The sequence below is a fragment of the Pelmatolapia mariae genome, linkage group LG1 (assembly GCF_036321145.2).
Source record: "Pelmatolapia mariae isolate MD_Pm_ZW linkage group LG1, Pm_UMD_F_2, whole genome shotgun sequence".
NCBI lineage: Eukaryota > Metazoa > Chordata > Actinopteri > Cichliformes > Cichlidae > Pelmatolapia > Pelmatolapia mariae.
The window spans coordinates 5300631-5423335 of record NC_086227.1 but is presented as its reverse complement, the minus strand read 5'-3'; the positions used below and the strand labels follow the sequence as shown (position 1 = coordinate 5423335).

The window sequence follows — 122705 nt, the reverse complement described above, 5'->3', positions numbered from 1 at the left end:
TTCTGGCTGCCTCTGCCTCAATTTTATCTCACAACTTAGACATTCACATTACTCACACTCTCATAACACATACATATAGGATCTTGGGGGTGGGCTCACAACACGGACTCCAAATTACCATCAGGGTGTACACCTCACCCCTGGCGTCGTTGCCCACCTCTCAATTTTAAATACACGTAGACATTGAGGGCTATCAGGAGGGGCTATGCGCTTACCTGCTGCTCTCTGGCAGGTAGCTCCATGCCCTCCTGGGTTTTAATTGCACCTTAGAACACATATACATCAACACTACATATGAGCGGGTAGAGGGAGGTTTGGAGTCTTCTCACACCCCCGGTCTCTGCGGCCTGCTGGAGCGGGGGGGCTAGGAGGAGGAGTTGGCCATCCGACTGGGGTCTGGTGTGTGGGGCCTCCCTGCTGCGGCGGAGTCGGGGCAGTCTGCTTCTCCCCACTGCAGGGAAAAGGGTAACACCACCTGGGTCTGGGTGCAGTTTCCCCCTCCAGGGGCAAGGGTACCTAGACCCGGTTCTTAGAGTACGCTTGGGGAGTGTGATTGTGTGTACAGCGTCTCTTTATGTCTGTCTCCACGTTGGTTGAGTGTGGAGTAATTGCCTATGAGAGCATGAGGGTGGGAATGGATGTTTGTATTTGAGTGTGCCTGTATGTCTGTGTCTATATGTCAAGTTGGGTATCAGACGCCACCTCTCTGGGGACATCTCAGGCCCTCCAAGGTTTGGAGGCCTATCTCCCCCCACCACTTCCCCTGCTGGTGGCAGACGCCCTCAGACATCGATGCGTTGGTGGTTCTTTGTGTCCGGGGGTGGGCGTCCGGGTACACACCGGCTCACTCCTTGGTGGCTGCTTATCGGGGCCTGGAACCTGGGGCTCGCTCGGGCCACTTCGGGGGTGGGGTGCCCTCGGCCTCTCGGCCTGGGGCTCGGTCACTCAGGCACAGCTGGCTGCCGGCGGAGCTCACGGGCACGTCACTGCAACTCCCCCTGGCTTCTGCTCCGCGGCTGCTGAGTGATCCCTCATCTGGGACTCTCCTCAGCTCTTTCTGGGACAGTGGCGCGGCTGCCCCTCTGTTGGTCTTCCTTGGTCTCTTGTGTTCTGGGGGCCTCTGGATGTCTGGAGTTTTGATCTCCTCCATACCTGCTTCATGCCCTGGAGGATGGGACTGTGGCCCCCCACACCCTCTAGCAGATCATTACATTAAGGAACCTTTTAAATACAAGCGCGCTCATGCTCACAGGTGTACACACAGGTGATCACACACACAAACTACACCCTTTTTGGCTCCTACCTCAAAGCACACTGTGCGCTGTCGATCTTACGTGCTGCACAATAATGTTTAATATTAAGTATTTAGTGTTATATTCCCATATATCATTGTGATGTTGTTTATTCTATTACTCTCGTTTTCTTCTGCTTGTTTTCTTTTTTCTTTCTCAACAGGTGATCCAGGTGATCGATATATGTATTTTTTGTCTGCTTATTTTGTTGGTTTTTGTTTTTTGCCCTTTATCCCCGTCCCTCTTCTCCGCTGTTTTTTTTTTTTTGTTGTTTTGTTTTTTCCCCCCTCTTTCTTTCTCCCTTTTCTTTTCCCCTGTCCCGTATCTAGCAAGTAAAAAAAATAAAATAAAATAAAATAAAATAAACAATAAAAGGTAAATCAAATGGACCATTACGGCAAGGCTGGGATAGTCCATTTGGTAAAGTAAATCCATTGGGCATCTTTCTTCGCCTTTAGACAATAATTCTGATGGCAAAAGAACCAAACAGGACAGGTTTAAAAAAAACAAAAAACAAAAAAAAAAAACAGTAAGACTTGATGATTAGACAGAGGGGGTTACAGGTAGGGCCCCAACAGTCATAAAACAAGTCATAAAACAATAAAAGCGGCTTCCTTATCAAGAGCATCCCAGCACACACATCCCAACTGTAGTTGAATAGTTTCCACCTTTTTTCTTTACAAACTGCTCCTTTATCTGGCAATTACACCTCCTACTGACTAACCAAACCTCCATAGTTTTTCCACCTTTTCCTTCACAACCTGCTCTTTATATCTGCATCTCAGAGCCCAACTGAAACCAAATCCACCTATATAAAAAACACCCCATCAGACACACAGTATTTTCCTCAGCACTTTACAACTGCCGCAAGGTACATTGTTTTAACTTTTTATTTTTTCGGACCCCAGACACAGCGGTGTGAGGTAGTTGGCACACAGTTTGGACATGTAGAAAACATCGTTTGTTTGGAACACATCAGCAGAGAGATAGAATTCATCGCTGTTCTTAAGAGTTTCATTTAATCAAACCTCATTTTACTTCTCACTCTCCGTGTTATGTATATCTATTTATCATATATGTTGCTTTGCTCTGTGGACTGTAAAATGTTTCATTGTATTCATGAAATAAACCAGACTTTGACTGTCTGCATCTTTTAGTGTTTTTCTGCTTTTGTTCACTCCAAGTTAACAAAACCCACAGACATCCAGAGTTAACTCACTAACAATGTGGAGCAATCTCAGTGTATTTAGCTGCTTTTTCCCTAAACACAATCAGCTGACTGAGAGAAATGCCTGTAGTCATCCACTTGGGTCATTGTGAATGTTGAAGGAGATTTGTTCCATAGACACTGTATACTAGTGTTTCCTACACTTAATCCAACACTACTATGTTCTATTTAAACCCAGATTCCTTTTATAGATTGCAGTGAAATTTGTTAAACCATTGCTTAATGGGACAGAAGTACACGTCACTCTTTACTAACACATTGTAGATAACTCCAAAAGTTGATTCTGTTCATCTGGACGTAGCGTTTTGTGGGAGAAACATTTCGTCACTCATCCAAGTGACTTCTTCAGTCTCAGCTGACTGCAGGTTTCCCCAATCTTATAAACAGTACATTTGCATAATGACTGAAACTAGCCCACTGAAGGAACAATGGGCTGGGAGCTCAGTTCCTTAATCATAATTATGCAAATTCTCATGACCATTGATCAACAACCACTGACCAAAAAAAAACATCTGAATTTCATTTAGAACCGAGATTATAAGTTGTAATCAGAAATCTTATGCACAGACAGAAGCATGTTTTCCCCACTTTCACAATGCTAAGGTGTCAAATCCACAACCCCCAACAGTAGGGATGGGTATTGATAAGATTTTCACGATTCCGATTCCATTTTCGATTCTGTTTAACGATTCGATTCTTTAACGATTCGATTCTTTATCGATTCTCTTATCGATTCTTTTTAAAAAAAAGGAGAACACTAAGGTCGACTAGCTTAGAACTTTGTTTTATATCTTCTCTTTGAACAAGATAGAAATTTATGAGTAACATGGCCTTACAAACCCAACAGTGAGATCTTAAGAGATCCACAGCCTACGGCTCTTCCATGGGGTGTCACAGGGTCCCCGGGGAAAAAATTGTAAATGTAAAATAATAAAATAAATATTCTTCTGTAGCAATAACAAAGTATAACATAAATTATTCTGTAGCAATTACACAAGAATATCCAGTAATCTCCCTGCCTACAATTAAACACATTCACTTACCGAAAATCGGGGGCATCTGGTGTGGCAAATGCCTTTTACCACAAACTTAGTCACTGCTCGGTGACATTTTGGCCTGAAAGGAGACGCTACCGGTAGACTGCAGCGAAAACTGCCAGCATCTGAGCCAGCCAGACTCTGTCTGTCTCTCTCATCATGGTCACCTAAATGCACAGTAATGGCAGGTTTTGTAATAAGGCAGATCGCGCTAACATAATATGCACTGTTAGTTGATTATTTACCTGCCGCATTAACGGGAGAGGACGTGCAAACGTTACCGCTGCTGCTGGGTTGAGATTCACGAGTCCGGAGCGGAATTAAAAAGACGACATTCATTTAAGGTCATCGCGCGTTTTGTGAGCAAATGCTTTTGCATATTCGTAGTGTTTCCTCCCTTAAATGAAATATCTACTTTGCAAGTATTGCAAGTTGCCCTGTTGTCATCCGTTCTCGTAAAGTATGACCAAACTTTTTAGCGTTTGAGCCGCCATGTTTCCTGCCAGGTAAATGACGCTCCACAACGCGGTGACGTCATTTGGGGCGACTGGAATCGATAAGGGAATCGTTTGCAAAAATGCCAAACAATTCCAAGGAATTGAAACAGTGGGAACCGGTTCTCAACAAGAACCGGTTTTCGATACCCATCCCTACCCAACAGATTGTTTGTTACACGCGGGCGAGAAGAGCAAGCTTTACTTACACAGCCTCACAAACTATAGATTTTTAAAGTTTTTGGGTACAATGGTTTAGCCACAGATGTAACTTCTACTTTTGATAAAGACCACTCCACCTGCATATTTCTTAAGAAATTAAGCGGCTTTATTAAGCTCTTATTTATAAATGTCTACACAATAATAGACACCGTGTGCTCTGTGACATTATAGTCTTCTACTTCTGCTTCCATTGCTTTGCATTTTAAACTCCCAACCTTTCAGGTTGTTATGAACGGCTTATATTTCTAACATTTTGTGATGTAAAAAGTGAACCATGTGGCTTTTTTTATTTTCTGTGTGATGGAATGAGTTAAGACACGAGTTATTTAAACAATTATAAATGACAGGGTGATGGCCATAGTATTTAGTGCGGGTCAAATATGTTAAGGATAATGTTTATCAATGTAAAATTGCAAAGAACTTTTGGATAGGATACAACACCTTGTAAACAGTTACCTCAGAACCTGTACTGTCAGATCTATGTATGTAAGGTAAAACTTTCCACAGTACTTCCACTTAAGTAAGTAACTAAACACATAAAGTTACCTTTACCAATAATCGACTGCTCCTTGAAAAAAGTAGCACAAACAGACAACTGACTCAGCAATGATAAGTAGAGATACCCTAGGCCGATACTCAAGCAGAAGAAAATTAAAAGTTGTTGTTTTTGTGGCTCGAAAGAAAAATATGTTTAATAATTCAACAAGACCAACACCTTCAACAGATGTACATTCAAATTTTGGAACAGGCTCAACATTGCTGTTTGTTCAATAGTTTTTAGCTGCTCGAAAAAGTCATTTTATGGCTTTAATGTTTCCAACCGATAAGGAGAATGACTGCATTTCAAATGCGCGTCCAAAGACTTTAAACATACGATTTGTCTGTAACGATAGTATCAAACTACAGAGCATTGTTTTTACTAAAATTCAACATTTTCAGATGAAAATTTGGCTGCTTTTTGTTTTTTCACTGTAACACCCCCCTCAATGTCATTTTTAGGATATTCTTGGTGATCCCATTTTTTTTTTCATATTTATGCTTTTGGAGTAAGCGTATCTAATACGCACGTTGTCACTGTGTTTTGTACTACCAACTTTAAGGGCTCTGCTTTTACTTTGAGGGGGGTGTTTTTATTTTGTCTTGTGAGTGTGGATCTTTCAAAGGAGATCTTCATCAGTTTGATTTTGTTACCACAAACTTTGTGTGAAGTTCACAACAGAGGTAAAGAGATTTAAACACACTAGTTTAAGGAGGCAGGCAGGGGTTGGACCAGCTGCACAGGACAGGTGAAGCAGAGAGTGTCAGGGGAGATGTGCAACAGAAGCAGAGGGAACATTTTACAAGATGATAAATGGCAGATTTTGTTGACAAGATTAAAAGACACGTCCATCGGAGTTCAGCAACATTTCAGTTTGATTAAATTAAAGTTTCTAAACTACACAGGGTTTATTTTCTCCTCTGATATAGTTATCATATTGAACATGTCAGTGATGGAAGAAAGAAAGAGTATAAAGAAAAATAGTAAACGTGTGTCTAATTAAACGGTTCCTGTGAACCTTAAATCATCCTTTAATATGTTCAGGGTTACAAACTTGAAGAAGCAGAGAAAAGATTATCAGACATTAATCTAATCAGTTTTCAGCCTTCATTCATATTGAAAAGTTGAAATCTTTCCTGCTAAGTGCAGCATTTTTATTTAGCACGGTTATACCATTGTGAAATTAGCTATATAAATATGCTCAAGAGTCTATCATATGTTTGTCATGCAATTAAAAATTCAAAAATATATTTTTTAAATCAGTAACTTTGCAAATTTAGAGGAAATGTTTTGGACAACAAATGTGTCACATTTTAAACAGGGTTTGAATAATCAGCGCTGACATACAGACATTTATGCGCTGGGTATAACAGACATGCTTACCGTGTGAAAGGCCCGCGGATGTCTTGGAGCAGAGAAACACGCTGTATTGTTGCTTTTCTCTATTGTATAAGCAACGCCCGACTGTCAGAAACGCTCTGTGTGGGTAGCAAAGTCGGCTCCAACGCACATCCAGGCATCCGTGTGAAAGAAAGGTGTCGCTGCGGCTAGGCTCTCAGGATAGTCAGGCTTTTATTTATATTTGCATTCTGGTGCGTTAAAACTAGCAGCCTCTGTGTCCCGCTTGGATCATCATTCCAAAAATTCAGATATTTAAATAAAATGGTGAATTGGCTAGTGATGAGGAGCCACTTAGATCCGTAAAATGAGGTTTGATTAAATGAAACTCTTAAGAACAGCGATGAATTCTATCTCTCTGCTGATGTGTTCCAAACAAACGATGTTTTCTACATGTCCAAACTGTGTGCCAACTACCTCACACCGCTGTGTCTGGGGTCCGAAAAAATAAAAAGTTAAAACGATGTACCTTGCGGCAGTTGTGAAGTGCTGAGGAAAATACTGTGTGTCTGATGGGGTGTTTTTATATAGGTGGATTTGGTTTCAGTTGGGCTCTGAGATGCAGATATAAAGAGCAGGTTGTAAAGGAAAAGGTGGAAAAACTATGGAGGTTTGGTTAGTCAGTAGGAGGTGTAATTGCCAGATAAAGGAGCAGTTTGTAAAGAAAAAAGGTGGAAGAAAGTGCAGCTATATTACTACTTGCAGTATAGTGCAGCCAGATTAGATCTGAAAAGAGGTATCAGAGAGGCCAAGGCAGTGCACAAGAGGAATATTGAAGACCACTTAACAACAATTTGCGACAGGTATGGCAGGGAATTCAGCACCTAACAAACTACAAGCCTGGCAAAACCATGATGACTGAGACATGATGACACTGAAGGCTGTGAACGCCAGGATGGCCACCGGTCCAGATGGGGTGACCAGCAAGGTCCTAAAAGAATGTGCCGACCAGCTGGCTGGGGTTTTCACTAAGATCTTCAACGCTTCACTGTCCCAGTTCTGCATCCTGCCATGCCTAAAGTCGGCCACACTTATCCCACTATTTAAACAGACCAACATTAGCAGCCTCAATAACTACCGACCAGTTGCTCTAACACCTGTTATAATGAAGTGTTTTGAGAGACTGGTCCAACGCCACATCATGTCCTGCCTGTCACCAGACTCGACCCACTCCAGTTCACATACAGAACTGAAGCTCCCATTGTTACAATGCTCCAGACCACAATCTCCCACCTGGAACAATAGGGGTGTTAAGCCAGGTCGCTCTCTGCTGACTTTCGCTCTGCTTTTAATACGATACTTCCTGACACACTAATAGTAAAACTGCTGGATATCGGGCTTCCTTTTATCACCTGCTGCTGGATCAGAGACTTTCTCTCGGACCATGTACAGAGAGATAGAGAAGGCCTCATCTTTCCTCAGCCCTCACACTTAACACCGGCTCTCCACAAAGCTGTGTACTAAGTCCTCTACTGTACACACATGACTGTGTTAGTACCCACCCAGACAATGCAGTCATTACGTTTGCAGATGATACCACCATGGTGGGATAATCTCTGTGGCCAACGAGACAACATACAGAGATGAGGTTCAGAGGCTGTTCGATTGGTGTGCAGACAACAACTTGGACCTCAATACCACCAAGACAAAAGACCTGGTAGTTGACTTCCAGCTGTACTACAGCCCATCAGCATCAACAGGAAGTGTGTGGAAAGCGTTTGAAGTTCCTGGGTGTAAACATAGACACAGACCTCCACTGGAGCTCAAACTCCCCAGCGGTTGTAAAGAAGGCCCAAAAGCTTCTCCATTTTCTGGAATGTGCTGATATACACCATGGCACACAAAAAGGCACTTTAGAGGGTCATTAATATGGCCCAGAAAATCATTGGACATCCTCTTTCCTCCCTGAAGGACCTATACAGCACTCGCTGTCTCAAGCAGGCACGCAGCATCCTACAGGATTCCACCTGGGTGTTTAGGTTTATGCTGCTGTCTGGAATGAGATTCAGGCTACGTCCACAGTAATGCGTTTTCTTTTGAAAATGCATCATTTTCTCTCCGTTTTGGCCTCCTGTCCACACAGAGACGGCGTTTTCCCCGAAAACGGGGAAAATGCATACGTTTGAAAATCGTGCTTTCGCTTTGCAGTGTGGACAGCGGAGACTTTCTACAACGACAACACATGTTAGTCATATGATGCAGTCAGGTGACCAATTAAACTAATATAGCGGAGGGCATTATACAGCAGTTGTTTTGCTTGCTCTCAATTTTGACAGCGCTATTAAAGATTAATATCAGTCTGTACATGCTTTTCTTCAAATTCTTTAACTCTCACTCACTTGCAACTTTGTTCTTTTGTGTTACTCGCAGCACCAACTCCACCTAACAGCAACAACAACAACAACAATAATAATAATAATATCAAAGTCGGGCAGCGCGGCGGTACGGTAGTTAGCACTGTTGCCGCATAGCAAGAAGGTCCTGAGTTCCACCAGGAGTGGGGGCGGGGTGACGGGGTCTTTCTAGGTGGAGTTTGCATGTTCTCCCCGTGTTTGCGTGGGTTCTCCCCGAGTACTCCGGCTTTCTCCCCCCTCCGCGACCCTGACAAGCGGAAGCCAATGGATGGATAATATCAAAGTGCAATAAACATTCACTCTTTCTTTTATTTATTTATTAAGTCATTCCTTTACCTTTCTTTTTTGCTCATGCATTTCTTCCACTTAAAAAAAATCCCCTTTAAGTTGCTGTGTTGTGTTGTTAGTGTGTTGTGTTGTGTTTTGTGGCGTTTAGTTGTGCGTATTGCTGACGTGGGACAGTTTCCAATTTTATTGTACTATTGTACTGGGTATAACTGTGCAATGACAATAAAGAGTTATTTATTATCTTATCTTGAAGGGTAAAGTGTAGTCGTGGTCAGTAAGACTAGAACATTGCAGTATAATGCAGTCAGTAGCGGGTTTTGATAAGGGCGAAATGGGCGGTTACCCAGGGCGGCATCGTGGTGGGGGCGGCATCACGGGAATCGGCAAAAAACAAAAAGTTGCTCGTACTCATGCTGCCCCGACATCATGCCAGCGCATTTTGGGGATATCATAGGCACCGATTGGTTTTCTATCGCCCATTTGCTGGAAGTAAGGGCGCCCTCCGTTTGCGAGGTGCGCCTGCTGCTTGCGGCACAGGGAGGATAGGGGAGGGGCGGCGGGGGATTCTCTGGCTGGCTGGCTGGAGCAGCATCTAATAACCAACTCGCGAAATAAAACAAAATAAAAACAAACCAACAAACACGAAAACACCAGACATTATGATACAGACTTATAATTTTTGCACCGATGTTTTTTTCAAATTCTATACGCGAAAAGAGAGCACGAGAGCCCTGGGTGCGCCTGCTTGCTGCTGTGCTGAAATCAAAGTAAACTTTATTGTCATCTCTGCTATATACAGTACAGTATATAGAGAGACGAGTCGACGAGGCTCCAGTTACAACAGTGCAAGTAAACAAACAATAAATATAAGAATATTAAGAAAATATATATACACTTTAGGACCAGGGGTACCAATAACAATTTAAAATTTATAATTTACAGTTTGATGATTTAATATCTCACACACAACCTGTCGAAAGGGGAGGGGGGGGCGGCTGCTTCCAAATAGAGCACATTTCATTCATAATGCTGTAAATCCAAGCCCATTATGTATTCATGATTTGAATCCTGGGTTGTGCGAAATCTGACTGAAAAATCTTGAAGGTGGTTTGGCTAGAGTGGTTCTATTGCCCACTCCAAAGCAGTAGGTGGCGGTAAAGCACTGTAACACTGGTTGTCACATGACATAAATAAAAAAACAAGCAGGAAGAGGAGGTCTTTCGAAGGGTAAACATCCGTCATAGTGGACAGTATATGTGGTTTTGTTTTTCAACGCCCCAAGCTTGTGATTTAAGAAAATATAGAAAATCCCGATAAAGAGGAGACGACATGGCAACTACCGTCAGCACCCAGAGGGGACAGGTAGCGGCCTCGGTGTTTGTCTAGTTTGTTCGCACTGGCACGCACACAGCTAGGCGTAACTCTGGATTGTAGTTCTGGCAGCTCATTAAATGACCAAGAAAGAGTTGCACAGAGACCTACAGCACTGACACTAGCTTAGCATTCAATACCCGTCATTCAAAACGTCGACGGAAGTAATTAACGGAAAAGCGTTAGCTTATGTAGCTAATAGCAACTCAAGGATTAAGCTGCCAGGATAGCAACACTGACGTGTTCCGTGTTACACAACAAACGATAAAGAACAGTTTCACTCCAGTGCTTCAGATCTGGGAAGCTTAATTTCAGTTTCTATGTTGCTGCTTAGAGGACCCCGGATGTTTTGTTATTACAAAGAGTCAGAAAAAAATTAAGCCTTTGATTTGTGGTGAGCTGACATTTTCTAATGATTACTCATAAACCGACTAATTACAAGTTAATGAAGTTCTGAGACTTGACAAGCAAAACGGTGTTCACGTCCAATATTTTCCACGTGCTAGCATTACGTTAAAATGTTAGAAGAAAGGCTAGATAAACATATTAAAGGCTTGGGTTTACGTCTTTTAAACTCACAAAATCCTAAAAAGTAACAGAAAAAATTTTCTCGTGGCTTCTTTAGTTCAATATACCCTTGAACATAGACATGTGTGCGAGACATCCTGCTCTTAGCGACAATAAGTTGGCATCATTTTCTGTGTTTATTCGGGAAGATGAAGACAAACTGATTTACCCCACTATGTCTTGCAGTTTTTTAATGCTACATTCCTTGCTCCTTCTCTCTTGTACACTTTCACTTGTGGAAGACAGAAAGTGAGCGTTATAGTCGGCTATAATGACTGGGGGAAAGACTCATGCTTGAACACTGAAAAAAACTGCTAGCAGCATTTCCACCCACTGAGTGAATTCATTTGGATTGGTCAGAACAGTAAAAAGATTCGTCATTATATAGTTATAATTTGTTGGACAAAGTTTTCTCTCTGTAAACCACTACATTGGATTTTAAATCGGACAATATGTGATCAGAATGCATATCTTAAGTTTTAATTCTAGAGTTTTTACAAACATTTTTGGAATTAATTGTTTAGACAGGTTAAATGGGGCCTGTTGCATTGTTATTACATGACAAATAAAGCAGCCATAATATCTGAAGTTGATTCAGAGTGAAGAATGTTGTATTCTGCATCTTTTCACTGTAATTTTGAATATGAAACCCAAGAGATGTCAGTGTACGTAAGGAAGGGTGTTATGAGGCTATTATGCAGAAAAAACTAACTAAAGCATGTGGTGATGTTTGTGACATCACCACATGCTGCGGTGACAGTCATTGATTGTCATTCATTGATTGAAAGGATTTTCAACTATAGTGGTCTGCATAACTACAAAAACGGAGTCTCTCTACTAAGATGTGTTCCAAATGAGCCATACATACAGGTCATTCTCAAAAAATTAGCATATTGTGATAAAGTTCATTATTTCCTGTAATGTACTGATAAACATTAGACTTTCATATATTTTAGATTCATTACACACAACTGAAGTAGTTCAAGCCTTTCATTGTTTTAATATTGATGATTTTGGCATACATAACTCATGAAAACCCAAAATTCCTATCTCAAAAAATTAGCATATCATGAAAAGGTTCTCTAAACGAGCTATTAACCTAACCATCTGAATCAACGAATTAACTCTAAACACCTGCAAAAGATTCCTGAGGCTTTTAAAAACTCCCAGCCTGGTTCATTACTCAAAACCGCAATCATGGGTAAGACTGCCGACCTGACTGCTGTCCAGAAGGCCATCATTGACACCCTCAAGCAAGAGGGTAAGACACAGAAAGAAATTTCTGAACGAATAGGCTGTTCCCAGAGTGCTGTATCAAGGCACCTCAGTGGGAAGTCTGTGGGAAGGAAAAAGTGTGGCAGAAAACGCTGCACAATGAGAAGAGGTGACCGGACCCTGAGGAAGATTGTGGAGAAGAACCGATTCCAGACCTTGGGGGACCTGCGGAAGAAGTGGACTGAGTCTGGAGTAGAAACATTCAGAGCCACCGTGTACAGGCGTGTGCAGGAAATGGGCTACAGGTGCCGCATTCCCCAGGTCAAGCCACTTTTGAACCAGAAACAGCGGCAGAAGCGCCTGACCTGGGCTACAGAGAAGCAGCACTGGACTGTTGCTCAGTGGTCCAAAGTACTTTTTTCGGATGAAAGCAACTTTTGCATGTCATTCGGAAATCAAGGTGCCAGAGTCTGGAGGAAGACTGGGGAGAGGGAAATGCCAAAATGCCTGAAGTGCAGTGTCAAGTACCCACAGTCATTGATGGTCTGGGGTGCCATGTCAGCTGCCGGTGTTGGTCCACTGTGTTTTATCAAGGGCAGGGTCAATGCAGCTAGCTATCAGGAGATTTTGGAGCACTTCATGCTTCCATCTGCTAAAAAGCTTTATGGAGATGAAGATTTCATTTTTCAGCACGACCTGGCACCTGCTCACAGTGCCAAAACCACTGGTAAATGGTTTACTGACCATGGTATTACTGTGCTCAATTGGCCTGCCAACTCTCCTGACCTGAACCCCATAGAGAATCTGTGGGATATTGTGAAGAGAAAGTTGAGAGACGCAAGACCCAACACTCTGGATGAGCTTAAGGCAGCTATCGAAGCATCCTGGGCCTCCATAACACCTCAGCAGTGCCACAGGCTGATTGCCTCCATGCCACGCCGGATTGAAGCAGTCATTTCTGCAAAAGGATTCCCGACCAAGTATTGAGTGCATAACTGCACATAATTATTTGAAGGTTGACTTTTTTTGTATTAAAACACTTTTCTTTTATTGGTTGGATGAAATATGCTAATTTTTTGAGATAGGAATTTTGGGTTTTCATGAGTTATGTATGCCAAAATCATCAATATTAAAACAATGAAAGGCTTGAACTACTTCAGTTGTGTGTAATGAATCTAAAATATATGAAAGTCTAATGTTTATCAGTACATTACAGGAAATAATGAACTTTATCACAATATGCTAATTTTTTGAGAAGGACCTGTATAAATCAACACCTCTCAAACAATTTCAACAAAAGTTGTAAAAACCCCCCAAACCAAACCAAAAAAACTTTGAATTTTTTGCAGAACTGTCTCATCATGACTCACTTAATTGACTGTATGTTGTTACCTGCTGGTTAGAGTTCAAATTAGGATGCTGATATGTAAAACACGATTAAGTCCACCAACCGTCATTTGAATACGGGTGTCTAAGAATGTAACGTTAACCAAAGTCCTGCTTGTAGAAGAGACTCTTGCCACTCTTGCAGTAACCTTGAAATACCTCTGGGGACGTTTTCGGGTAGTAATTTTGAAGCATTATCTAAATTAACTTACATTTCTGTCGTCACTAGTACATCACCAGTCAAATAATATAAAAAGTGCTTCAAATATTTATTGACTTTGCCCCAAAATAAGGTTACAGTATATATTTTTTTTACATTCTAACCAATTTAAAATTCTTCTTCTGAAATACAAAGACCTGAATGGATTTGCACCATAAAGACCTCGTAATACTATATTTTCTCAATAGAGCACTTTCCTCTCAGAGTGTAGCCTTATTTGTGGTTCCTAGAGATTTCAAAAGTAGAACTGGGGCAGAGCTTCTAGCTTACTTGCCCCTCTCCTGTGGAACCAGCTCTGAGTTTGTATTCAGGGTTGGATCACCCTGCTAGAGGACTTCATTTGTTTTCCATTTGTTCTCCTCTTCGCCTTCATCTTAGTTTCAATAAGCACTTAATTTATCCCATATTTAAATTATATGGCAATACTACATACTGCATGTCAGTAACTTTTGGTTTCTCTCTTCCATAGATTGTATTTTGTTCTTTTCTCTCTCTCAAAAAATACATACAATGTTAAATAATTTGCATGAATAAGTATCTCTCTTAGTACAGCACCAAGCAATCCTTTCTTCCTCCAACCCCCTTTATGCTGGTGAAAAATAAGTGGCAGTTACCCTGGGTAAAACTTAAAACAGTTTTTGCTGTCAGGAGTTGACGTCCTGAAATTTAGCAATCATGATCATCAGTTGAAATTATTATCAGTTAACGTCTCGACGTAATCTCATGGAGTATATCATGTTTAACTGTCTCCCTTAGTGACTGCTCAGAGTCACTGTTAATCCCTGTGTCTGTATTCAGGTGTATATTGGGGAGCTTCCACAGGATTTTCTGCGAATCACTCCCACTCAGCAGCAGCAGCAGGTCCAGCTGGATGCCCAGGCAGCCAGGCAGCTGCAGTATGGAGGCTCCATAAGCACTGTAGGACGACTTAGCATTACAGTGGTCCAGGTGAACACAGCTTCACTATTAGAAGTACAACTGGATGTCATTACAGTGTTTGTACCATTGTGGATAAAATATACACACCAACAGCTTGTTCTTTTATGTTACACATAAAAGCTTGTTCCACTCGTTTAGTTTGTTATGTTCTAAACGGCCCATTTAGTACAAGTGTTAGAGAAATGAACACAAGACTGGTTTGGCCAACTGTAAAAGGCAGGATTAATTATTCCTTAGGTAATTTTATCCGAAAAGTCATTATAGCAAAAGTGCCACAAATTCTTTATAACAAACTGTTATTTTTTTTCCGATCTTCATCCATATTCTATGTGCTAGTTGACAGACAGGTGTATTTTGTTACCTCCTTGATGGACTGATCTAATGCAGAGGACCGTTCACTGTAGCCCAATGATGGCATGGAAATCTTTTTTGTCTTTCATGTAGTACATGTTTTATGTCTGAAAAACTTTTTTGTTAAAAAGTTCCTCAGACCCCAGGAACAGTAGCTACTGCTATTACAGGAGCTAATGGGGATATTGATAAACTAAACTAAGTTTTAGTTAGTGTTTATGTTTTTGTGTGTAACTTAGATTAAATGCAGGAGTACACGTGCTAGCTATACTGTAATACACGAATCTTAAATTAATCAGTTAATTGAAGCCACCTGTCTTGTTTTATTGTGTAGGCCAAACTGGCTAAAAACTATGGTATGACCCGAATGGATCCATACTGTAGGATCAGACTGGGCTATGCTGTCTATGAGACACCAACTGCTCATAATGGAGCCAAAAACCCACGCTGGAACAAGGTGATCCAGTGCACGGTGCCTCCTGGGGTTGACTCTTTCTACTTGGAGATCTTTGATGAGGTGAGGAGGTCACAGAGCTTCTGAATGGTTAAACATGGGCACAGCTTTTCAAAGATTAGCTCTATAGGGTCTTCTTATTTGTGTTTTCTTCTTTTTTTTTCATTTTATCTATTTGTCTGTTTCATTTTATCATTATCATATTGTGCAAGTTCTTATATAGCATTTTTCTACTCTACCTGAGTACTCAAAGCGGTTTAAAACATGTTTCTATTCATCCGTTCATAGAAGCTTTTTTTTATTCTTAAGTGCTTTGTAACAGTTTGTAACAGTCACACCCACCTCAGGGTGTGACTGTGTGACTGTTACATTGGAGGGCAACTTGCGGTTATTATCTTGCCCAAGGATATTTGCCATGCAGACTGGAGCAGCTAGGGATTAAACCACCAACCTTTCAGGTTAGTAGATGAGCCAAGATCAGACAAGCCAAGCATACATACCTGGTATGCTCAGGCTGTTAACCTGGTCTGACCCTGCTTAGCTTCCGAGATCAGATGAGATTGGGCATGCTCAAGGTAGTATGGCCAAAAGCTGTGAAATATGGCAATAACAGAGCTGACAGTCAGAGGAAAAAAACAAAAGGACAGAAAGAAAAAAGAAGCGGGGAGAAAACAGGAGGAATATAAGAAGAAGATGGAACACAATTAGAACAACATAATGGGTCGGGCATCGGTTTAGCTCACTGGAATGAGCAGGGGAGCATATGCAGCAAAGCTGAGAGCGGCCAGACCAGGTTCGAGTCCGACCTGCGACCCTTTGCTGCATGTCTTCCCCTCTCTCTTTCCCTCATTGTCCCTATCAAAAATAAAGCCATAATAAAGGCCTATATATATGTGTGTGTATATATATGTATATATATATATATTAGGGGTGCAGCGATACACAAAATTCACGGTTCGGTTCGATACTTTGGTGTCACGGTTCGATATTTTTTCGATACAAAAAAATGTTCATGCGTTTTTAATTTGTCATTTATTAAAATTATTAAAATTATTAAAATTATTTGTCATTTATTAAAATTATAAATATATACCCTACCCCCCCCCCCCCCACACACACACACACACACACACACACGACTACCTCTGCATTACAATTGCACACACCTGCTGCCTTATATTTTTTGTATTTTTAGTATTTTCTTTAGCACTATTTATATTATTTATATTACTATTACTGCTGCTACAGTCTTATGCTGCATTAAAACAAAAACACTTACCAACCACAACCTGGGACTACGTCAAGTGAACTAGTACACTACTTTCCAGGGCGCACTGTGGAACACTTTATTATATGTTATATGTTATGTGTAGGTCCTGTCTTGTTATATCCTGTATGTTACCTAAATGTTGTGCATCTGCACTTTATTGTTGTCTATGTCTACGCATGGGACAGTGTGAAACGTAATTTCAATTCCTTTGTATGGCAAGTACATCTGAAGAAATTGACAAATAAAACTGACTTTGACTTTGACATTTTAACTCAAAAGTACAGTTTTTAAATTTAATGTTGCTGAAACGACAAAGTAATAAAAAAAATATCTGATGGAAAAGTCCCTCATCTTTGGAAAAGGGAGTTTATTACAGAGAAATGGCTCTTTCCAAAATAAAAGCTATACTATACGCTTCTTCTGGGGTATATTCTCAGCAGCATATTAAACATATCAGGTCCCCATAAGGAGAATCATGTGCTAACGGCTGTCTAAATGACTCAGGTAAAGTTTGTAGCATGCGTGCTTGTTGTTTTTGTCTGCTTCCACTTGTCTTTGAACTAGGATGATGTCGGAGTAAATGTGCAGTCTTATTCATTGTGTTCCCACTAGTGCTGTCTACGTTTATCTGAAATGACGTTAACGCCACAACACGGCAAATCTCCGTTAACGAGCTACCGCGGATGGCCCCGTGCATGGGGCTGGACGGCGTCAACACGTTAACGAGCTAACTGCGCTAAGCACTAGTTCCCACCCATGTAATTGAGCATTGTGTGGCACATCCGACATACTGTTTTACTTTTGTCCATGACGGGCTTACCATCAGGGTCATACTTTACATGAAGACCAAAATAGTTCCAAAGGCCAGATCTGAGTGAGGGTGGGGGAGGTTCAATTTGCTTTGTTGCAACAAGTTTAGCTTCTGTCTTGCTAGCTTGTGCTGCACTCAGTGGATCTGCGCTCGCCAGTGCAGCCCAGGCGGAGTAGTCGAACGCAGATCCACTGAGCGCTCAACACAGACAGCATCGTCAGAAGAAAAGTTGATAAAATAGATTAAAAATTTTGTATTGTTCGATACACACGCGTACCGAACCGAAAGCACTGTATCGAACGGTTCAATATCGATACGAGTATCGTTGCACCTCTAATATATATATATATATATATATATATATATATATAAGAAAAACATAATAGGTCATCCACTGGTGCACCTGTACAGTATCATCCAAAAAAGAAACTGCATTTGTAAGAGAAAATCCAATGCAATGCGATTTAAAAACAGAATACAATCCAGCCTCAAAGGAGTTACTACCTAAAAGGGAGCTACTTCAACATCCTCCAGTAAAGCACAGTACTATACAAAATATGCAAGAAAACTCTTCCTTCTAAAGGTGAAAGGAATTGTTTGTCTTTTACCACTTGGAGGCAGAAAGACATTGTTGAGTACAAGCAGGCTACAAAGGTGGAGATTAGTAGCTGGTAATGTGCTACCCAAATAAACATAGCTCTGTGGAGGTTACAGGAATACTCCTCTAGCTCTACTTATGACAGGGGAATGAAATGGTGGATGGAAATTACTTTTGAATAACCCTAACCCTAATATTTTTTTCAGTTTTATTATGTGACAGTATTGTGAACGCTACTAAAAAGTTACAAGGTTATTTGTTAAGCAGTTATTTTTTTTACCTATGATTTCCAGGGCAAAACTATCTGGGCTGCTTTTATGCTTAAATTTTATTCGCATAGTATTCCTGGATATAATGCCATGTCAGTGCTATTGCATTACAATTCTCCTAGCACCTTGTTTCTGTAGTTTCACCCTTCAAATGAGGAAATGTGCTGTCAAGGATGGACAAAGTAAATGAAACTACAGTTGAAACTACTTTAAACATTGATTTTGAAAAACTGTGTCAAACAATTTCAGAAAGTGTTCCTGAGCCCATGCAATGAAATGAAATGTTGGGCTCTTGCTGCCACTGCAGGGACAAGGACCTCAGTGTTGATTTTCAGCCTTTTCCCTTATACACAGAGATTAATCTGGATTCCATTAATCTTTTGACGATACTGTGTATATTAGATGATGAGATGTTCAAAGAAAATGTTATGTTGAGGAACATTATTCTGGAATTGTTTCACAATTTGTAGACAGAGTTTTGCCAATTGATGAACCCCTGCCCATCTTTACTTTTGAGAAACTCTTCTAAGATGTTCTTCTTATAACCAATCAAACACTCACCTGTTGCCATTTAACCTTATCACTTCCAAAAAGTTCCTCCAGCTGTATTTTTTTAGTACAACTTACTTTTTCAGCCTTTTGTTGCCCTGACAATTTATTTAGATAACCTTTATTTATAATTCAAACATCTGATTGCACAAGTTATAAAACCAATGAAACATGAAAGTATGTTTTCTTACATTCTGTCTCTATCAACAGTGCATATTTATTGATGATATAGGGTGTAATCAAAAGGTTCAGGGAAAAGACCTATAAAAATCCATATTTAAACTTTAAATCCTAAAGATCATGTTCTAATGCGCCTCTGGACCATCTTCAGCATGACTCTTACTTTTTAGATCTCTCGGGGGAAGTCCTGTTGTGTCCCTTTGTACTTGTTCTTCTGAAATACGTGCTGGATGTTCTCCAAACTGCTTGGCACTAACAAGAGACCCCGCTCTCATTGCCAGTTATGATCCATTATCACAAAATGTAGTCAATTTGAAACAGAAGATGAAAGTTTATCTGCTTGAGGTTGAGGTCTATGGTGAAATTACATCAGCACATCAGTGACTGGCAGCTTTTCTTTTAATTAATTAATTTTTTAAAGATGGCTGCCCCTCACTGAGCCTAGTTCTGCTGGAGGTTTCTTTGTGTTAAAAGGGAGTTTTTCCTTCACCAAGAAAAAACCAGGTGCTCGCTCATAAGCGGTTGTCTAGTCGTTGGGTTTTCTTGTAGGGTCTTTACCTTACAATATAAGGTGCCTTAAACTGTTGTTGATATTTTGTGCCAAACAAGCTTGAAGGAGAGACAGCTACATTTAAATCAGGCAAGGTGTTTGTTATGGGCCTCTTCCCAGAACGTTTTGGTCACATCTTATATTCTGGGCTGAATTGAACTGTTGTGTGAATTGTTTTCATACTCGGGTAATTTCCTTGTCTTAAAGCTTTACAAATGAAGAAACCGTTGAATTTTAACTCTGATATGCTGTTAATGATCAAGCAGTATACATTTGCATTTATCCACTGACCTGATAATTGTTTCCATGCGTTTTTGCTGATGTACAGAGAGCATTTTCTATGGATGACAGGATAGCATGGACACATGTCACCATCCCTGAAGGCCTAAGGGAGGGCAGAGTGGTGGATGAGTGGTTCAGCCTGAGTGGACGGCAGGGTGACGACAAGGAGGGCATGATCAACCTGGTTATGTCTTTTACTGTGAGGACATTTACACGCACCCTTCATCAGATAAGATGGAAAGTGCATCAAACCTCTGTGTGTTAAATCACAGATTTAGTTTTGGTTATGCTGTTACTATGGATCCACAGTCAGTTTATTATTCCCGGAAGTAGCATAAGTATTTGGACAATGACACAGTTTCCATAAATTGTTTTGTATAGTGTAACAAAACTAATCTTGAAAGCTTGGAACATGATAGCCTCTAATATATATTATTAATTTTTATTTAGTTTCAAGGAAAAGGCTTTAAAAATGATCAAGTGTTGCTTCACTGTCAGGAAATATCTTGAAAACCATCTTTCATTTCTGTTTCATTTATTTCCATGAAGTGAAATTGTTAACCCTGTCTTTGTGCCAGTCTTTACCAGCAGGAATGATGACTCAGCCTGTTGTCTTTATGCCATCTGTATATCAACAAGGAGTAGGATACGTGCCCATCACAGGTCAGTCAGTTAATTACTTTTTTTTCCTCCAAAACCTTGTATCTAATAAGTTAAAAGCTGGTTCTTGTATAAGCAGTGTCATCTGTGTTCCTAGGAGTTCCTGCAGTCTACAACCAGGGCATGATGCCTATGGCAGTGCCAACTACCATGCCAGCAATTGGGAACCAGGGCCTACCATGCACTGAGCAGGACCTTAAGGCTCTGCAGGACATGTTCCCCAACCTGGATAAAGAGGTGGTTCGCACTGTACTGGACGCACAGCAAGGCAACAAGGATGCTGCCATCAACTCTCTGCTGCAGATGGCTGAGGAGCTCTAACTATACAAGACAGTCTGATACCAGACATGCCAACAGATGCATGCATTCACAGTGAAAGTAGTCTATATACAGAGCTCCACCCCTTCTCTTATAGACATGTTTATAGTCCTCCCACAGTAATATACTCTCACACACTGCAGCAGCAGCTGAGTTCCCAAAAGAGCTTTGTTTCCAGTTCAAATAAGGTCCCAAAGTGCTTAAACACAACTCTGCTCCCAAGTTCTGACAGAGTCATTTTGGTATAGCCACTTAGTGGGTGTTCTACCCTCTAATCACAGGATTGGGTTTTCACAGTCCACCATCTATTTATGTTGATGCTTTTGTAAACAGTATGTTTTGCACCTGCCATAACTGCAGTAAATCACAACCTACTTCTGTATTATTGGTATCTGTAAAGTGTGTAGTGCATTTCAAATTATTCATTGTGTATATATATAGAAATGTATGCAGTAATAATAATGAATGAATGACTACCCTGGTTAGAAGAAATCTTTTGTCCACTGTGAGTCATCTCTAACAAAGTTAATATAGGTTTACCATCACTAAATCAGAACATGAAGGTTTGATGTGCAGTTACTTTCCAAATGAACTCCAGAGTTTGGAGGCAGTACGAAAATGAAGATGTCACTTTGCTACTGATATCTGAATGGAGGTCAACAGTATGACATCTGCAGAGGTTTTAAGACCAACAATGCTCCTTGGTGACTCTGTATATTCTTATCTTAAGTCTTCTATTCACACCTGTAACCTGCCAACATTATATCTGCCAAAGTTCTTGTCTATGAGACTGTCAGTCTGCAAAACTCTTAATGTTTAAAGTGCAGTCGTGTCATGTGATTCTGTTATTTCAGTGTAATACACATCTTTCAGTCCAGGAACTTTGGTATTCCATTGGTGTTTGCTGATTTCAGAATATTCATTTATTTATGATTTAGCATGAATTGCAGTCATATATCACTAGACAAGAACAAGTAGTGCACATGTTTTTGCTACCTATGAAGCGCCTTGAGGCGACTTTTGTTGTGATTTGGCGCTATATAAATAAAATTGAATTGAATTGAACGGAATGTTTTTAAGTGAGAAGGTGATTTAGAAGCCAGCCGATAGCAGATGTAATGGAAATGGAATATAACCTTTCTATAATATTGTTCCCTTCGCAATGTCAAATTTGTCATCAAAAAGTCTTAAACCTCCATATGTTTTTTTATTTTGAAAAGCAAGTGTTTTTCAAACTTTTGTGTTCTTTTATGTTCAATCCCCACAAAGACTTGGTGTAAATGTTCATGTTGCAGAAAGACTTTAATGTTTATCACCAAGAAAAGACAGTTTACATCACAGTGGTATGTTGTGATACAGAAAAGGTGCATTTGCTTAACCAGAGATAAGAAAATGAGGCACAAAGAGTGTCAAGGTGGTCTTAGCCATTGTAAAGCATTTAAGTTACTGATGATCAGCGTCTCCTGCGGCGCTGTGGTTTGGGCGTTGTCCCTTCCACGCATTCTGTTTTGATGCACTGGCATGACTGTACCATGGTGTAGCTGTGCTGCAGCTTAGACCCATCAGCACAGGTAAGCTCCACCTGCTCCACACTTGTTGTGGCTTCTTGGCAGCACTCGCAATTGTGTACCATTGTGTTGGCTTCCATAGAGTACCTGAACACACACACACACACACACACAGAAAGACCAGTTAATGAAGTCTGCACTAGTTACAGTAACTAATCAACAGAAAAATATGACTGTTCTGTACAATGCCTAATCCTGAGTGGGTGAGGTTTAAAGATAATCATTACTTTATTATTGCACTCATATATACTAGTTATTATTCATTATTCATGAGTTTGCCTACAGCAGATAAATAATAGTGTATTCTTTGGTATGCAGTAAAAAAAAATAAATGTATGAAAAAGAATACAGTGAACATGTAGCAGGCAGTTAAGGGAAATGAAGGCAATCTCGGTTAAATTTCAAATAACAGACTCACATGGAGAAACTGTCACAGTGTCCAGCGCAATATGTGATGTTAACTGGCTGTGCACTCTTGCAGTTGTTCAGTTCAATGATTCTCTGCTCCTTCTGGGTCTTACACAGACTTATATTGCCTGGAACATATAACAACAGTTGCACACTCACGTGATGCACAGTTTTAAACTTTGTTCTTAACATGTATTTAGTTATTTAGTTTGATGGCTTACAGGTTTTGCAGCACCCGCTGGCATCTGTTGTTTCAGTGCCCTGGAGGAAGAAGACATTTCATGTTGTGTGAAATATTCAGCAGTAAAATGCAAAATCCACTAATCTGATCTGTAAAAGTCTAATAAACTCACAGGTTCACAGTCCAAGGGGTTAAAGGGAGGACAAGTAGTCTTGGTTTCCTTGGTAACAAGCTGTCCATTGAGCTTCTCACAGGTATATTGCACACATTTGTCATTAGGAGGTATGTAAGAGCTGTTGACCTGTAAAACATGAAAGTCATAACCAAGACAGCTGTCACAAAGAGACTATATCAATTCTGGCTCAAAACACAGGGTACTTGTATGTCATCTCATTTCAAAAATACTTTTTTGGCTTTGAATTTATAAGCTTTTGTTTTTTAGGTCCTAAATTGCTGATTAGTTTTTAAGAATGAAAAAGAAAGGAGTCGTGCTATGGTGCTTCTAATGCTAGTATTTATTCGCTGTTGGTTGCAGTACTGACCTCAATAACATGCACTGTCACGTTGTCAGGTGTGGTGAAAATACAGTCCATCTGAACACATGTTCCACAACACTTTCCTGGTTCAGTCTGATATTCATAACCCTGCGAAAGAGCGGGATATGAAGAGTAAGAGAGCTTTGTAAGGAAAGATGTATGTGTGTGTTTGTGTAGACCTGAGTATGCTGGAATATGCTTCACTGTGGCTGAATTAAAACATATCTGCATGTGAAGGACTCTACCACTTATCACAAATGCTTGAATACAGTTCTTGCTAAGGGGACACAGCCAGTTAGTAGGTTTAAGGGCCAATTACTTTTTAGCATAGGGTCAGGCATTCTTTTCTTTTCATTATTTAAAAACTGTATTTAATATTTACTTAAGTTATTTTTATCTAATTTAAAAAATTATTTGATTACCTTAAACATCTAAGTGTGGCAAATATGTAAAAATCTAAGAAATCAGTAAAGGGCTAAAAAGGTTTTATCATTACTATTTGCACAACAAAATTAAAGAAGAAAGCTAGTTTATAAAGGATAAGGTAAACACATATGTACTTAGAGGCTAACTTATTTGTTAATGATGCCTTCATAAAGTTCTTAAAGAGAACCTGTGCTCTTTTTCAGATCTATAGTCATGTTCTTGGACTCTACTAGAGTAGCATTTCAAAATTCACAGTGCTTAATAACATTTATCCTTAGTTCATTATCTGAAACATGTACTTTTAATTCTTCTCTCACCTTAAAGGTATAAAGGCCAACTTTCTATTGGATGGCTCCACCTCATTAAGAAAACATTTGAACAACAGACGGGTGGTGTTTCTATGTTCCCAGTAAAAGTTGTGCACCTGAGTGATATTAGTGATATCCAATCTCAGTGACAGCATAGTGAGTTACTACTAAAAAAAATAGCAGAAATTCTGTTTAGAGAAGTCTGAAGGATTGCGTGTACATACATATGTGGCCTCATTATTTGAAGCTACAGTTGTGTTTAATGTAACAAAGCAATACCATTTCAACAATGCACATTATTTTCTATTGCAGAAAATAAGAATAGCTCTGCTTCAGTGTTTTGTTTTGGAGTTTTTTTAACCAAGTTTCACAAAACTGTTCATTTCAATTCACATCTATGGTTCTAGTTTTTTTGGTGCTATTGTACTGGACCTTATACTGCGATTTGCTCAGGCTTGCTTGCTGGTGTGAAGTGTGGGGTGATGATTCCTCTTTATGATAGTAATGAATGTGTCATGTGAGTTGGCATGTGAATGAGCTTACAGCAGAACAGTTTTTGTTGCAGACGACAGGTTCGCAGGTAATGATGTTCAGCTTGGTGACAGGATCCATTTCAGGGCCACAGTAACATTCCTGGCAGGGCCCGGGCGTAAATGACTCTGACATTGGTGATGATTCTCCAGCTCCTGATTGTGTTGTTGTTGTTACTGATGCTTGTTCTGCCATTGATTGTGCTTCTGGTGCTTCCAGCGGGGGTTCTGATAGTGTGTCTGGCGTTGGGATCTTGGTACCAGGCTAGGGAATTGTATGTTATATATTATATTAATTGCTTCAAGGAATATTTCATACCTCTATATTTATTTTAAGCCTTATCGTAATGATGAGTATAAAACAAAGTTCAGCACAGAAAGAGTTAGCTGGCTTGACAAAATCTAAAACACCAGTCAAAGATAACATATATAAGGGGGTGTTTTACATGTCAACTGAGCACTCCCTAGTCCAATCAAAGATCGTATCAGTGAAGTGAGTAATAGAGATCTATAAAGAACATAAAAATTGACATTAAAATATACCACTTTTCCAACAAATAGGACAAGAGAGACTGGTGATTTCCACAGTGCAGTAAAATTAACTCAAGCTATAAGCACTTCATGCGGTCTCTGTGCTGCTATTTATTTCTACCTGTACATTAGAACCCTATTACTTTGAACTGCATGGGCTGAATAAACGTTAAAGCTACTTGGTGTGTTTAGCTGTGACACTCTTCCATAGCCTATGTGAAGTATTGCCTACAAATGTAACTGATTTACTTTTTGTTTTCCAATAGCTGCGATTGAAATTAAGACCTGATTGTATAGGAATTTCTTTTACTTATGTATTAATCACATTATTTTATTGTATAATGCCTTGGTGCCACTGGATTTTAACATGTCTCACACCAATACTGTAAGACAAATGGTGGGGGTCTAGTTAGGAAGTTGGGGGAAGCAGACAACTCCACAGGAAGGAGTCTTTTGTCTCTTCGAGGACTCTGGAGGTAGCAAGGGAGTGTGAATCTTAAGGTGTGAAACAGCTGTGTACTGCCTTTTGTTCCTGGAGAAGGTATTTAACTGAGAGCCATGTTAGGCTCAGTGTAGTGATGGTAAATTCGATTCTTTTTACTGAATCGAGTTTTAATGAGTCACTCACCAAAGTGAATCGGGTTTCTTGAGTCATTTGAGTCACTGAGTCAGTTGACCAGAGAGTGCAAAAATGTATATTTTCACTCAAACTTAATTTGTTTCTCTTTTAATGTAAATCCTACTGCTAAGATGAATGATTGTAAAAGAAAACAACTATTTTCTTTAGAGCAAAAAAGAGCAAAAAAATTCTAAAGGGAACATTTATTTATATTTATTTTATTTTATTGGTATTTTCCTTAAATCTGTCATATATATAATTTCTCATCTAAATGTCCACTGAGCTGTGAGCCAGGGGGCGGTAAAGTGCCTTAACATTGGTTGCCAACCAAGAAGAAGAAGCTGTGAGCCAGGAGGGAGGGGGTGAGTGAGTGAATGATTCGTAACAGGAAGGGAGGGGATGAGTCAGTGAGTCAGTGATTCGTTCAACCCGTTTGAGCTGTGAACCAGGAGGGAGGGGGTGAGTGAGTGAGTGATTCGCCTTACGCTATGATTCAGCACAGCAAGGGAGGGGGTGAGTGATTCAGTGATTCGTTCAACTCGTTTGAGCTGTGAGCCAGGAGGAAGGGGGTTAGTGAGTCCTGAGTGATTCGCTTATGCTATGATTCAGCACAGCAAGGGAGGGGGTGAGTACCTCAAATGTGCTGTTAGCATGCTAGCTGAGCGATGCTACTGTGAACCGAGGAGCTATTGTCTTGATGTGAGCTTCTACTCAGGGTTTTTTCTTCCAGTTCAGAGCAGGAATGTTTTTGTTGATAAACTGGCTGTTGTTTTTTTCCCCACAATTTTAATTATAAGCTAGATATATTTCTACTAATGGAATTAGTTTGCTAACAGCAACAGGGATGAGTCAGTGAGTCAGTTGCGCTTGTGAATCATGATTCACGAGTCAGTAAAGTGATTCTCGAGTATTGAACGATTCGTTCACGAATCGAACATCACTAGCTCAGTGAGAACTCTGCTGACCGTCTGTCCTGCGGTCATGTAGGCTCTCCATCAAGCTTAGTTGTCTGTTCTTTGTGTGCTTTGATTAAAGAATGTTAGCTACCGCTCACCGCTCATCTGCAGGCTTTATTTAATGGAAAACTTCCACAACATAACCATCCATCTGAATACATACATTCCAGCGAAAATGCCTCACACAATTTTCACTGTTGTAACTTTACAGCTGGGCTTCATTCAGTTTTCAGTCAGGCACAGTTTAAAAAGTTGAATATACTGATGTAAGTCATACATACATATCCATAATCAAGTGCAGCATACTGCACTTGATGTGTATAATTCAGGACAACAGATGGGCCTTGTTTGATGTATTAGGGAAAACCACTTATTGTTTCCAGAGTTTGAACTGTATGCTTACCTTGTATTCAGTCATGTTATAGACACATACACCTTTAGGAACTGCAGACACAAAGAGACATGGGTTTAGTTAACATTCACACATATGCATTGATGATCTGTTATAGTTAACATTGTACTAGACTCCATCCATTTATTCATTCACTTCCTTATCAGGGTCATTCTTGCTACTTATAACACACAACTAGGAAGAACATTCTTTAGTATCATAATTAGGTATGTTTCTTCAGATAATTATATAGTGTTCAACAGCAGATAGGACAGGCTGATTGATTAGAGTGACATACCACAGTTGTAGGATAGACAACAGTTGCCATTGGTAATGCTCAGTTGGAAGCCCGGCAAGCACGTGGGAGGAGGAGGACACAGGTTTACATTGCATTCTGTTGCAAAAGGAATGAGAACTTGTCAGAATGTGATGATGAAGATTTGCACAACTTTCCATTTGATAACAATAACTTGAAGAACCAGGAAAGCAATTATGTATGTTTACATGATTTAGTACAAGTTGGGAAGGGACTTTGCTGAGCCAAGCTCTCTTTTAATTTAATTCAATGAAATTAAATTACATTTTATTTATATAGCTCCAAAACACAAAAACAGTTGCCCCAGGGCACTTTATGTTGCAAGGTTAAGACTTTACAATATTGCAAGGTCTTACCCCAACAGTCAGATAACCCCTATGAGCACGCAATTTGCTGACAGTGGGGAGGAAAAACTTCCTTTTAACAGGAAGAAGAACCAGCCTCAGGGAAGGGCAGTTATCTGCTGTGACCAGTTGCGGGTGAGAGGAGAAAGACAGGACCAAACACAAGCTGTACAAGAGACCCAAAGATTAATAATAACTAATGATTAAATGTAAAGTGGTGTATGAAAGTGTATGCCTTCCATTTAACTTTTAAATATCTTACGAACAACAAGTAAGCCAGCAGTCTGAGAGTGAAGGACTGTATTGACCTTATATGGTACTGTGAGGTCCACACATACTCATATGTGCCATTGCCAGAAGGTTGGTTGTGTATTCCAGCACAGTGGAAGGGCTGGACAGGGCCATAGAAGGTCCTTAACCCATGAGTAGGACCGGTATCTTCTACTCAAGACTTATGGGGGTGATGACACCCAGACTGCCAATAGCATTGGGATGAAATCCTTGGATCTATTATCAGACCCTACGCTGGTGCACAACGATGAACAGGCTCATGTGGATGCAGATAGTTCCTCAAGGATAAAGGAATTAATATCATTGAATGGCTTCCAGGATTACCTGACTAAGTCCCATATAACACCTCTACAACATTACGCTTTGGTCCATCCAACACCACCAGGTTGCACTTCAGACTGTCCAGGAACTCAGTTATACCCTGATACAGACCTGGGAGGAGTCCCCCAGGACACAGTCGGTGATCCACTACCCTGCACCGTTAAGTGCTTGGCATTTCCCATCATGGTGTCCCCCAGGAGATCCCACAGGAGACCATCTATATATCTGACATTGCCAGATTTAAGCACATGGGCTCCATGCAAACAACTAAATACCATTTTGAGTTGCTGCTAAGAAATTTTACAAAATGGACTAGCCTGCCACATATTTTTTTCACTTTGATTTTTGGGGTGTCTTTGAATTAAGCCCTATGTAGGTTGATAATCTCCATGTTCATCAAATAATATGACACGCTTTTAGTCCTAGAACATTCATCTATATCAGTTGAGAAAACCAGCATGATCGTTGTCCCTGAGATCTGATGTTTGTTCCTTCAATTATTTTGAGCAGTGTTCCAAAACATTGTAATCAACAAATTAATGTGAATGTAGTCTTTTTTTTCTAAACAACCACGTGATGACTTCAAAGAATAGCAATAAGTACATTGGCACAAGCTGTACCAATCTTGATTTTTCTGTGATTTTGAGTTTTCGTTTTCATTATTATTCACTGACTGAGATGGAGATTTCAATCACACAGAACTAAGCTGTCTCTGAAAAGCAAACAGAAATGCAAATCTGCATATTTTCCATTAAGCTAAATAACTACGTTATGAATGTGCCAGGCATGAGACTACCTCCAGGTGTTATCTGGCATATTAGGCTCAGAAGGTAGAGTGGGCTGTCCACGAACCGGAAGGTTGTTGGATTGATACCTTATTCTTCTAGTTTGAGTATTAAAGTATCCTAAGTTGCCGCTGATGCATCCAATGGAGTGTGAGTGTGTGTGTAAATGTCAGAAAGCACAGAGGGATGGATGAAAGTGCTGTGTGAATAATGTGTGTGATTGACTGAACGAGTCTTGTAATAAAAACGCACTTCGAGATGAAAATTGAGCATAAAGACAGTACTAGTCCCAAGAAAGGCAATTTTCATCAGTGTCAGTCATCCATTTGTGTGATATCAACTGCAAGACAGTATTTAAAGCTAGTTCAAAGACACTAAAACTGACCACATGACTGTGTTGTGCAGCAGTTCACTGTATTGTTGACCAGTTGTTGGCCAGGCTCACTGCAATTAGGACTTTTTTCAGACTGGCACTGAACAGGCTCACACTGGACGCTCATGGAATCCTTGTCACAAGCACAGGTTTGACAGTCACTTGTCCAAGTCTCGTTCAGCTGTTTAAAAGAAACACACCAATTCAGATTCACACATCTTATTCATTGTTAAGAATGCATGAACATAAGAGCAGAGTTCTCACCTGTTTGGGTTTTCCATCAGGTCCAACACAGGCTGAAAGGCAATCACAGACAGTAGCAGATGATGTTTTGGAGAAAAATATTTCAAAACCCAGCAAAATAGTGTTCTATAGAATCTCGTCTTACCACAGGTGTCAACACATATGTCATGTACTGTGTTGAATAATGTGGTACCATGAGAACAGAAACAACCTTCCTTAGTGTTGTTACTGGATGCCACTGTTTGGTATGCCATGTTGTATCTGATGAGAGAAAATGAATTAGCCCAACATAGTAAAGACCCTACAAAAATAGAGATTGGGCTAATCTTGATTAAAAATAATTAAATATTTAATTAATCCTACTATCAAAATATTCCATATTCCAAAAAAACAAAAACAAAAAAAAAAAACAAAACAAAAAAAACCACACATCACTAAATTCATCAGGATCATTAAACAAACAAAAGTCCTTCACACTGATATGGTTTACGCTACCCGTTATTGCATGTAGGTTCTACAGATGGACCACAGGGCATGTACACTTTGTTGCTTGGACACTTGTGCTCTGAAAGATGGAAGTATGTTAAGAGCACATTGTTCAGAACTGCAAAAACCGTTGTGTTATACACTATCAACTGTATGGATATAATATTTATATCTCACCACAGAGCCCATTGGTAGCATTTCTCCAATCAATACAGATTCCTTCATTAGAACATTCAGTGGCATAAGCCTCCAGACTGCAGCAGCTGTTTTTGCCAAGATTGCAAGTGTCAAAGACACATGATGTCACAAATGGTCCTGGAGGTACAACTTTGTGGCATGGTGCAAATAAACTAGAAGGGACATACAAGCCAGAGTATATCAGGAAAATGATTATTCACAAAATGTGTACAAACATTCATACATCATATAATGACTAAAAACATCCATATATGTAATGGGCCAGTTACTTGTCTCAGTGCTATCGCTTAGCTTATAAACTTAGTACAAAAAGTGAAGAAACTAGTGTTTGGTCAATTATTTCTTTGTTTTTGTTTTTGGTAAAAGGACTGGATAGTGCTTTTACAAAAAACAAAATTGGTGAGTGGAATGGACAGTACTTGTCTACTCTACCTAAGCACTCATGCCTCATAATGTACAACATCCCTCATCCAGACAAGCACTTTTTTTCCTATGTGTGTTAAGTGTTTTCAATCTAACATTCACATGCACTGCATCTGATGGATGCATCAGAGAGCAACTTGAGGTCAATATGTTACCCAAGGATATTTGGCATAGAGACTGGAGGAGCCAGGGATCAAACCACCTAACTTTCAATTAGGAGTTGACCTGCTCTACCTCCTGAGCTACAACCACCCAGACTGCTGCTCTGCCCACAAATGTGGGCTCTTTACAAATGTGGTACCATTTTATAAAGCTTGGCCTTCAATTTGGAGACGGTACTAAACCTCAACAAACCACTGTAGCAGGGTCCATGCTCACAGTTGTTTTTGATCAAGCACCAATAAGGTAACCAGAAGCTCAAAACCAGTCAATAGAGTATGCTGTAAGGCATTTGCAGAGAAGATTTGGCAAGTTTTTCATGGGCGCATACACTAAACTCAGTGGCTCCATTTAAGGGGAAATAAACAGGCTCTAAAACATTATGATTTATACCATACCATACCATTTTTATTTATAAAGCACTTTAACATAAAACCAGAGTTCACAAAGTGCTGTACATATGCAAATAGCATAAGCAAAGTAAAAATAAAATTAAAATAAGATAAAATAAAATAAATAACTAAAATAAAATAAAACATGTTCAAACAAATTGAGTCAATCCCCTTAAACAAAGGCTTCAGCGAATAAATATGTTTTGAGAAAAGTCTTAAACTTTATTTATTGGCAAGAAGCACTGTTACGACAAAGAAATACCAGGCCAAAGGAAAATGTCCTTACTTTTTGTGTTAATTTCAGTTATATCAATAACCAGTTATAGATTATAAAAGCTCCTCCCATTAAATTTTCTTCTTTTTATTTTTTATAAGGATTTCCCTAATGCTGTTAAACAGAGTAAGGCAGCTTTTCCAAATATCCTGGTTTAATTTTTGATGCTGACATTATTTTATGTGCACACAGAAACAAAATATGGTAAGAGTTATTTCATCTAGAATTAATGAACTTGTGGAACTTTTTTAGTGAGTGAGAAAGGTAACTGAAGAAGAAATACACAGTGCATCATGGGAATCCCCCAGCAGCCTACACCTATTGCAGCATAACTAACGGAGGATTCAGGGTCACCTGATCCAGCCATAACTATATGCTTTAGCAAAAAGGAAAGTTTGAAGCCTAATCTTAAAAGTAGAGATAATGTCTGTCTCCCTAATCCAAACTGGAAACTGGTTCCACAGAAGAGGGGCCTGAAAACTGAAGGTTTTCAGTGTCTCTGCATCCCATTCTACTTTTAAATACTCTAGAACAACAAGTAAGCCTTCAGTGTGAGAGTGAAGTGCTATAATGCTGTGATATGGTACTATAGGGTCATTAAGATGAGATGGGGCCTGATTATTTAAGACCTTGTATGTGAGGAGCAGGATTTTGAATTCTGGATTTAACAGGGAGACAATGAAGGGAAGCCAATACAGGAGAAATCTGCTCTCTCTTTCTAGTCCCTGTCCGTACCCTTGCTGCAGCATTTTGGATTAACTGAAGGCTTTTGAGGGAGTTTTTAGGACATCCTGATAATAATGAATTACAGTAGTTCAGCCTAGAAGTAATAAATGCATGAACTAGTTTTTCAGCATCACTCCAAGACAAATTGTATCTATTTAATAGATCAGATTGGAATGGATGACTGGAGAACTGTTTACTAGGAATAGAACTTGGCTAAGTCATTCAGTACTGTCTCAGTTTTGTCTTCATCTGTATGCTCTGCCACTTTATGATACATACTATTGATTTAGGATATTTGTAGCGCTCCTTTACAGGCTGTCAAATTGGCAATCAAACTGGAAAGAAAATACCATTACACCACATACCCCAAATCATTCTGTTCTACATGTGCAGAATAAGTACATTTTTCTCTCTACCAAAATGAAAAGTATAATGAGTTTGCTGAACAGTTTGTGGTTCTCTTTACCTGGTAGTTAGTAGATCACAGATAGCAGGTTCACAAACAGGTGGTGTTGAGTGTGGGGGGTTTGATGTGGTTCTGGGTGTTGGTGGGGTTGTGGGGATAACACAGGGTGCATCTGGGACCTGCCACTCGCCTGCAGTGTCTGAGCAACTTCCCACCTGGCCATTTGGAGAACGGCATTCATTGCTCTGGGAGTTGTCACAGGTACCTAGTAAAGGAAAAGCAGCAGAATGAAGCCTGAAAAATAGCCTCAGAAAGAAACTTATTATATGATCAATATCAAAGGTATGTAGGCATACCTACATACTTACATACTTTTTTTTCTTATCTAAGCTTCACTCTAATTAAATTTACAGTTTGTTCAAGACATGTACAGATATTTCTTTAAATGGGAAATTAGTTAAAATTTCAGAACAAACATAATTTTTAGCAGCAATCAAAATGTTTTACACCCACTACAGATCAAAAGTTTTAGAACACCCTAATTTTTTCCAGTTTTTTTATTGAAAATTATGCAGTTTAATGTCTCACTGCACTCTGAAATGAAAGCATAGTACAAAATGACCAAAATGTACTCTAAACTTTTGACTCATCAAAGTAGCCACCTTTGGCAGATATAACAGCTGAACACCCCTGTGGCATTCTTTTTACAATAGAAATCAAATATTGTTCAGAAAGTTCTTCCCATATCTGTTGCAGAAGTTCCCATAAATGAGGCACTGGTAGGTTGCTTTGCTTTCTCTCTTCGGTCCAGTTCATCCCAAACCAGCTCGATGGGGTTTAAGTCTGGAGACTGTGGTGTATGCTCAGCAGCATACAAAGATCCTGCATGATGAACCAAAGATTTCAAATTTTGATTCATCAGTCCAAAATACCTTCTTCCAGTCTTCAGTAGTCCAACAGCAGTTTTTAATGGCCCAGGCAAGCCTCTTTGTCTTATTCTGGCATCTTAGCAATGGCTTTCTTGCTGCAAGCTCAAAGTCTTCTCTTCACAGTTGAAACTGGGACTTCCTTACCACGACCACTATTAGGCTGTGCTTGAAGCTGTTGTCCTGTGAGCCGCCGATCACACAAGCTGTTAACTCTCCGAAACTCTGATTCATTTGTGGCTTTGGGTCTGCCAGACCTCTTCCTGCCAGAGTTTGTTTCTGAGTGCCTTTTGATGGTGAAGGAAACTTACTCACTGACACCTTGACATTCTTCCTAATTTCTCTGTAGATAAAAGACCTACACTTTTTAGTGTTAAGATGGTCTGTCTCTTCCATTGTTAATTGCATTTTTTGTAGCAACACACTACTTTCTGCAGTACAATATTGTTCAACTGATGCTCACGAGGGTATCGTACCACAGTGTGTTCCAACACTGCTTTTATGCAGACAGAGGGGGTTGTAAGTATTCCAGAAAAGCTGGAACACCTGTAGGAATTAGTAGCACCAGTTTTGCAGAACAGCTTTAAATTGTTAACTCATTTTGTGTTCCCTTTTTGGATAATTCTGAAATGTACGTCATTTTTCAGTTTTGAGTAACCTTATGTTTTTTTAACCTCTGGCAGTTCACCACTTACCTTTGTACCATTTCAAGCAATTCATTGGACCCGAACGACTTGAATTACAATAAAAAACTGGAAAAATTGGGGTTTTCTAAAACTTTTTTTTAAAAGTATATAACTTTGTGTTGCATTTTTAATTTCTCCTAGTTATTTAGGATTAGTTAGATGTGAGAAGTTAAAAAAAAAATCATGACTCTCAGCTGGAACTGCAGTAAAACAAGGTGAGGAGTTTAATGATATGGAGCAGGAATTACAAAACTATAGCTATAACGGGCTTCAGTATACCAGAGAATTGGTATTGGTCTGGAACTGAAACTTAGTTCCAGACTTAGTTCAACTAAGGCCAGAGGGCGCTATATGGCAGCCTCGCTTCTGTCAGTCTGCTCCAGGGCAGCTGTGGATACAACTGTAGCTTGCCTCCACCAGTGTGTGAATGTGAGAGTGAATAAATAGTGGAATTGTAAAGTGCTTTGAGGGTCTTGAAAAGCGCTATATAAATGCAGTCCATTATTATTATTATTAACCAAAGTGTGCTGAGGCTGTCTCACCTTCTAGATTGGATATGGATTAGAGTTAAATTTGATTGCAAGTGGCCGAGGAATCTTTTCTATTATTATTATTTGGCTTATTAATGGTCATTGTTTAGGCCTGGGTTAAAGATTGGGAGAAGTATTCTCTAACTCACCACATTGTCCCTCTGTGTTTCCTTCAAAGAGGGAGTAGGGAAGGTCAATGCTGAATGAAGAGCCTGAATAGACTATTTTTGCACTGATGTCTTGTAACTCCAATGTGGTGATTATATCTGTGCTAGTAATGCGCAGGACAGAATTGCTATAGGCAGGATAGATCTTTTGCTGATTGACAAACACCTGTAGGTAACAACACAATTTACATTAAAAAATAGTGTGAAACAAGCATCATACTCATTTGAAAGATTAACCATTAGATCAGCTTTCGCTTTGTCAAATTGAATTATTGCTTACCACATTAGTTGATATTCCTGAAGACATCAGCTGAGTCAAAACCACTTTGAAAGATTTATATGTAACAGTAAGAACCTTGGGACAGAATGTACTGCTTGATGGATCACAATCACGGTTAACTACAGCAGTCAGGTTATATTTAGCAATAATCTCTTTGACCAGGTAGTAAGAGCAATTCTCATTGAAATTGTAGGATTCTCCATCAAATGTTAAGTAGTGGGATCCACACCAGACACTGCACACACCTGCAGGGTGAAAAGAATCATGTATAGAAATGTTAAGTAATAACTGGAACAGGAAAAATAGACAAGTGTCATAAGTTAACAAAAGACCATACTAGATCTGCCTAAACAGTCAGAATGCAGGCTGATCTAATTTTATTTATAAAGAACATTTAATACAAGGTTGGCCAAAGTGCTGTAAATAAAACAAAGTATTGCACAGTATTGTAAAAACTTCACTATACCTATATGGACACATGCCCACTCACAACAATAAATATGCCACAAAAAGACGATAGACAATAACAGCCTAAATAACTAACAACAACATGAATGGTACTCATGGCCATTGATCAGTGGTGGCTTTTCATGCATTTACAAGCCTCAAGGCTCTGACACAAGATTATCTGCAGTATATCAAAGAGACAGATTTCATAGTGTGTATTTATATACACTATAAGTACAGTGTATATTTATATTTTGATGTGTATTTATATTATACATTATTCAGCTTACATCGACATTCATAGTGAGGGCAGCATCCGCCATCATCAGAGATCTTAACAGCACTGCGTCCATTGGTACAGATGGGCTGCTGCATAGTAGGACAGACTGTTGGCATCGTTATAATCTTCCCATTAATGCACGTAGCTGTGGTGCAGTTGCCGGCATCCCAGGACTCTCCATTCTGAACAAGTATTGACAAACAAAAAATGATTTAGGAGATCATGGGTTTGTTTAAAAATACACTGTCTTTCAAGTAAATTTTCATAATCTCATTTAGGTTTATAATTATTCGTATCCCAGACATATGCTCTTTTATTTATTTATTTTTTGCATTTTGCACATATCTAAAATATATGTTTATTTATTTTTGAAAGTTTTTGACCCACTTTTTACATTTGTAAATCTGTGAAGTAACAGTAAAGCTGAATCTGAATCTAAGTCACCAGATTATTATTAATATGTGAAAGAGCCCCCACAGGTACAGAACATGCTAACAAAGAGCCCCAAGTTGTTTTCAAACCAGAAACATTCATCCTGTGAAGCAGCTGTGCTAACCGCTGCTCCATTCGGCCACTGTGTTTCTTTTCTGCATTATATGTTTTTTTCAGCTTAGAGCAGTGGTTCCCAAACTTTTTTTGCTAGGCCCCCCTTTGTTTTAGAAGAAAAATGTTCACGCCCCCCCCCCCCAACACGCAAACACATCCTCCCACCACACAGACTCATATTTCACATCTCGAACATTTAGTAAACAATTAAGCGAATAAAAGTAAACTGCAATAAAATCAGGTAGTAATAAAATACACTACTAACGCTTTTACGCTACGTCCGCACCTACACGGTCATTTTTGAAAACGCAGCTGTTTCTATGCGTTTGGGCCTTTCGTCAACACGTAAACGGCGTTTCGAATGAGATTTTTTAAAACTCCATTTTTGCGTTTACGTGTGGACAAGGAATACAGAGTTCATCACGCAATGTCAAAGGTATGTGCCTTTTTTCACATCACGCTGTGCGCAACGTTATTGTTTACATGAGATGAATTGCAGAATGGCAGATAGAGTCAAAATACTGTTACTGTTAATCTTACTATCTGCAGTTTTTACACGCTTACATATACACACACAGTTACTGTTCCTCCATTTAGAAAGGCAGAGGCATCACGGTGTAATTATTTTACGTGTAGTTGTTTTTTTCCTGTGTAATAATATTCAACATTGCTGTCAATACATTTCTCAAAAAATGACTCTGTGCAAAATGGGTTCAAAAACATAAACAACAGTGGGATACTGTTTGTCCCTGATTTGGACAGGGGGAATAAATCGTGGCAGGATCAGCCTGATATTATTTGTATCCCACTGTAACTTTACTTTATAAAGAGCAAAATGTCAGGAGTAGTTAGTCATTATAAGAAGTGTTTGTGAACTAAAAATCAAGAATGTAGGATACTGTTTGTCCGTGATTTGGAGAGCCCAACGCGTGCTCCCGACGCAAGGGAAACTAATTCTGCAGGGGAGACCTACCTTGGCACTTGTGCAGGTGAAGCCAAGGAGAAGATATGCTTCACCATATTTTCTAGTTTTTGGCTTGGAAGGGAGTTGGTTTGGAAACATATTTGGCGATGCTTCATCTCGCAGTGTCCAGCAGTGTCCAAACGTTCTTTTTTTTTTTCTCTCTCTCTCTTTTCATACCGCGCCCCCCCTGCAATGGCTCTGTGCCCCCCCTAGGGGGTGGGCCCCACACGTTGGGAACCTCTGGCTTAGAGCATGGCTGTACACAGTGGTGCACTAAGGTAGGCCTATTATCAGCAAATCAACACCATGGACTTGGAATTACCAAATGCTCTACTGTGGATCTACACTCTCTGCCTTACAGCCTCTCAACTGGTATTCACCAAGGCATCACAGTGGTAAATGAAAAAAATTGACATAGCTATTATTGCAGTCAGGTTCAGGGTGTCACACCAGCACCAAAGTGGTATTTAACAAAAAGCCCATACATTGCCCTCACTCAATAAATAATAAAAACATATGTAATCATGTCACACCTGTCTCGGTGGATACACATCATTGCAGACATTTTGAGTAGATGAAGTTATCGATGTACTTGAAGTAAAGGAGGCAGGACTAGTTGTTGTCAGAGGTACTGAGCTGGAAATTGTGGCCTTTGTAGTAGTGCTGAATACTGTAGTTGTAGAGTGTGCAGTAGTGGGCACACTTGGTGTCACAGGACATGGACTGGACTGTGTCTCAATTTCACAAGATGCATTGCAAAATGCAGCATAACACCACCCTAACCCATCAGTGACGTTGTACACCAAGTCCCCTGTGAAAAAACAAACAAAAACAAAACACAGATAATTAAACAAGCGCTGTACTGGTATCCAACTGGACAGGCTGGATGCGTATGTGTGTGTCAAATTTACAGTTTTTGTTATGTCCATTTCTAACTAAAGACTGATATGCTTTTTCTTCATGAAAAGCTCTGGGATTTAGAACAATATGCATTCAAATAAGAAATTCAGATGAGAATATAAAACTCTAAATTTGAGGTAAGATAATGAATGAAAACAACATTGAGGGACTTAATGACCTATATACAGTGACATACTGTACAGAAAGTTCCCCAATTACCTATGAAACCCATGTTGGTTTTTGTGGAGACCATTCAGACAGCCAGACAGTAGTAGCATGCAGCTGAAGTTACAATGTCACCTGCTCTGGCCCCAGAAATAGAATTATCTATAGTAGTTGGGGTTTACCATCACAACTCTAAAAATAATTAGAAATAACCTATTTTTTCCTTGAAAAGACTGTTGCCAAGTGGGTAAGGTAAAGGTGTACCAAGGCCTATGTTTTGGAATACACATCTTCCTCACAATCACCAGTTTTCCTGTATGCTTTGGGAGAACCTGCTATAGGACAGCTAACTGGGTCTAAACTTGAAATTTAAAACAAAAACAGAGGTGTCCTAACAACATGTGTTCAGAATTAAAGAAAAATAAAATGATAACAAAAATGAAAAAGAAACCTACCAGCATGATGCGAAGCTCCATTGACAGTGCATACACATCGTGTCGAGGCTGTAATAAGGGGTGATGGTGAAGCAGCTGTGGTTTTGGTTACACTGGGGCTTACACTAGTTGCGTAAACAGTCGTGCTGCCTGGAAGAGTCTCTGTTATAGGAGCAATAGAAGTTGTACCTCTAGATGTTGAGGGTAAAATAGTTGTGTTTAAAACAGAAGGATTTGAAATTGCAGTTGAGGAAAACGATGATCCTGTTATGACAACTAAGGTTGATGCAGCTGTGGCAGAGGATGTTGTTGGTCCCGATGTAACTATTTTTGGTGTTTTTGTTGTCATAATTGTGGCTGTTGTGGATTCAAATGCTGTTGTCTCTGTAGGTGTTGCAGCTGTTCCTTTAGTGGTAGTGAAAGGCCCAGATGTAATTTCAGTACTCACAGATGGTTTTGATGTAACCGTGGTGGATCCTTGACCTGTTGTTTCAACATGTGCAACTGTGGTCGTGGTTTCAACAACAGCTGTGGTAGAGGATGTTGTTGGTCCCGATGTAACTATTTTTGGTGTTTTTGTTGTCATAACTGTGGCTGTTGTGGATTCAAATGCTGTTGTCTCTGTAGGTGTTGCAGCTGTTCCTTTAGTGGTAGTGAAAGGCCCAGATGTAATTTCAGTACTCGCAGATGGTTTTGATGTAACCGTGGTGGATCCTTGACCTGTTGTTTCAACATGTGCAACTGTGGTCGTGGTTTCAAGAACAGCTGTGGTAGAGGATGTTGTTGGTCCCGATGTAACTATTTTTGGTGTTTTTGTTGTCATAATTGTGGCTGTTGTGGATTCAAATGCTGTTGTCTCTGTAGGTGTTGCAGCTGTTCCTTTAGTGGTAGTGAAAGGCCCAGATGTAATTTCAGTACTCACAGATGGTTTTGATGTAACCGTGGTGGATCCTTGACCTGTTGTTTCAACATGTGCAACTGTGGTCGTGGTTTCAACAACAGCTGTGGTAGAGGATGTTGTTGGTCCCGATGTAACTATTTTTGGTGTTTTTGTTGTCATAATTGTGGCTGTTGTGGATTCAAATGCTGTTGTCTCTTTAGGTGTTGCAGCTGTTCCTTTAGAGGTAGTGAAAGACCCAGATGTAATTTCAGTACTCACAGATGGTTTTGATGTAACCGTGGTGGATCCTTGAGCTGTTGTTTCAACATGTGCAACTGTGGTCGTGGTTTCAACAACAGCTGTGGTAGAGGATGTTGTTGGTCCCGATGTAACGATTTTGGGTGTTTTTGTTGTCATAATTGTGGCTGTTGTGGATTCAAATGCTGTTGTCTCTGTAGGTGTTGCAGCTGTTCCTTTAGTGGTAGTGAAAGGCCCAGATGTAATTTCAGTACTCGCAGATGGTTTTGATGTAACCGTGGTGGATCCTTGACCTGTTGTTTCAACATGTGCAACTGTGGTCGTGGTTTCAACAACAGCTGTGGTAGAGGATGTTGTTGGTCCCGATGTAACTATTTTTGGTGTTTTTGTTGTCATAATTGTGGCTGTTGTGGATTCAAATGCTGTTGTCTCTGTAGGTGTTGCAGCTGTTCCTTTAGTGGTAGTGAAAGGCCCAGATGTAATTTCAGTACTCACAGATGGTTTTGATGTAACCGTGGTGGATCCTTGACCTGTTGTTTCAACATGTGCAACTGTGGTCGTGGTTTCAACAACAGCTGTGGTAGAGGATGTTGTTGGTCCCGATGTAACTATTTTTGGTGTTTTTGTTGTCATAATTGTGGCTGTTGTGGATTCAAATGCTGTTGTTTCTGATGGTGTTGCAGCTGTTCCTTTAGTGGTAGTGAAAGGCCCAGATGTAATTTCAGTACTCACAGATGGTTTTGATGTAACCGTGGTGGATCCTTGACCTGTTGTTTCAACATGTGCAACTGTGGTCGTGGTTTCAACAACAGCTGTGGTAGAGGATGTTGTTGGTCCCGATGTAACGATTTTGGGTGTTTTTGTTGTCATAATTGTGGCTGTTGTGGATTCAAATGCTGTTGTCTCTGTAGGTGTTGCAGCTGTTCCTTTAGTGGTAGTGAAAGGCCCAGATGTAATTTCAGTACTCACAGATGGTTTTGATGTAACCGTGGTGGATCCTTGACCTGTTGTTTCAACATGTGCAACTGTGGTCGTGGTTTCAACAACAGCTGTGGTAGAGGATGTTGTTGGTCCCGATGTAACTATTTTTGGTGTTTTTGTTGTCATAATTGTGGCTGTTGTGGATTCAAATGCTGTTGTCTCTTTAGGTGTTGCAGCTGTTCCTTTAGTGGTAGTGAAAGGCCCAGATGTAATTTCAGTACTCACAGATGGTTTTGATGTAACCGTGGTGGATCCTTGAGCTGTTGTTTCAACATGTGCAACTGTGGTCGTGGTTTCAACAACAGCTGTGGTAGAGGATGTTGTTGGTCCCGATGTAACGATTTTGGGTGTTTTTGTTGTCATAATTGTGGCTGTTGTGGATTCAAATGCTGTTGTCTCTGTAGGTGTTGCAGCTGTTCCTTTAGTGGTAGTGAAAGGCCCAGATGTAATTTCAGTACTCACAGATGGTTTTGATGTAACCGTGGTGGATCCTTGACCTGTTGTTTCAACATGTGCAACTGTGGTCGTGGTTTCAACAACAGCTGTGGTAGAGGATGTTGTTGGTCCCGATGTAACTATTTTTGGTGTTTTTGTTGTCATAATTGTGGCTGTTGTGGATTCAAATGCTGTTGTCTCTGTAGGTGTTGCAGCTGTTCCTTTAGTGGTAGTGAAAGGCCCAGATGTAATTTCAGTACTCACAGATGGTTTTGATGTAACCGTGGTGGATCCTTGACCTGTTGTTTCAACATGTGCAACTGTGGTCGTGGTTTCAACAACAGCTGTGGTAGAGGATGTTGTTGGTCCCGATGTAACGATTTTGGGTGTTTTTGTTGTCATAATTGTGGCTGTTGTGGATTCAAATGCTGTTGTCTCTGTAGGTGTTGCAGCTGTTCCTTTAGTGGTAGTGAAAGGCCCAGATGTAATTTCAGTACTCACAGATGGTTTTGATGTAACCGTGGTGGATCCTTGACCTGTTGTTTCAACATGTGCAACTGTGGTCGTGGTTTCAACAACAGCTGTGGTAGAGGATGTTGTTGGTCCCGATGTAACTATTTTTGGTGTTTTTGTTGTCATAATTGTGGCTGTTGTGGATTCAAATGCTGTTGTCTCTTTAGGTGTTGCAGCTGTTCCTTTAGTGGTAGTGAAAGGCCCAGATGTAATTTCAGTACTCACAGATGGTTTTGATGTAACCGTGGTGGATCCTTGAGCTGTTGTTTCAACATGTGCAACTGTGGTCGTGGTTTCAACAACAGCTGTGGTAGAGGATGTTGTTGGTCCCGATGTAACTATTTTTGGTGTTTTTGTTGTCATAATTGTGGCTGTTGTGGATTCAAATGCTGTTGTCTCTGTAGGTGTTGCAGCTGTTCTTTTAGTGGTAGTGAATGGCCCAGATGTAATTTCAGTACTCACAGATGGTTTTGATGTAACCGTGGTGGATCCTTGACCTGTTGTTTCAACATGTGCAACTGTGGTCGTGGTTTCAACAACAGCTGTGGTAGAGGATGTTGTTGGTCCCGATGTAACTATTTTGGGTGTTTTTGTTGTCATAATTGTGGCTGTTGTGGATTCAAATGCTGTTGTCTCTGTAGGTGTTGCAGCTGTTCCTTTAGTGGTAGTGAAAGGCCCAGATGTAATTTCAGTACTCACAGATGGTTTTGATGTAACCGTAGTGGATCCTTGACCTGTTGTTTCAACATGTAGAACTGTGGTCGTGCTTTCAACAACAGCTGTGGTAGAGGATGTTGTTGGTCCCGATGTAACTATTTTTGGTGTTTTTGTTGTCATAACTGTGGCTGTTGTGTATTCAAATGCTGTTGTTTCTGATGGTGTAGCAGCTGTTCCTTTAGTGGTAGTGAAAGGCCCAGATGTAATTTCAGTACTCACAGATGGTTTTGATGTAACCGTGGTGGATCCTTGACCTGTTGTTTCAACATGTGGAACTGTGGTCGTGGTTTCAACAACAGCTGTGGTAGAGGATGTTGTTGGTCCCGATGTAACTATTTTTGGTGTTTTTGTTGTCATAATTGTGGCTGTTGTGGATTCAAATGCTGTTGTCTCTGTAGGTGTTGCAGCTGTTCCTTTAGTGGTAGTGAAAGGCCCAGATGTAATTTCAGTACTCACAGATGGTTTTGATGTAACCGTGGTGGATCCTTGACCTGTTGTTTCAACATGTGCAACTGTGGTCGTGGTTTCAACAACAGCTGTGGTAGAGGATGTTGTTGGTCCCGATGTAACTATTTTTGGTGTTTTTGTTGTCATAATTGTGGCTGTTGTGGATTCAAATGCTGTTGTCTCTGTAGGTGTTGCAGCTGTTCCTTTAGTGGTAGTGAAAGGCCCAGATGTAATTTCAGTACTCACAGATGATGTTGATGTAACCGTGGTGGATCCTTGACCTGTTGTTTCAACATGTGGAACTGTGGTCGTGCTTTCAACAACAGCTGTGGTAGAGGATGTTGTTGGTCCCGATGTAACTATTTTGGGTGTTTTTGTTGTCATAATTGTGGCTGTTGTGGATTCAAATGCTGTTGTCTCTGTAGGTGTTGCAGCTGTTCCTTTAGTGGTAGTGAAAGGCCCAGATGTAATTTCAGTACTCACAGATGGTTTTGATGTAACCGTAGTGGATCCTTGACCTGTTGTTTCAACATGTAGAACTGTGGTCGTGCTTTCAACAACAGCTGTGGTAGAGGATGTTGTTGGTCCCGATGTAACTATTTTTGGTGTTTTTGTTGTCATAACTGTGGCTGTTGTGTATTCAAATGCAGTTGTTTCTGATGGTGTAGCAGCTGTTCCTTTAGTGGTAGTGAAAGGCCCAGATGTAATTTCAGTACTCACAGATGGTTTTGATGTAACCGTGGTGGATCCTTGACCTGTTGTTTCAACATGTGGAACTGTGGTCGTGGTTTCAACAACAGCTGTGGTAGAGGATGTTGTTGGTCCCGATGTAACTATTTTTGGTGTTTTTGTTGTCATAATTGTGGCTGTTGTGGATTCAAATGCTGTTGTCTCTGTAGGTGTTGCAGCTGTTCCTTTAGTGGTAGTGAAAGGCCCAGATGTAATTTCAGTACTCACAGATGGTTTTGATGTAACCGTGGTGGATCCTTGACCTGTTGTTTCAACATGTGCAACTGTGGTCGTGGTTTCAACAACAGCTGTGGTAGAGGATGTTGTTGGTCCCGATGTAACTATTTTTGGTGTTTTTGTTGTCATAATTGTGGCTGTTGTGGATTCAAATGCTGTTGTCTCTGTAGGTGTTGCAGCTGTTCCTTTAGTGGTAGTGAAAGGCCCAGATGTAATTTCAGTACTCACAGATGATGTTGATGTAACCGTGGTGGATCCTTGACCTGTTGTTTCAACATGTGGAACTGTGGTCGTGCTTTCAACAACAGCTGTGGTAGAGGATGTTGTTGGTCCCGATGTAACTATTTTTGGTGTTTTTGTTGTCATAATTGTGGCTGTTGTGGATTCAAATGCTGTTGTCTCTGTAGGTGTTGCAGCTGTTCCTTTAGTGGTAGTGAAAGGCCCAGATGTAATTTCAGTACTCACAGATGGTTTTGATGTAACCGTGGTGGATCCTTGACCTGTTGTTTCAACATGTGCAACTGTGGTCGTGGTTTCAACAACAGCTGTGGTAGAGGATGTTGTTGGTCCCGATGTAACTATTTTTGGTGTTTTTGTTGTCATAATTGTGGCTGTTGTGGATTCAAATGCTGTTGTCTCTGTAGGTGTTGCAGCTGTTCCTTTAGTGGTAGTGAAAGGCCCAGATGTAATTTCAGTACTCACAGATGGTTTTGATGTAACCGTGGTGGATCCTTGAGCTGTTGTTTCAACATGTGCAACTGTGGTCGTGGTTTCAACAACAGCTGTGGTAGAGGATGTTGTTGGTCCCGATGTAACGATTTTGGGTGTTTTTGTTGTCATAATTGTGGCTGTTGTGGATTCAAATGCTGTTGTCTCTGTAGGTGTTGCAGCTGTTCCTTTAGTGGTAGTGAAAGGCCCAGATGTAATTTCAGTACTCGCAGATGGTTTTGATGTAACCGTGGTGGATCCTTGACCTGTTGTTTCAACATGTGCAACTGTGGTCGTGGTTTCAACAACAGCTGTGGTAGAGGATGTTGTTGGTCCCGATGTAACGATTTTGGGTGTTTTTGTTGTCATAATTGTGGCTGTTGTGGATTCAAATGCTGTTGTCTCTGTAGGTGTTGCAGCTGTTCCTTTAGTGGTAGTGAAAGGCCCAGATGTAATTTCAGTACTCACAGATGGTTTTGATGTAACCGTGGTGGATCCTTGACCTGTTGTTTCAACATGTGCAACTGTGGTCGTGGTTTCAACAACAGCTGTGGTAGAGGATGTTGTTGGTCCCGATGTAACTATTTTTGGTGTTTTTGTTGTCATAATTGTGGCTGTTGTGGATTCAAATGCTGTTGTCTCTTTAGGTGTTGCAGCTGTTCCTTTAGTGGTAGTGAAAGGCCCAGATGTAATTTCAGTACTCACAGATGGTTTTGATGTAACCGTGGTGGATCCTTGAGCTGTTGTTTCAACATGTGCAACTGTGGTCGTGCTTTCAACAACAGCTGTGGTAGAGGATGTTGTTGGTCCCGATGTAACGATTTTGGGTGTTTTTGTTGTCATAATTGTGGCTGTTGTGGATTCAAATGCTGTTGTCTCTGTAGGTGTTGCAGCTGTTCTTTTAGTGGTAGTGAAAGGCCCAGATGTAATTTCAGTACTCACAGATGGTTTTGATGTAACCGTGGTGGATCCTTGACCTGTTGTTTCAACATGTGCAACTGTGGTCGTGGTTTCAACAACAGCTGTGGTAGAGGATGTTGTTGGTCCCGATGTAACTATTTTGGGTGTTTTTGTTGTCATAATTGTGGCTGTTGTGGATTCAAATGCTGTTGTCTCTGTAGGTGTTGCAGCTGTTCCTTTAGTGGTAGTGAAAGGCCCAGATGTAATTTCAGTACTCACAGATGGTTTTGATGTAACCGTAGTGGATCCTTGACCTGTTGTTTCAACATGTAGAACTGTGGTCGTGCTTTCAACAACAGCTGTGGTAGAGGATGTTGTTGGTCCTGATGTAACTATTTTGGGTGTTTTTGTTGTCATAATTGTGGCTGTTGTGGATTCAAATGCTGTTGTCTCTGTAGGTGTTGCAGCTGTTCCTTTAGTGGTAGTGAAAGGCCCAGATGTAATTTCAGTACTCACAGATGGTTTTGATGTAACCGTGGTGGATCCTTGACCTGTTGTTTCAACATGTGCAACTGTGGTCGTGGTTTCAACAACAGCTGTGGTAGAGGATGTTGTTGGTCCCGATGTAACTATTTTTGGTGTTTTTGTTGTCATAACTGTGGCTGTTGTGGATTCAAATGCTGTTGTTTCTGATGGTGTAGCAGCTGTTCCTTTAGTGGTAGTGAAAGGCCCAGATGTAATTTCAGTACTCACAGATGGTTTTGATGTAACCGTGGTGGATCCTTGACCTGTTGTTTCAACATGTGGAACTGTGGTCGTGGTTTCAACAACAGCTGTGGTAGAGGATGTTGTTGGTCCCGATGTAACTATTTTTGGTGTTTTTGTTGTCATAATTGTGGCTGTTGTGGATTCAAATGCTGTTGTCTCTGTAGGTGTTGCAGCTGTTCCTTTAGTGGTAGTGAAAGGCCCAGATGTAATTTCAGTACTCACAGATGGTTTTGATGTAACCGTGGTGGATCCTTGACCTGTTGTTTCAACATGTGCAACTGTGGTCGTGGTTTCAACAACAGCTGTGGTAGAGGATGTTGTTGGTCCCGATGTAACTATTTTTGGTGTTTTTGTTGTCATAATTGTGGCTGTTGTGGATTCAAATGCTGTTGTCTCTGTAGGTGTTGCAGCTGTTCCTTTAGTGGTAGTGAAAGGCCCAGATGTAATTTCAGTACTCACAGATGATGTTGATGTAACCGTGGTGGATCCTTGACCTGTTGTTTCAACATGTGGAACTGTGGTCGTGGTTTCAACAACAGCTGTGGTAGAGGATGTTGTTGGTCCCGATGTAACTATTTTTGGTGTTTTTGTTGTCATAATTGTGGCTGTTGTGGATTCAAATGCTGTTGTCTCTGTAGGTGTTGCAGCTGTTCCTTTAGTGGTAGTGAAAGGCCCAGATGTAATTTCAGTACTCACAGATGGTTTTGATGTAACCGTGGTGGATCCTTGACCTGTTGTTTCAACATGTGGAACTGTGGTCGTGGTTTCAAGAACAGCTGTGGTAGAGGATGTTGTTGGTCCCGATGTAACTATTTTTGGTGTTTTTGTTGTCATAATTGTGGCTGTTGTGGATTCAAATGCTGTTGTTTCTGTAGGTGTTGCAGCTGTTCCTTTAGTGGTAGTGAAAGGCCCAGATGTAATTTCAGTACTCACAGATGGTTTTGATGTAACCGTGGTGGATCCTTGACCTGTTGTTTCAACATGTGGAACTGTGGTCGTGGTTTCAACAACAGCTGTGGTAGAGGATGTTGTTGGTCCCGATGTAACTATTTTTGGTGTTTTTGTTGTCATAATTGTGGCTGTTGTGGATTCAAATGCTGTTGTCTCTGTAGGTGTTGCAGCTGTTCCTTTAGTGGTAGTGAAAGGCCCAGATGTAATTTCAGTACTCACAGATGATGTTGATGTAACCGTGGTGGATCCTTGACCTGTTGTTTCAACATGTGGAACTGTGGTCGTGGTTTCAACAACAGCTGTGGCAGAGGATGTTGTTGGTCCCGATGTAACTATTTTTGGTGTTTTTGTTGTCATAATTGTGGCTGTTGTGGATTCAAATGCTGTTGTCTCTGTAGGTGTTGCAGCTGTTCCTTTAGTGGTAGTGAAAGGCCCAGATGTAATTTCAGTACTCACAGATGGTTTTGATGTAACCGTGGTGGATCCTTGACCTGTTGTTTCAACATGTGCAACTGTGGTCGTGGTTTCAAGAACAGCTGTGGTAGAGGATGTTGTTGGTCCCGATGTAACTATTTTTGGTGTTTTTGTTGTCATAATTGTGGCTGTTGTGGATTCAAATGCTGTTGTCTCTGTAGGTGTTGCAGCTGTTCCTTTAGTGGTAGTGAAAGGCCCAGATGTAATTTCAGTACTCACAGATGGTTTTGATGTAACCGTGGTGGATCCTTGACCTGTTGTTTCAACATGTGCAACTGTGGTCGTGGTTTCAAGAACAGCTGTGGTAGAGGATGTTGTTGGTCCCGATGTAACTATTTTTGGTGTTTTTGTTGTCATAATTGTGGCTGTTGTGGATTCAAATGCTGTTGTCTCTGTAGGTGTTGCAGCTGTTCCTTTAGTGGTAGTGAAAGGCCCAGATGTAATTTCAGTACTCACAGATGATGTTGATGTAACCGTGGTGGATCCTTGACCTGTTGTTTCAACATGTGGAACTGTGGTCGTGGTTTCAACAACAGCTGTGGTAGAGGATGTTGTTGGTCCCGATGTAACTATTTTGGGTGTTTTTGTTGTCATAACTGTGGCTGTTGTGGATTCAAATGCTGTTGTTTCTGATGGTGTTGCAGCTGTTCCTTTAGTGGTAGTGAAAGGCCCAGATGTAATTTCAGTACTCACAGATGGTTTTGATGTAACCGTGGTGGAGCCTTGACCTGTTGTTTCAACATGTGGAACTGTGGTCGTGGTTTCAACAACAGCTGTGGTAGAGGATGTTGTTGGTCCCGATGTAACTATTTTTGGTGTTTTTGTTGTCATAATTGTGGCTGTTGTGGATTCAAATGCTGTTGTTTCTGATGGTGTTGCAGCTGTTCCTTTAGTGGTAGTGAAAGGCCCAGATGTAATTTCAGTACTCACAGATGGTTTTGATGTAACCGTGGTGGATCCTTGACCTGTTGTTTCAACATGTGCAACTGTGGTCGTGGTTTCAACAACAGCTGTGGTAGAGGATGTTGTTGGTCCCGATGTAACTATTTTTGGTGTTTTTGTTGTCATAATAGTGGCTGTTGTGGATTCAAATGCTGTTGTCTCTGTAGGTGTTGCAGCTGTTCCTTTAGTGGTAGTGAAAGGCCCAGATGTAATTTCAGTACTCACAGATGGTTTTGATATAACCGTGGTGGATCCTTGACCTGTTGTTTCAACATGTGGAACTGTGGTCGTGGTTTCAACAACAGCTGTGGTAGAGGATGTTGTTGGTCCCGATGTAACTATTTTGGGTGTTTTTGTTGTCATAATTGTGGCTGTTGTGGATTCAAATGCTGTTGTCTCTGTAGGTGTTGCAGCTGTTTCTTTAGTGGTAGTGAAAGGCCCAGATGTAATTTCAGTACTCACAGATGGTTTTGATGTAACCGTGGTGGATCCTTGACCTGTTGTTTCAACATGTGGAACTGTGGTCGTGGTTTCAACAACAGCTGTGGTAGAGGATGTTGCTGGTCCCGATGTAACTATTTTTGGTGTTTTTGTTGTCATAATTGTGGCTGTTGTGGATTCAAATGCTGTTGTCTCTGTAGGTGTTGCAGCTGTTCCTTTAGTGGTAGTGAAAGGCCCAGATGTAATTTCAGTACCCACAGATGGTTGTGATGTAACCGTGGTGGATCCTTGACCTGTTGTTTCAACATGTGGAACTGTGGTCGTGGTTTCAACAACAGCTGTGGTAGAGGATGTTGTTGGTCCCGATGTAACGATTTTGGGTGTTTTTGTTGTCATGATTGTGGCTGTTGTGGATTCAAATGCTGTTGTCTCTGAAGGTGTTGCAGCTGTTCCTTTAGTGGTAGTGAAAGGCCCAGATGTAATTTCAGTACTCACAGATGGTTTTGATGTAACCGTGGTGGATCCTTGAGCTGTTGTTTCAACATGTGCAACTGTGGTCGTGGTTTCAAGAACAGCTGTGGTAGAGGATGTTGTTGGTCCCGATGTAACTATTTTTGGTGTTTTTGTTGTCATAATTGTGGCTGTTGTGGATTCAAATGCTGTTGTCTCTGTAGGTGTTGCAGCTGTTTCTTTAGTGGTAGTGAAAGGCCCAGATGTAATTTCAGTACTCACAGATGGTTTTGATGTAACCGTGGTGGATCCTTGACCTGTTGTTTCAACATGTGCAACTGTGGTCGTGGTTTCAACAACAGCTGTGGTAGAGGATGTTGTTGGTCCCGATGTAACTATTTTTGGTGTTTTTGTTGTCATAATTGTGGCTGTTGTGGATTCAAATGCTGTTGTCTCTGTAGGTGTTGCAGCTGTTCCTTTAGTGGTAGTGAAAGGCCCAGATGTAATTTCAGTACTCACAGATGGTTGTGATGTAACCGTGGTGGATCCTTGACCTGTTGTTTCAACATGTGGAACTGTGGTCGTGGTTTCAACAACAGCTGTGGTAGAGGATGTTGTTGGTCCCGATGTAACGATTTTGGGTGTTTTTGTTGTCATAACTGTGGCTGTTGTGGATTCAAATGCTGTTGTCTCTGAAGGTGTTGCAGCTGTTCCTTTAGTGGTAGTGAATGGCCCAGATGTAATTTCAGTACTCACAGATGGTTTTGATATAAACGTGGTGGATCCTTGACCTGTTGTTTCAACATGTGCAACTGTGGTCGTGGTTTCAACAACAGCTGTGGTAGAGGATGTTGTTGGTCCCGATGTAACTATTTTTGGTGTTTTTGTTGTCATAATTGTGGCTGTTGTGGATTCAAATGCTGTTGTCTCTGTAGGTGTTGCAGCTGTTTCTTTAGTGGTAGTGAAAGGCCCAGATGTAATTTCAGTACTCACAGATGGTTTTGATGTAACCGTGGTGGATCCTTGACCTGTTGTTTCAACATGTGCAACTGTGGTCGTGGTTTCAACAACAGCTGTGGTAGAGGATGTTGTTGGTCCCGATGTAACTATTTTTGGTGTTTTTGTTGTCATAATTGTGGCTGTTGTGGATTCAAATGCTGTTGTCTCTGTAGGTGTTGCAGCTGTTCCTTTAGTGGTAGTGAAAGGCCCAGATGTAATTTCAGTACTCACAGATGGTTTTGATGTAACCGTGGTGGATCCTTGACCTGTTGTTTCAACATGTGGAACTGTGGTCGTGGTTTCAACAACAGCTGTGGTAGAGGATGTTGTTGGTCCCGATGTAACTATTTTGGGTGTTTTTGTTGTCATAATTGTGGCTGTTGTGGATTCAAATGCTGTTGTCTCTGTAGGTGTTGCAGCTGTTCCTTTAGTGGTAGTGAAAGGCCCAGATGTAATTTCAGTACTCACAGATGGTTTTGATGTAACCGTGGTGGAGCCTTGACCTGTTGTTTCAACATGTGGAACTGTGGTCGTGGTTTCAACAACAGCTGTGGTAGAGGATGTTGTTGGTCCCGATGTAACTATTTTGGGTGTTTTTGTTGTCATAACTGTGGCTGTTGTGGATTCAAATGCTGTTGTTTCTGATGGTGTTGCAGCTGTTCCTTTAGTGGTAGTGAAAGGCCCAGATGTAATTTCAGTACTCACAGATGGTTTTGATGTAACCGTGGTGGATCCTTGACCTGTTGTTTCAACATGTGGAACTGTGGTCGTGGTTTCAACAACAGCTGTGGTAGAGGATGTTGTTGGTCCCGATGTAACTATTTTTGGTGTTTTTGTTGTCATAATTGTGGCTGTTGTGGATTCAAATGCTGTTGTTTCTGATGGTGTTGCAGCTGTTCCTTTAGTGGTAGTGAAAGGCCCAGATGTAATTTCAGTACTCACAGATGGTTTTGATGTAACCGTGGTGGATCCTTGACCTGTTGTTTCAACATGTGCAACTGTGGTCGTGGTTTCAACAACAGCTGTGGTAGAGGATGTTGTTGGTCCTGATGTAACTATTTTGGGTGTTTTTGTTGTCATAACTGTGGCTGTTGTGGATTCAAATGCTGTTGTCTCTGTAGGTGTTGCAGCTGTTCCTTTAGTGGTAGTGAAAGGCCCAGATGTAATTTCAGTACTCACAGATGGTTTTGATGTAACCGTGGTGGATCCTTGACCTGTTGTTTCAACATGTGGAACTGTGGTCGTGGTTTCAACAACAGCTGTGGTAGAGGATGTTGTTGGTCCCGATGTAACTATTTTGGGTGTTTTTGTTGTCATAACTGTGGCTGTTGTGGATTCAAATGCTGTTGTTTCTGATGGTGTTGCAGCTGTTCCTTTAGTGGTAGTGAAAGGCCCAGATGTAATTTCAGTACTCACAGATGGTTTTGATGTAACCGTGGTGGATCCTTGACCTGTTGTTTCAACATGTGGAACTGTGGTCGTGGTTTCAACAACAGCTGTGGTAGAGGATGTTGTTGGTCCCGATGTAACTATTTTTGGTGTTTTTGTTGTCATAATTGTGGCTGTTGTGGATTCAAATGCTGTTGTTTCTGATGGTGTTGCAGCTGTTCCTTTAGTGGTAGTGAAAGGCCCAGATGTAATTTCAGTACTCACAGATGGTTTTGATGTAACCGTGGTGGATCCTTGACCTGTTGTTTCAACATGTGGAACTGTGGTCGTGGTTTCAACAACAGCTGTGGTAGAGGATGTTGTTGGTCCCGATGTAACTATTTTTGGTGTTTTTGTTGTCATGATTGTGGCTGTTGTGGATTCAAATGCTGTTGTCTCTGTAGGTGTTGCAGCTGTTCCTTTAGTGGTAGTGAAAGGCCCAGATGTAATTTCAGTACTCACAGATGGTTTTGATGTAACCGTGGTGGATCCTTGACCTGTTGTTTCAACATGTGCAACTGTGGTCGTGGTTTCAAGAACAGCTGTGGTAGAGGATGTTGTTGGTCCCGATGTAACTATTTTTGGTGTTTTTGTTGTCATGATAGTGGTTGTTGTGGATTCAAATGCTGTTGTCTCTTTAGGTGTTGCAGCTGTTCCTTTAGTGGTAGTGAAAGGCCCAGATGTAATTTCAGTACTCACAGATGGTTTTGATATAACCGTGGTGGATCCTTGACCTGTTGTTTCAACATGTGGAACTGTGGTCGTGGTTTCAACAACAGCTGTGGTAGAGGATGTTGTTGGTCCCGATGTAACTATTTTGGGTGTTTTTGTTGTCATAACTGTGGCTGTTGTGGATTCAAATGCTGTTGTCTCTTTAGGTGTTGCAGCTGTTCCTTTAGTGGTAGTGAAAGGCCCAGATGTAATTTCAGTACTCACAGATGGTTTTGATGTAACCGTGGTGGATCCTTGACCTGTTGTTTCAACATGTGGAACTGTGGTCGTGGTTTCAACAACAGCTGTGGTAGAGGATGTTGTTGGTCCCGATGTAACTATTTTTGGTGTTTTTGTTGTCATAATTGTGGCTGTTGTGGATTCAAATGCTGTTGTCTCTGTAGGTGTTGCAGCTGTTCCTTTAGTGGTAGTGAAAGGCCCAGATGTAATTTCAGTACTCACAGATGGTTTTGATGTAACCGTGGTGGATCCTTGAGCTGTTGTTTCAACATGTGCAACTGTGGTCGTGGTTTCAAAAACAGCTGTGGTAGAGGATGTTGTTGGTCCTGATGTAACTATTTTTGGTGTTTTTGTTGTCATAATTGTGGCTGTTGTGGATTCAAATGCTGTTGTCTCTGTAGGTGTTGCAGCTGTTCCTTTAGTGGTAGTGAAAGGCCCAGATGTAATTTCAGTACTCACAGATGGTTTTGATGTAACCGTGGTGGATCCTTGAGCTGTTGTTTCAACATGTGGAACTGTGGTCGTGGTTTCAACAACAGCTGTGGTAGAGGATGTTGTTGGTCCCGATGTAACTATTTTGGGTGTTTTTGTTGTCATAATTGTGGCTGTTGTGGATTCAAATGCTGTGGTTTCTGATGGTGTTGCAGCTGTTCCTTTAGTGGTAGTGAAAGGCCCAGATGTAATTTCAGTACTCACAGATGGTGTTGATGTAACCGTGGTGGATCCTTGACCTGTTGTTTCAACATGTGGAACTGTGGTCGTGGTTTCAACAACAGCTGTGGTAGAGGATTTTGTTGGTCCCGATGTAACTATTTTGGGTGTTTTTGTTGTCATAATTGTGGCTGTTGTGGATTCAAATGCTGTTGTCTCTGTAGGTGTTGCAGCTGTTCCTTTAGTGGTAGTGAAAGGCCCAGATGTAATTTCAGTACTCACAGATGGTTTTGATGTAACCGTGGTGGATCCTTGACCTGTTGTTTCAACATGTGGAACTGTGGTCGTGTTTTCAACAACAGCTGTAGTAGAGGATGTTGTTGGTCCCGATGTAACTATTTTTGGTGTTTTTGTTGTCATAACTGTGGCTGTTGTGGATTCAAATGCTGTTGTCTCTGTAGGTGTTGCAGCTGTTCCTTTAGTGGTAGTGAAAGGCCCAGATGTAGGTTCAGTACTCACAGATGGTTTTGATGTAACCGTGGTGGATCCTTGACCTGTTGTTTCAACATGTGGAACTGTGGTCGTGGTTTCAACAACAGCTGTGGTAGAGGATGTTGTTGGTCCCAATGTTGTTTTGGTTATACTGGGGTTTACACTTGTTGAGTAAACAGTCGTGCTGCCTGGAAGTGTCTCTGTTATAGGAGCAATAGAAGTTGTACCTCTAGATGTTGAAGATAAAATCGTTGTGTGTAAAACAGAAGGACTTGTAATTACAGTTGAGGACAATGATGATCCAGTTACAACAACTGAGGTTGATCTAGATGTGGTAGAGGATGTTGTTGGTCCCGATGTAACTATTTTTGGTGTTTTTGTTGTCATAATTGTGGCTGTTGTGGATTCAAATGCTGTTGTTTCTGATGGTGTTGCAGCTGTTCCTTTAGTGGTAGTGAAAGGCCCAGATGTAATTTCAGTACTCACAGATGGTTGTGATGTAACCGTGGTGGATCCTTGACCTGTTGTTTCAACATGTGGAACTGTGGTCGTGGTTTCAAGAACAGCTGTGGTAGAGGATGTTGTTGGTCCCGATGTAACGATTTTGGGTGTTTTTGTTGTCATAACTGTGGCTGTTGTGGATTCAAATGCTGTTGTCTCTGAAGGTGTTGCAGCTGTTCCTTTAGTGGTAGTGAATGGCCCAGATGTAATTTCAGTACTCACAGATGGTTTTGATGTAACCGTGGTGGATCCTTGACCTGTTGTTTCAACATGTGGAACTGTGGTCGTGGTTTCAACAACAGCTGTGGTAGAGGATGTTGTTGGTCCCGATGTAACTATTTTTGGTGTTTTTGTTGTCATAATTGTGGCTGTTGTGGATTCAAATGCTGTTGTTTCTGATGGTGTTGCAGCTGTTCCTTTAGTGGTAGTGAATGGCCCAGATGTAATTTCAGTACTCACAGATGGTTTTGATGTAACCGTAGTGGATCCTTGACCTGTTGTTTCAACATGTGGAACTGTGGTCGTGGTTTCAACAACAGCTGTGGTAGAGGATGTTGTTGGTCCCGATGTAACTATTTTTGGTGTTTTTGTTGTCATAATTGTGGCTGTTGTGGATTCAAATGCTGTTGTCTCTGTAGGTGTTGCAGCTGTTCCTTTAGTGGTAGTGAAAGGCCCAGATGTAATTTCAGTACTCACAGATGGTTTTGATGTAACCGTGGTGGATCCTTGACCTGTTGTTTCAACATGTGGAACTGTGGTCGTGGTTTCAACAACAGCTGTGGTAGAGGATGTTGTTGGTCCCGATGTAACTATTTTTGGTGTTTTTGTTGTCATGATTGTGGCTGTTGTGGATTCAAATGCTGTTGTCTCTGTAGGTGTTGCAGCTGTTCCTTTAGTGGTAGTGAAAGGCCCAGATGTAATTTCAGTACTCACAGATGGTTTTGATGTAACCGTGGTGGATCCTTGACCTGTTGTTTCAACATGTGCAACTGTGGTCGTGGTTTCAAGAACAGCTGTGGTAGAGGATGTTGTTGGTCCCGATGTAACTATTTTTGGTGTTTTTGTTGTCATGATAGTGGTTGTTGTGGATTCAAATGCTGTTGTCTCTTTAGGTGTTGCAGCTGTTCCTTTAGTGGTAGTGAAAGGCCCAGATGTAATTTCAGTACTCACAGATGGTTTTGATATAACCGTGGTGGATCCTTGACCTGTTGTTTCAACATGTGGAACTGTGGTCGTGGTTTCAACAACAGCTGTGGTAGAGGATGTTGTTGGTCCCGATGTAACTATTTTGGGTGTTTTTGTTGTCATAACTGTGGCTGTTGTGGATTCAAATGCTGTTGTCTCTTTAGGTGTTGCAGCTGTTCCTTTAGTGGTAGTGAAAGGCCCAGATGTAATTTCAGTACTCACAGATGGTTTTGATGTAACCGTAGTGGATCCTTGACCTGTTGTTTCAACATGTGGAACTGTGGTCGTGGTTTCAACAACAGCTGTGGTAGAGGATGTTGTTGGTCCCGATGTAACTATTTTTGGTGTTTTTGTTGTCATAATTGTGGCTGTTGTGGATTCAAATGCTGTTGTCTCTGTAGGTGTTGCAGCTGTTCCTTTAGTGGTAGTGAAAGGCCCAGATGTAATTTCAGTACTCACAGATGGTTTTGATGTAACCGTGGTGGATCCTTGAGCTGTTGTTTCAACATGTGCAACTGTGGTCGTGGTTTCAAAAACAGCTGTGGTAGAGGATGTTGTTGGTCCTGATGTAACTATTTTGGGTGTTTTTGTTGTCATAATTGTGGCTGTTGTGGATTCAAATGCTGTTGTCTCTGTAGGTGTTGCAGCTGTTCCTTTAGTGGTAGTGAAAGGCCCAGATGTAATTTCAGTACTCACAGATGGTTTTGATGTAACCGTGGTGGATCCTTGAGCTGTTGTTTCAACATGTGGAACTGTGGTCGTGGTTTCAACAACAGCTGTGGTAGAGGATGTTGTTGGTCCCGATGTAACTATTTTGGGTGTTTTTGTTGTCATAATTGTGGCTGTTGTGGATTCAAATGCTGTGGTTTCTGATGGTGTTGCAGCTGTTCCTTTAGTGGTAGTGAAAGGCCCAGATGTAATTTCAGTACTCACAGATGGTTTTGATGTAACCGTGGTGGATCCTTGACCTGTTGTTTCAACATGTGGAACTGTGGTCGTGGTTTCAACAACAGCTGTGGTAGAGGATTTTGTTGGTCCCGATGTAACTATTTTGGGTGTTTTTGTTGTCATAATTGTGGCTGTTGTGGATTCAAATGCTGTTGTCTCTGTAGGTGTTGCAGCTGTTCCTTTAGTGGTAGTGAAAGGCCCAGATGTAATTTCAGTACTCACAGATGGTTTTGATGTAACCGTGGTGGATCCTTGACCTGTTGTTTCAACATGTGGAACTGTGGTCGTGTTTTCAACAACAGCTGTAGTAGAGGATGTTGTTGGTCCCGATGTAACTATTTTTGGTGTTTTTGTTGTCATAACTGTGGCTGTTGTGGATTCAAATGCTGTTGTCTCTGTAGGTGTTGCAGCTGTTCCTTTAGTGGTAGTGAAAGGCCCAGATGTAGGTTCAGTACTCACAGATGGTTTTGATGTAACCGTAGTGGATCCTTGACCTGTTGTTTCAACATGTGGAACTGTGGTCGTGGTTTCAACAACAGCTGTGGTAGAGGATGTTGTTGGTCCCAATGTTGTTTTGGTTATACTGGGGTTTACACTTGTTGAGTAAACAGTCGTGCTGCCTGGAAGTGTCTCTGTTATAGGAGCAATAGAAGTTGTACCTCTAGATGTTGAAGATAAAATTGTTGTGTGTAAAACAGAAGGACTTGTAATTACAGTTGAGGACAATGATGATCCAGTTACAACAACTGAGGTTGATCTAGATGTGGTAGAGGATGTTGTTGGTCCCGATGTAACTATTTTTGGTGTTTTTGTTGTCATAATTGTGGCTGTTGTGGATTCAAATGCTGTTGTTTCTGATGGTGTTGCAGCTGTTCCTTTAGTGGTAGTGAAAGGCCCAGATGTAATTTCAGTACTCACAGATGGTTTTGATGTAACCGTGGTGGATCCTTGACCTGTTGTTTCAACATGTGCAACTGTGGTCGTGGTTTCAACAACAGCTGTGGTAGAGGATGTTGTTGGTCCCGATGTAACTATTTTTGGTGTTTTTGTTGTCATAATTGTGGCTGTTGTGGATTCAAATGCTGTTGTCTCTGAAGGTGTTGCAGCTGTTCCTTTAGTGGTAGTGAATGGCCCAGATGTAATTTCAGTACTCACAGATGGTTTTGATGTAACCGTGGTGGATTCTTGACCTGTTGTTTCAACACGTGGAACTGTGGTCGTGGTTTCAACAACAGCTGTGGTAGAGGATGTTGTTGGTCCCGATGTAACTATTTTTGGTGTTTTTGTTGTCATAATTGTGGCTGTTGTGGATTCAAATGCTGTTGTTTCTGATGGTGTTGCAGCTGTTCCTTTAGTGGTAGTGAAAGGCCCAGATGTAATTTCAGTACTCACAGATGGTTTTGATGTAACCGTGGTGGATCCTTGACCTGTTGTTTCAACATGTGCAACTGTGGTCGTGGTTTCAACAACAGCTGTGGTAGAGGATGTTGTTGGTCCCGATGTAACTATTTTTGGTGTTTTTGTTGTCATTACTGTGGCTGTTGTGGATTCAAATGCTGTTGTCTCTGTAGGTGTTGCAGCTGTTCCTTTAGTGGTAGTGAAAGGCCCAGATGTAATTTCAGTACTCACAGATGGTTTTGATGTAACCGTGGTGGATCCTTGACCTGTTGTTTCAACATGTGCAACTGTGGTCGTGGTTTCAACAACAGCTGTGGTAGAGGATGTTGTTGGTCCCGATGTAACTATTTTTGGTGTTTTTGTTGTCATAATTGTGGCTGTTGTGGATTCAAATGCTGTTGTCTCTGTAGGTGTTGCAGCTGTTCCTTTAGTGGTAGTGAAAGGCCCAGATGTAATTTCAGTACTCACAGATGGTTTTGATGTAACCGTGGTGGATCCTTGACCTGTTGTTTCAACATGTGGAACTGTGGTCGTGGTTTCAACAACAGCTGTGGTAGAGGATGTTGTTGGTCCCGATGTAACGATTTTGGGTGTTTTTGTTGTCATAATTGTGGCTGTTGTGGATTCAAATGCTGTTGTCTCTGTAGGTGTTGCAGCTGTTCCTTTAGTGGTAGTGAAAGGCCCAGATGTAATTTCAGTACTCACAGATGGTTTTGATGTAACTGTGGTGGATCCTTGACCTGTTGTTTCAACATGTGCAACTGTGGTCGTGGTTTCAACAACAGCTGTGGTAGAGAATGTTGTTGGTCCCGATGTAACTATTTTTGGTGTTTTTGTTGTCATAACTGTGGCTGTTGTGGATTCAGATACTGTTGTCTCTGTAGGTGTTGCAGCTGTTCCTTTAGTGGTAGTGAAAGGCCCAGATGTAATTTCAGTACTCACAGATGGTTTTGATGTAACCGTGGTGGATCCTTGACCTGTTGTTTCAACATGTGAAACTGTGGTCGTGGTTTCAACAACAGCTGTGGTAGAGGATGTTGTTGGTCCCGATGTAACTATTTTCGGTGTTTTTGTTGTCATAATTGTGGCTGTTGTGGATTCAAATGCTGTTGTCTCTGTAGGTGTTGCAGCTGTTCCTTTAGTGGTAGTGAAAGGCCCAGATGTAATTTCTGTAACTTCTGGTGTGGCTAGTTTTGCCGATGTGGTTTCAGTTTCAAATGTAGTATTTAATGGAGATGTAGTACTAATAACTGTGACAAAATACAATGACATGACATGAAAACATGCATATAATTCCATATTTCAATTCAATTTTCTCAATATTTCTTAATATTTTATCTATTTCTTTGAAAAATGATCAGTTTAATACCTGAAGTGGTCTTTAGTATTGTACTAAACGTAAATGGAGTTGTTGTTGGCCCAGGTGTTGTGGTATTAAAGCAGGGGTATATGCTCCTTGTTACAATTCCATTCTCTGCACACTCAGCTGTGATGCAGTTTCCTAGGCCATCAGTTGTGTTGTAGATATTGTCCCCATAGTTGTACATTTTTCCATTAATGATGCATTTACAATCTACAAGTAAAACATTTTGTCTTTTTGTAAATACAAATTAATTCATAAACATTTATTATATTATGTATAATAAATTAAATTTGAAATTAAATGTTTTTTCAATTTGCCAAGCAATAGATTTTTAGCATAGATATACAAGCTTATAGTATACTTACAGTTAACACTGTAGTTACATTGTATCCCCGACATTGTACATAAACTTGAAAGAAAACAACGTTGTGGTTATTTCACTTGTGTCTGGTTTTACACTCATTGTGGCATGTTAAACATCACATTTAGTTCTTAATAACGGTATATTTCATATACAGTGCCATGAGAAGGTTTTTGCCTTCTTTCTACTTCCTTTTTTTCAGATCATTGAAATAATAGAGTAATAAAATATTCACATTTACCTAGCCCTTTGCCCCTGTCAAAGTGCAGTAGGTTAAATGATCTTAAAAAGCGATTCATCAGGCCAAAATCTGAAGAATTACCTGAGAAACAACTTTATCATATACAATTCTAGAAAGGGTTACAAAGCCACTATGAGAGCCCTTATCCATACACAATGAAAACTTGAACCAGCAGTGAACCTCCCCTGGAGTGTAGAGGAGTTTTGTCTCACACAAACAGTTTGTCTCTAAAGTTATGTGAAAGACTCACTGCCAGTAAAAGGAATCGGAATGTGGGCAAATACTTTTTAATGGCACCGTGTATTATATTTTATATACTTACATCAAAAACATGTTGAATTCTACGTGCATCATTATGTACTGTGTGCTAAAATGAATGGAATGATGAATCTTGTGTGAGACATACCAGGTGTAGCAGTTCTCTGATGGAACCTTTTCACCAATGTTGTAATGGTTGCCTTGGTCATCATAGCATCCACACTGGTCCCCGGAAACGCACTTCATAGTGTCTTCATCAAAGTAGGGTTGGTTTGGGGGACACTGTGGATAGCAGCCTACGATGTTTTAAAATAGTGATTAACTTGAGTAAATTTACAAGTAGAATACATGAAAAGCTTTTTTGTAAACATTTCACAATTTGCCTCTCCTTCACCTATCATGCTCCAATCCTGGGTAAACGATGCGGGACAGACATATTCACACTTTTCAGTACACTTCTTTATTGCAGCTGTTGACTTACACACGTGGCTGCAGCTTTTCAGCTACAGCCTACACACATCAACAACAACAACCACAACCACAAAAGGACTTTGTTCATTCTGTTTTAAACCGGAACGCCAGCAAGGTGTTCCATGTGGTGTTCCTTGCTGGTGTTCCGCAGTGCTGCAGTGCTGTGGCGGGGCGTGGTCTGCGGCATGGCTGCGGCATGGCTGCCTCCCCCGCAGCCATGCCGCAGACCACACCCCGCCACAGCACTGCAGTCAAAAACAGGATTACTGTAGCCACTAAGAGTGAATAGTATTGAAATCTCACTAAATTATATATTTTTCATCTCTGTTCACAAGTCTCTGGATTTCTTTTTTATAAGACTAAGACTGAACTGTATTTTTCCATGTTTGGCAATGTTCACATTCTGTTTAACTTGTTGCTTTTTTGAAGAAGTGGTGTAGACTAATGAAGCTGTCTCGTGACAAAAGTTACAAATAGTTGTTTGAAATGAAAGTTGCTTGTTTAAAACAAAAATTACTGAAGGATTCATTGTGAATGAGTTCATTATCTAAATACAGTTGCAGGTAGGCTTTTCTGTCATTGTTTTGTTTAGATGGGGCGTGAAAATATTCCTTCCTGCCATGTGGGGAATGATGTAAAAAGCTTGAGAACCACTGTGTTATAGGCAGGGATACGGTCTGTTGTTCTGTTGACTTAAGCTCCACATTTAAAACAAAAATAAATAGTCCACAAAGTGGCATATAAATACTGTGCCTAATGTACCTTCAAGGTTGGTGATGAGTGACGAGCAGTTTCCAGATGGATTCCTACATGTTTTCATGCAATTAGCTCCACAAGGCTTATAGTGCCACTCACATTCACCAGGTGAATTATAGTAGTCACAGAAAATAGCTGCAAGAAACAAACCATTGCTTATTAGACTTGTACAGCATTTTAAAAAATGATGTTTTTCCTTCCCACTGTCACCAAAGTGCTTGCTCATAGGGGGTCATAAGATTGTTGGGTTTTTCTCTGTATCTATTATTGTACGATCTACTGTACAATATAAAGCACCTTGAGGCGACTGTTGTTGTGATTTGGCGCTATATAAATAAAATTGAATTGAATTAAATTAATCAGACTTACGACAAAACTTTGGAGTCCTCCATGCAATGCAGGTCCCAGCTTCATTACAGGCTTTAGCATATGCAGCCACCGCAGTACAGAGACATTCGCAGTCCCCACCAGTGTCACAAGCACAGGAGTCTCTCACACAGGAATCAAAATATGGACCAGGGTCAACCTAGAACACATACAGTAATACACTACCAGTCAACAGTTTCACAGAACCCCAATTCTTCCAGTTTTTTATTTTATTGAAATTCAGGCAGTTCAGTTATTCCTTTTACTCTGTAAGCATAGAACAAATAAACAATTGAAGTTAAAAAAGAATCATGCAATCCATTTTTAACCACAATGTATTTAGGGGTACAGATTGAGGAACTGTCCTTTTGCCTTCTCAATACTGTACAAAGATCATAGACTTCGGATTTTGATTCATTACTCCATAACACCTTCTTCCAGTTTTCATTAGGCAACTGGCAATGTTTCATAGCTCAGGTAAACCTCTTTAAACCTCTTTTTCTTATTCTGAAATCTTAGCAATGGTTCTGTTACTGCAACTTGACCTGTCAGTTGAAGTTGAGGCTTGCTTACTATGACCACAATTAAGCTCTGCTTGTAGCTCAGAAACTTGTCTTCTGACTCTGTTGAGGCTTTGGGTCTAGTAGACTTTTTCCCTGTTTCTGATTGCCTTTTGAAGGTGAAGGACACTTGACATCTTTCTTTGCAATTTCTTTGTAGGAAAAACCTCCACTTTTTCTCACCATTTTTATAGCAACACACAACTTTCTGCACAAATCCTGAGGGTGTGGTACCACAATGTGCTCCAACACTACCACACTACCATACGCAGGTTTAAGTTATCGCCCACTACTCTGGATTATTCCCAGTCTAAAGACATGTAATTAGTGGGATTAGGTTAACTGGTCATTCTAAATTGTCCATAGGGGTAAATTTGAGTGCGAATGACTGTCTGTCGCTGTACTGGCAACCTGTCCAGGCTTTACCATGCCTCTTGCCCTATGGTAGGTGGGGTAGGCTCCAGGCCCCCCACGACCTTGAATAGATAAGTGGAAGAGAATGCATGGGTGGATGGATATCACATATCGTGTCTATTAGGTAAAGATTCTTAAATGCCAGACATTAAGATAAAAGAACAAAGAGCTCATAGGGGAAATTAAAGTGCATATTTTTTTGTGCATTTTTGTGTGTGTGTGTGTGTGTGTATCCATTTCTGTATATTTGCTACCACCAAACATACTGACCTTTGAATGACAGCTCTGGAAGGTGACACTTGTGATGATACTGCACTGTTTTTGAGACCAGGCTGCCCGGTAGCGATTCGAGGCACAGGGATCACTGATTAGCTCTGCACTGGGGCAACTAGATGAAACTTTCCAGCTGTTACCAAATTGTAGAACATCTGCTACTATTTCCTGGGAGCGTGTGGTGAAGTCATTCTTACTGTTACCATCATAGTTTCCACACAGACCACAGACCTGACCCTAAGAGGAAAGGAAGCAGTGGTACAGATTAAAGCCCTCATTTTTAATGCTTTTTTTAAATTACAGTGATATCACAATTATTAATACGGAGTATCAATAATTGTGTAATTGTATTGGTATTTGTATTGACTACTAAATTTCTGTTATTGTGAAATTCTTAATATTAACTTTCTTAAGCAATTATACTTCAACGGTAAAAAGAAGTAACTGTCAATCCAGATGTGCAGAATTTATTTCTTTTACCTGGAACTGTGGACTGATTGTAATGAAAAGACTGGTCTTCTGGTCCCACATGAGAACAAGTCCCGGCTTGATTGTCACCACTATGTAAATGCCCATTTTTTGTACCTGAAGCGCCTGGATAGTGCCCTTTACCACTTGTAAGTTGTCATCTTTAAGCTGGAATTCATTATCCTGTGGGTTACAACAGCAATGAATAAAACAGGAATTTTATTTTTGTAAAATTTAAGCTACCTGGAAACCATATATGTGCAACAAACCTGAAAAGCTGAAAGCTCTTTTGTTTTTTCAAAAGTTTTCAAAAAAATTGAATTGAAAAACTGATTACATGGCAAAACATGGCTGAGTTTTTCAGTTAAATTATACAACCTTTAATTGATTCTTTTATCTAATTTAAGTTGTAGTTTCTTTTTCTAGTATTAATTGTGCAATTTTAATATTGTTGGTGAAGAGTTCTTAAAACATTTTAAGAACTCCGCATCACTACATTTTTCAGTCATTAGTTTGAAAATGAGCACAATTGAAGGATTTTGTGTTTACCCCCAAGAAGATCTTGATGGTCTTAGAACAGGTGGTTCCTGTGGTTCCACATGGAACATTTTCAGTAATAATTCTGAAGCTTCCATTGCCATTACAGGTGCCACAGAAGTCCTGAGCAAAGCACAGTGCATGCAATTACTGGATACCAGTGTTAAAGTTAGAATCCTTAAGAGTTGCATAAAATTGATTTACTGATAAAAATGTTGATCTGCCTCTTTCTGTTCTGGTAAAATAATATACAAGAAACAGTAGCCAGAGTGAGCTTTACAATGAAGAGCTGCAGAAGATATATACATGCAGAAGACAGATGGTACAACAGTGTGTTGCCAAATCTACCAAGGCTACAAAGTTTTCATTTTTAACTTTTAGCAACCTTACTTGTAGAAGTGTGTATTCACACTGTCCACTGAAGTCGAACCTCTTATCGTCAAAGGTGATATAGTGACCATCTCCATAGATTCCACAAACAGCATCACACGTCTTGTTGGTACATGTGAACTTCCTTCCACTGCAGGAACTGGGGAGAAACACATACAGCCAACAAAAACTATTAAATTAATTTCAAAATATTTGTAATATCTGTGTAATCAAGGATACAAAAAAGAAAAAAAACCCCAAAAACAAACAAACAAAAAAAACCAAAAAAAATGCTGGTGATTAATTAACTACCTACCTTTATGTTTTTACAAATATAATTAAAACAACTTTTTCTATTCAAACCTTTGAAAAGCACAGTCACATGCCAACTACCTACTTGGCGTTCTCATGTATTTGGTGAAAAACAAGTGTAAGTGCAATGACAAAATTAGCAGAGACATAACAGCAAATATAGCTGAATAGTGAAAATATATAGTGACATGTTTTTATTTAGTAAACAAGTTTTATAATAGAAACCCAACTCCCAAAAAGTTGGGACACCTTGCAAATGTAAATAAAATGTAAATAAAAATAATGATTTGCAAATCTCAGAAAGTCATACCTTTTTCACAGTAGACCACAGAAAACATGAAATGTTTGAATAAATGAAAATGAAAAGGTCATTTTAAATTTGATGGCAGCAACACATCGCACAAAAGCTTGGACAGAGTGTTGTTTGCTACTGTGTATCATCCATCCCCTCTTCTTTTAAAAGCAGTTTGCAAATGTCTGGGAACCAAGACCATCCCTTGGACTTTTGGAAGAGGAATGTCTGATATAGAATTCTAGCAGTTCAACAATCTTGGATTTTCTTTGTCATATTTTTCATTCATGTTTTCAAGTGTAATTTCTGGAATGCACGCAGGCTAGACCCATAGCCAGAGCCTTCTACTACAAAGCTATACTGTTGTACCAGATGCAGTGTAAGGTTTAGCATTGTTTTGCTGAAATATGCAAAGTCTTCCTGAAAAAGATGTCTTTTTTTTTTTTTTAAAGAGATGAAGGCATTTGAACTGAGTCCTGATAGCTTAGTTGCCTCTAGTGTGAAGAAGACAGTAGCCATTTTATTTTGTGGAAAACAAAAGAATTGGAAATTTTGATTTATCAGACAACAGAACAGTTTTCCACTTTTGTAGTTTCTTATTATTCATTTTAAGCATGTTAGTGACATGTTGCCAATTAAACTACCTAATTGCAAAATGTTTCTCCAGCTGTTATTTTAGTACAACTTACTTTTTCAGTCTTTCATTGCCTTATCACGCAAACATTCATACAGTGCTTTTTATTTATATCCAAACACATTTGTCCAGCATTAACACACACTCAGCTGAATGCACTGGGGGCAACTCAGGGTTCAGTATCTTTGGGTTTTTTGCCCAAAGATTCTTTGATTGGATTGATCCCCAGATATTTTGATTGGTAGAAAACCTTCTCTGACACGTGAGCCTTGGCAGTAGTGGTGGCTGTGTCTCAAACAAGTGCTATGAGAAACAAGTCACCTATTTAACTGACATTCTTTATTGTAGTGGAAATATGTATAAATTCTTTTTATAACCTATATACTGCTATTGAATATTTAAATATACATCTTTGTATGCTTGTAAAGAAATGTACAAACCAGGTATTGCAATCCACTGTCAGTGTCTCTCCAGGCTGGTAGACTTGTCCATTGTGTACACATGGACAGCTGGTCTCATTGACACAGCCTCCTGCTCCATCTGACAACAGACCATCTGGGCATATGCAGCCTGATGTACAGCCTGTGTGGATCTGTATCCAACCAGAGTGAAAAATGAAAGGAGAGAGTAAGTCAAGCAAGACCTGCGCATGTACTGCACATTTAAGCACACAGCCAAACTGGTATAACTGTGCTGTACTTACACAAGCCATGTCAGCGGTGCTGCAGCTCTTTTGACATTCAGTGCCAGTAGCCCCAGGTTGAGCAGTGGAGCAGTCAAAGTACACCATGGGACATTCGCATTGTGGTGAAGCTAATGGTAAACCTGGGAACAAAATATAACAGGTTCACATACATAGTTTTATTGTCATGATAAATGATATTATGATGAAATGTCCCACCAATTTATTCACAGTTCACTGAGTGAAAACTTCATAATATGAAAGAGAACTGAAAATGTTTGGCTACTAATTTTATCAAATAATTAACTACAATAGCATTTAATCTGTGTACTTAATGTTAATTACGATGCCTACTTAGTAGCTGTGTTCCTCCAGAGCAGCTGAGAATGCCTTGTCTGCAGACACTGTGAGAACAATTATGAGGGAATATGAGAAATACTTTTATATCACATGATATCCTCAGTCATTCTTTAACCGTGTAGTTTCTTATTATTCTTTTTGTTATTTAAAATGTTCATGGGCAAAAAACATCCTACTTGTACTGGTGCATTCACAACATAAATTTATAGAATGGAACAACATTTTTCCTCTAACTGGCAAGTTCAGTTGGTATATATACAGTATACAGCTTCCAGCAGCCTGTGTTCCCCAATTCAATATTCGTTTAATCCTCCTGTTTTGTTCGGATCAAACATGTCCCTGCCATTAACATGTGTCATATTAAGTGAATACAAATCTAGAAAAAATGTTTGTCATGTTTCAGTTGGCATAGTCACAGTGGATAACTAAACAAAGACCTGCAATATTAGCTAAGCTTCACTTTGTTTTTACAGCAAATTAACTTTAGCAAATGAACATTTTAGGTTGGTGATGGTAAACATAAAAATCCAAGAAAGTTGATTCTGTTCTAGCACCGCTGATTAACAATGGTCAGTTGGTCAATTTCATGATCATTATGATGCAAAATCTCATGACCACTGATTAATGACCATGAGTACTATCCATAGAGAGTTGGGGACTGGAAAAAACATAAATAGTACATTTGCATTATGACTAAAAGTAGCAAACATTGCTAAACCTGCAGTCAGCTGAGACTGAAGAAGTTACTTGGATGAGTGACAAAATATTTCTTCCACTGAAAACATGTCCAGAAGAACAGGATCAACCTTTGAAAATTTCCTTACCTGAATGATTCAGCATGAATTAAGAAAAATTAGTCATCTTTATTTACCATGTGCTGCCATCTTTACTGATAGTCTGTCCAGGAGGAACAATAATGCCTTCAGCATAGCAGGGGCAGCTTTCACGGGCTACACACTGCCCTTCCTCATTCATGTAAGTTCCTTCAGAACAGCCACAGCCATCCACTGTGGTGAAGTTGACCTGACAAGAGTAGTCAGTCTGGCCGAGGGAACGGCAGGTACGCCCACAGCTGGTCATGTTGTAATTATACACAGTTTCTGCTGCACATGATGTACTGAATGTCTCTGTTATGAGAGATATGAGATGTTTGTACAATGAGCCAACAGTTCAGTTCAGTTCAATTTAATTCAATTTGAATGTAGTAAAAATGAATCAAACACAAATGATTTACTAAGATTTGTTGTAGTCAAAAATGTACTGCTACTTCTGCCATTATTTAAAATAGAAAAGCATACCAAAATATGTGCCATAGCTGTGGTACTGGAGACAAGAATTGTTCATTTAGTAGGAATGGCATGGAAAGATGTCTAGTAGGTTAACACCATAACACAGAGATGGTGTTGGCAGCTGACCCATGCTGACAATGTGATGGTGTATAATAACATTTATATTAACCCAAATAATTTAAAGTTTTCTCAAATTGTGACTGCTGTTGCTGACTTTAATTTATAGGAGTTCTGGCACCTTTAATTTTCATGTTTATCGAGGTACAATATTCCTCTGAGTTTAGCACTAACATTGTTGATTTAGCACAGATTATTAGATTATTTTACATACAGGTGTACTCCAATTGCAGTATGAATGCTGAAAACTGAATTATTTGAGTTGAATTGTTGTAACTGCTCAGTCTGTGCTGAAATTGTTGAAGCTGGCAGGCTGACCATTTTTAAATGAGCTGAAAGCTAAAGAATACACCCAAATAAACTGACAAATAATGAATGTTTATCTGAAATTGATGCGAAAACTGATACATTGCATTATTACGTTTGAAAAGTGAATTAAAAAAAACTGTAGTTGAATACCAAAAACTGATTGACTTAATGTTTAGACTCAAGGATCTTAAATGAAAAGCCAGCATATTTTCACATGTTTGAGTGTTTTTATTTTTAAAAAGCTCTGTATTTGATGTGCTTGGAATGATATTTAAACTAAAATTTAAAGACAAGGACTAATTAAAGTAAGTTTTAAAAAGTTAATTTCTAATGATCCAGTCAATGAAGAACTCATTCAAATTTTGTGAAAGTCAGAAAACGACATTAGCTTCCCAGATTTGAATCAAATGTTTGCTGAAGACGAATCCACAAATGAAAAATAGACCTAAAGTGTAATCAACAAATCAGAATGACCTATTATTCACATACATTTATTGCTGGTATAGAATAAGTCTGTGGGAAATTGCTGTTAAATTTCCCTTTTTGAACCTGTCAATAAACTGCTTCCAAATACAAAACCATAACTCATATCATAATACTTTTTTAAACATAAGGACCAAGGACTTCTTCGACATAACAGTGGGTCTCTCCGAATTTAATCATTAGTAATCATTAATGTCTGCTGCTCTACCACAGCATGTCTTTTGTCCTGTCTTCCTCCCCTCACCTCAACCAGTCACAGCAGATGGCTGCGCCTCCCTGACCCTGGTTCTGTCGGAGGTTTCTTCCTATTAAAAGGGAGTTTTTCCCTCCCACTGTCGCCAAAGCATTTGCCCATAAGGGGTCGTATGATTGTTATTTTTTTCTCTGTTGTATTATTGTAGGATTTGCATTTCCAATTCGGTCTACCTTACAATAAAAAGCACCTTGAGGTGACTCTTGTTGTGATTTGGCACTTACAATATAAAACTGAATTGAATTAAATTTAATTAAAAATTGGGTTGTGGGGCCAATCTAAAAAAAAAAAAGGGGGGCTCAGTCCTGTTGTTGAGAAAACCCCCTCACTAAAAATACAATGTGTCTCAATGCTTCAGTTGGAAGGTATTTCCTCTACTTGGATCCACACTGATCAAAAAGTATATATTTGTTAGGTCTGAGCATTGGCACATCATGTCAAGAAGAAGAAGACAAATGGTCCTATGTTTTGAATGTAAAATTATGCTTGTGGACTGAAAACTGTGGACACAGCAGCAGTTGAAAGAGAACATTTTCAGATAAATTTGTTGTTTGTACCCGTGTTTCTCTTTTTAAGGATGCTTGGTGTTTTACTTACCACAGATGGTTTTCCTCCAGCCACTGATGTGGATTCCTGCTGCTGAGCAGGCATAGGCATATGAGGAAACTGCAGCACACATGCAGTCCTCACTTTTTTCACAGTTACAGGTGTCATACATACAGTTCTGTCAAAAGAGTATTCATGAAACGATTAACAAGAGTTCAGTTGCAAAGTTCTCATTAAAACTTTGTATGTACAGACCTACATCTTTATATGTGCTGGGGCTAACAACAGCGTGGCAGGGAGCAAACACTCCCTCAGGATCAGTTAATTTGGAGCACCAGAAATCCGCATATTTCTCTAAAACACAGAAACATTCAGAATTAAACTTGTTATTTATTATCTGTTGTTTAATAAAATCTTGAAAAACAGCAAGGCAGTATGGTATTTTTCATATAACATAATAGCTTTTATAAGATAAAACATAATAATACAGGAGTTTTATCTGTACCTGTGAGGATGTTGTTATTACAAGGGTCTCCAAAATGTGATATAATGTCTGGGCAACTGGCTCTGGTTTTCCATGCGTTGGCAAATGCAGCAGCAGTGCCTTCCACCAGCCCACTTGTCACTCTAAAGTCGTCACTCATTATGTCGTTGAAGTTTCCACATAAACCTTTCAAATTAGATGTTCCACAGTTACACAGATTCCAGACGTTCCAGACACTAACAATAATGTGGAGACATACCAGAGGTGGTTCCTGTGAGTGACTTGTCAGCTGAAATGAACACCTGCATTATGGGAGACAGCTGAATCATCAGTTGTATGCCCACTGTGGTGCTTACAAGGATGTAGAAGGAAGATGGCTTAAAGACTCTCAGATCAGCTGTAGAGGTCAGAAGACATGAAAAAATTTTGTAGCAATTAATTCAAACACAAATATACAAACTTAAATGACACAGATAGCATTTCCACTCTAAAAAATAAATAAGTACAACTAATGCGTGTGGTGCTTTTGTTCCAATTCTTTATTACATATTTTGTGGTGAGTTGAACAAAATTCTTTTGCAAATACAAATTTTGGTGGCCCTTAGCTTAGGTAAATTGAAATTCACGTTCAATCACGTTCAATTTACCTGTGATATATTTTCAAGTAAGACAAATTGAATGTCACATAAAACAAAAGCAAACAAAGAATGCATTAGCAGAGCGATCATTAATTGATTATATAAGTACTTGGATTTACAATGTTGGGGAGTAACGGAATACATGTACCGCCGTTACGTATTTAAAATACAAAATATGAGTAACTGTATTCCGTTACAGTTACTGTTTAAAAAGATGGTATTTAGAATACAGTTAATTTGTTGAAATAAATGGATTATACGGCGGTATTTTCCTGTTTCATATTGTCGCAGGTCAGGATTGTTTGGGTTTTGTTTGACAGCTGTGTTCTGTTGTTCCAGGCAGCAGCGTTACGGTTGCCATGGTTACAGGGTGACGCGCTCTCTCTGTGACTGTGTGTTTCCTGGGTGAGAGAGAGCCTTTTTGTTGTTGTTGTGCTAAGCTAATAGGCAGAATGCTACAGGCATAGCCCTAAATAATGTAGCCTCATGGGCAGTGTAGTCCGTGCTGCAGGGAGAATGGACTGCCATACCCGTTATGTGTCCGTGAGCGCGAGGAGGGAGAAAAAGGAGAGTGGAAAACTACGAGTTGTCATCGAGCAGAAACGGGAGCTGGAGGCATGTAAATATAATAATAACCATTGCAGCCAAGAAGAGTGCCTGACGAGCCCAGTTGTAAGTAAGCTATCCGGTCGTTAAGTCTGACGTCACTAGCCGTGTCTGGGCCTAAACTCCGCTGCAGGTCCATATATCAAATGATCACTGTGGCATTACTGAGAGATGAAAAACTGTCTAAAGTCTTTCATCTTTAATAAAATGATCAGCGTTCTGCTCTACGAGGTGTAACAATTGAGTTTAACATCCAGGCATCCATGAAAACGGAATTTATGACATTTAACGGAGTTAGAAGTTAGCAGGAAGTTAGCTCGCTAGCTTCCATCTAAATACAATATAGAATGTCCTGACTGCGGGGTTTTGGAAACAAATTAAAACGTACAGCTCTGCTATCACTTCCAACATAAATGAAGACAGAAAACTAAACAGCAGTGAACTAAACAGCAGCGTTTGTAGGGTTACTGAAGTTTGGCTAGCTGGTATATAATGATGTGCTACGTGACCGCTAGCGACACAGCTATGTTAGCATAATATAAACAAGCTAACTTTTTTTCCACTCGATAAAAGTTAACGTGAGGGTTCTCAGTGGTCAGGAACAAATGTAATCGCATGGCAGGATGCTGTAAACGGACCAAACTTCAGCCAGGAGAACAACTGAGATAATCCATCCACAACACGAGGTTAGTCATTCATATACTGCTGCATGGGCTGTGCTGTAGTTACATCGTAAGGTTTTAAAAACTGAGCTTAAATAAATGATTAGTGGTAATAAAAGCCGAGGGAGGTCAACAGTGACCACTGACTGTTTTTAGGAGCTTTTTGAGATTAAATAGAAGAAAATACAAAACATTAAACATGTTAACAACACAAAAGCCATATTAAACGCAGACTACTTTAGGCCCGGAAGTAGGATTCGTCACGTCATCACTTAACGACCGGATTAAGACTCGACTGTACACTGTGTTCGTGTTTTCCTCCGAAACAATAAGTTCCATTGGAGCAGCCTTTCAATGCCTCTCTCTGTCTCTTGCTAGCAAACTTGACCCAGACAACAAAGTAAAGCTATTTTTCGGCCGAGCCCGACACGAACCCGATGTATTAGCCAGAGGTCCCTTTACTATGGTTCGGAGCCGCGGACCTTCAGTAATAGTAATAAATCACATTCATGTAGTTGTAAACAGCATGATAATATATTAAGTAATCCAAAGTATTCAGAATACGTTACTCTCATTGAGTAACGTAACGGAATACGTTACAAAATACATTTTGGGGCATGTATTCTGTAATCTGTAGTGGAATACATTTTAAAAGTAACCTTCCCAACACTGTGGATTTATAATAAATCTTTTTTAAAACCTATAGTGAGGGTGTGTGGGGAATGCCTGACAGAAGGCCCTGTCCATGTTCAACTCCCACCTCTGGCAGAACTTTGACAGCTTTCCAAGGTAGGCTGAGAACATTCAGTCTGAATGAACACTGTTCAGCACCTCCATTGTTGAGGCTGCTGCAAAAAGTTGCGGCTGCGACATGGTGCCTGTCATGGTGGTAATCCTTTAACCAGATTGTAGACACCTGAGCAAAGGGAGCTTTCAAGCTGAAGGTGTCCACAGGTTAGCTTGTGGGGACTTTGGAGGCAGCAGAGAGAAGCGGGCTGCTGCTGCAGTACACCGGTCTTTCGTGGTGAAGAGAGAGCTTAGTGTGAAAGCAAAGCTGCCGATTTACTGGTTGATCTATGTCCCTACCCTCACCCGTGGTCACCAGCTTTGGGTAGTGAACAAAAGAATGCGGCTGCAGATAAAATTTGCTTTCTCCAAAGAGTGGCTGGGCTTCCTACTGGGAGGAGGCCGATGGGGTAGGCACACGACGTGCTGGAGATATTACATCTGTCTGCTGGCCCAGGAACACCTTGGTGTTCCCTTTGGATTAAGCTTTTAGTAGAGGTTCTTGATTAAAACATTTACTCAACATATTACATATAAAGTTCCAAGTAGGTTTTTGGTGAGAGGTCAGAAGTGCAACGGGAGAGATGAGAGAGCATTTAAGGACGAGACACACATACACACACAGTTTCAGTTGTGTACGTGCTGGCCTTCTGTCTGGTGGAAAGGTTACAAGGTCTAGCTGGGGAGCTGAGAGGTGAAACAAAGTGCAAGCAGAGGCTGACACATACACACACATACACACATCGTAGAAAGACTCAGTTATATAGGTAAAAGTTAATCATGTTTTGCTTGCAACTGCAAAATTGTGCGTGCGTATGTGATAGTTTGTGCAGAACGTGTGCCTGATGTTCCAGACAGATAAGCGAGCGTCCGGGGACAACAGGAAGACACCTGGATGGAGACGAGACGATGTTCTTTTAAACTATGTTAAAAGTCATTGTGGTTTTGGATTGACGTATGCTGTACTGGATCTGCCTGGCAACAGAAGAGGGGCTGTACTATTTCACCCCTATAAAGTCTTTGTTCTGACTATTGTAAGACAGTTCAACACTGAATCTGTACAGTGTTGGCTCCACGCTGCGTGTATTCATTAAAATGTCGTCTAACTTTACCCGGCCGGATCAGTGGTCGTTATTTTGGAATCCCCCCTCAATTTCTGAACCTAACAGTTGGAGAAGGGGGCTAGGGAGAGGGAGGCCTAGGTTTCTCTGCTTAGGCTGCAACACCCTCAACCCGCAGTCAGAAGAAGGCAGGAGGCACAAGAAAATGGATGGATGAATGGGTGTTTTTTTTAAACATTTATTACTGAGAAAAGATGCATACATACACTATGATCATTATATTAAGAAGATGTGTTTACTATATGTGGACAGTGAAATTTGAGATAACTTACCTGTAAACAGTGGAAGCTGAGAATGAATCTGGTTCACATAGACCTGCCCAGATGCCTGAACTTTAACAACCTGTAAATTCTTATTGGTGAGAAAAGGCACAAAATTTTGATATCACAAGATCTGGATGTTTTTCAGACACAAGGAGTAACGATGATGTTTTTATGCCTTTAGCTTACCACAGAATTGCTGCCTAAGGCCAAAGTTACAGTTCTGAGGCAAGTCTTTGTGTCACTTAGCCCGCACTTGACCAGATCCACCAGCACAGTGTAGGACAAACCATTACTGTCCTGCAGCGCACATCAAAACAAAACATGTAATCAGTCACCAAAAAAATAAAAAATTAAAAATTGGAACTTTGCATTAGATAATTACACTGCACATGTATGTACTCATTAGCATATTATTTTCTGATAGTGCATCCAGTTTAAGAGTCCATGCTGCTGTTATGTGTATGGGGAGGCGGACTAGCAGTGAGTATCACCTTAGCGAGAACATAGGAACAATCGCCATGAAATGTGTAGACTTTTCCATCAAAGGTGTTAATATGAGCTCCTCCTTCGACAGAACAGATTCCTGGACAGTTCGTCTCTGTACAACTCCACTGACCGCTTTCACATACACTGTCAAGACACACACACACACACACACACACACACACACACACACACGTCATTTACTTATTTAAAATTATTAATATGGTCAAATATTTGTATAACTGCTTTAGTAACACACTGCATTACATTTTTCTACTATGTCTTAAAATAAACTCACTAACTTTTGTAAAAGTTTAAAAAGGTAAAATTGTCACATAAATGTACAAACTATAAATGTGAGAAGACTGCTAAAACATTCTTACTTGCAGTACCCCCGACATACACAATAATTTTGTGGAAGATTGTAATTGTGTAGCTTACAAATGGATTTAACACTTAATCATCCTATCAAAAGTACTCTTAGATTCATGTCTTTACCATTTCTAGTATCACATACAGAATAAAAATGTTTTATTTCCATTTTTTTAACACTGCAACAAAGTGGCACAAATTTATTTTACCAGGATCCACAGTGGTGGGAGTAGGACTCTCCTGGCTTGTAGATTTCGTTGTTGTGCAGACATGGACACTGAGAGACTGCGATACATCCGCTGTTACCAATGTCATCAAAGACCATTCCTGAGAAAGAGAGGCAAAAAAATGATTTTATATATATATATATATATAGATATATATATATATATATGTATATATATATATATATATATGTGTGTGTGTGTGTGTGTGTGTGTGTAAAACAAGAAGAGAGAAAGAGAGAAAGGGATTGGGACTGAAGCATCACTGATGCAATACGTTATGGGATCAGTGATCATGCATGCTTGATAATGGAATATACAGGGATACAGATACAAGGACTGAGCATTTTTTAACAGAGCAATTGATTTTGAGCATAGCATTGCTAAGAAGTTTTCTTTAGAAAGCAGAAATTATTTCTGTTTTTTTTTTTTAAATTACCAGTGTCAATATTATTAGCACCCCTGAAAAATGTACATTTTTGTTGAGCCATAGCACAAACCACTGCTATACAATAACATGTTTTAACGTTGCAATGTTTAAAGTTTATAAAATCAAGGTAAAATACAGGGTTATCTTCCAATTACAAACAGTATAAAAGCTTCAGCAGTAGAACAAGCATCCTGTCAAAAACAAAAAGAGATCGTCTGGACTTGTTGATGCTGACAAAGCATTTTTCAAGAAAGAAGAAAGAAAGGAGAGGCAGTATTATGCTGTGGGGATGTGCCAGAGAATCCGAAACTAGCAATCTGATCAAGAAATCATGAAGAAAGAATGATATATGAAGATTTGAGTATGAATGTGTGCTCATATTATTAGATAGATAGTACTTAGAAAACTTGCATGAACTGGTGTGAACAGGTTAATGGCCCAAGTTGTACAAAGCACTTTGAATGCTTCAGTACAGTAAGGTTTATAAGAACCAGTCCATTTGCCATTAACAAAAACCTCAAGCTGCAAAACTAGCTGTGGATCATTGCTTTGTCTTCTAACATGACAACAACCCAAAACGTACGTCGCTTCAGGTGAACAACTACCAAAGTGAATGTTATGGCTGACCTGCATAAAGCACTGATTTGAATCCCATTAAAATCTGTGGGGTGAACTGAAGATAACAGTCCATCCCACAGTTGGAATTGCTCAGCAGACATGTAATACTTACTAAAATTACTAACAAACAGCTGCAGGTTGTGATCTGACCACAGAGAGATTATTACATCTTTAGATGACATTATTATGCTCAATATTCTCAGCCTGATGTTTTCTCTTCAGACACAGGGGATTCAATCAAGTATAACTATGCATTCCAGCATACCAAATTTCACCCCCCTTTCATTTAACATTATTTGGCCACCTGGGACATGTAATTTCAATATTTATTTCATTCAAATCATCTCAAATTTCTACAGCACAAACTGCCATCATTTCAAACGTAAAGCAGGTCCCTCCAATTCAAAAACTGCATGTGTCACAGTGCCGTGGCTCAGTGGCTGAGAGTGTCTTACTGAGTTCCACACATGAATGTGAGGTTGAAACAATTTATAATTCTTAACTTGAAAAAAAAGGGTTTTGAGAAATTGTTGGGGAACTTGAGCACCAGTTGCTCCTTGAAATAAAGTGGCCATTCTTTGGGTTTATGTGGCTCAATACTCTCGAATATCACTACATGTAGGGTTTGTTTTTTTTTTATTTTTACTGTTGTCATATCCCACATTTGTGTTTTTAAGCACAAAAGAGGTATTATGCTGTATTATTAGTGATGCATGAATGGCTCAATCCAAGAAGCAAAACAAATCCTGCTTTTTTTGATCTTCTGACTTTATTACAGGGATGTGCTGACTCAGGAGCAACGTGGCTCCCGAGTTCCGACATCTGAGATCCGAGTTATGCAGTTTTAGTTTTGTGTGAACAACCTGGCGGCGATTACCCAGAATACTTTGCAAGTGTTTTCTCTCTGAGAGACAGAAAGCAAGAGATGGAGTGCAAAATGAGTGTGGATATACCAGCAGGGCAGCTGCAGCCATCATGACAGTGGCTGTCACATGTCTGGCTGGCCTGAGGGGTGGAACAGCTGTCAGGACATGAACTGCTACATTCCAAGAAAACCATGTTGTATGGACATTTCTTGTCTGTGGACAAAAGTTTTTCAGTGTCAATTAAAGAATTCTGCAAAGTATAAGGAAAACAACACTGCCTATGATGGAGACCCAGAAGTGTAAATGTTGCACCCTTACAGCAAAATGTATCATTCCTCCATTCTTGGGGTTTGCCACCTGCATGGATGCACTGTCTGGAGAACTCTGAAAGTGTTTTGCAGAGGACCAAAGTAGTGTTGTCTATAGAGTTGCACATGTCCACCATACAGGCTTTACTAAAGGATTCCACGTCAAGAATGTTTTGGCAATCACCAAAGGGATCACTGGAGAAAGTCTGGTCACAGAATTGCTGAAAAAGAAGTCAGTCAGTTAAAAAAAATACATACTGCCAATCATTTTTAGAAGCCTACAGTTTGAACCCTCAAGGTAGCAAGGTAACACCTGTTTGAGTTTACAATAACAGTGCACTGAAAAAGTATTCATACCCCTTGAACTTTTACACATTTTGTCACCTCACAACCACAAACACGCCACAGTTTTCAGATTTTTATTTGCTTAAAATTTTGAAAACCATGCATCATTTTTGTACCACTTCACAATTATGAGATTCTTTGTATTGGTCTATCACAGAAAATCTTAATGAAAACATTTCGGTTTGTGGTTGTAAGGTTCAAAAGTTTAAGGAGTATGAATACTATAATACTATATATATACTATATACTATAATACTATTAATATTGCACTGCAGCGGCCTCAGAAGTGTGGAGTGTAGTAGTAAGAGTGTGTTTACTTAACCCTAACCCAGAAGACCTTCTCCCTCAGACTAATTCAGCCCACGAAATAATTCTTACAATCCTTCATAAACCTGTATAAAAACTCTTCATTCTGTGACAGGTGACAACATCTGTCAGGCATATGATAACACACAAATGTTTTTTATACTTTAATGCAGCTATTTTTCTTAGATTTATACTGTGTTATAATGCATTTATATTATTGATTTGCACTGATTTGCACTACTCTCTTAAAAAGTGTCTATCTTACTGTTACTGTTTTGCTTTTATTTATATTCATTTTTGCTTTTCTTTGTTTTTTTATTCACAGGTGTATATATAACATGTTGCACTGTTTCACAGTATAAGGGCCTTACCAGGCACCTGTGGCACTTTTACTTTAACCTTGATGTTTATTTGTTGTTTTCTGTAGACTGTATGAATAGTATATCTACTTGTCATCACAGTAATAGTCTTAGTGAAGATAGCATTAGTTAAAACTACAAGAATGTCTTTAAGACATAAAGAACTTGATGACCTCTAATTTCCTGCTTCTAAATTCAGATAGAAACTAGTTCACACACAGTGCAGTAAGAGTACTGACAGGGTAAAGAATCAGATAACATATTTCTCCAATACCAGCTTATCTTCATTGGCTCCCTGTTAATTCCAGAGTCAAATTTAAAATTGAATCTTCCCTTTGCTATCCTGCATTGGGCCTAGGCTGCTGGGGGCTTCCCATGATACACTGTGTTTCTTCACTCACCTCTTTCACCCATTATGTTTTTATACACCAATCTTCATTTAATCATTAGTTATTATTTATCTCTGGCCCTCTTACACAGTGTGTCTTTATGTCGTCTTCTGCCCCTCACCCTCAAGGTGAGGTCGGATGACTGACCCAGCTAATGGTTTCTTCCTGTTAAAAAGGGAGTTTTTTCTTCTCACTGTCACCAAGTGCTTGCTCTCAGGCAGTCATCTGATTATTGGAGTTTCTCCATATTACCGTAGGCTCTTAAACTTACAATATAAAGCACCTTGACATGACCTTGATTTTGTATAATTAAAACTGAATTTAATTTAACAGTTTTGAAAATGAGAAATAGTGAAGACTCACCTTATCACCGCAGCTCAGGACTGGGTTAATGTCAGTCTCCTCACAGTACTCTGTGGGGCCATTTATCTTCCAGGTCTCAGCATAGTCCACCACAGACAGTGGAGTTCCTGTAGTACAGCACAATCACAATAAAATGATCATTAAGCTTATTGGGGGGCTTCTTTATTACGTATTCTATTTCATAATGAACCTAAAAGGTCACAGGTCCGCATCTAGACTTTCAGTACAGAAATATGCTGTTTAAAAATGTGGAAAATTATGCTAATTGGATGACAGCATATGTTGCTCCAAATCTAATAAATATAATTCAGTATTATAGGGGCCCTCGTAGATGTGTAAGCTAAGACGTTTCCAATATGCACTAATCCCCTTGTAGCCAAGAGTTTTTCAAAAAGAAATTCACATTTTTTTTCATCAAACCCAAGCATTTCAGGATCCTTTAAAATTGCATTTATGGATGCAGCAACTAATGGTGGTCAATGACAAATGGTTCTGAAAACTCATGCAATCATTTCTGCTACACAATTATGCCTATTTTCAGTGTGCATGCTTTTGAAAAGGGGCTGAATATCGCAACTATTCAATATTGTTCTTGGGACTGTCATTTGTGCACAGAGAATTGATGAACTATTTGCCTTTGTAGTCTTTCATAGAGTGGAGCTCCTCCCTGTCTTTACTTCTGAATGACTGTGAACTTTTTTGAAAAGTTGTTGCTAACATTAAAATAAATATTACCAGTGGTGTTCTCTCAGGACAAGCAAGGTGAACAGTGACTGACTTGTCAAATCTAGAGATCATTAAAAGGGACCAAAAAAAGGCAATCTCTCTCCTCTCTCCATGCTCACAAAGTGTAACATCTCTGCCTTATGAGCATGTCCATCTGCTGTTAAGAATACTTGATCTCCACAACTTGAGAGTCGGGCAGCATTTTTCCCCCCTTGTGTTTTCTCACATCCACATTGTGGATCAACAGTAACACTTTAGAACACGGCCTGCGAATAAGGCATAAGTACCCTGTAAATACGTGCAATTTGCAGGCAACAAGTCAGGCTTTCTGCAGGAAACAATGACACAATTATAGACTGTAAGACCCGCGACTAAAGTGCGGGTAACCTGTAATTACTTGCAATTTGCGGGTAAAAAGTCAGGAAAATCTAAAACACCCTAGGAAATGTGTTAATCAGTACTTAACACTTAATCAATACTTAATACTTACATATCTTTCTTTAGTCAGCTAAATACAATAAAAATTATACAAAAATTGACATTCACATGTATTAACAGTTTTTGTATTTATAAGAATAGTTTATTCAAACAACACCTTAAGATAAATGTATAAAAAGCATAAAAATAAATGTTCCACCTAGTTTATTTATTTTATTTCAAAAAAGGTTATGTGTTCATTTTTACGTGTGTGACAACCATTTCATTTTTTTTTTATGTAATACTAGTGTAATTTTCCGATGCAACATAGTATTTTATTTTATTTCATATAGTATGTTATTTTATTTTATTTTCTTATTCTATGCTATTGTTTTTCTTAATTTTTGCTGCTTGTAACTTTGTACTGTCCCCTTTCTGCCATGACCAAACAAATTTCCCAAGTGTGGGACTAATAAAGGTTTATCTTATCTTATCCTATATGTCACCCTAATCATTCTTTTCAAAAAAAAGATTTTCTTGTTTCATTTTATTTTCTTGTTTTGTTTTCTCTCAAAATGGTTTTCCTCCTGATTATTTCATTGTAGAATCTGGAAGGACCGTGAAGCGGAACAGCAGCGTTATCAGTAGGTGCGGTTTTCCTAGCTAATGGTCTGGAATGTTTTTCCCCTGTTTGTAAAATGCTAAAACTTTATGTAAAACTGTATGTCTTTGCTTTGTTTAAAAACATGATAATAATTGGACCTTAACTATACTCAGACATTTCAACACAGCTTTAAACAGACGGAATGTGTTTAATTTGTCTTTCTTCTTTTAGAGACTGCCCTTGATCACTTAGTCCACAGGTACAAATGTATTATGAAAAGACACCAGAAGCTGTGAAACTGTTCCAAGAGACACTTAAGTATGACAGTGTGAACAAGACAACCCTGTCACATATATCACTGTTGAGGTACAGTGTGTGCAATGCATTAAAAAATATATATATTTAGGAAGTTATTGCACTATCTGTCTTGCTGTCTTGTAAAATATTATACACAAAAGCCATGTCCACACTTTTTCATTTTTAACATTTGGACATTTGTTCACAAAGCAAAAGACATTTTCCAAACTGAAAAGAAAAAAAATTAGCAAATATCATGTGTTTCAGAGTGTAAGTATTGTTTTGTCTGGTAATGTATTTCTAAAGCTAATATTTTAAGGGTTAAGGAATAGTTTCATGTCCTTGTTTTTAATTAAAGTTTAATGAAAACAACTCACCTTGCTTCCATTATTATAGGCACAGATGAGCCTATGCTAGCCTATGCTATGACTGTAAATATCAATGTATAATTTCAAATACGAAATGAAGAAAAGTGTTTATCAATGTATCATTTTATATGTAATATATAAAGAGAGTTGAATAATGAAACATCCATTAGGCACAAAATTTCTTATGTAATCAGTACTTACTGAGTAAGTAATACTTACTCAGTATTTACTTAGTAGGATACTTAAAATTACTTATATTACAATTTATGCCTCTTTCCCTGTAAAATACCTAGAAGTTAGACGAGATTAAGTGACTCCATAATACACCCCGCACCCCAGAAAGTACAAGGTACGGTGTAATTGTAAAAAAAAAAATTCTGCAAAAACCTGACTTGTTGGATGCAAATTGCACATAATTACAGGGTACTTACACCTTATTCACTCCATAATAAGGCCTGCGCCCCAGAAAGTACAGTGTACTTGCAGTGTAATTGTGTCATTGTTTCCTACAACAACCTGACTTGTTGGATGCAAACTGTACGTAATTACAGGGTACATGCACCTTATTTGCAGTTTGTGTTATAATAACTACAGACTACATTAGACTACCTCCTGAAATATTACAATTATCTTACCATCATTCAGGAATTCATTGGATATGCCATCAAAGTTTCCACACAGTCCACATGTCTGAGTCCGATATTTCTCATCTATTTCAATCTGTGAAGATAATCAATTATAAAATAGTATACAATAAATGGCAAAATCACAAGACAGGACAATATTAATTGAACTCCAATATATGGCATTCTTTCCTTGAAATCCCTTAAAAGGTTAAAATAGGACATTCACATGACAATTTGTCTGCATTCTGAGATCATCTGAATAGCAGGATCTAAACAATGATTTGTGACCTCAAAAGATTTAGAAAGCTGGTATAAAATTGAAAATAAGAACAAACAGCTTGTAGAACTAAGGGGTCATATATAGATAAGAACTGGAAGGAGCATATTTGGAGGCGATGTCCCTCTCCTCAAATCCTGATAATTTATCTCCAATAAACAGTCAGTCAGATAATTTATTTGTGTATGTGAGAGTAGGCTTCATACATCAAGGGAGTCATCCAGGTTCCAGATTGCCTTTATTCCCAGATTAGCTTCAACAGAGATACTAGATGTGGTCCCCTTGACAGTCACTCCTGATTTACTAAATGGAAGAGATTCCCTGGTGCAAACAAAGAGTGATATTTTAAAAAATGAGTGTAAAAATTCAAACAAATTCACACCCTTGTACTACTGCTCTTTAGTTATACAAATCAGTCATTAACAGACCAGACAGACCCCTAACCCCAATGCCACAGAATATTACTAGGGCTATTTGGAGCATTTGAAAGCACACAATAGTGTCCTATGGAGGGATATTGTAGATTTTCAGGTTGCAGCAGGTGCTTACATTTAGGTTGAGTGCTGCTGTCATTAAAGATATGATAAGATATTAAGATATGGTACAGTGCTGAAAATGGAAACAGATGCAATTGGACCTACGTTTGATATTGGATTCTGCACCCCACTGAATATATAGTAGTTAAAGTTACTGAAATATTCTTGGAAAAAGTCAGTATAGTTGATAGGTCTTTCCTGAACTTACATCTTGCCATTGACAAGCACTGAGTTGTTAGAGAGCTCCACCTCAGATCCTTCCAGCATCATGATGATTTTGCTGATTGTGGGGATGTTGTTGACTAAGCTCCGCCGCATCTGGATATTAAAGTTCTCATAGCTGCCCTTGCATTGTATTGCAAGGACATGGTTACAACTCGAATTCAGCTGGAAGAAATCGCCATCAAAAGTTTTGAAGTGATAGTATCCCCAAGTTGTGCACACTCGGCCAATGTGGGACGCATTAGCTATAAAATTAATAAATTAATAAATTACAAATTGTTTTTGAGAAATCATTTTAAATTTACATGAAGACCTGAAGAAAAAATAACCATATTGGACATTTGCAAACTTACCTGAAGTCATGGTCAGTGTGTTTGTAGAAGGAGCAGTGGTCACTGTAGTAAAGACAAAAAAAAAGGTATTTATTAATTTAGATGTAGGAAATTAGAAATTTCACAGGATAATAGTATCAATTGACAATTCACTGATATTAAACTCAATAATATACTCAAACTGAAGATTGCCAAGACAGTTAACTGTTGTAGATATCCCAAATCCATATGTACTCTTTATCACCAGAAATGGCTTCAGTAGATTTAACCAAGATTGTCTGCAGCAAACTGCATTACATATTCTAATTAATATGCCTTAATTAGCTGAAGTGTTGAAGCTATGAAATAAATTCTATATAAACCAACCCAAGCATGATATATTGTATCTAAATTTACATAATCAATTGGGATTCACATGAATGATTAAAGTAAATATGACTCTATGACCTCTTCCCAATATCTTATAGCACATCCATTGAGTGTGAAATTATAAAGAGTTTCCAGCACATCATTTACCATTCTGAGTAACTGAGTCGACTATCAGCGTCAGATAGATGAGCCATAATATCAATTCAAGCCCTTTGGCCCCCATGTTGGTCAGGAGGACTAACACTACAGACGATAGGATTCGCTTGGGGAACAAGCTCCTTTATAATGCGCCTCTGAAGGTGGAGCTACATTGCATCATATTTCATATTGAAGCAAATCATCAAGTATGTTTACTCAGCAAACATCATCCCCACCACTATACTGAGCAGCTTCTTCACTCTATATACTTCCAACTAACTATATAACAAACAGGAGGTACTGATGTTTAAAGTCCTGGCATTGCTTGACTTTCAGTGCACTAAAACATGAACAAGCCAGAAAACAGAGGGCAAACCGAATTGGTTTAAATAGCTTATCTGTGATATTTGGTAAACAACTAAAACAATTTTCTGGTATTGAAAAAGTCAGTCATGAAACAAGTTAAACTAAGCTTAACAGCACCTGCAATACAGTACTGATCTGTGCTTTGCTCCTAAAATTAACCCAATCACTCAAACTAGAACATCTAATACAGAATATACATTCTGAACTGCATAATGTATATGCACCTTTTTTAGAAGTAGTAGCATTCTCGCTAATACAACTGTTTTTGGAATGTCTGTAGATAAGAAAATTTAATATTGGTTGGTATATTACAGAGTGCCATACATTTTGGCATCATATACAGCTCAGTCCATATCTTTCAAAAATGACCCATTTTAGTCATTTTTGTCTCTGGACACCACAATGGATTTGAATCAGACAATAAAGGTATGACTAAAGTGCAGACCTTAATTCAAGTTAAGGTTATTCAAGAATTATTTGGACAGATAAAATCAAGGGTAGGAAGAGAAAACTATGAAAAAGAAAAAGCACAGCTAAAAATCTTAAGTATACCACTCAGTTTTCAAAACATAGTGAAGGCACAGACATGTGGAACTGCCAGTGGAACTGGATCATTGGTCTCTATTGATAATTTGAGTGCTGTTAGAAGTAGGAGGGTGAAATCTGTGTATACTTTCCGCTCAGATTCAGCCAAATGCTCCAAGACCGATTGGGCAGTGCTTCATAGTGCAAAATATATTCCCAACATATATTCCAAAAGTAACCCAAAAGTTCTTAAAGCAAGTAAAAAGGATATGCTTCAACAGAAAATGCAGAGAGATGTACTTTATGGTACTTTATGCACTAGTATGTGCAAGTAAACATTTAGCCCAGCTAACTGTTGAAGATAAAGGCAAGTCCTTCGTTAGTAATGAAAACTAGAAGGCTACACCACATTTTGTTTTATGATAAATCAGTATACACAGTTTTGTGATGGATATACAACATGTGAACTGACCCCTGGACAGCTGGTTATACTTTGTCCACATACTGTCTGATTCATGATTTGAATCATCCTATATAAAGGTTCATCTGAAACAGGTTATAAAACAGCAGTACACAGATCAAAAATAGAGGTTTTTTCAAGAAAACACTTAAGAGTCAAATGTAATTGTTGCTGTTTTTATAGTCAAAATGTTATTTTTCAAATTTGTGCTGTGTTGAAGGCAGCAGTTGCCAATTTAAAATTTAGACCAGTGATGCTGTTCGCTTTTTACTGGATAGGGCTTGAAATGCTGTTCTGATGGCTCATGTAATATCTGCTTAGATGATGTTCATGTCAATTGGTTAAATCCACAGATATTTGTGAACCTCATAACAGCAGTAGCATCAGTCACCTGATTACATGCTGAAAAAAAATCTGCAGTAGCACATACATTGTAAGAACGGTGGGATTTCTCAGGTGGAGGAATATCTGGTGTAGAGCTGCAGCATAGGTCACTTTGAAATATGTCAAAATTGATTAATTTTATATTTTTGCTGTCAACCTAATTAAATAGTGTTTTAATGACTTTGGAAGTTTTAATAGCCTATTAAGCCTGCTGAATTTTAACAGGGAATTTTAAGGTAAAATTTCTGAATAACAACTTTTTGTGGTAATAAATAACAGTAAACCTAACTATGTTGCACTTTCAGTGATTTTTTATCAGTGGGTTATTCAGCTTGCAAGATATCACAATATCCAGCGGTCCACACCCCTCATAGAAAAAGGTAACACAATATGGCACATTGTTCAGGTGTAAACATGGCGACTGTTGCTTTAAGGAGGAGAAGGATTTTGGACCTGTGTTAATGTGGGAACCCTGTGTAAATAAGTGACAGTGACTCAGCTAACCCAGTCCAGGATATGCATCCTGTGGTCTATTTTTAATAAACTCACTTTCTTTTCTAACTAGAGTGTGTAGGTTGTGTCACTAGAGATGGTATTATTAAAAGTTCGCATGCCATTAATTAACTCTCACAGAAAAAATATGTTGTTGCATTAAGAGAATTCCTGAGCATCTATCATTTTTTATTGTAATTTCTGCTGTTTATTTAGACTTTTTCTTGATAAATTTGACAGTCATTGTGATCATCTTTGAGATCCTTTTACTTCTTCTTTATATAAGGTCAGCCAGACATGAATATATTGAGGCTTTTATCCTGAAGCTCTTCTTTTCATTGTTTCTGTCATTGTTTATTTATTTTTGTTAATCTAGATAAAGTGAATAAAGTCATTTTGTGTTGGCTCCCTCTGTTGTAAAGTATTGCTTCCTGTTCCTGTTACAACACACACTGCTGTTTTTGTGTTGTTTATCTGTGTTTACAATTTAATTACTGTTCGGACTACTAATTTGTTATCATCAGGATGTCCCAAAAACTCCCTGAAAAGCCCTCAGTTAATCCAAAATGCTGCAGCAAGAGTACTGACAGGGACTAGAAAGACAGAGCAGATTTCTCCTATATTGACTTCCCTTGCTTGGCTCCCTGTTAAATCCAGAATTAAATTCAAACTCTTACTCCTCACATACAAGGTCTTGAATAATCAGGCCCCATCTTATCTTAATGACCTTATAGTACCATATCACCCCATTAGAGCACTTCGCTCTCGCACTGCAGGCTTACTTGTTGTTCTAGAGTATTTAAAAGTAGAATGGGAGGCAGAGCCTTCAGTTTTCAGGCCCTTCTTCTGTGGAACCAGCTTCCAGTTTGGGTTCAGGAGACAGACACTATCTCTACTTCTAAGATTAGGTTTCAAAAAATTCCTTTTTGCTAAAGCATATACTTAGTGCTGGATCTGGTGACCCTGAATCCTCCGTTGGTTATGCTGCAATAGGTGTAGGCTGCTGGGGGATTCCCATGATGCATTGAGTATTTCCCCTTCTGTCACCTCACTCACTATATGCTAATAGACCTCTCTGCATTTAATCATTACTTGTTAATATTTGGCTCTCTTCCACAGTATGTCTTATGTTCTGTCTTCCTACCCTCATCCCAACTGGTCGCAGCAGATGGGCCTGGTTCTGCTCGAGGTTTCTTTTATTGTGATTGTGATCTCTGTTACAATGTTACTGTTTTTTAAGAGACATATTTTCATTGTACTGCATGAAAGACATTGAGTGTGTATTGTGGGGGTTAGTCACCAGAGCTGGAAAGTGAGTTATTCAGGAGAACTCTCTCCAGCATTAACTGCCCTGTTACTGTACCACCTTAATAAAGCATGGTGAAGGCAAAACGTCTTGTGCTTAAATGTTTACATGAAAGTTACAGTATATATGTTCAGTGCAAATCTATAGATTATAGTCTATATAGTTAGTGTATATAATGTATCTAGTTATATAGGTATACATGTCATCCAAAATCCACAACAGAACCCAGTGCCAATGACAGTTAAGCTAGATTCATTACATTAAGTTCATAAACATTTGGACAGTGACAATACTTGCTTTTTTCGTCTCTGTACATCCCCAAATAAATATTTGAAATAATAGTACAAAAATATGATATCATTTTTTTTTAACAAATTACAGCCATTGTTGATATATGAACTTCCTCAAGTCTGCAAGCCATGGACTTCACCAGAGCTGAGGTTCCTTCATGAAGATCCTCTATGCCTTAAGCATAGCTGCCTTATTGAAGCTCGGTTGTTGAGTTTTCTGCTCTCTGTTAGGTCTTCTTCTAGTAAGACACATGCTCAGTTGCAATTGCAAACCAGTACATAAATCTACTCAAATCTACTTCCTAGATGTCTTCTTGGACAGTAAACTGCCAATTGTAAATAAAAACAAAAACAAAGTTAGAACCATACCAGAATGTAACATTCATACAAAAAAATATATTTTTAAGTCTCCACATTATAGTTGTTACAATTACGATCTAGACATTGAGACTTTTAACCTTCCTGTCGTGTTCGGGTCAAATCTCAGCAATTTACAAATTAAAAAACTCATAAATATTGTGTTTTACATCCGATTGCCTCGAGGCCTTATAGGACATCCTCCCCACTATGCACTTGAACATATAAAAGTGATGAGCACCTCTTTTGTTGAGTGTTTTAATCAACTTTGTTACATCTGTGGTGTTCCCAGTCAAAAGTGACCGCCATAGGAAATGAATGGGAATCCACCCCCACCCCACCCCCTTTGGCTTCTGACCCCTTGAATGACCCACTGGATGACAAAATGAAAGACCCACTGCACGACCCATTGACCCACCCACTGAACTGAATTTGGTGGTGAAAAATGTTTCTTATGTTAATTTAAGAGCTGTTAAAACTGACTGTACCATTGTGACCGGGAATAGTGAAGTAAGGTGGGTGGGGGTGAACACAACAGGAGGGTTAAGTAATTAAGTCGTGTTAATTTGATTGCTCAAAATGGTAAATTACTGTATACTCTCTTTCTATCAGAATATTATAGAATAGAATAGCACTTTATAGTAGTGTTTGCAAGAGTGAGTTATTCAGGAGAACTCTCCCCTGCATTAACTGCCGTGAGTCTGTACCACCTTAATAAACTATGGTTAAGGCAAATCGTCTTGTGCTTAAGAGTCTACGTGAAAGTTACAGAATATATGTTCAGTGCAGATAGATATATAGTGTATGTAGTTATATAGGTATACATGTCATCCAAAAATCCACAACATTCCCTCCTGTGGTACCTAGAGGTACCACATCAAAGACCCCATGAACAAAGAAAAACAAAAATCATGAAAACTAATCCACACAACACACACATAATACAAAGATGGATTATATGGCACCATATGTGAAATTGAAAATAATAAAATTAAACAATTAATTCCCAGTGTTGGACTTCAACTTGGTCAGCCAGCAAGCAATTAATTTATATAGCACTTTCAGAACAGTGCTGTACACTTGACATGCCAGAAATGATACATTGAATAAGTTAAAGAAAATAAAGATGGAAAAAAATATCATAATTAAAATGACATTTAAAATAATAAAATTAGCACAAATAGCAAAAACATAAAATAGTATAAAATGATAATTAGAATTACATATAAAACAATAAAATCAGCACATTAGATTAAAACAATAAAATCAGGGTCATACTGTGTCATATGCCAAGGAGTAAAAATGGGTTTTAAGTCGTGTTTTAAAAGTGGACAGTGAAGGGGCATCTCTAATGTCTTGGGGCAGATTGTTCCACATAGGAGCAGCAATAGACAAGGCAGTGTACCCTCTGAGCTTTCTTTTGGACCTGGGTACCTCCAGGAGCAGCTTGTCAGCTGACCTGAGAAACCTGAGGCGTGAGTAAGGATGCAGGAGCTCAGAGAGGTAAGGTGGGGCAAGACCGTTTAAACATTTAAAAACAAACATTAGAATTTTAAAACTGAACTCTAGAATATACAGGCAGCCAATGGAGTGAAGCAAGGATGGGAGATATGTGTTCTCTTTTACGAGTTCTGGTTAAAAGTCGTGCAGCAGCATTTTGGACCAGCTGTAGACGAGAGAGAAGACACTGACTAACTCCAAAATACAGTGCATTATAGTAATCCAAACGATTACTGTTTCAAAATGCGGCCTGGATAAAATAGGTCTTACCGTTGCCAAGACCCTTAAATGATAAAAACTGGACTTGACAGTAGCCCTAATTTGAGTGTCCAATTGAAAATCACTGTCCATCTTGGTCAGGTGCAGTGTCTTTTTCTAAACAAATTTCTTAGTGTGGGCTATGAAATGTCCCTTCAATGTTGACATTTTCTGTAGTCAGCTTCAAGCTTTACTCAACTTGTTTCCCTCTTTCAGTCTCATATTTCAACCAATTTATGAGCCAGAGAAAAGTTTCTCTTGGTGTTTCTTGACTGCTGGATCTTGCATAGCTCCGAAGAATACTAGAGACAACTTGGTCCTGCTCTTGATTTAGGTCAGCATGTGTGATGGATAGCAGTTAATCTTACACATTCCATCATTTAGGAGCTGGTTTTGGCACTGGATGGCTCCACATGGGCTGTAGGATCTGCACTAGATTCAAGGGCTGTTGGATGTGTCATTGTTTGGCTGTCTGGAGCAGTCTTTTTCACTTCGTTGTCCCCTCACACCCGTGATCAGATCGCCGGCAACTGCTCCAGGCACCTCTGTATCTCTGTCTGTTATTCAGATGCTGTTTCTACCTGTAGAAAAATATCCTTGCAGACTGCATTAGTTGTGTTCACAGTTCCCTCTGTACCTATACAGGCACTTTATGAGGACTTATCTATGGACCTCCGTGAGTATCCCATGCAGTGTTGCTTTAGTCCTGTTAGTTTGTGACTGCATGCACCTTAGTACCAAAGTTAGTATTTGTACCCAATTGACCTACTCACCACTCTCCTTAGCAACATCACCAACTGCTTTATTTGGTGAAGGACTTTGAAATGTTTGTCCCAAAAGCTGTTATACATAGAAAGCTTTGCTTTTCTTTACATAGCTATCAGTTTAGGAAGTATCTAGTAAAGCTGCCACAAGATTACCTAGAGTAGCTCACTTAGCTAGCTTGTCTTTATTTAGCTATTAAGGTGTCAATTTCCTGGTGACCAGGACATTTAATCACAGTCACAGCACTAGGGAGCTTTAGGGCAACTACTTGCTGAGTGCTTGCCTCTTTGTTCCTAAATACTATTAAGGCACATGTCACATATATATGCTGAATTTGGATAAACATTAAATCTGTTACATGCTGCTAATTCATAATTCATCATTAGCGCTTTTAGCTCTAAACGTTATGTTGTTGGCTGAATGGCTGATCAAACCTCCATTGCTCTATAACAGCAGAATCTAAATTTTCAAAGCTAAGTTAGACAATGCCACATAGACCACACACTTCAAGTTGGCAGTAGTTAAACCATCACTTAAAAACCATCTCCTGACCAAGCGGTCCTAGCCAATTATAGGTCAATCTCCAACTTTCCTTTTATCTCAAAAATCCCAACTAGAGCCGTTGTAAAAAAGCCACCTAAACATCTGCAAAGGAAATGGTTAATTTAAAGATTTTCAGTCAGGTTTCAGAGCTCATCACAGTACAGAAACAGCTTTGGTGAAAGTTAAAAATTATCTTCTTAAGGCCTCTGACCATGGATTCATCCCTATGTTCGATACTGTTGACCATAATATGTTATTAGAGAGATCAGAGCATCCTGCAGGCATTACAGATACTGCCCTGCAGTGGTTCAAATCATATTTGTTCAACAGACTCCAGTTTGTTAATGCAAGCGCAGAATCCCCTAACACACACATGACTAGCCATTGAGCTTCACAAGGTTCTACTCCCGGACCAGTTTACGTTACACATGCCTATTTTAGGTAACACCACAAAAGGCACAACATACCTCTGCAATACTGATAACACCCTCCATCTCATCTATCCATGAGAGGTTGACTGACAGCACACACCAGTCAGTGCAGGAATGCCTCCAGAAAACAAAGATGTGGATGACCTCTAACCTCTTGCTCCTAAACTTAGATAACACTGAGTTTATTGTACGCTGTCCTAAAAAACTCTTAGACATATATGGTAACTAACCAGATACTCTGGATGGCATTACATTGGCCTCCAGTAACACTGTGAGGTTTCTTGGAGTCATTTTAAACCATGGTATGGACTCCAATTCACATATTGATGACTGCTTTCTTTCAATTCTGCACTATCACTACACTTAGAAACATCCTGTCCCAGAGTGACGTTGAAAAACGAGTTCACGCATTTATTACTTCTAGGCTGACCAACTGTCCTTTGTTATTATCTGGATGTCACACAAACTCCTTGAAAAGCATTTAATTTATTTAATTTGTTATAGCATGAACACTGATAGGAACTAGAACAATAGAGTATATTTCTCCTATTGGCTTCTATTCATTGACTCCTTGTTAAATCTGTAATTTAATTTCAACATCCTGCTCCTATAGTACTATATCTCTCCATTATAACACTTCACCCTCAAACTTCAGACTTACTAGAATATTTAAAAGTAGAATGGGAAGATGGGCCTCTAGTTTTTAGGTATCTCTTTGGGGTTATTATTAGTTATTAGTTATTATCAATCTCTGGTTCTCTTCCACAGCATCTCCTTCTCATTCTCTTCGTTTGCAGCAGATGGCCGCTCCCCCCTGTGCCTAGTTCTGCTGGATGTTTCTTCCTGTTAAAATGGAGTTCCTTCTTCCCCCCTTCTCCAAAGTTCATGCTAATAGGGGGTCAGAAAATTGATTGGGTTTTTTAATGTTTTATTATTGTAGTTAATCCTTATATTATAAAGCGCCTAGAGATGACAGGTGTTGTGATTTTGTACTGTTTAACCTTGAGTTGAATACAATACAACATGACAGCCTTTGTTTTTAAAGTAAAGTAGCCATAGAAAAGCTAAAATAGCTGTATTGGACTAATCATACAAATTTTCTCAGTCATGCATTTCAGTTTATAGAAAATAATCATGGACCTTGTTACATATTTGGGCGGTGGACTCTGAGGCAGACAAATTACTTCACACCCCATTTTCCTCAACTTGAAATAATACATGTAATTGGTATTATGTTTATAATACACCTGGATGGCTATGATAAACACTGAGATCTCCTGACAAACAAGTAGTACAAATAGGAGGGTAAAAGGTCTACTTCAACAGTTTACAGTTTTGTATTGTAATAGGTCAATAGTTGCTCACTTATAGAAGTTTAATCATGCTACATTAACCCTGCCTTACCTTAATCTTCTCAGTTTGCCCCATACCAATGAAATGTTCTCCCTTTCCTCTTGATTGCCAAGTGCCCGGTCAGACTGCATGTCCCTCAGTGCTTCAAACTCTACCTCTGCACACTGTAACTAGAATAGAGTTATTTAGTCATGCAGTTTTTGATACAGTATGCATTTGGGCAATTTAAGTACATCAATCACCAGACAACTGGACCCTGCCACACACGGGAAAGAAAATTTATGCCCCATTTTTCTAATTTGGGGATTGCTCACAGTTTTTATGTGGAATGAGCTTTTAGTCTCTTTCCCTCCAAATTATCTGAATTTAGATTTTATCCTAAATTGTTTTGTTGGTTTATTTGTTGGCAGAGTTATCAATTTAGCTCTGGTAAGCTTTATGTACCCCCCATTTGCTAATGCAGTTAAGATAATGACAGTATGCTTCTCGGTTTCTTTCACCTCCACACATTCATTCATCTTTTTTCTTCCTTTTGAAAGGAACTACAAATTGATCACACTCCGAATTACAGCACTGTGGATGGTTTAGTGCTGCAAGTAGCATCCTATTAACTAATGCTTTCTATTAGCTTCAATACATGAGCAGAGGTAGCTGCCACTGTTCTATATGTAGCAGCACTGAAAAAGATAAAAGACAGATTTCACATATCTGTATACAGATTCATACCTTTGCACACATTGACACCCACCCCCAAGAGAAGCGTACCTGGGTCAGAAAGAGCAGATATCTAAATTTCCCATTTCTTTAGAAAGTATAGTGCTACCGGGGATCCTGAGTTTCATCAGTACCCCAGCTTTTAGTTAATCCCCATGTGTACTTCTTATCCCTTCAATAATGCAATGTTCGTTAGGTGTCATTTCTGGATTAATACTTTCTTTAAGTTTAGTTTATACAACTATACTAATTTACCTGCCCCATGTTTAACTGGGGTTCTAATCCTATCTGTGTATTTGTTCTAGTGTCAATAAAAGGCATGTCTGTGGCTTTTACCTATTAAACTGTTCCTAAACCGTCAATAATATTTTAATGTAAGCGTGTTAGTAATGAATATGTCTTTAATGATCTCCTGTCTAATGTTTACATGTGGCCTAATTCCTATTATTTGTGTTCTTTTCCTATTGGGAGAGTAACACAAGGGGTGGAGCCCAGGGATTTAAACTTATTAGTTTGTTGGGAGCATTACTGATGCAGCTGTTTCATGTGGTTAACTGCAGATATCACGCATAGTTAGGCAATAGTTCTTCCCTTCTTAGTCTGCAGCTTATCCATCCTTTTCCAGGTTCACATATTTCAAAGGAAATATCAATCAGGTATCAGCTGAAGTCCATGTACTGAAGATTTCTCTTGACAGTTGTTATCATGCTGCCCACATTCCTCTCGGAGTTCTTCAGAGAAATCCACACAAGGAACATCTCAGAGGCAGACTGTGCTGGCTCTTAGAGGACACAAAACGTCGCTCCGCAGCTGGTTGATGAATACGTCAGCTAACTAAAAGTGTGTTTTCATACACTTTTCCAGCCCTCTGCCGTTACAGTCTTCCATTAGACTCAAGGAGATAGAGCAGCCTCTATCTTAGCTTCATGTGGATCTTCTCTTGGATGTCCTCTTACTGCATGAAAGCCCAGGAACTCTCTGGAATTCCTAGGCTTTCCTGCATGACAACCATTGGATGTCATCATCTGGCTGACTCCTCCACGCCACCTTTCCACAGGCCTTATTGGTGGCATAGGCCTTCAGAGTGCCAGTGTTGCTCCTTTCCACAGGCTTTTGGCCTGCCTTCTTTCACTGGTGTTTCTCCCCCTCAGTTGGTGAGCTCCTTCATCTGTGAGGAGTTATTTCTTTTTCTTCATAACAGGAGAGTCATTATTTCGAGTGTGTGCATACATCAGTTAGTAAGTAACTGTTTTCATTTGTTCCAGTTTTTCTTCTCTGAGCTTGACCTCATGTTACTGTCTTTTAGCTTATCCTCTTCTTTGAATTCTCCTACATAGCTTCCTATATAGCTAGCTCTCACTTACATTTTCCCTCTTTCACTTACAGTTTTCCCTCTTTCACTCACAGCTTTCTTTGTCCCACTTGTCTAATCACCCACACACTCTACAGCTCCTTAAACTGGCTTCCTACATCTCTGACTTTCTCATGTTTTACTTCTTCTTGGCTAAGCCATAATCACTTTTCCAATATCATTTTACTTCCAAAGGCTCAACTTTAGATTTTTCCTTTTTGCATTTTTGATCCATGTGTTTTATTTTTAATTACCAGCTTTTAGTGGAACAAAGGCTATGTCATCCCCTCCAAACGCTGCTCTCGTGTACCTCCACCAATTGCACGATGCACACTGCTTATTCAGGGAACTTTGTGTTTCTTACTGGCGGCATGATTTATACCATATCTGCTGAATTTTATTTTTTTGTATAGGATCAAACAAGATGGTAAGGGCTTTATTATTATACAATAATTTTCTTTTTTTCTGCTGAACTTTCCTGTAAAGTGACAAGATGCAGCTGACCCTGTAACCATTCAAAACCCCGATTCCTGAAATAATTGCAGAAAAATTGCAATAATACCTATTGAACTTGACAAATTAAAAGAAATAATTATTCAGTAGTAATTTTGCATACGTGAGTTTTAATTGCATTGGATTTGCTAAAGACAGCATTTTGCAAATTAGTCCTTAAACATATAAAGTGCAGTTTATTTATTCATTTACTTTCTTGGCCGTTAAAAATCACTCTGATATTGCTGGACTCAAAAATGTAAACACTTCCTCCTTCATTCGCACTCAAATAGATGCCTCAGCGAGCAACATGGGGTTAGTATCTTGCCCAAGGATACTTGGCATGTAGACTGGAGCCGACCGGGCTTGAACCACCAACCCTGGTTGGTAGGTGACCTGCTCTACCACCTGAGCTACAGCCACCCACTTTGGACAAAAGTGTCGGCTTTGATTCATCTAGCCTGTCTTTGCCGGTGGACCCTCACTGGGAATCCCAAGTCCCCGCGTTACTTGCTAGGAATTTATCACCATATTATCCCAAAGGCCTAAACAGCCCATCTACCGTGTAATTCATTTGGTTAACCTAGTTAGCCTTTGTCAACTTATCAACCTGAATGAATGACTAGGTCTCCAGCCGTAACCACCTAAGGGGGCCTTCAACTTCCTCTACTTCACAATGCCTATTTTTCAGCCTTGACACCTTAAAATAGCGGGAAAATAAAAACCAAACTCCCCCAACACAGCCCTGGAGTCCAATTCAAGCACAGGGCAGAGCAACCTTTACACAGTTACCCACATTCACACACACACAGCACTCACCCACACTCCTCCGTGGTTCACACAAGAGCTAGTTACAGGAAAAACACACACACACATATGATGCGGCATTAAACTTGCTCCTTCAGTTTCTGCAACTAACATTATTTCTTACAGTGTAACACTTTATTTCTTAAAATAACAGTGACCCTTTGATTAAAGTCCTTTCCAAAGCTAGGCGTAATCTACTTGGTGCCTAGGTGGGAATCCCCCTTCTGCACTCAGACAACACCAACATTCTGCAGAAATAAAACTTTGCTTACGTTGATGTTATGGCCATGTGGTGTCCTTTGATGCGCAAAAGCTTTTGGCATTCCAAAAGGCTCCCAGCAATCACCTTAATTCCTTGTCTCTTCGTGGTCGCCAATTTTGGTTGCAAATTTTGAAGCCAACATGACAACCTTATCCCACCAACGATGTGGAGATCCAGCGTTTTTAGATCCAACTGAAATCCATTCACTCAAAAAGAACCTCTGGAAAAGAGTAGAATTCTTGGAATAGAGTTTAATATACTGAATCGTATGGACAGCAAGAAAGTACATACAAAGAACAGCAAGACAACACATAGCAAAGCAAGCAAAGCAAACCCCAGGGTGTAGGGCCTAAAGCACAGACAGCAGAGGCATACAGAGACAGACGGAAAGAGAAAAGCCCTGGGGTGTCCTCTGGTCCCTTAATATAGGGACCAGTAACCCCGCCCCCTGCTGCTGAGTAACTTTACACTTGTCCTCCAGCCAGAAAAAGGAGGTTCAGGGTCAGGTACCAGCCAAAGGTCCTGGCCCGGGGCCGGTCAGGACTCTGGCTAAGGGCCATGCGCAGAGGGGCACCCTTTGATTAATCCTTTGCTTTGGCTTATCACAATATGTAATGACACAGGCAAACGTTGCGTTGTGTTAGTCCCTGGAGCTGCAAAGTGAATTATTCAGGAGAACTCACCCCAGCATTAATGGTCCTGTTGCTGTACCATCTTAATAGAGCATGGTGAAGGCAAAATGTCTTGTGCTACATGAAAGTTACAGTATATATGTTTAGTGCAAATCTATAGATTATAGTCTATATAGTTAGTGTATATAGTGTATGTAGTTATATAGGTATACATTACATATACATAGGTATTACAGCCATTGTTGATATATGAACTTCCTCAAGTCTGCAAGCCATGGACTTCACCAGAGCTGAGGTTCTTTCATGAAGGTCCTTCATGCCTTAAGTAGTGCTGCCTTATTGAAGCTCGGTTGTTGATTTTTCTGCTCTCTGTTAGGTCTTCTTCTAGTAAGACACATGCTCAGTTGCAATTGAGTCGGTTAATTTATGACTTACAACAAGCAAACAAGTACTGAACTGAAACTTCTGGGATGAGAGATGAAACATCGTGCTTTCTTTCCAAGCTCAATAGAAAAGCAAACCAGCACATAAATCTACTCAAATCTACTTCCTAGATGTCTTCTTGGGCAGTAAACTGCCAATTATAAATTTAAAAAACAGAAACGTAGTTAGAACTGTACCAGAATGTAACATTCATAAAAAAAAATCTTTTTTTAAGTCCCCACATTATAATGGTTATAATGACAATCTAGACATTAAGACATTTTAACTAATTAAGTCATGTTAATCTGATTGTTCAAAAGGGTAAAATATTGTATACTCTCTTTCTATCAGAATAGAATAGCCCTTTATAGTAGTGTGATATAGTGTGATAATAGTCTGAATAGCCCTGAGGAAGAGGCTGTTTTTGAGTCTGGAGCTGTGGAACCTAACTGTGTGTTAATAGACCTCTCTGCATTGAATCATACTTGCTATTAATCTCTGGCTCTCTTCCACAGCACATCTTCCTCCTCTCACCCCAACTGGTCGCAGCAGATGGCCACCCCTTCCTGAGCCTGGTTTTGCTGGAGGTTTTTTCCTGTTAAAAGGGAGTTTTTCCTTCCCTCTGTAGCCCAAGTGGTTGATCATAAGGGGTCATATGATTGTTGGGTTTTTCTCTGTATGCAGGGTCTGCCTTACAATATAAAGTGCCTTGAGGCAACTGTTGTGATTTTGCGATGTATAAATAAATTGACTTGAATTGAAAATTGAATAGGGACCTGGTTGACCTGAGGTGCTGTCCAGAGGGCAGTGGGCCAAACAGGTAGTAAGTGGGGTGCAATGGGTCACCTGTGATGGCCTGAGATGTCAGGGGAAGGGTGGTCTCAAACCGAGCAAAGAAGGTATTCAGCTCCTCTGCTGGTGTCAGGCTGACCTTTGAAGTTGGAGAGGGCTTGGATGCCTCTCCACACCTGGTGGGGGTTGTTGTCTGTGTATAAGCTCTCTATCTTCCTCCTGTAGGCCTCCTTGTACACTGTACACATGATCCGGTGTCCTGTCCCTCAGCAACAATCTGGATGCCCTTTGGGTGTTCTCGCTGCGGTTTGCTGATGACAAGTTGGAGGTGGTTGAGTGCTGAGCTAACGTTAGCATCAAGGGGGATGTAAACAACGGTAACTACGACTACCATTAGCTCGCCAGGTAGATAAAAGGACCTTCAGTGAAGGGACATGGCTTCTACTGTCCATAATTCTGCGGTTATGGCACCAGTCCTGAAGAACATAAGCACATAGCACCCCGCCTCTTCCCCTACCAGAGTCTTTGTCCTGCTGGTCCCTGTCCTGGTGGTGTAGAGTCTAGCCTGGTAACTCCACTGTGGCATCTCAGAATTGTGGATGGTAGATTGTAGCTCCTTCATTTTGTTTTTGAGGGATCTGACATTGGTGAGGAAGATCAATGTCCATGATGCACTTTATTTTAACATTCATGTTTTTATTAAGTAAACTGACTGATTCTTATATAGTGCTTTTCTGGTGTACGTGAGCACTCAGACCCCCAATTCAACCATTCATACAAGCACTTTTTTGTACGCCTAAGTGCTTTTTATCCCACAATTTCATAATCCATTGAACACAATGAAGAGCAACTTGGGGTTCATTATCTTGCCCAGGATACTCTGGGATGCAGAGAGTGATTAGTAGATGACCTACTCAACCTTTTGAGCTAAAACCTCCCCTGTGGCCGAAAGATTATTTTTTATTATTTCTGCCTTTTATTCGATAGAAGCAGGACATTGTGGAGGCAAAGAGTAAGGATGACATGCAACAAGGTGTTAACTATGAGCTAGTACAGAATTAAGAAGAAGATCAGACTTGGGCTACGTCTACACAAATCCGGATAAATATGAAAATGGCGATTTCGTCTAAAATGGTGTCCACACTATTGTTTTCAAGCGTTTCCAAACAGTTGTTCATCCACACTGAAACGATCAAAAACGCTGCGTTCCTGTATTGCGCATGGATGAAACGTAAGGCGATTCGACCTGCGTTACTTCTGTCTGTCGTTTATTTATTTCACAGCTCTTTGAAACATCGTGGCAAAATGTCGAGGAAAAGCATCGTGTTTTTTAATGGACTGACAATGAGGTGGAGTTGTTGCTGCAAGTAACACAAAAGCACAAAGTTGCAAAAGCGAGTGAGAATTAAAGAATTTGAAGAAAATCTATCTGGAGCGTGTACAAACTGATATTAATCTTAAACAGGGCTGTCAAAACTGAGAGCAAACAAAACAACTGCTGTATAATGCCTTCCGCTATCTAATTGGTCACATGACTGCATCATATGCCTAAAATGCGTCATCGTTTTAAAAAGTCTCCATTTACGCAGTCTACACTGCACTGTGAAAACGGTGTTTTCAAATGTATCCGCTTTGGAGAGCGTTTTTAAAAAGCTTCGTTTTCCTTGACCAAAAACGCAGTCTCATTGTGGATGGAAGGCCAAAACGGCGAGAAAAAGATGGGTTTTCAAACGAAAACTTATTAGTGTGGACATGGCCTTGCTAAATATTCCTAAGTAGGTGTGGTGATATACTGTAAACGCAGACACTTCTAAAAAGAGAACAGCAGCTTAGCTAATAAGTGCTGGATTTAAGTCTGGAATGGCTTTTAAAATATTGGTTAAATGGCTCTATTGCTGCTCCTCTTGTAATTTTATTTTTTTTTTGCATATTTTTTTTTCTTAACCATGAGACAAAATGATCCTAAAGTTCATCTTTTTGATAGATGATCTTTGGCATACCCCCACAACACCAGCAGAATTTCATTGGCAACGTAACAAATTACACTGATAATTTAGGTAACATCACCTTCAAATTATTGCTTTACAGAAGATGGCTTTAAAAAGTCGCAAAGTAGTTTAAAATTTAAGATCATTAAATAATTATTGATGAAGCCTTTTACAGGTGCACTTTGCACTCTGGTTGCATCTTACTATAGTCAGTCACGATAATTTGCCTTCACTGACGTATTAAGTTGGGCAAATGTTAAATTGAGTAAACATCCTTATTTACCAAGACTATGAATACCTGTCTTTTCCACCCTGACTGTGAAAGATCTAATTTGGGGGGTGTGTCTGGTACTGGCTTGCCTCACCTTAGTTTTTCCACTGGGACTATTGATGAGGATTTATGTGTTCTTAGCAACACTGTGTACCTCTCTCTGCTTCCAGAGACTGTGTTTGGTTTGCTGTTATTACAATGTATTTCACAAGTCCTGCTCAAATACTCCAAATCAGGAAGTAAATGGAAAGCAGGATGTGGCCTGTGCACAAACACACACACGTTGTTTTATATACTTGAATAACAAGTACAAAAGATGATTTTGTCCTCATAAATGTCATAAACACTCCTGTCTCTTACAAGAAGAATGAGACATTACACTTTGCAAACAGTACAAACCACACTTTGTGGGAAAGAATGTTCTTTAGAATGTTGTGGTAGCCATCCTGGTAAAGATCAAAATTATTCAGAAAATTTTAGAGCTCCCTAAAGGGGGAGTAGAACTTTAATAGGATTTTGAATTTATAAAGCAGAGAAGAAAATTGTCAATAGTAAATTAATTGGTTCTTATATAGTGATTTTCTACTCTACCTGACCAATTCAAATCGCTTTGTACAGCTTTCCTCATTCACCTATTCACACCCATTCATACAAGCACTTTTATATATGCTTTTTCAAAATGGAAAGGCAAACCTAACAAAAATTTTGACACAGATTTTACAATCACTGGTATTTCTAGATGTCTAGTGTTGATTGAAAAACAGCTCCAAAATGAAATCTGTCTTAACTGGGACATTACTCGAGTTGAGGATTTTGCATGTTCAAATCAACTTGAGTATCAGTATCCAGAGTTAGTTTTGTCAGTACCTATTTTGAAATAGTAGTTTCAAATGATCAAATCTTACCAAAAAACTGAAAACTGAAACTAAAAACATTTCTTATTTTACTGAATTTTGCACACCACACCAGCTGCCTGACAATATCTGTGAAGTTGACATCATTGCCACAGTGTAACCTTCATCCATCCATCCATCCATCCATCTATTTTCTTCCGGTTATCCAGGGATAACCGGATAATCAAATAATTGGATGGCCTGAGGATAGAAGGTCCTCTTGAGCCTTTCTGTTTTTGCCCAGATGGTGTTGAACCTTCTGCATGATTGCAGAAGTTGGAACAGTTTGTTGTTAGGATGGAACGGGTCCTTCAATATCTGAGCTGCTCTGGACCAACATCTCCTGGTGTAGATGTCCTGTAGGGAGGGGAGAGCCGCCCTGCAGCAGCGTTCTGCCCTACGGATCACTCCCTGATGAGCTTTTGTCCTTCACACAGCCGTTGCCATACCAGTTCTGTGAAGTATGTGAAGTTCTGTGTAAGGATGCTCTCCACAGCACCTTTATGGAAAGTCCTGAGGATCACTGGAGAGATCCTGAACTTCCTCAGTTGTCGCAGATGGTACAGGAGCTGCCTAGCCTTTTGGGACTGGACCTCAATGTGAGCAGAACATGTCAGGTCTGAGGAGATGTGGACACCGAGATACTCTCCACTGGAGCTCCGTTGATGATAAGGACTTTTAGACTCTGTGCTTACTCCTTCTGAAGTTCACCACCAGCTCCTTGGTCTTGCAGATGTTCAGCTGGAGGTAGTTGTCCTGGCACCACGATGCCAGATTCTTCACCTCATCCATGTAGGCCCGCTCATCATTGTTGGAGGTGGCGTCCAACACCACTGTGTCATTAGTAAACTTCACAATGGTGTTGGAGCAATGAGTGGCCACACAGTCAGAAGTATAGAGGAAGTAGAGCAGTAGCGAGAGTACATTCTGGACTATTGTCTGCACCCCTGCTTCTGTGGCTGGCTAGAGTGATCTTCAAATATTGCCTCCGCTGGCTTCTCCCAGTTTGCGTGGAGCTACACCGGACTGATCCAGGCTTGGACTGTTATAGCCACCAAAAGCAGTGGTTTGACTCGCGGGGTGCCAGTCTCCAGTTTACGCTGTGTGTGCGTGTGTGTGTGATTTCTTTTATTAAAGCTATTAAAGATTGAAGTTTTAGTTTTTTATGATATGTAGCGAGCTTGATGCTCAGTGTCCTTTTATTCTTTTAACGTGTTGTTCTGTGTTTTATTTCAGTGAACGGAGGACGTGCCAGTGGCCCTAGGACCTCAGGTGGTGGGTCGTTTTCACGCTTTTGTTTGTACAGCACTGGGTGCCAGCCGTAGTGATTTTCTTTTTGTGTGATTTTCTTTTGGGTCCATGGCTCCAGGTTCCATGGTTGTTTTATTGTACCTTTAGGACACTGTCAACCACGACGCTACATTCAGTGTTTTCTTAATGTTTCATTTTATTATCAGCAGAAATAAAACTGTATTAATATTGGAGCCAACCTGCCTCGGTGTGCATCCTTGAATCTGTGCGGCCTCTTTTATTCACTATTTTTCTTAAATATATATTTCCTGGGGATGAAATTCCACTAGGTGGCGTTGTCATTTTTATTAGTTTTTATCTAACCCCACCGACCAATTGGTCACATTAGGAATGAGGAAGATGGCGTTGTGGTCAGACTTTCCAAAAGCCGGATGTGAAACAGCTTTGCAGCACTGCCTGTATGGTGTGTAGCAATGGTCCAAGATTCTGTCCCTTCTCGTTGGACATGTTGATGAAAATTAATCTTTGTTAAAGTCCCCTGCTACAATTAGGGCTGCGCCTGGGTCCTTGTTTTAAAACAAACTCAGCATCCAGGAGAGTAGAAAAGCAGTATATAAGAATTAGTCAATTTATCATTATATACTATATATATATATATTTCTAAAGTATTTCCTCAGATTAAATTTGTTGTCATGTGTTGCTTTGCATTTTTAATTACAAATGTTGCAGATAGCATTGCAATTAAGTTTTTAAAAATGTGTATGCCCTTTAACATATCACAGTAATGAGGTCGCATGGTCTCACTCTCTTTCTTCCTCTAACTAAGATGTGCTCTGGTTTTGTGAATCAGTTTTCAGTAGTACCAATTTCAATAACTTCATTAATGCCAATCTCAGTACAGTGTTCCCTCGTTTATCGCGGGTGTTACGTTCTAAAGATAACCCGCAACAGGTGAAATCCGCAAAGTAGCGAACTTTATTTTTTACTATTATTATAGATGTTTTAAGGCTGTAAAACCCTTCACCACACACTTTATACACTTTTCTCAGACAGGCATCAACATTTTCACACATTTCTCTCTTGTTTAAACACTCTCAAAGTTCAAACCAAAATAAGTCCAGTATTATAGAATGAAACCAAAGATCAAACCCTGTTTTCAGGTCCAGAACATGGGAAAAGAGCAGCTGCGAGAGAATTCAACATTAATGAATCAATGGTATGGAAGTAGAGGAAGCAAAAAGAATGAGTTGAGTAAAGTTTGACTTATCTGCCTGTTTGGTTTGACTTAAAGCGCCTTATAATCTTTGACGTCGAGACTGTTGTGTGTGTTATCTTCTGCTAGCGAAGATTTATGTAAATTTGACAAGCTGAACGCATTCTGTACTGTACAGGAGACACGGCATGAGATTGAAAATGGTCTAGTCGATCAGGACGCAGAACACAATGCGCTGTAAAAAATAATAATAAAAAAACAAAACATGCAAAATTGCACTCAAAGAAAAATCCGCGAAACAGCGAGGCCTCGAAAAGTGAACTGCAATATAGCGAGGGACCACTGTAATTTCATTAGTCCGCTAAAAAGTACTGACTTCGGTACCCACCCTGAGACATCACCAGAACTGATACTTAGTATACCTTTCAATACCAAAATTCCAAAACATTTCACATAAATGACAATTTCAGAGAGGCCCATCAGCACCATGGCTGAAGATGCCTTTGTGTCAAAGTAACTGAGGATAAAACACAGAAAAATATGAAGGAGAATTTCCTGGCCTGGCTTTCTATAGTACATAACCTTAAAAATATTCAGCAGTAGAATAAAAACAGAGGAAAACCATGACTCAGCATATGGACATTACTTGATGCTGTTAACGTGAAGCAGAGCAAAGTTACAGAGGTTTTATTAGAGACACAGCTAAGCATTTTGCAATTTGGCATAATTTTAAAAAGTTTAAATTTCTTTGGTATTGAACAGCAGAAATGAGGCTTTCTTTTTTCTTGAAAAAACAGCATCCGATAGTGCTGTAAACAATGGTAGACTAGTGGGTAATAAGCAAGCAAATAATACAGAAAACAGAGATTTGAGATGGGAAACTGTTGTTGAAGTGCACTGAGAGAGTGTGCAGGAAGTGTGATTTATTTATTTATTTATTTTTAATTGTGGTGGAAGCAAAAGTAAGGAAAAGAAATCAGGACAATGTTTATGTGAAGCGAAATGTGAAGCGTAGTTTTGATCTTCTTTTGCTGCTGGTTCACTCAGTTTTGGTTGGAGAGTGACAAAACCTGCAGCTTCAGAATCTGTGAGCTGGCACATCATTGGTGCTTTCACCAATGACGTCGTGTCTGTGTATGTGTCATCGGGTGAGAAAGCCGACATCTCACTTATTCTGATGCGTCGGGTCTGCGCTTTGTGTTCACGTCTTTTTTGGGGAATTCGTTTACATGTTCTCATTTACTGCTTTAGCTGTTTGGTGGTTGCTGAACTAGTTTTGTGAGGTTGAACCTGAGATTCTGGCATTTCTGGCAAAATATTTAAAAATAGATTCAGGATTTTAATGAACTGATATTGCTTTATTCAAGCTAAAATTGACTTTAATCAGAAAATCGATTATCAAAACCCACCCCTAGTGAAGAAGTTAAAATAGTGGACAGCTACAGGTATGTCTGTGAAGGTTCTCAGTCATCCACAGCTACAGGTACTTGGGTGTTCTGAATGATAGACTGGACTGGGAACCAACAGTGATGCTGTGTACAAGAACGGGGTAAGCAAGATGCTCGAGATCTATCAGTCAGTGGTAGCAAGTCTGCTGTGTTTTACTGACTTCTCTGGGGGCAGCATGAGTCCCAGAGATGCCAGCATAATCAACAAATTAATCTGCAAGGCTGGGCACATCATTAGTTAGAATTTGGAAGCATTTGAGTTAGCGAGGGGCAGGAGGTCCCTAAACAAATTGCTCTCCATCATAGACAACCCATCACATCCGCTCCACTCCACTTGTGACTCCACTCTCCACCCAACCAATCACTTGTAACAACCATTATTATGGCATAGCACTGCTAAGTGCCGTAGTCATTACAGTCAAACGTGCTGCTCCCCTCGCCCCTGTTTTATCAGAGAGACCTTACCCTTGTAAGGGTTGGCACATTACCCCAGCGATATGATAAGATAAGAGCTTTATTTACCCGAGGGAAATTTTTTTTGTCATGAACATGCTCACTGCGGCGTCAGGCAGGCAGGCAGGCAGACCAAGTATAAACTAGAATAGAATACAATAAAATAAAATAAATGGAACAGAATGCAATAAAATAAAAATAACATACCTATCAATACAAGTGACATACGTCGTGCAATGAATAAAATAGTGTAGCAGCATATAATAGGAGAATGAGACAAACATTCAATCAATAACATACAGATGAACAATAGTATTGCACAATTGAGTAAAAGATGAAGTTACATTAATATTAATCCTAAACAGTCATCTACAGAGCGAGGAGGAGTTGTACAGTCTTATTGCCATAGGTAAGAAGGATTTCCTGTGGCGGTCAGTTCTGCATTTAGAGGCAATCAGTCTTTTGCTGCGTGTGCTCCGATGGCCCATAATGGAGGCGTGCATGGGGTGAGAGGGGTTGTTCATGATACTGAGAAGTTTTTTAGCATTCTCCTCTCAGACACCTCGCCTAAGTTCTCCAGTCTGACATCCAGGACAGAACCAGATTTTTTAACCAGCTTGTTCAGCCTGTTGGCATCATCTGTCTTCACAGCACTGCCCCAGCACACAGCTGTAAAGAATACAACACTATCTACCACAGAGTGATAGAACATGATCAGCATTTTCCCCACAAACATTGAAAGACCTGAGCCACCCAGTAGGAAAAGCCGACTCTGCCCTTTCTTGAAGACAGCATTGGTGTTCTTGGACCAGTCCAGTTTACAGTCAATGTGTACCCCCAGGTACCGGTAGTCCTCCACAACCTCCACGTCAGCCCCTCTGATAGTGACAGGGGTAGGAGGAGGAGTATGCTTCCTAATGTCCATGATCAGTTCCTTTGTCTTTGTGATGTTGTTAAGCTGTACATGGTTTAGCTCACACCACTCAACAAAGCTGTCCACCACGCTCCTGTATTCCTCCTCCTGTCCATTCCTGATACACACAGTGGCAGAGTCATCAGAGAATTTCTGCAGATGACATGACTGAGACTTGTACCTGAAGTCAGACGTGTAGAGGGTGAAGAGGAAGTGAATATCAGTGACAATACAAAAGAGGGGTACACAAAACAACAGTAAACAAGACCACAAGCCAAGACAGCAGCAGTGTGACACGATCCTGTAACGAAACACAGAGAAGCAGTCATCAGGGTCCACCCTACTATGCCACATTATAACCCTTAAGAGTCCCACTTACCACTCTCTAAGGGTGATACTAAATGAGCATCTTTCCTGAAGAAATAAAACTGCTCTGCAGTGCTTAGCTGCCTAACGCTCTCGGCCACCTTGGAAGGGGAAAAAATGCCAAATGTCTCTTTGTGGAAGTGAAGCACAGCTGTTTCTTATAAGTCCTCTAATTATCAGCTGGGGAGGAGTGGATGTTCGTGCTGCATTCGCGGACATCACGTAAAAACCAACCTACCCTACTTCACTACAGGGGCAGCAGCTTAATTGAAATGGAGTCTGCCTAGTTCCCTTTTGATTTCATCTGCTGAGAAGGACAAAGAGAGACAAGCTGAGGCCATGTCCACACTAATACGTTTTAGTTTGGAAACGCATCTTTTCTCTCCATTTTGGCCTTCTGTCCACACTGAGACGGCGTTTTCGGTCAAGAAAAACGCAGCGTTTTGAAAACACTCTCCAAAGCTTATACATTTGAAATGGTAAATGGCCTGTATTTGTATAGCACTATACTTAGTCCCTAAGGACCCCAAAGCGCTTTACACTACATTCAGTCATCCACCCATTCACACACACTGGTGATGGCAAGCTACATTGTAGCCACAGCTGCCCTGGGGTGCACTGACAGAGGCGTCAGAGGGGGTGTTCGCCCAGGGCACCAAACAGGCTAGGACTGCCACTGCATGCGCAGTACTGGAATGTAAGCGTTTTGGCTGTTTCAATGTGGACACACAACTCTGTGAAAATGACTGAAAACAATGCCGTTTTCAAATTTATCCGGGCTAGTGTAGACAGCCTGAGGGAGCAGAAGAGAGGGAGGAAAATGGAGAAGATGGGAAGAGCTGAGTGTGGTAATAGCAGGTCAGTCAAACCTATTGAAGTGCAGATTTAGGTTGTTTGCAGATTCAACCTCGCCATCCATCCCCACATCTCTCTTTTGTCTCAGGCCAGTAATGGCCCGCATTCCCTTCCACACCTCCCTGGTGTTGATTTCTTGGAGTTTGCTTTCCAGCTTCCTTCTGTAGGACTCCTTTCCCTCAGCAATCTTGGCTTTAATCTCCTTCTGCACCCATATCAACTGTTCTTTGTCACCATTTCTGAAAGCTCTCTTTTTCTTCTTTCTTGTTCAGTGTAGCTTTGATGTCTTTGGTTACCCAGGGTTTATTGTTGGGGAAGCAATGAATGTTTTTTTGGGGAACCACAGTGTCCACACAGAAATTAATATAATCTGTGACACAGCCTGTGAGAATGTCTATACTGTCCCCATGAGAATCACAAAGAAAAAGTGTGTGTGTGTGTGTGTGTGTGGGGGGGGTAATTTGGTCCCACCTTCATTGTTGTGATTGGTATGAGGGTAGGGACAGGCTGGGGTCGTTGGGGGATTCTTTAGGAGCGTCTGCCTTGGAGGGCTCAACCCGGGGTTGTGGTCATGACCTGTTACGGGCTCTGGTGGCTTTAGATGATGGTTTCCTCGTGACTGCGTGAAGTGGGGCTGGGGGAGGGTCTGTGCTTATGGATGTGGGTTACTGTCCTGGTAGCCTGGCTGCCCCTGGGTGGGTCTGGGGTTCTGTGGGTGCTCCGTCTCCGGGCTGGGGCCCTGGCTGGGCCTTGGGGGCTTCGGCCCTGGTTGGTGTGTCGCCGAAGTTGTGGGCGGTTGGGTGCATGGGGGCTCAGCACTGGCGCGGGGGGCCTCCCGTGCATCGAGCCAACTGGGGGGCTCTTCAACTGGTGGGGAGGCTGTTACATCCTTGCAGAAGTTCTCTGGTCTCCAGGAGTTCACTCTGCAGGTCGGGGAGAAATAGGAGAGGTGGAGAATGAACTCAACCTGGGTGTCTATTGTCTTGTGTAGTCTGGGAGATGAGTGGATGATGGGGTGGGTGCAGTTTTCTCTGTGGTGGGGTCGGATGGGCTGCCCCGGACTCTGTGGGGCTGGGCGGTGCTGCTGCTGTGGACCCCGATGCGGATGGGCTTGGGCCCCCTTGCCCTGGTGGGTCAGCTGGGGTCAGCAGGGGAGCTGGAGGGGACACTTGCCCCTCCCTTCCTTACCTCTCCATCTCCAGCTGCCTCCCTCTTCCCGCTCCACCACAGGGGAGGTGCTTCAATTTTATTCCACAACTTAGACATCCACATTACTCACACTCTCATAACACATACATATTGGACCTTGGGGGTGGGCATGCTACACAGCATCCAGAAGACCGTCTGTGTATACAACCTCACCTCTGGCGCCGGTGCCCACCTCTCAATTTTAAATACATGTGTACGTTGAGGGTTCTCGGGAGGGGCTATGTGCTAACCTACCTACTCCTCTCTGGTAGGTAGCTTCATGCCCTCCTGGGTTTTTAAATGCACCTTAGAACACACATGCATCAACACTACATACGAGCGGGCGGAGGGAGGTTTGGAGTTTCACACACCCCCATTCTCTGTTGCCCGTGGGGGCGGGGGGGCTGGGAGGAGGAGTTGGCCATCCGATTGGGGTCTGGAATACCTCCCTGCTACTGTGGAGTCGGGGGCGGTCTGCTTGTCTCCACCCCAGGGAAAAGGGTAACACCTCCTAGGTCTGGGTGTAGTTTCCCCCTCCAGGGGCAAGGGTACCTAGACCTGGGGTATAGAGTACGCTTGGGGAGTGTGATTGTGTGTACAGTGTCTCTCTATGTCTGTCTCCACGTTGGGTGAGTGCTGAGTATTTGCATATGTGTGCATGGAATGGATGTTCGTATCTGTGTGTACCTGTTTGTCTGTGTCTATATGTCCGGTCGGGTATTAGACGCCACCTCTCTAGGGACATCTCAGGCCCTCCAAGTTATGGAGACCTATCTTCCCCCACCACTCCCCCTGCCGGTGGCTGACGCTCTCAGACATCGGTGCGTTGGTGGTTCTTTGTGTCCGGGACCTGGCATCCAGGTATGCACTGGCTCACTCCCGGTGGCTACTTGTCGGGGCCTGGCGCCTGTGGCTCGGTCGGGCCCCTTCGGGGGGTGGGGTGCCCTCGGCCTCTGGGCCTGGGGCTGGGTCCACTCTGGCACAGCTGGCTGCCATCGGAGCTCACGGGCACGTCACTGCAACCCCCCTTGCTTCTGCTTCGCGGCTGCTGGGTGACTCCTCATCTGGGGCTCTCAGCTCTTTTCGGGAGAGTAGCACAGTTGCCCCTCCGTTGGTCTTCCTTGGACTCTTGCGCTCTGGGGGTCTCTGGATGTCTAGAGCCTGGATCTCCTCCATACCTGCTTCATGCCCTGGAGGACAGGGCTATGGCTCCCCATACCCTCTAGCAGATCGTTACATGAAGGAACCTTTTGAATACAAGCGCGCTCATGCTCACAGGTGTACACACAGGTGCTCATAGACACAAACTACACCTTTTTTGGCTGCTACCTCAAAGCACACTGTGCTGTCGATCTTATGTGCTGCACAATAATATTCAATATTTAGTATTTACTGTTATATACACATAGATTATCACGATGATGTTGTTTATTATATTGCTGTCTTTTTTGCTTGTTTTCTCTTTTTTTTCCTCAACAGGTGATCCAGGTGACTGATATATCTATGTATTTTTTGCCCCCCCCCCCCCGCCCATTTTTTTTTGTGCCCTTTATCACCGTTCCTCTTCCCCACTGTTTTTCTTTCCCACCCTCTCTTTCTTTCTCCCTTTCCTTTTCCCCAGTCATGTCTGTCCCGTATGTAACAGCTGAAAATAAAATAAAATAAGCAATAAAAACAAAGGTCAATCAAATAGACCAATATGGCAAGGCCAGGATAGTCCAAGTGGTATAGTAAATCCGTTACGCATCTTTCTTGGCCTTCAGACAATAATTCTGATGGCAAAAGAACCAAACGGAACAGGCTGCAAAAAAAAAAAAAAAAAAGGATTGGCATAAAACAGGTCCAGTCTTTTATTGTCTCTGGTTTTGCAGTCCACATATTTCTTGAACGTAGGTAGAGCCATGGAGAGGTTTGTGTGGTTAAAGTTGCCCATTACAGCCACAAACGCTGACGGGTTTCGATTCAGGAAGTCCGCTGTCGCAGAGCTCATGATGTCACAAGCCTGTGCCGCGTTAGCGTCAGGGGCGATGTAAACAATGAAAATACTAACAAGGGAAAACTCACGCGGTAAATAGTATGGTCAAAGACCGACTGCTAACAGTTAAGTGTGTTTATTACACGCAGCCATCCTCACCTTAACATGACTGGGGGAATACTAGCGGTTGTTAACATAAAGAGCAAGTCCTCCTACCCTCTTCTTCTCGCTGCTTCCAGGGTTCCTGTCTGCTCTCACACACATGAATCCATTTAGATCTAACATCTGATCCGGGATGTTTTTATGCAGCCACATAACACTGCATTTTCGGAAAACTTTCTCTGTCCTTGTTAGTGTCACGAGCTCAGTGGCGGTCCTAGCCTGTTTGGCGCCCTGGGCGAACACTCCCTCTGGCGCCCTCCCCCCCCCCCCCCCCCCACACACACACACACACACATATGAAGAGAGAGAGAGTATGCATAGTATGCAAACGGCTACTAAACAGACATCATAATTCGTCATACAATGAGAACAGAACAAATCAACAATTGACACTGACTAATTAATATTAAAATCTGTAACATAATGTATTGTTTGGAGTTTAGTCTGTTACTGTTACTATTTTTAACATTTCTTCTTGGAGGAACTGTAACCCAAATAATTTCCTTAGGGATTAATAAAGTATTCTGATTCTGATTGTTTCAGGATGACCTTCCATTATCCAATGACACATCTGCTTACCTGTATCTTTTGCTCGTTTGTCCTTGTAGGAGCCATAATTAAATGTATTGAATTTTAATGATCACTGGGTTTTCATTTGTTTGGTTGCTGTGGTGATGTGCAACGGGAGTCACGTGGGTGCTAGTGGTGACATTAAGAGGGCGTTGTCAGTCTGTCTTTCACTGGTTTGATTTTGACAGAGAGGAGGGCTGGGTAGCCGTAGTTTTTGTTGATCGCAGCACAACGAGTTTCCCCTTGTTGCATTAGAGCCTGTGATGTTTTAAGAGTTTGAATCGCGAGCCGATCACATTGCTCTGTAAACTTTTCAAGCACTTTAATGAACAAGCAAGCAATTCCACCTCTCGCATTATTGCGTAAAGTTGACAGCGCGTCAGGTAAATAGGCAGGCTCAATTCCCGACCTCTAGGGACTGTGGAAGGCGCTACACTCCTCCTCTTCTTTTCTCTTTTTTTTAAACTTTAAAAACGGGTTGTGTGTGAGACTTTAAATCAACAAAATATAAAATATACATTTTAAATTGTTATTGATCCCTTTACCCCAAGTCCTAAAGTGTATATTTATTTTTTTACTCTTAAATATTTATTGTTTGTTTACTTGCTCTGCTGTAACTGGAGCCTCGTCGTCTCGTCTGTCTATATAGGGCTTTGGAGTTGACATCACGCCGCAGTGCATTGTGGGATCGCGGCGCCATGTCAGAAGGCCACAAATCAAAACAAACACACTGTATTGGAAGCAGGACTGTCAGAACCATGCTTAAAATCAGCGCAAAAGACAAAGGGCTGTATCGCGAACGATTGCGCCCAGACGCCAAGAGACGGTACATGGAAAAAATAGCGTGCATCGGTAATGTGGTCCCGTATGAAAAAAGGCAGTGGAGCGGAAACCCAGACGACCTGCCGCCCTTGTCCTATCCCGATATCTTCGCGTACCTTGTCTGTGGAGTCGGCGCATACACGGCGAATCATTTTCGGAATTATAAATTCCTGGAGGCGCACATCTAATTCACAAACGGTTGGGTACAAGATTTGGCCATTTTTAAGCCTCCAATTTGTGAGTACGTTGACCATATGACCAAGATACAGCCAGAGGTTGCCAGCTGTGCGTTACCATGTAAATCGTTTGCATTTCATGTGTATGTACTTGCTAAGTACATGTCAACAGATCTTGAATAAAAAAAAATAAACATACTTTTCTTTGATGTTTCATATTTCATATGCTGGTTTGCCTGCAATAATGCCAAATAATACGCTACTCCGTCAACATGACGTGGTTCTGCAGCATCACACATTAGAATGTTTTATCTAATTATCTATGACCTCACCGCATTCAAAATAACACTAAAAGCCTATTAAGAGAGATATGAATTTATTTAGAACTCACTGGAAAGAAAATGCCGCGAGTAAACCAACAAAAAATTGGGGATGGCAGAGAACTGTATATCCTCTCGCCTGACCGCTGCAATCCAAGCCTGACGTCTTCGTTTAGTAATATCGGATACATGAGGTCCCTCCCGTTGCCTCCAGGAGGGGAAACGATGAAAAGAGAGCCCTTTTCCCAGCTTCTTGCCTTCCCTATCGTGTGATCTAACGTTGCAACGCAGCACGTACGAACCATAGCTGACGTTTCCGTGTGCTTTCTTTGGCCTACTGTCATGGCGGGAGGGGGCGTGGCCCCGCTCCTGTGAAATCACGCTACAAAGCCCTATACTGGACTGTATGTAGCGCAGATGACAATAAAGTTTACTTTGACTTCAGCAGCGCGCAGGCGCACCGAGGGCTCTCGCGCTCACTTTTCGCGTATAGAATTTTGAAAAAACATCGGTTCAAATTATAAGTCTGTATCATGATGTCTGGTGTTTTCGTGTTGTTGGTTTGTTTTTATTTTGTTTTATTTTGCGAGTTGGTTAGATGCTGCTCCAGCCAGCCAGAGAATCCCCCGCCCTCTCCTCCCTGTGCCGCAAGCAGCAGGCGCACCTCACAAACGGAGGGCGCCCTTACTCCCAGCAAATGGGCGATAGAAAACCGATCGGTGCCTGTGACATTCCCAATATGCGCTGGCATGACGTCGGGGCAGCATGAGTACGAGCTATTTTTTTTTTTTTTTTTTTGCCGATGCCCGTGATGCCGCCCCCCACCACGATGCCGCCCTGGTCAACCGCCCGTGTCGCCTGTATCTAAAACCGCTACTGCACGAGCTCATCCATTTTATTTAGCAGCGTTCTGACTTTACCAGTCACTACTGACGGGATAGCAGGACGTAATCTTTTTCTCTTCAGTCACTGTGCCTTCCCGGCTCTGCAGCCGTGGTAACTCCTCACTGCAGGGATGTTGTGCTGAACGCTAGTGCAGCTAAGGTGCCAAAGTCCCAGCAGCTGATCCCAGCAGCGCAGCGTGGCATCGCGGTCATCTCAGAGGAGTTGTAGTTTTTTTTGGTTTGTTTTTTGAGAATTACTTACTTTTTTGGAGAATTACTCCAAATGAATAAAAATTACTTGCCTGTGCAAATATACAGAAAAGAAAAACCGTACTCAGTAGAAAAAGACAAAAAGACAAATAAATAAAAGAAAAACAGAAGGAAAGAAGAAATAGCTACAGAGCATGCCAGACAGGCTGCCATCATCTTCATCATCTCCTGGACCTGCAGATGGAAGGCTCAGATATTTGTCCCTGGATTTTTCTGCATCTATTCATTCTGACCAAGCTGACAGGACGCTGAGCAGGAGCTAACATCTCCAGCCAAGCTTGGGCCTCCAGCATTCAATGGAGACACAGGAGTGCATCTGAAGGCATGGCTTCAAGCTGTGGACAGCTACAGATCGTCACTGCATCTTACCAACACAGATTTTGAGTGAGGTGCCCCACTTCCTCACGAGAGAGCCTAGTGAATGGTTTAGGGAACATTTTTACCAACTTTTTGAATCACTGGTCATATCAGCCAGTAACCCAGAGCGCATTTGGCAAGGCATCCTTGACTGTGTTCAAGCACTGGAGGAGTCACTCCCAACATTTATAGCTCACATGCTAGGTGAGTTCAATAACCTAAGGTGCATGAATAGACTGAACTCGTATGTAAACACTCCAGAGAGAGGTATCAGGTTGCGCTGTACGGCATGCCGGTTGCCTTGGTCAGTGTTGGGGAGTAACGGAATACATGTACCGCCGTTACGTATTTAAAATACAAAATATGAGTAACTGTATTCCGTTACAGTTACTGTTTAAAAAGATGGTATTTAGAATACAGTTACTTTGTTGAAATAAATGGATTACACTGCGGTATTTTCCTGTTTCATATTGTCGCGGGTCAGGATTGTTTGGGTTTTGTTTGACAGCTATGTTCTGTTGTTCCAGGCGGCAGCGTTACGGTTGCCATGGTTACAGGGTGATGCGCTCTCTCTGCGACTGTGTGTTTCCTGGGTGAGAGAGAGCCTTTTTGTTGTTGTTGTGCTAAGCTAATAGGCAGAATGCTACAGGCATAGCCCTAAAGAATGTAGCCTCATGGGCAGTGTAGTCCGTGCTGCAGGGAGAATGGACTGCCATACCCGTTATGTGTCTGTGAGCGCGAGGAGGGAGAAAAAGGAGAGTGGAAAACTACAAGTTGTCATCGAGCAGAAACGGGAGCTGGAAGCATGTAAATATAATAATAACACAAAAGCCAAGAAGAGTGCCTGACGAGCCCAGTTGTAAGTACGCTATTAAGACTCGACTGTACACTGTGTTCGTGTTTTCCTCCGAAACAATAAGTTCCGTTGGAGCAGCCTTTCAACGCCTCTCTCTGTCTCTCGCTAGCAAACTTGACCCAGACAACAAAGTAAAGCTATTCTTCGGCCGAGCCCGACACGGAACCCGACGTATTAGCCAGAGGTCCCTTTACTATGGTTCGGAGCCGCGGACCTTCAGTAATAGTAATAAATCGCATTCATGTAGTTGTAAACAGCATGATAAAATATTAAGTAATCCAAAGTATTCAGAATACGTTACTCAATGAGAGTAACGTATTCTGAATACTCTCATTGAGTAACGTAACGGAATACGTTACAAAATACGTTTTGGGGCATGTATTCTGTAATCTGTAGTGGAATACATTTTAAAAGTAACCTTCCCAACACTGCCTTGGTTATGGACCTGCTGCTATGTGTTCATGAGCTTTATGTGGCTTTAGTGCCAGTTGGCTGTCCAAACTCTACTTTGCCCTCTAACAAAGCCTGGGCAAAAAACTGCATTGTTTTAAATGCTGCCACCCAGGGGTCAACACACGTATGTGCCCAAGTTGTGTCTGGGTCGCCCCAAGAGAACGAGATGCTGCCAGACCCAGGCCAGCCTCCCAGCAGCCTACCCCAGGATTGCTGTCACCAGGCTTATGTGGAGAAGCTCGAGTCACTACCGGCAGTTGACGCCACCCTGGACACAGGCGGGTCTCTGTTTGCTGCGCGAGCTGATCTCGTTCAGGTGAACAATTTGTATCCCAGCAGGACCCACCATTGGATTGGTCCACTGCCAGGTGATCTGTTGGGTGAGGGTAACACCATTATGGTGCTTGATATATTAGAGCCCTCGCTGGAGGCTAAAGCTGCAGAGGCAAACCTAGCATATCAGAATCATTGGTTGACCTCCTTGAACAATTCAGGCATATGTTCGATGGTCATTTGGGTCACACGTCTTTAAAGGAGCATGTGATCGTCATGAGAGATGTGAGGCCTATTAACCTCCCCCCATACCGCACTTCGCCAGCAAAAAACCAACTCATTGAATAACAGGTACAGAAGATGCTGGAAAACCGCATAATCGAGCCCTCCAAATGCCCCTGGGTCAGGTCCATTGTGATCATTGTGATCATTGTGATCGTGATCGTCGTCAGGTGACTGTTGTTGTGATTTGGCTCTGTATAAGCAAAATTGAACTGAACTGACCCCCTGATGCGAATGTTAGCTCAGCACTCAATCACTCTAAGCAGACAGAGAGCAGCGAGAGCACCCAGAGAGCATCCATATTGTTACAAAGGACTTTAATTCAATTCAATTCATTTCAATTTTATTTATACAGCACCATAACACAACAACAGTTGGGAAGGCCAAAAGAGAAAGCCAAGGGTTTGCAGCTCACAGAGTGTAGTTTCTGGGTGTGCACATATCAGATGACCTCTCCTGGAACCTGAACACCACTACCATCATGAAGAAAGCCCAACAACGTCTTCACTTTCTTAGGAAACTGAAGAAGGCCGGTCTCCCTCCTCCTATTCTCAGATCATTTTACCAGGGAACCACTGAGAGTGTCCTCTGCTGCTACATCACTATCTGGTACGGAAACTGCTCTTTTGCTGAAAAGAAGTCTCTGCAGCGGATAGTGAGGACAGCAGAGAGGATCATTGGAGGCCCTCTCCCACCCATCCCCCAGCTCTACAACAAACACATCATCCGACATGCTAACGGCATAGTGAAGGGCACTTTCCATCCCTCAGATGCACTGTTCTCCCTCCTTCTATCTGGCAGAAAGTTTTGCAGCATCAAGAGTTATCCAGAGCATCCAGAGCTATTTCCCCCAAGCAGTCAGAGCCCTCAACTCACTACCACCAAAGAACTGATATACACAAACACTTTTACAAACACCTTACAATGCTCACTAAAAGACACAAAAACAACAAAAACTTCCACAAATCCACTACAAACAATATGAACAATATGCTTACACACATCTAAATTATACTATATTTGAACATTTTGCATCTTGAACATGTCTTCATCCTGTCTTGTTTACAATATCCTGACCATAACTTGAACCTGGTATTCAATACCTACTGCACAGTCTACTTCGTATTGTCTCTGTGCTGTCTTTGTTTATTGTACAGTTAGTATTGTATAGTATTGTATAGTTAGTAATAGTAACTTTTTATATCTTAATTTTACCCAAATTTAGCAAGTTATTATTTATTTGTAATTGCTAGTTTTATATCTCTTGGAGATCTTTTTTATATACTTATACATGCACCATGGGGGGCTTGGGGTGAAACGGCATTTCAGTACACTGTATACTGTGTATATTGTTGCATTGACAATAAAGGTCTTGAATCTTGAATTTAGAATTATTCATCAATTTTTCCTTTCCTACATAATTCCATGTATTTTTCTTCATATCTTTGATGTCCCTTGCTGGGGTGGGATGCCTTCTGGCTTCGCACGATTCTTCCTGCACACATGAGATTAGTGAGCTTACCTGCTCAGCTGATTATGTTACCACTATTTCAGTCATTGCCTGAGTGTTGAACTAACCACATTAGTGAAACCGTCTTCTCATGTAGTGAGAACTTACACTTCTCATGTAGTGTGAACTTAAGAACTGGATTTTTGTTGCCTCAGGATGTTGTAAATAAACTCAGATCTCACAGAGTTACGCGTTTGAGTGTAGTGTGCACATTGGTTATGACAGAACATTCAGGACATGAAATGGACTTGGCAGACTCAGATCCAATTTCTGGTACCCTGGCTCACCAGCAAGCTCAGCTGGCAAGGCATGAGAGTATGCTGCGCCGGATGATCTGATATCCTCGTGTCGGTGTTGTACCCACATCATCATAATAAATGTTATTCCAGGTTCAACATTGCAGGTGACCAATCACATTGTTGTGATGTCATACTTTTGCAAGCCAAGCGATTCATTCATTTATGAAATTCCAATGTTGCAAGGACAATATGTATAATGCTTACCGTTTATTAAAGAACAGTATCCTGAAATGCAAAGAATTCAAATTGCTGGATTGGCGGACAGAGGTGGTTTCTCGCAAGTTAAGTACAGGGTGGGCCTGTATTATGGGATCATATTATGGATACACCATAATAAAATGGGAATGGTTGGTGATATTAAAGTCCTGTTTGTGGCACATTAGTATATGTGAGGGGGCAAACTCCTCAAGATGGGTGGTGACCATGGTGGCCATTTACAAGTCAGCCATCTTGGATACAACTTTTGTTTTTTCAATAGGAAGAGGCCCATGTGACACATCAAACTTATTGGTAATGTCACAAGAAACACAATGGTGTACTTGGTTTCAACGTAACTTTATTTGTTCATGAGTTATTTACAAGTTTCTGACCACTTATAAAATGTGTTCAATGTGCGCTGCCCATTGTGTTGGATTGTCAATGCAACCCTCTTCTCCCACTCTTTACACACTGATAGCAACACCGCAGGAGAAATGCCAGCACAGGCATCCAGTATCCGTAGTTTCAGGTGCTGCACATCTCATATCTTCACACCATAGACAATTGCCTTCAGATGACCCCAAAGATAAAAGTCTAAGGGGGTCAGATCGGGAGACCTTGGGGGCCATTCAACTGGCCAATCCACTTTCCAGGAAACTGTTCATCTAGGAATGCTCGGACCTGGCACCCATAATGTGGTGGTGCACCATCTTGCTGGAAAAACTCAGGGAACGTGCCAGCTTCAGTGCATCGGAGCAACAGAATTACACATAAATGGCAGATTGTTATGCGATTACTCACTAAGAGTGAGAGGAGATTGACATTAAAGAAAGATGCAGTGCTATCCAAAGCCGAATGCCTCTTAACACTTGGCTGAAATGTTCTGAAAATGAAATTAAAAGGTATTTGGCCTCACAAACAACATCTTATTTTCAAATACACATTGTCGAAGGACAAACACAGGTACACATCCTTCATTCATATCATGTAAGTTGCAGTTTGTTTGACTGTTGAAGGAAAAAGACAGTGTGGAGGTCCTCCACAACCTACTGCCATCTGCAACATACATTTAAAGATACGGTCAGTATACTAAGCAGTCAGCTGAACGAAGATTGCAGTTAGAGAGGAGGTCAGTCCTCAATTCAACTACATAAAGCTCAACTTAAAAGTCACTTTAAGCAAGTCTTAAAAAAAGATCACTGGCAGAAGCTGAAATGCAATGAATGCACAGTGCAAATGGCATAAAGTTTAGGGAGGAATAGTCCATGATGCACTGAGTGTGTAAAGCATGAAGGCACTCCCTTGTGTTATAAGAATATTACTAAACAAGAAAAGGCAAGAACAGGTGTTATAATACATTTAAAGTTCTTGAGAAGAGGAGAAAAGTATCATTAGATTATTCTTGTAAAAATAAAAAAGGAAAAGAAAAAGAAAAAAGTCACTGGACTCCCAGAAAAAAGAAAAAACTAATTTCTGATACACTTTGGTCCACAGTGTCTAACTATTCCCGACAATTCTTATTCCTACATCTGTAACCAGCTTGTGAGCCTCACATACTTCTCTACGAGCCATAACAAATTATCAAAAGGAATACAAAACGGAAAAAAAAGATAATAAGTAAACAAGCAATTTATATTTACATTACATACATGTTACATAGCAGAATTCATGTCGTTCATCCATGACAGTCTCTTCTAATTCTGATAGTCACTTTGCTGTGTTTGCACCCCTCTGTCCTGTTTGTATGACGTGTGAAGTTTGGAAAGCGAGTCTGCAAGATTTTAAAACCATTAGTGGCACAGAATGAGAAAGAAAATGTGGTGTCTGGCTCCCTCTGGTGGAATTTTGGTAAAATGACATGAGATGAAGGCTGTGGCACTCAGAGATTATCCTCTGGCTGATACTGAGGCTCAGTGGCAGTGAAGTAGTCCTTCAAAAAGCCTTGCAAGTACTCAAAGGTGGGCCTATCCTCCAAGCAGACATAAGTAGACAATACATCATTGCACTGTCTGGGATTATATACCCAAATATAGTCTATAAAGAATTTAAGAACAAATAAGGAGGATTATGCATCTACATCAATGACAGCTGGTGTAAAAACACAAAGACTGTAGACAGCCACTGTTCCCCAATTTTGGAATATTTGACTGTGAAATGCAGACCCATCTACATACCTCACAAGTTTACTGTCATCCTGGTAATGGCCATGTATGTACCACCCGATGCTAGTGCTAACTTAGCCATGGATGAGCTGCACACAGCAATAAGCAGTCAGCTGAACTCATATCCCGATGCAGTGCACATCATAGCTGGGGACTTGCTGACTTTAGTATTGCCCAGATTTGAACAGCATATTAAATGTATAACAAGGGGGAAACACACACTGGATAAAGCCTATAGCAACATCCAAAAAGGCTAAAGAGCAACACCTCTACCACACCTAGGTTTGTCAGAACACATGTCCATGCTGCTGATCCCTGCATACATTCCCATCAGGAGGTGAGCCCCCCAGCCACAAAGAATGTGAAAACCTGGCCAGAAGGTGTATCCTATCAGCTGCAGGACTGTTTTGAAAACACAGGCTGGAGTGTGTTTGGACACCAGGACCTTGAGAAGCATACAACATCAGTGTTCTCATACATGAACTTCTGTGTCGACAGTGTGACTGTGGACAAACGTCTCCGGGTGTATTCCAACCAGAAATTTGGATGACTAAAGAGATCCAGGTCCTGCTGAGGCAATGTGACACTGCTTTCAGATCCGGTATCTGATCTGAAAAGAGGTATCAGATGGGCCAAGACAGCACACAAGATAAAGCAACAATAATTCACGACAGGTATGGCAGGGAGTTCAGCACCTAACCAACTACAAGCCTGGCAATACCAAGTTCACTGAGGGCAACGCAGCGTTTGTGGAGGGCTGAACTACTTCTTTGCACACTTTGAGGTGAAGGAATCAGAGGCAGC

At 40.4% G+C, this 122705-nt stretch overlaps 2 protein-coding genes across 2 annotated transcripts; one reads left to right on the top strand and one right to left on the bottom strand.

Annotated features, from left to right (window-relative positions):
• Positions 1-10058: 10058 nt before the first annotated feature.
• On the top strand, positions 10059-21722 carry tollip (toll interacting protein). The gene is made up of 6 exons (XM_063470562.1): positions 10059-10213; positions 14409-14558; positions 15235-15417; positions 19910-20062; positions 20442-20526; positions 20621-21722. The coding sequence occupies exons 1-6, from the start codon at positions 10181-10183 to the stop codon at positions 20842-20844; spliced, it is 828 nt and encodes a 275-aa protein (XP_063326632.1). The 5' UTR covers positions 10059-10180; the 3' UTR covers positions 20845-21722.
• A 282-nt stretch (positions 21723-22004) lies between these two features.
• LOC134624405 (mucin-5B-like) lies at positions 22005-99741 on the bottom strand. Its single transcript, XM_065471540.1, is given in 51 exon segments — positions 22005-22496; positions 22828-22935; positions 22996-23078; positions 23171-23299; positions 23541-23642; positions 24812-25063; positions 27308-27348; positions 29738-29906; positions 29990-30021; positions 30114-30229; positions 30464-30533; positions 30632-30804; positions 33093-33297; positions 35324-35507; positions 35622-35866; positions 36359-36530; positions 38392-38669; positions 39379-39952; positions 51242-54830; positions 55053-55986; positions 56416-57740; positions 58182-58929; positions 60111-60314; positions 60470-60513; positions 61113-61260; positions 62198-62326; positions 62561-62717; positions 63802-64041; positions 64285-64455; positions 64822-64932; positions 65200-65338; positions 66857-67008; positions 67120-67229; positions 67453-67502; positions 68330-68585; positions 70507-70633; positions 70715-70809; positions 70961-71125; positions 71199-71336; positions 75025-75094; positions 75202-75312; positions 75507-75645; positions 76080-76197; positions 78096-78221; positions 78327-78537; positions 80079-80185; positions 83126-83210; positions 83600-83714; positions 84138-84396; positions 84505-84546; positions 99633-99741. Coding segments are annotated over 51 exon segments (13659 nt in total). The 3' UTR covers positions 22005-22294.
• Between the last annotated feature and the right edge of the window lie 22964 nt (positions 99742-122705).

Bases quoted from the DNA above. Each gene is read 5' to 3' on its own strand.
- tollip (XM_063470562.1), top strand. From the start codon at position 10,181: ATGGCAACTACCGTCAGCACCCAGAGGGGACAG. The intron at 10,214-14,408 runs GTAGCGGCCTCG...GTCTGTATTCAG, and splicing joins TCAGCACCCAGAGGGGACAG to GTGTATATTGGGGAGCTTCC. The intron at 20,527-20,620 runs GTCAGTCAGTTA...CTGTGTTCCTAG, and splicing joins AGGATACGTGCCCATCACAG to GAGTTCCTGCAGTCTACAAC.